We start from the raw sequence: 144179 nt of genomic DNA on the forward strand, positions 1-144179 counted from the left end.
CCTCTCAGCCTTTATTCCAGTAAAATCAAGCCCAGCCAATCCAATCTCTTCCTGTAACTGAGGTCCCAGAAATGCAGGCAACACCCTGGTGAAAGTGATATGGTCAATAGTTACTATAAGGAAGTGACCATGTAAATATAGAGACTAAATTGTAATCACCAGTGGAGGTGCCTGGCTCGCTGGCCCAGACTCACTGCCCAATGCAAACAATGTCACAGATAGAAATACATTTGTGAACATTAGTATTTTAATCTCCATTCTTACAACTGAAGATTGCATCACTCACCTTAACCAGCAATGGATAGAATAGGTTTAAATTGTCCAGCATATGGTATCCTGGTCATTTCATTCTGTTATTTGAAAGCATACATTAAAATTTGATTTTTCTGATTCACTTACACAAAGGAATTATTTGGGTTCTAACACAAACTTTAAAAGAACACAACGACCATAACAGATTGAGCGAAGTGATTTTAATGCAGAGTCTGCTGCTTCTGAGGGTATAATTTCCAGGATCAGGATCTGTCTGGATAAGCTGCAACTTGTTAGAAAGGAAACTGCTGGGATGTGATAATAAAGGAGGCACATGTAGGGGTTTCAATGAGTAACACAGATATAATGGAAGCTGAAGCAACATTATGTCTGGGCAGAATCTTACATCAAGCCTCAAACATCTCCAGGCATACAAATCTAGAAATGGTATCACCACTGATCCCCCAATAACTTCCCTCCATCTCAACTAGCCGAGTTGCCTCCATCAACAACCCAGCAAGTCCAGACAGCTTCACTACCTGGACATGCCAAGTGCTGGGAAGTGCACTGGCCAACAGTGCAGATAGAGGGGCTTGTGATGCAGCGCACACAGGTCTGGCAGCTCCAGTTTGCACCACCAAAGTGAGCAAACCTTGAGGAATGGGACTCAGTACCCAGTGTGGAACCTGTCTACTCTGGTCTGTACCACCAACACGATCAAACCTTGAGGAATGGGGCTCAGTATCTACTAGGGCTACAGCGTGGAACAGCCCCTACCAACCTTTTGAGCTGCAGTGTCAGCAATCTCTGACTTAACACTAGCCTACTCATGGGACAATTTACATTGACCAATTAACCTACTAACCAGTACGTCTTTGGACTGTGGAAGGAAACCCATGCATGTCATGGGGCAGATGCACAAACTCCCAACAGAGGACACCAGGATTTAACTCTGAATGCCTTGAGCTGTCACACAGTGTTGCACTAACCACTATGCTACCATAAGGAGATGGTGAAAAGGGGGTTAGTACCCAGTGTGAGATCTCTCTGCCCTCTTCTGTTCTGCCAATGTGAGCAAACAGTGAAATGGGGCTTAGTACCCAGTATGAGACTCTCTGCCCTCTTCTGTTCTGCCAATGTTAACAACCTAGTGTGTGAGATCTCTCTGCTGTGGAACGCTACAGCTCACAAGTTTCCATCCAGTAAAATGAACGAGATGAAATGGGAGATGGACGCACTTGAGAATGGACAGCCCTGATACCGTCCCTTCAGTGTAATGAAAGGATGAGGGAAAAGTCAAGAGGATGAGGAGAGGACATTTGGCAGCTTGAGGGGAATTGGTGCTAGTGCTATCTGTCAGTTTTGAGTGTGCTCATGATTTGGATACAGTCAGTTCTTCTGTTGCATCAAGGCCCCAAGTTCCTTCCAACCACAAGCACCAAGTGACAGGAATTTCGGCAACAGAAGCATCATTGTGCAATGAAACCTTAAATTAGAGAGTTTGAGGTAAAGGCCCCTCTCTGTAAGATTTCTCTGGGTGTCTGCCCCCAGCCTACTGCTCCCCATTGCCAGTCTCCTGCTCAGATCCAGTGCCTTCAGTAAATGAGGGGTGCCCATTATCAGAAAAACTATGCGCGTACTCCAGGAACAAATCCTTTAAGACACTCAGTTCCTTGGTGAGCAGTTTGATCTTTGCTTCGAGCCTCTCATTCTCCTCCTTCAGCTCGTCGACTCTCTGCTGTGTGTCGCGTGCCTTCTGCTTGCTCTTTAACCGGCTCTTCCTGACTGCCAGGTTGTTGCGCTCACGCCGCTGCCGGTATTCCTCGCTCTCCTTGTTATGGACTGCACTCTTCTTGCTCTGCTTGCTCGGCGCCATGGCCTTGCCACCCCCTGTGGGGTTGAGTGTGCTGAGTTGTGGCACTTGGTGGGTATTGGTACTCCCACTGCCAGTGCTGGTGTTCTGGAGCGATGCACCGCTCACTCCATTCTGACCGGTGCTCTCTTGGGGGTGGGTTGAAATAACAGGCTGCGCGCTCATTTGTCTCAGTGACCCCCTTGATGGACTGGCTCCTCTTCTCCAGTTAATAAAGCGTGATCCTTCCAATACAGGGAGTATCGTGCCCCAAGAGCGACACTGCAACAGGAACTTGAAGATTTCCTCACGATCTGAAAAGACACAAGAAGAAATCACCATGGCTGACAAAGATCTGAAACTCAGATAAACTTCACTAGATGCACAGTGGAGAGTATCCTGACTGGTTGCACTATGGCCTGGTATGGAAATACCAATGTCCAGAAACAGAAATGTCTACTAATGCAGCCCGGTCCATCACAGGCAAAGCACTTTCCATCACTGAGTACATCTACAAGGAGAACTACCACAGGAAAGCAGAATGCATGATCAAAGATCCCCAATATCCAGGCCATGTTCATTCTCACTATGACCATCGGGAAGGGTGGTCTTGTGTCCCACAGCACCAGATTCAGGAACAATTACCCCTCAACCATCAGACTCCTGAACCACCTCAACACTGAACTGATTCCACAAACTACAGACTCACTTTCAAGATTCTGAACTCATGTATTCAGTATTATTTACATTTTGAATGTATTATTTTACATGATTTGTTCTCTTTTGCACTATTTTGTCAGTCTTTGTTATATAGTTTTCATAAATCCCATTGTATTTCTTTATATGAATGCAAAGTCCCGCAAGAAAATGAATCTGAAGGTAGTATATGGTGACATATACATACTTTGATATAAACTGACTAAGAACTTTGAAAGGTTTGGCAGCCCTAACAGATTGTTTAAGAACCAGAGTTATGAGCAGCTCATTCCTAACATTCTACCTGAGCACCACTTTCCTATGCTAACTTCATGTTACAGTGGTATTAATATCTAAACACAATCAATCCTGAACATAGGCCCATACGTAGAGAAGTCCAAAGATTCACCATCTTTCCAGGAAAGTGACAAATACGAGAAAATCTGCAGATGCTGAAAATCCAAGGCAAAGCACATGAGGTGCCGGATGAACTCAGCTCAGGCAGTATCTATGGAAGTGAATAACTGATTGACATTTCTTGACCCAAAACATCAGCTATTTACTCATTTACATGGAAGCTGCTTTATCTGCTCAGCTCCTCCAGTATTTTGTGGGTTTTGCCTTCTGGGAAAGAAATTTCTTGAGACCATAAAACCATAGATATAGGCTTCTTTGGCCCATCAAGTCTGTTCCATCATTGCATCATGACTGATTTCATCAGCCCCAATATCCTGCCTTCTCCCCATTTCCCTTCATACCCTGACCAATGAAGAATCTATCAACCTCTGCCTTAAGTATACTTAAAGACTTTGACTCCACAGCTGCCTGTGGCAAAGAATTCCACAGATTCACCATTCTTTGGCTAACAAAATTTCTCCTCATCTGTGTTCGCTGGTCTTAAGATTCTCCCACCATAGAAAACATCCTCTCCACATCCACTCTATCAGGGCCTTTCACCATTCAATAGGTTTCAATGAGGTCACCCCTCGTTCTTCTGAATTCCAGAGAATACAGGCCCGGGGTGCTCTTCATTTGACAAGCCATTCAATCCTGGAATCATTTTCGTAAACCTCCTTTGAACCTTCTCCAGTTTCCACCCTCCTTTCGAAGATGAAGGGCCCAAAACTGCTCACAATACTTCAAGTGAGACCTTCCTAGTATTTCATGAAGTCTCAAAATTACCTTCTTGCTTTTATATTCTTGTCCTCTTGAAATTAATGTTAACATTGCATTTGCCTTCCACAGCACAGACTCAAGCTGCAAATTAACTTTTAAGGAATCCTACAAAAGGACTCCCAAGTTACTTTGCGTCTCAGATTTTTTGTATTTTCTTTCCATTTAGAAAATAGTCAACCCTTTCATTTCTGCTACCTAAGTGGTTCCTGACTTCCTGACACCGTATTCCATCTGCCTTTCTTTGCCTATTCTCCTAATCTGTCTAAATCCTTCTGTGGCTTCTTACTTCCTCAAAACTACCTGCCCTCCACCCACCTTCATATCATCTGCAAACTTTACAACAAAGCCTATCAATTCCATCATTCAAATCATTGAAAAATAATGTAAAAAGAATCAGTCCCAACATGGACCCTTGTGGAACACCACCAGTCACCGGCAGCCAGCCAGAAAATGCTTCCTTTAATCCCACTCTGCCTCCTGCCCATCAGCCTGTGCTTTATCCATACTAGAATCTTTCCTGTAAAATCATGATCTCATAAATCATTAAACAGCCTCATGTGTGGTACTTCTTCTGAAAATCAAAATCAGAATCAGGTTTATTATCACCAGCATGTATTGTGAAATTTGTTAACAGCAGTTCAATGCAATACATAATATAGAAGAAAGAAACTGAATTGTAAATAAATAAATCAATTACAGTACATGTAATTGTAAGTACTTGTAATTCCAAGTACACAACATCAACTGATTTTCTGTTGTCTATCCTGTTTGTTATTCCTTCAAAAAATTCCAAAAGATTTGTCGGGCAAGTTTTCTCTTGAGGAAACCAATGATAACTATGGCCTATTTTATCATGTACCTCCAAGTACCCTGAGACCTCATCCTTAATAATCGAAACCAACATCTTCCCAACCATTGAGGTCAGACAAACTTGGCCTATAGTTTCTTTTCTTCTATCTCTCGCCCTTCTTGAACAGTGGAGTGACATTTGCAAATTTCACTCCAGAACCATTCCAGAATCCAGTGCTTCTTGAAAGATCATTACTAATGGCTCCACAGTCTCTTCAGCCACCTATTTCAGAACTCTGGGGTGTACACCATCTGGTCCAGATGACTTATCTACCTTTCAGTTTCACAAGAACCTTCTCTCTAGTTATGGTAACTTCACACACTTCATGCCCCCAACACGTAGAACTTCCACCATATTGCTAGTGTATGCCACAGTGGATAGATGCAAAACACTTATCCAGTTTATCCACTATTTCGTTGTTCTCCACTCTACCTCTCCAGCAGTCCAATATCCATTCTCGCCTCTCTTTTACACTATGTATCTGAAGAAACTTTTGGCATCCTCTTTAATATTATTGGCTAGCTTATTTTTGTATTCCATCTTTACCTTCTTATTGACTTTTTTAGTTGCCTTCTGTTAGTTTTTAAAAGCCTCACAATCCTTAATTTCCCACTAATTTTTGCTCCATTATATGCCCCTCTTCAGCTTTCATGCTGGCTTTGACTTCTCTTGTTAGCCATGGTTGTGTCATCTTCTAGTGAGCTCTACTACAAGTTGCTCTAAAAGCACTCTCGAATTTCCCATTCTGTAATCCAGCACCAAAATGATTTTCCCAATCTATGTGCATATTGAAGACCCTCATGTCTTGTAACATAGTCATTTGGCATGCATTTTCTAGTTGGGGTCTGTGTACAACTCCTATTAGGAGTTGCAGTTCCTTTACCCTGCCCAAAATAATTCAACACCTTCCAACCCTAAGTAACCTCTTTCTAATGATTTGATTTAACTTTTTTTTACCAACAGAGCAATGTCAACCGCTCTGCCTTCCTGCCTATCCAATGTGTATCCTAGGGTCATAAGACATAGGATCAGAATTAGGCCATTCAGCCCATCAAGTCTGCTCTGCCATTCAATCATGGCTGATCCCAGATCCCACTCAACCCTATACACCTGCCTTCTCGCCATAAGCTTTGATGCCTTGACCGATCAGGAAACAAACAACTTCAGCATTAAATATACCCACAGATTTGGTCTCCACTGCAGCCTGTGACTAAAATAATTCCACCTTTGTTCTAAAGGGTCGCCCCTCAATTTTGAGGCTGTGGCCTCCAGTTCTGGATACCCCACCAAAGGAAATATCTTCGCCACATCCACCCTGTCTAGTCCTTTCAACATTGAGTACATTTCAATGAGATCCCCCTGCATTCTTCTAAATTCCAGTGAGTACAGGCCCAAAGCTTCCAAATGCTCCTCACGTGTTAACCCCATTCACTCCCGGAATCATCCTTGTGAACCTCCTCTGGACTCTCTCCAATGACAACACATCATTTTTGAGATCTGGGGCTCAAAACTGTTGACAATACTCCAAGTGCAGCCTGTCTAGAGTCTTGTAAAGGCTCAGCATTATCTCCTTGCTTTTATATTCTGTTCTCTTTAAAATAAATGCCTACATTGCATTTGCCTTCTTTACCACATACTCAACCTGTAAATTAAGCTTCTGGGAGTTTTGCATGAGGACTCCAAAGTCACTATGTACCTCTGATGTTTGAACCTTCTCCCAATTTAGATAATAGTCCGCACTATTGTTCCTTTTACTAAAATGCATTATCATACATTTCCCAACACTATATTCCATCTGCCACTTTTTTGCCCATTCTTCCAATTTGTCTAAGCCCTGCTGCAATTGCATTGCTTCCTCAGCACTACCTGCCTCTTCAACTACTTTCATATCATCAGCAAACTTTGCCAAAAATCTATCAATTCCATTATCTAAATCATTGACAAACCATGTGAAAAGCAGCAGTCCCAATACTGACTCGAGGAACACCATTAGTCACTGTCAGCCAACCCGAAAAAGCCCCTTTTATTCCCACTCACTGCCTCCTATCTGTTGGTCATTCTGCTATCCAAGTCCGCATCTTTCCTATATCACCATAGGATTTTATCTTGTTAAGCAGCCTCATGTGTGGCACCTTATCAAATGCCTTCTGAAAATCCAAGTAAGTGACACCCACTGCCTCTCCTTTGTCCACCCTGCTTGTTACTTCCTCAAAGAACTCTAACAGATTTGTCAGGCAAAATTTCCCTTTACAGAGACCATGCTGACTTTAACTTATTTTATTAAATACCTCAAATCCTCATCCTTAATAATGGACTCCAACACTTTCCCAACCACTGAGGTTAGGCTAACTGGTTTATAATTTCCTTTCTTTTGCCTTCCTCCCTTAAAAGAGTGGAGTGACATTTGCAATCTTCCAGTCCTCTGGGACCATGGAAGAATCAAGTGATTCTTGAAAGATCATGACCAATGCATCTGTTATCTCTTCAGCAACCTCTCTCAGGACCCCGGGATGTAGTCTGTCTGATCCAAGTGACTGATCCACCTTAAGACCTTTGAGTTTGCCTCGCACTTTTTCTTTTGTAATAGCAAAGACACTCACTCCTGCTCCCTGACACTCACTGATCTCTGGTACACGGCTAGTGTCTTCCACAGTGAAGGCAGGTGCAAAGTACCTTTATGTTAAGCTCCATAATAAGATTATAAGACCTAATATGACCAGTTTATGCTAACTCTCCATTAGCCAATCTCAATCTAGGCACCAAGAAAGCCTGGAATACCTGCCAGATTTACCATGGAGGGCATTCTAACTGGCTGTATCACTGTCTGGAAAAGAGGTGGGGGAGGCAGATCAAAATTGGGTTATTACACAACACATGATCTAAGATAGCCTTTCCCTGTGTAGGCTCAAGCACAGGCTGCTCTAAATAGCCATCTCATTGGTATTCAACAAATTCCCTCTTTTTCCCAAATTCCCAAATTGCAATTTGACATCAACCTGATTTTCTCAATACCCCTGCATACTGAAGTGCCCTATTACCCTTATTACATGCCTTTTCCAGTTGCCTTTGCAATCTTAACCCCACATCTTGGCTGATATTTGGAGACCTACATATGATTCCCATAATGGATTGTTTACCCTTGTAATTTCTAAACTCCACCCATAAAGATTCAACATTCTCTGACCCTATGTAACCTTTCTATAGAAGTAATTCCATCTCTTACCAACAGTCACATCACCCCTATGCCTTCCTTCTTACCCTTTCGATACAAAGTATATCCTTTAATGCTAAGCTCCCAACTATGGCCTTCTTTCAGCCATGTCTCAGTGATGCCTACAACATCATATCTGCCAATTTGCAACTGTACTACAAGTTCATCTATGTTATTCTGTATACTGCACACATTCAGATACAACACCTTCAGTCCTGTATTCACCCTTTTCGATTTTGTCACACCTTGCTCAACCTTTCAATTCCTAATTTTGTCTGAGGTCTTACCAACATCTGCCTCCACAACCTCTCCACTAACTGTTCCCACTCTGGCTCCCACCCCCTTCTCCATTTGTCATGTCTGTCTACATTGCCCAGAAGACACAGCACTTCCCGCTTTTGTATCTCTGGTATGGGAGGATCAAGAGTGATATATCCAAATCTTTAATACAGACAAGGCAGCTGGAGTCTGGCACTATGAGAAGTCAAGTTTACTCTATCAGCATACATCCCTAGAGTGTGACAGTGAGCTTTTTGTGGCTGCAGCACAGTACAAAAAGTGTAGAACAGTACAGGCCATGATGTTGTGTTCACCTTTCAACTTACTTGAAAATTAATCTAAACCCTTCCCTCCTACACAGCCTTCCATTTTCCTATCATCCATGTTCCTATCCAGTCTTAAATGTCCCTAATGTTTCTGTCTCTACCACTGCCCCGGCAGTGCATTCCACACACCCAACACTCTGATATTTCCCCTATACTTTCCTCCAATCACCTTAAAATTATGCCCCCTCATATCAGCTACTTCCACCCTGGGATAAAGTCTCTAGCTATCCACTCTATGCCTCATGATCTTATACATCTCTATTGAGTCACCTCTCCTCCTCCTCCTTCGCTCCAAAGAAAAAGCTCCAGCTCACTCAATGGATCTTCATAAGATAGAATCTCTAGTCAAGGCAGCATTCTGTTAAATCACCTCTTCTAAAGCTTCCACATTCTTCCTATAATGATGGGACCAGAACTGAGCACAATATGTACAAGCATAAGTTAATATATAAATTAACATGAATTCTACACAACTTACATGACAGAATAAACACTGTAGTATGCTATTAGTTACAGCTTGAAAGACAAGACCAGTTTATGCTAACTCTCCATTAGCCAATCTCAACCTAGGCACCAAGAAAGCATGGAATATCTGCCAAATTTCTGCAGATGTACCATGGAAAGCATTCTAACTGGCTGTATCACTGTCTCGTAAAGAGGTGGGGGAGATCGCACTGCACAGGATCAAAATTAGCTGTGGAAAGTTGTAAACTCAGCTAGCTCCATCATGGGCACCAGAATCCAGGACATATTCAAGTAGCGATGCCTCAAAAAGATGGTATCTACCATTAAGGACCCCTATCATCCAGGACATGCCTCCTTCTCATTGTTACCATCTGGGAGGAGGTACAGGAGCCTGAAGACTCACACTCAATGGTTCAGAAATAGCTTTTACTCCTCTGCCATCAAGTTTCGGAATAGACGTTGAACCCATCAACAACATCTCACAACCTTTTTTTCCTCTTTTTGCATTATTTAATTTAACATATACATACATATTTTATATATATATACATATTTTATTTTTGTATATATGTGTATATGTATATATATATATATATATATACACACACACATTTCTTACTGTAATTTAGTTTTTTTTAATCTACTGCTGCATAACAAATTTCATGACATATGCCAGTGACATTAAACCTGATTCTGATTACTCTCCCCCACACTCACTGGTTCAGTGTAATCTCATGTAACCTCATTATCGCCCTTCTGAAAGTCCACGAACACCCATTGGTTCTCCCTTATTTATTCAGTTAACTACAATCTTCAAAGAGCTAACATTTGCCCAACCTGAACTTCCTTTCTTAATTTCAACTTGGTTCTTCTCAAATCTATTTATATTTTCAAACTCACAGTTACCACTTCCTTCATAATAGATTCAAGAATTGTTCTTCCCTAATATTATATTTCAGTTTATTCTCTTCTTTCTTAAATTAGCTGGGTTACATCAGCTACTTTCCAGTCTGTGGGAACTGTTCTAAAATTATTGTTTTTTTTAAATTATTTAGAGATACAGAATGGTAATAAGCTCTTCCAACCCAACAATCCTATGCTGCCCATGTGACCAATTAACAATGAATAAGTGCATCTTTGAAATGTGAGAGGAATTCAGAGGAAACTCACAGAGTCACATAGAAAATGCACGAACTCCTTACAAACAGCTGCAGAATTAAACCCAGGTCATTGGCACTGTAATAGCATTAAGCTGACCATAACACGACTATTCCGCCCAAAAGTTCTATAAATTCTGGAAGTTCACAATCAAATTACCCATTTCCAGTACCATCTTTTTCTAAACCTTGGTGTGCAGGTCATTACATCCAAGAGATTTGTTAGCTTTTAGTCCCATTAATTTCACCACTTTTAGTTTTAGTCATTCTACTTCAGCTCCTCAGTCACACTGGACATCTTGTTTCCCCACTATTTCTTGGAGAAGTATTGTGTGCCTTCAACTGACAGAGAATGAATGTTTGTTTAATTTCTCCACTATATTCTATTCTCCAATATAATTTTGTGAGGGACTGTAAGAGTTAAATTTAATTACACTGGAAATATGGTAAAATGTATAATACACGATGGAAGTTTCTAAGATATACTGAAGTTAGTCTAGGATGTGGGAATGTTTGAAAGTACAAGTGAACCAGTCCACAGAAATGTTTTAGAACTTAGTTCTCAAAACCAGAGACTTGACAGTAGATATGTTGAGAAACATGTCTGTCTGGAAGATGTTAGAGAAAGAAGTCTTGAAGGGTATAGAAAGGGCCAAGTTCCTTGTGCAAAGGGAATCCTCTCTTAGGCTGGGTGGCAATACTGGGTGACAAGGAGATGGCAGATGAACTAAATGAGTATTTTGCATCAGTCTTCACTGTGGAAGACACCAGCAGTATGCCAGATGTTGAAGGAAAGAGAAATGAGTGCAGTTACTATTACAAAAGAGAAGGTGCTCAAAAAGCTGAAAGACCCAAGGATATATAAGTCACCTGGACCAGTGAACTCTAGGGTTCTGAAATTAGTATTAGTAATGTTCTTTCAAAAAATCATTGGAGAAATGGAAAATTGCAAATGTCACTCAACTCTTTAAGAAAGGAGGAAGACAGCAGAAAGGAAATTATAGACCAGTTAGCCTGACCTCAGTGGTTGGAAAGACATTGGAGTCAATTGTTAAGGATGAGGTTCTGAAGTACTTGGTGACACAGGATAGGACAAATAGGACAAAGTCAGTATGGTTTCCTTAAGGAAAAATCTTGCCTGACGAACCCATTGGAATCTTTGAGGAGATTACAAGTAGAATAGATAAAGGGGATGCAGTGGATGTTGTATATTTGGACTTTCAGAAGGCCTTTGGCAAGGTGCCACACATGAGGCTGCTTACCAAGTTAAGAGCCCATGGCATTAAAGGAAAGTTACTGGCATGGTTAGAGCATTGGCTGATTGGTAGGAGGCAGCGAGTGGGAATATAAGTATCCTTTCCTGGTTGGCTGCCAGTGACCAGTGTGTTCCGGAGTGGTCGGTGTTGGGACCGTTACCTTTTATGCTGTATGTCAACGATTTAGATGATGGAATAGATGGCTTTGCTGCCAAGTTTGTAGATGATTCGAAGATTGGTGGAGGGGCAGGTAGTGTTGAGGAAACAGGCAAGCTGCAGAAGGACTTAGACAGATTAGCAGAATGGGTTACAAAATGACAAATGAAATACAATGTTGGAAATGCATGGTCATGCACTTTAGTAGAAATAAATGTGCAGACTATTTTCCAAATGAGGAGAAAATCCAAAAATCTGAGACGCAAAGGGACTTGGGTGTCCTTGTGCAGAATATTCTAAAGGTTAACTTGTAGGTTGAGTCGGTGGTGAGGAAGGCAAATGCAATGTTAGCATTCATTTCAAGAGGTTAAGAATACAAGAGCAGAGATGTGATGCTGAGGCTTTACAAAGCATTGATGAGGCCTCACCTTGAATATTGGGAACAGTCTTGGACTTCTCATCTAAGAAAAGATGTGCTGGCATTGGAGAGGGTTCAGAGGAGGGTCACAAGGATGATTCTGGGAATGAAAGGGTCATCAAATGAGAAATGTTTGATGGCTCTGAGTCTGTACTTGCTGGAATTTAGAAGGATGAGGGGGGAATCTCATTGAAACCTTTCGAATGTTGTAAGGCCTAGACATAGTAAATGTGGAAAGAATGTTTCCCACGGTGGGGGGGGGGGGGGGGTCTCGGACAAGAGGGCACAGCCTCAAGATGGGGTGTGTCCATTTAAAACAAATGCAGAGAAATTTCTTTAGCCAGAGGGTGGTGAATTTTTGGAATTTATTGCTACAGGCTGCTGTGGAGGCCAGGTCGCCGGGTGTACTTAAGGCAGAGCTTGACAGGTTCTTGATTGGACAAGGCATCAAAGGTTATGGGGAGAAGGCTTGGGTGTGAGACTGAGGAGGAGAAAAAAGGGTAGCCATGATTGAATGGCAGAGCAGACTCGGTGGGCCAAAAGGCCTAATTCTGCTTCTATACCTTATGGTTTAATTTAATGAATCAGGTGAAAACTGGGTATCAAATCAGAAATAACGAAATGAGCTATACTTTAACACATCTTCTATACGTGGGATGATTTGGAATTATATGTTCCTTCATCAGTAAAGCTAAAGCAATTAATTCAAATTGTAGAACTATTTTCAAAAGATATAAACATGAACTTTGGTTTGAATAAATGCAAAACATCTAAACAAAGAAAAGTGCAATAGAGCTAACAGAATACAAAACAGAGCAGCAGGATACAACAGATGAATGAATATGAAACATAAGTGTATGGGATATCAAGAAGGAAAGAAAATAAAGGAAAATCTTTTGACAGAATTTAATGCTTAGAAAGTCTAAACAGAGCTCAACAGTAAAAATACAACAATGGCGGTAAGCATTTTCGCTATACCTACATTAACATAATCATTTGGTATAATACCTGGGTCCGAAACAGATCTGGAAAATTTCGAAAGAAAAATAAGAACTGAAATTACAAAATTCAGAAAACATTACGTAAGCTTGAATGCACTTGGATTAACATTACCTAGGACAGAAGGGGGAAAGAGGAATAACAATAGTCAGATAAAACTTACTAGGATATATTTTCATCAATGAAATCAGGATTCAGCACTCCACAAGCATATTCGATTCTGATAAATATGTATACACCACTAAACTTAAATGAGACCACACCGCAGAAAAATGAAGAAATTATCACTAATGAAAAAAAAGTTAACCAATGGAAGAGCATGACCCTCCATGGAAGACATTCCCACAATCTGAGCATACTAGATGTTGACAAGGAAGCGTCAAATGCCTAGCTCAGAGTTGGAGACCTCTTTGCAGAAACAGAAGGGTTCCTTGTGGTAATATAGGACTAGGTGGTTAACCCAAAAATTATCATAAAATACTTAATAAAAGACCAACAAACACAAGATGATAGATATAGAAAATGCCAAGAAAAACCAGTTATAATCCAACACATCACAGGATCCTGTAGCAGTTTCACTCAATCTGATTACTTACACAGGCATAATCAATTGGCGAACATCATTCATCAAAACCTTGTTTTAAAATACACTTATAAAAGAAACCAGACTTTACTGTAAATATATACCTGATCCAGTTTGAGAGTTAGAATACGACAAGTTATATTATAACCGATCGGTTATTACAGATAGGACAATCTATAATAGCCATCCTGATATAATAATACAGGATAAACAAGCAAGAAAGACTTACTTAATAGATATACATACAAACACACATAACCCACAGAAATCACTAAGTGAAAACACCAAAAGCATGCCAAATTAAAAGAGGAAATTTAAGACTTCAGAACATGAACAAGGTATACATTGTCCCAAAGGTAATATTTACAACTGGTACCATTCCAAAGTCACAACACAATAGCATGAAACAAGTAGGGCTACACAGTAATATCTATGTAAATCTTCAAAAAGCCACAATACTAAACACCACTAGAATAGTCCGAATAGTCTTAGCAATTGAGAAATGAGTATGCTTGGCTACGTCTGCACCATAGGATTTACTAGCTTGAGCTGAGAAAAAATACTAATATCATAATATAAATACTTAAGATAGTTTATATACGTAGATTGATTGTATGTCAATAAAGTGACGCTAGGCACAGGAGTGTCGGTACATAAGGGGACTCTGACAGGTAATGAGAAAGTAGCAGTGGCTGCTGCTGAATCAAAAAATAAGAAAGAAATTTAAAAATACTTTCTTTGCAGGAACCCATTTTAACTTTTGCTTTTTTTGCATTTTATATCTTTAGAAAAGTTGTCTCTTATGCTTTGTTTGATTCCTCATACTCTTTCCATTTGTTTATCAGCATTGGTCCTCCATTGAACCACGAAACTTCTCCAATCCTCAGGCTTACTGCTGTTTGTCAACAACGGAAGTTTCCTCCTTTCACCTCATACTATCTTTACCTTCTCTAGCCAAATTGTTGTCATTTTAAAGGCTACAGGTTTCCCCCACTAGTAAAGGCTAGGTAAAGCATTCCTATGAAACCGCTTGTAAACCAAAAGGTCGTAAAGCGAAGAAGCAATTACCATTAATTTATATGGGAAAAATTTTTGAGCGTTCCCAGACCCAAAAAAATAACCTACCAAATCATACCAAATAGCACATAAAACCTAAAATAACACTAACATATATTAAAAGCAGGAATGATATGATAAATATACACTCTATATAAAGTAGAAATATTGTAGGTACAGTGTAGTTTCACTTATCAATACAGCGAGGATTTGGAGAAAAAAAATTGGCACGTACACACATGCGCAAACAATTGCCCGCACAAGGCTTCACAGATATTGTAGTCTTTCTTGGGGTAAACACACGTATAAAGTAGGCATCTTTTTTTCGTAAAAGCGAAAATCCTCTTTGGTTAGCGAAAACAGGTACTAATGTAGGTCTTTCATAACAGCGAGTTATCGTAAAGCGAACATTCGAAAATCAGGGGACACCTGTATATATTTAAGGACTGAGCTGAACATAGATGGGAGGAGCAGGGGAAAACACAGAGGATGGTGATAGAAACTGCACCCTCACATTGCTGTCTATACCGAGACTGCTTATAGACCAAGGCTGATTAATGGGCGAGGAGGCAGGAACAAAGCAGTGACGTTCAGCTCATTTCACCAGTCCCCAGGAACAGCTACACTACAAATTGGCCCTTTGTGTCAGGAACTCACGGCCCCTGGAGAAATGGCATGAGGGCAAAATTGCACTGGTAGAATTGGGGTGTTAAAGACCTGGGTGTGCCCAGATTGTTAACATTTAATGAAGCAATAATTATTACATTTTGAACAGACTTGTCTGGTTAGAAATGCATGACACACAAAAAAGGAAAACTATACACTTTATTTATTCAGAGATACAGTGCAAAACAGGCCCTTCCAGCCCAATGACCTGTGCCGCCTGGCAACCCACCTATTTTACCAGAACCTACTCACAGGACAATTATCAATGACCAATTAACCTACTAACCAGTACGTCCTTGAACTGTGGGAGAGAACTGGAGAACCTGGAGGAAACCCACAAACTCACAGGAAAATTTACAGGTTTCTTATAGACAGTGTTGGAATTGCACTCTGAACTCTGATGCCTGAGCTGAACTGCTACGTTACTGTGACATACGTGAGTGGTGTGATTCTAGCAAACAGAGGCCTAGGTTCCAAGGCTAACTATGACTTGTGGAACAATTAATTGGTGATCTGTGAGAGAACCAGAATGAATCCATTCTGTGGTCATCAGGTGATTTCTCAAAAAACAAGCACCTTAACCAATGTTCTGAAAAGAAAGAGATGAGGAGGGTGGTGTATCTACGGAATTCATTGCCGTGGACAGCTGTGAAAGCCAAGTCATTTATATTTAAAGCAGAGGTTGACAAGTTCTTGGTTAGTCAGAGGGTCTAAGATTACAGGAGAATGGAACTGAGAGGGAGAATAAATCAGCCATGATGGAATGGCAGAGCAGGCTCGATGGGCGAAATGGCCTAATTCCACTCCTATGTCTTAGGTTTATCTCATGTTTGAGACGAGGAAACTGCAGTGCCTGCAGGAAACCCACGTGATCACAGAAAGACAGCACCAAAGATCTGAGTGGGTTTTCCATGTTCTCCCTGGGATCACAACACAGAAATTGAATTGACTTTATTTATTATATCCTTCACATACATGAGTAAAAATCTTTATGTTATGTCTCCATCTAAATATGCAATCATAGTAATTTATAATAAATAGAACAGTCAATGTTAACAAAGCGTGAGTTAATCAGTCTGATGGCCTGGTGGAAGAAGCTGTCCCGGAGCCTGTTGGTCCTGGCTGTTAAACTGCAATACCATTTCCCAGATGGTGGCAGCTGGAACAGTTTGTGGTTGGGGTGACTTGGGTCTCCAATGATCCTTCTGGCCCATTTTACACACCCGTCCTTGTAAACGTCCTGAATCATGGGAAGTTCACAACTACAGATGTGCTGGGCTGACGACACCACTCTTTGCAGGATGCTGCGATTGAGGGAAGTACATTTCCCATACCAGGCAGTGATGCAGCCAATCAGGATGCTCTCAACTGTGCCCCTGTAAAAAGTTATCAGGATTTGGGGCCCATACCAAACTTCCTCAGCCGTCTGAGGTGAAGGAGGTGCTGTTGTGCTTTTCACTACACAGCTGGTGTGTACAGACCACGTGAGGTCCCGGCAATGTGGATGCCAAGGAACTTAAAGCTATGTACCCTCCCAACTCCAGACCATTGATGTCTGTCTCCTACTCCTCCTGTAATCCACAACCAGCTCCTTTGTTTTTGAGACATTGAGGGAGAGGTTGGTTTCTTGACACCACTGTGTCAGAGAGACGACTTCTTCCCTGTAGGCCACCTCGTTATTGTTTGAGATTAGGCCAATCAATGTAGTATCGTCTGCAAATTTAATTAGCAGATTAGAGCTGTGGGTGGTGACACAGTCCTGGGTATACAGGGAGTAAAGGAAAGGACTTAATACACAGCCCTGAGGGCTCCTGTGTTAAGAGTCAGAGGGCTGGAGGTGAGGGAGCCCACTCTTACCACCTGCTGGCGACCCGACAGGAAGTCCAGGATCCAGCTGCACAAAGCAGGGGTCAAGGCCAAGGTCTCTGAGCTTCCTGTCAAACCTCAATGGAACTATGGTGTTTCAGCATTCTCACATAAACGTTCTTCTTCTCCAGATGTGTAAGGACAGTATGTAGAGCTGTGGCTATTGCATCATTTGTCAATATTGCAACATTTGACAATAAACTGGACTGGTCAAAGAACACTGAGGCTGTCTACAAGAAGGGTCAGAGCCGTCTCTACTTCCAGAGGAGACTGAGGTCCTTTAATATCTGCCAGACAATGCTGAGGATGTTCTACGAGACTGTGGTGGCCAGTGCTATCATGTTTGCTGTTGTTTGCTGGGGCAGCAGGCTGAGGGTAGTAGACACCAACAGAATCAACAAACTCATTCGTAGGGCCAGTGATGTTGTGGGGGTGGAACTGGACTCTCTGACGGTGGCGTCTGAAAAGAGGATGCTGTCCAAGTTGCATGCCATCTTAGACAATGTCTCCCATCCACTCCATAATGTACTGGTTAGGCACAGCAGTACATTCAGCCAGAGACTCATTCCACCGAGACATAACACTGAGTGTCATAGGATGTCATTCCTACCTGTGGCCATCAAACTTTACAACTCCTCCCTCGGAGTGTCAGACACCCTGAACCAATAGGCTGGTCCTGGACTTATTTCCACTTGGCATAATTTACTTATTATTATTTAATTATTTATGGTTTTATATTGCAATATTTCTACACTATTCTTGGTTGGTGTGACTGTAACAAAACCCAATTTCCCTCGGGATCAATAAAGTATGTCTGTCTGTCGATTGGTTGTGTTGGTAGGTGAATTGTAAGGGTCCAATCTGGGTGGTAGCAAGCTGAGGATGTAATCCTTGACCAGCCTCACAAAGCATTTGCTTATTATTGAGGTGAGTGCGACAGGATGCCAGTTGTTCAGGCATGTGACCTTGGTCTTTTATGGTACAGGGACAATGGTGGATAATTTGAAGTAGGAGGGCACTCTACACTGGGAGAGGGAGAGATTAAAAATGTCAATAAACACACCTGCCAGTTGTGTTGTGCACATTCTGAGTACTTGCCCTGGGATGCTGTCCAGTCCTGCAGCCTTGAGACTGTCCACACATTGGAAAGATCTGCGTACCTCAGCCTCAGAGATGACCAGCTTACAGATTGTAGTGGTGGCTTTCCTGGAAGGCTCAAAGTTAGCGACATCAAACTGAGTGTAAAAGCGATTGAGCTCATCTGAGAGAGAGGCCGCAATGTTGGCGGCACCACAACGTTTGGCTTTGAGGTCTGCGATGGTATGCAGCCCTCACCACAAGTCATGTGTACTATTCATTGTGAATCTTGACTCAATCTGTCCCTGTATTGTTTCACAGCCTTGATAGCTTTGCACAGATCGTAGCTGCTTTTCTTGAGCTCCCGCTGATTCTGGCAATGTAAGCTCTATGTTGTGCAGTAAGTGCTACTCGCACGTTGCTAGTGATCTGGTTCGGAAAGACCCTGACCAACTTCTAGGGGACAACATCACTGATGCACTTCCAGATGAAGCATGTGACTCCATCCGTAAACTCAGAGACATCCTCATCGTGGAAGACGTTCCAGTCGATGAAGCAGTCCTGCAGCATGGAGACCGATTGGCTGGACCAACACTGGACTATTTTAACTACGGCCATCTCTTGTTTCAGCTTCTGCCTGTACGTCGGCAAAAGCAGGATCAAAGAGTGATCTGATTTCCCAAAAGCTGGGTGAAGGAGAGCTTTTTAAGTGCCGTGGAAGTGAGTGTAACAGCGGTCAAGTGTCCTATCTCCATAAGTGCTCACTTGGATGTGCTGACAAAACCTTGGAGTGACTTTCGTCAGCGATGCTCAATTAAAGTTACCAGCGATGATGAAGGCAGCCTCTAGGTGTGCATTCTCCAGCGTGTTGATGGTCTCATATAGTTTCTTGAGAGCCAGGTCGGAATCAGCCTGCAGCAGGATGTACACCGCTGTGATGATAACAGCCGTGAACTCCCTAGGCAGCCAGTAGAGGCTGCACAACAGTACCAGGTATTCCAGGTCTGGGGAACAAAGGGATTTGAGAACATGCACATTCTGGGGGTCACACCAAGCATCGTTGACCATGAAGCATACCCCTCCTCCTTTACTCTTCCCAGAGAGGTTTTTGACCTGTCCACCCGGATCAGGGACAACCCACAGAGCTCGATAGCGTGGTCCAGTATCTCCTCCATCAGCCAGGTCTCCACAAAGCACAAAAAGTTACATTCCTTAGTTTCCCACTGACAGGAGATTCTGGCTCTCAGTTCACAAAGCTTGTTATCCAGGGACTGAACATTAGCCAGGAGTATGCTAGGGAGCGGCGGTCAATTTGCACACTGTCTCAGCCTCACCAGGACGCCAGCCCTTCTCCCTCACCTCCGGCGCTTCTTCCAAGGTACTGGCAGTGTAAGAGATGGGTCTCCCATGGATTGCGCAAGCAGGGGTTCCCAGTGTAGGAAACGCAGAACATAGTGGGTAAATGCCATCTGTTCAATGTTCAGAATGGTCAGACTATCGTATCTGGTGTGACTATCAGCTACTTGAACATCCTACTTGGATGTGGCAAAGTTGTTTCCCGTGGTGGGGGTGTCTAGTACAAGAGGACATGACTTGAGGATTGTAGGGCACCCATTCAGAGATGCAAAAAAATTTTTTTAGCCAGAGGGTGGTGAATCTATGAAATTTGTTGCCTTGGGTGGCAGTGGAGGCCAAGTCATTGGGTGTATTTAAGGCAGAGATTGATAGGTATCTGAGTAGTCAGGGCATCAAAGGTTATGGTGAGAAGGCGGGGGAATGGGACTAAAGGGGAGATTGGATCAGCTCATGATGAAATGGCAGAGCAGACTCGATGGGCCGAATGGGCGACTTCTGCTCCTTTGTCTTATGGTCTAAAATGCTAAGAAAATTGTAGAAATTAGCATACTGTAGATTTGGAACACAGCTCCCGGCACCATCCTGAAGAGGAGTCACATGTATTATACCATTCTGCCTCTAAGCTACAACTGAGAGTTCCTGAGGTCTATATATATATGCTTATCACTGGTCAGTGAACTGTACAAAATTGAAGCTTTCCTTAACGATAGACTCCATTTGTAAGGCCTGTAGTATTTGTAATGAACTCAGTATATAACAGTCAACACGTACCAACAACAAGCACGGGCAGAGAGCGATGTAATGTGAAGCAGTCTGCCATCACAGTTAAAGACCTCCCCATCAGTGAGAACATCTACAAGGATTGCTGTCAAAGGAAAACAGCATCCATTAAGAACCATCATCCAGGCCAGGCTCTCTTCTCAATGCTGCCATCAGGAAGGAGGTATAGGAGCCTCAAGTTCCATACCACCAGGTCCAGGAATAGTTATTACCTCTCAGCCAGAGGGGATAACTTCACTCACCCCAATACTGAACTGTTCCCACAACCTTGCTGATGATACAAAGATTGGAAGTGTAGTGGACAGTGAGGAAGATTTTCACAGCTTGCAGAGGGATTTGGGCCAGTTGGAGAAACGGGCAGAAAAACGGCAGATGGAGTTTAATGAGGACAAGTATTGCACTTCGGAAGGTCAAACCAAGGTAGAACATACAAGGTAAGTGGTAGGACACTGAGGAGTGCAGTAGAACAGAGGAATCTGTTCTACTGCACTCAAGACATTTAAGAAAAACTTGGACAGGTATATGGATGAGAGGGGTTTGGAGGGATATGGCTCAGGTGCAGGTCAGTGGGTCTAGGCAGAAAAATGGTTCGGCACAGCCAAAAAGGGCCAAAAGGCCTTTTTCTGTGCTGTAATGTTCTATGGTTCTAACCTATGAATTCACTTTTAAGGCCTCTACTAGCTGTGTTCTATTTATTTATTTATTTGTTCTTTTTTTGTATTTGCAGTTTGTTGTCTTTTGCACATTGGTTGTTTGCTCTGTTGTGTGCAGTTTTTCACTGATTATATTTTGTTTCCTTCTACTTATTATAAATGCCCACAAGAAAATGAATCTCAGGGCTGCACATGGTGACATATGTGTACGTACTTCGATAATAAATTTACCTTGAACATTTGGATCAGAACTGGGCAATTACTGCACCTTATATTGGTTTGATAGGAGTGAAGACATTAGGTCTGAACCCTAATCTGTGCTGACTACAGGGCCTGACACCACCCTCTTCTCACACTGTTTCTCAATATTCAGAATGATTAACTGCCACAAATTGAAACACTGCTATGCAAACCACAGACCAAGCAAGATCATAGTTTCGACAGTCAGGTTTGGGCACGAAAAAGCCTTAGAACTTAATCCAGTTGGTAGGGAATTATCAGAAACAGCCAAACAAACTGGAACGCTGCCTTTGCAATTCATTTTCATTCCTCACTCTCCTCTCAAAACTTTTCTCTGCCTCCACTCTTTTTATACCCCCATGTCCCTTCACTCATGTGGTCTGGCACTCCATCACCTCAAACTTCACGAAGGTTTAGGTCTAATTCCCCCTCCCAACATTGCTTTCAGAGGCAGGATATGGGTGTATTTGCCATCTTGCCTGCCCTCTCTCTATGTCAGTTTCTGGTGGTTCACCTCTGCCCGATTATAACCCTCTTACTGGGGGACAGCTCTGCTTACCTCCTTTCTAATATGCAACCCCCTGCCCGCCAATGGACTTCACTGTCCCTCACCCACAATACTTCATTTCTCATTGTGATCTGGCACTCATTCTTTTCTATATTCCACAAACATTACTACGGTGACCACCACCCACAGCACTGAGGTGGTGAAGGACACCACAATAAGGAATGCCTTCAACCAACAAGTTACTCGACTGCGTTTCTTGACGGACTTAACCACCTTTGCTTGAAACATAGAACATTACAGCATGGTACAGGGTCTTCGGCTCATGACATGCCAACATTTAACCCTACTTCAAGATAAGTCTAACACTTCCCTCCCAAATAACCTTCCATTTTTCTTTCATCCATGAGCCCATCTATCCCAGAGTCTCTTAAATTCCTCTAATGTATCTGCCTCCAATACCGCTCCTGGCTGAGCATTCCACATACCCGCCATTCTGAGTATAAAGAAAAATACCACTGACATCTCCCCTGTCCTTTCCTCTAATCTCCTTTAAATTATGCCATCTTGTAGTAGCCATCTGCATCCTGAGTAAAAGGTGTTGGCTGAATACCCAGTCTAGGCCTCTTATCTTATACACCTCTCATCCTCCTTGCTCTAAAGAGAAAAGCCCTAGCTTACTTAACTTCTCTTCATAAAACATGCTCTTTAATCCATGCAGCATCCTGGTAAATCTCCTCTGTACTCTCTCTAAAACTTCCACATCCTTTCTATGATGAAGCACCAGAACTGAACCTAATAGCCCAGGTCTGTATTACTTCTTTTGGGTGCCTTTTCACAGTGGCATCTGTAATTAGGAGACACCATTTGTGGTGTAGTAAGTCTTTTATTTTCCAGATTATTTATAATTTTTGCTCTGTAACTCCTTTTGATAAGAGTCTGCCGCCACCGTACTTTTTCTATTCTACATAACTTTGTTAATGTTGAAATCTAAGACTCAGCTTGGTCCTGCCACCGTCCTCCCCTTCTTTAGGCCTCAGTTCCTCACTGGTCTCACTACTACCATCGAGCAGGAGGTACAGGACCCTTAGGTCTCACACCACCAGGTTCAGGATGTTATTATCCTACAACCATCATTGTCCTGAACCAGCATGGATACAGTGCCTATAAAAATATTCACTCCCACTGCAAGTTTTCATGTTTTATTGTTTTACAATATTGAATCACAGTGGATTTACAAACGGTTTGTAATTTGGCTTTTTTGAGACTGCTCAACTGAGAAACACTTTCATGTCAAAAATGCAAACAGATCTCTACAAAATGATCCAAATTGATTACAAATATAAAACACAATAATTCATTGCATAATTACTCAGCCCTTCAAATCAGTATTTAGTAGATGCACCTCTGGCAGCAATTACATCCTCAAGTCTGTGTGAATAGGTTTCTATCAGCTTTGCATATCTGAACACTGAAATTTTTCCCCATTCTTCTTTACAAAACTGCTCAATACAATCTCTGTCAGATTGCATGGGGATCATGAGTGAACAGCCCTTTTCAAATCCAGCCACAAATTCTCTACTGGATTGAGGTCTGGACTCTGACTTGGCCACTCAGTGACATTAACTTTGTTGTTTTTAAGCCATTTTTGTGTAGCTTTGGCTTTATGGTTAGGGTCATTGTCTTGTCTTGCAGGAAAACAAATCTTCTCCCAAGTTGCAGTTCTCTTGCATCAGTTTTTCCTCCAGGATTTCCCTGTATTTTGTTGCATTCATTTTACCCTCCATCTTCACAAGCCTTCCAGGGCCTGCTGCAGTGAAACATACCCACAGCATAATGCAGCCACCAATGAGGTATGTTTTTGATGATGTGCGGTGTTTGGCTTACACCAAACGTAGCATTTAATCTGATGGCCAAAAAGCTCAGTTTTTGTTTCATCAGACCATTCTGCTGACTTCAGGAATTTTCCACCTGCCTTTTGGCAAACTCTAGCCAAGATTTCATGAAAAACTTTTTTCCAACAATGGCTTTCACTTTGCCACTCTCCCATAAAGCACCTGGGCAACAGTTGTATGCACAGTCTCTCCCATCTCAGCCACTGAAGCTTGTAACCCCTCCAGAGTTGTCATAGGTCTCTGGGTGGCCTCCCTCTCTAGTCCCCTTCTTTCACAGTCACACAGTTTTTGAGGACTGTATGCTCAAGGCAGATTTACAGCTGTGCCATATTCTTTCCTTTTCTTGAAACATAGAAAACTTACAGCACAATACAGGCCCTTCGGCCCACAAAGACACGTTGGTTGTTTGTTAGTCTTTGTTATACTTTTTCTTACCATCTATAGTATTTCTTTACTGTCCTGTAAATGCCTGCAAGACAATGAATCTCAAGATTGCATATGGTGACATATATGTACTTTGATAATAAATTTACTTTAACATTGGTCTAAATATCACAAACCCAAGATTAACATCAACCCATCACCACTTCGTTTACTATGGTCACTTCTACCCTTTTTAACCATGGTGCTGCACTGTGAGTCTTTGGCAGAGCACCTGCTTCCTCATCACCAACACCATAAAAACTACCTCAGTGCTGATCTGACAGCCAGCAGTAATCCACCCTGACTATGGCAATGTTTAAACTGACCATGTTCTAGTGAAGCACTTTATCATTTCACAAGTTTAGGAAGGTGTTTCAGGCAGATGGGGCTTCTCAGCCCTGGTTGACAGCTCATCTAGGAGAATGAAAACTCTGAACCTCCACTGCCTTTCAGCAATACCCACTGATGGGGAAAGCTATACAAAAGCTTTCATGACAAAAGCTTTGGGAGTAAACCCTGAGAAAATATCTGGAGCAGGAATCCCATAGGCAGTCCAAGGTTGAGTCTATATCAGTGTCTGCCTCTCCTTTAGAGACATCAGCTGCATGGAGAGGGGAAACCTACTGTATGGGCAACAGCTTGCTCTCCATATCATACTGCCCTATATACATGTACACAGCTAGGATGCAACATTCATGACTGACTGACCAATGGAGTTGTTTAAGTGTAAGTAGCGGTTGTTAGAGATATTCCCCAATTCCACCTCTTCTGACTCCACCTGAAGAGATCTCACAGAATGCAAGACTTTAAAAGTACAAAATTCTGACTATGTTAACTGCACGACAGCATCACTAGCTGAGCACATATGCATCTCTCAGCACCGTTAACACATGCACACTCATACTTTCAATATCACAAGGAATCTGTCTCTTTGGAAAGTAAGGTGGGGAAAATAGTTACAAAATTGGCAAAAAATGAACTCAAAATCTGTGTAAGAAAGATAATTCGCCTCAGCTTGGCTACTGTGTTCTGAGGCAATCTGGCAGAATAGTCCTACTGGAAAGGAGCCACACAACTGAAATGTTGTTCCATGTCCAGACCTGCATACCCAATGACTGCAGAGAAAATGGGAACGTGTGAGAGGAGATCTGTAACATGTACTTCTCAGACATCTTAATCTTATACTTAATCAAAATACACACGACCCTGAGAAATTGTGGATCTAACAACACAACATCATTCTTGCATATTAAGATCTCACCACAAGCGTGCGATTTGTTTCTTAAATACTGTGGCTATAAGAGGTCAATTGCTGACTGACATCCTGAATTTCCAGAGCTTTCCCACCACCTACAAGTCAGAAGCATGACAGAGTACTCTCCACTTGCCCGTGAATACTTTGCTTCAGTATTGACTATGGAAAAGGATCTTAGTGATTGTAGTGATGACTTGCAGCAGCTTGAGCATGTAGATATTAAAAAAGAGGATGTGCTGGAGCTTTTGGAAAGTATCAAGTTGGATAAATCACCGGGACCAGACAAAATGTACCCCAGGCTACTGTGGGAGGCGAGGAAGAAGATTGCTGAGCCTTTGGCGATGATCACTGCATCATCAATGGGGATGGGAGAGGTTCCCGAGGATTGGAGGGTTGCAGATGTTGTTCTTTTATTCAAGAAAGGGAATAGAGATAGCCCAGGAACTTATAGACCAGTGATTCTTACCTCAGTGGTTGGTAAGTTGATGGAGAAAATCCTGAGAGGCAGGATTTATGAACATTTGGAGAGGTATAATATGATTAGGAATAGTCAGCATGGCTTTGTCAAAGGCAGGTCGTGCCTTATGAGCCTGACTGAATTTTTTGAGGATGTGACTAAACACATTGATGAAGGAAGAGCAGCAGGTGTAGTATGTATGGATTTCATCAAGGCATTTGATAAATTACCCCATGCAAGGCTTATTGAGGAAGTAAGGAGGCATAGGATCCAAGGGGACATTGCTTGTGGATCCAGAACTGGCTTGCCCACAGAAGGCAAAGAGTGGTTGTAGACGGGTCACATTTTGCATGGAGGTCAGTCACCAGTGGAGTGCCTCAAGGATCTGTTCTGGGACCCTTACTCTTCGTGATTTGCATAAATGACCTGAAAGAGGAAGCGGAGGGATGGATTAGTAAGTTTGCTGATGACACAACGGTTGGAGGTGTTGTGGACAGTGTGGAGGGCTGTCAGAAGTTACAACGGGACATTGATAGGATGCAAAACTGGGCTGAGAAGCGACAGATGGAGTTCAACCCAGATAAGTGTGAAGCGGTTCATTTTGGTAGGTCAAATATGATGGAAGAATATAGTATTAATGGTAAGACTCTTTGCAGTGTGGAGGATCAGAGGGATCTTGGGGTCCGAGTCCATGGGACACTCAAAGCAGCCGTGCAGGTTGACTCTGTGGTTAGGAATGCGTATGGTGTATTGGCCTTCATCAATCGTGGAATTGAATTTAGGAGCTGAGAGGTAATGTTGCAGCTATAGAGGACCCTGGTCAGACCCCACTTGGAGTACTGTGCTCAGTTCTGATCGCGTCACTACAGGAAGGATGTGGAAACCATAGAAAGGGTGCAGAGGAGATTTACAAGGATGTTTCCTGGATTGCGGAGCATGCCTTATGAGAATAGGTTGAGTGAACTTGGCCTTTTCTCCTTGGAGCAAAGAAGGATGAGATACAAGATGATGAGAGGCATTGATCGTGTGGGATAGTCAGAGGCTTTTTACCAGGGCTGAAATGGTTGCCACAAGAGGACACAGGTTTAAGGTGCTGGGGAGTAGGTACAGAGATGTCAGGGGTAAGTTTTTTACTCAGAGAGTGGTGAGTGCGTGGAATGGGCTGCCGGCAACAGTGGTGGAGGCAGATACGATAGGGTCTTTAAGGAGGCTTTTAGATAGGTACATGGAGCTTAGTAAAATATAGGGCTATAGGTAAGCCTAGTAATTTCTAAGGTAGGGACATGTTCGGTACAACTTTGTGGGCCAAAGAGCCTGCATTGTGCTGTAGGTTTTCTATGTTTCTAAGCACAACAGCATCCAGGGAACACAGTGCTGATGCACCACCCTAAACACTTACTCGTCCACTTCGCAACCCCTCCTCCCACTCCTATCAGTATACCATGGCTGTAACGTATACCACATATAATTTGCAGTGCAGTCACTCAGAAGGCTACTACAGCACCAACTCCCTGACCCATCACTTTACCTCCCAAAAGGTTCAAAGGCAGCAGGGTAATGGAGAACTGCTGATTCTCCTCCAAGTCACATACCTCTCAACTTAGACCATAAGACTCAGGAGCAAAATTAGTCCATTTGGCCCATGGAGTCTGCTCTGCAATTCCATTAAGGCTGATTTATTATCTCTCTTACCCCATTCTCCTGCAACTTTTGACACCCTTACTCATCATCAACCTATCAACCTCTACTTCAAATATACCTTATGACTTGGTCAATAGACAATAGTTGCAGGAGTAGGCCATTCGGCCCTTTGAGCCAGCACCACCATTCAATGTGATCATGGCTGATCATCCACAATCAGTAACCCGTTCCTGCCTTCTCCCCATATCCCTTGACTCCGCTATCTTTAAGAGCTCTATCTAACTCTTTCTTGAAAAGTCTCCACAGATGTCTATGGCAATGAACCCCAGATTCACTGATCACCTTCTAGCTAAAGAAATTCTTTAACTTGGAAATAGCTGGTCACTCATCATCACTAGATCTAAATTATGATATTCCCCACAAGCCTTTTCCAAACAAGGCTTTTCCCACAGGACTGCAGAGGCTTAAGAGTGCCAATAAATATCACTCACAATTGAATAAAACCTGCTCATTCCCAACATCTCAGATCACTTCCTTAAACATACGAACAGTAGGTATTTAATTAGAAAGGGTATCAGAGGTTATGGGGAGAAGGCTGGAGTACAGAGTTCAGAGAGAGAACAGAATTCAGAAGGAGAATAGGGTTAATTAGTAAGGATGTCAAAGGTTACAGGGAGAGGGATAATAAATCAGCCGTGATTGAATGGCAGAGCAGACTTGATGGGTCAACTGGTGTAATTCTGCTCCTATATCTCAGTATTTTTTTTTACAAAATTCCTTTATTACAATTATCAGTGCTATACAATATATACAAGACAGTGACTAACACAATTACTTCACTACAAATAGACAATACACATTAAACCAAAATGTTCCCATCTCTGTCAATGATGGCATTTACACCCCGTGGAGCCCAATGATCCTGGAACGCCTCTAAGGTCGCTGTGGACTGCGCGTGTTCCTTTTCAATATTTACCCGAGCACGAACATACCCTCTAAACATTGCCAGGCAGTTGCCCGGGCAGATCCTCCTGCCACCCATTTCTAAGACCCTTGGATGGCTGTTTTCGCCAGCCCCAGGAGCAAAGAAGAAAGCCCTTAACTCTGAGTGGAGTCATTGGGACACTGTCAGATGGGGGTTTTTTTAGCAGGCTTTCTTGTTTTTACGAGGCCAAATTGCTAGCTCATAGTGAGGGGAAGGAGTGATCTGATGTGGGAGATCTAATTAGCCCTCTCGTGGGGGATGAAAATTCTGGGTTGCTATCAGCCCTTGCGTCCCTGGTGGATAAATGGCAAAGTGCACTGGCAGAGAGTCAAAGTTATTGGTGGCTGAGGACGTTCTTGGAGTGACGCCCAACCCGATGGGCAGGAGGAGGAATATGAGACTTGGGCGGAGCAGACCTCTCAGATGCTGGATGAGTGGCAGTGCTCTGATAACTGAAAAATCAGCAACTGGTAGAAAGTCTAAGGCTACATCCACACTAGACCGGAGAATTTTGAAAACACCGGTTTCGCGTAAAATCGATAGGCGTCTACACTACGCATTTTAAAAAAATATCCCTATCCACATTGAAATGGAAATTTCAGTGAATCTCCTCCTCCTGCGCATGTGCAGGACACATCTACCGAAAACAAGCGACATGTTCGGTGTCGAATCTCGCCGTAAAAGTGCGCATTTGTGTAGTTACAGACTAGAAAAACTTAAAACGACTGACAGCTGTTGGCTTTAGCGCAGGAGAACTTAAAAGTAAAAAAAAACAAATACTGGAGCATACAGGGGCAACCGACAGGGAGTTCATGGACAGACTGACCCGGCTGACGACGAACATTGAAAAACTGACTAACTCTGTTGCATTAATAAAGCACCTTGTTAAATGTATAAAACATGTCTGCATCAGTGTTATCTTGTATTTCCATACAAAGTTACATTAGGCTGTTACACATCTACTGTCAGAGAAGTACTTGCATAAATAGGTAAACCACCTTCATACGAGCAAGGACTTATTTATTCAGTAAGTTATGGGTCAAAGTATTTGGTGAGTACATTTCTAACTCTTCTGGCATCAGTTTTGTTGCTGTTTGTTCTGAAATTGTTAGGTTGTGTTCAAGAAAACAATGAAATAGCACGCTGCCGTCTGATAGCGTTTTCAGAAGTCTCCGGTTACCCCATCCACACTGATCTGGCCAATCCAGTGTTTTCAAAAATACAGACTTTGGAGAGCGTTTCTGAAAAGCTCCGGTTTCAGAGGACAAAAACGCTGATTTAGTGTGGACAAAGAGTAAAAACAAAGAGAAAAAGCTTCGGTTACAGATTTATCCAGTGTAGTGTGGACGTAGCCTAAAAGGTCCGGCTGCTGAAGTAGTGAGGTCCTTAAAGGCTGAGAACCCCTCAGTTACCTCTGCAGGCTACATACAAGCACTAGAAAACGTTTTTGGCATGACAGCCCAATATGGTGTATGTTTCAGGAGAAGGGGGAGAAACCCTCTGCATACATTTTTTGGCTAGAGAGACAGATGCATTGTTTGTGACATACAGGGGCCATCCAAATGGCTGAGGTGAATCCATTAAGGATGGTCCAAGTGACAATCCTTATACACAGTCACATGACATGATCGCTTTCAGCCTCCGAATGTCTTGTAAGATACGCCCTCATCCCTCGTTTGTTGAGCTGATCAGAGAAGTAAGAGAAGAGAAAATATGTTAGAAGTACCGGAGGCCTCCGTCAGTGCACAGTCCTTGGCAGTAGCCTCTGTTGCTGAAGTGACCCCTGATGTCCCACAAACAGGGATGATACAGGAGTTCATGGCAGACTTTAGAGCTGAGGTATCTCGGTTGTTATCAGTGGTGCTGCCACCAAGCATGACAAAGATGACAGGGAGCCGGACCCACTGATGAGGCATATTAAGCAGAGGTCTGCTATTGAACGGGGTCCCTTGAAAAGGGGAATGGCTAGTATTGTCTGTGGTGGAGGGGGAAACATGTGAAGGACAGGGAAACCTTCGGAAAGTGAGCCTACAGTCACATAAACAGAAGGGGAAGTTGGAAACTTTGGAGAGACCCAGCGAGGAAATGGCATGGCATCTGAGGGGGAACATGTTCTAATCAATGTATCAAGGAAAACACTAAAGTGAAAAACCCTACTCCTGAAGGCTTAGAGGGGCCAAGCTCCAGTATATCCTTATGGACCAAGGGTATTTATGCTGGAGCCATACTTGACACAGTTGTCAGGTTACTTTGCTGTACAGATCCTTCTACAAGCGATATTTGATGCACTTACCATTGACACCACTCAGTGGTGTCCTCATAACCCTACAGCTCTGGGGCCTTAGTATTGATGACTACCCGTATGATGGTTACTTGTCTTTGAAGCTGGAGTTTTCAAAGGCAGATATAGGAGTAGCTGTGGTCCTTGGTTTGTCCAGATCCGGTCAAGAAGGGTGAAGCTTCAATTCTTGTGGGAACAAATACTCCTAGTGTGACGATGCTAGTGGGTGCTTGCAAGGAGAAAGTTGGAGAGACCTTTCAGAAAACATTGTCCATTCACCATGTTCAGAGCTGCTTTTGAGGAAGTATGCACCTGTCCTAGGCTGGATGGTGAGCACAAAGGTGGAACTGTGTGGTACACCCAGTCCAAACCCATCATGTTATGCCCTCGGGAATGCTTGATGCCAAGGCCTCCTGGTGATGCTCTGGAAGACCATGAACTGGAGTCACACTTATCTACTGGGGTACTGGTGAGGCTCGACCTGCAGAAGACATCAGTTGTACAGGTCAACAGGATGACACTGATTGCCAGGAACACCTCGGCGAGGGAGGTCACTCTCAGGCGGGGAATGCCGATGGAACAGCTTTATCCAGAGACTATAATGTCTAGTTTTCTGGTGAGACAAACAGGAGAGAAACCCTCTCCTGGAAAAGAAATGTTGACAGCCAATCATTTAACTTTGGTGACTCCCCGGTACTTAAAGTTTGGAAGAGGTGATTGACAAAGAAGCTGTCCTTTCTACTGATGAGGTTGATGTGGGTTGTTCCAAGAGTACTCACCACACCATCCAAGTGACAGAGGACACCCCTTTCAGAGAAAGATCTTGGCGACTGGCACCTGCTGAGGTGAAGAATGTTCAGCAGCATCTGTGGAAGCTGGAATTATCACTTTGAGTCCACGAGTCCCTAAGCATCCCCCATAGAGATAGTGAGGAAGAAGAAGGGTAAGGTACAAATGTGTTGACTTTCGGACTCTGAATCAAAGCATAGTCCCTGACCAGTATATTATTCTGAGGACCAAGGACGCACTGGCCTGCCTGAGTGGAGTGAAGTGGTTTGGTGGACTGGACCTAAGGAGTGGGTAATATCAGATACCCATGAGTGAGGCTGACAAAGAGAAGACGACATTCATATGTCCACTGGGACTCTTTCAGTTTGAAAAGATGCCCCAGGGCATATCGGGAGCCCCAATGACTTCCCAGCATGTCATGGAGAAGACTGTTGGGGATATGAACTTGCTTGAGGTGTTGGTGTACCTGGATGATTTCAATGTTCGGGTCCACCTTGGAGGAACACGAAGTGAGACTACTGAAGGTGCTGGGCTGCCTGAAAGCTCAAGGGTTAGAAGTTTCCCTGGACAAGTGCCAGTTCTACAAGAAGTCTGTCAATTATGTTGGGCACATAATCTCATGGGATGGAGTAGCTATGGATCCATCTAAGATAGAGGTGGTGACCACATGGCCAAGGCCCCAGCCTGTGAGTACCCTGCACTCGTTCCTTGCATTCTGTGGGTACTATTGGAGGTTCGTGAAGGACTACTCTAAAGTGAGTCACCCTTTAAATCAGCTTCTGTGCAGTTACCATCCCTTGGGGACAAAAGAAAGGACGACAAAAGGAGAGGATGGCAAAGATTATTTTAGCCCTTCAGAGCCTTTTGGAGCAAGATGGATTGCAAAATGTGAAGATGCCTTTCAGTTGCTGAAGGAGCTACTGATAAAAGTGCCTGTGTTGGTTTTTGCAGACCCCTGATTTCCGTATATATTGCATACAGATGCCAGCGGAGGGGGCTTAGGGGTGTTCTGTATCAGGATCAGGGCACAGGGTTGAGACATATCACTTTTGTCAGCTGGAGTCTGTCACCATCCAAGCCAAACAACCCCACACACAAATTGGAGTTCCTGGCATTGAAGGGGGGTGTGGTGGAAAAGTTAAGTGACTATCTATATGGTGCCAAGTTTGAGGTGAGGGCGGTCAACAATCCCCTAACTTATATCCTGACCTCGGTGAAATTGGATGCCATAGGCCATCGTTGGTAGGTGGCGTTGTCTGCCTATGATTTCAGCCTGAAAAACTAGCCAGGGAGCCGGAACATAGATGCAGATGATTTGTCCCAACATGCACATGAAAGGCTAGAAATGAACGGAGAGTGGTAGAGCGTTTCTGCACCTGGAGTTAAAGTAATGTGTCAGTTTTCCATCATGGGGAGGCAAGGCAAGGGCAGAATCGAGTGGTGGATCATTTGGGAGTTTCTGGTTATGCCATTCCACAAGCTTACTGCAACCTGACCGCAGAGAATACAAAGCAGTTGCCCAAGTTGAGTCCTGGGGAAGTGGCTGCCACTCAGTGAAATGACCCTTGTATCGGTACCATTTGGTCAGCTGTTGCAGAAGGAGACATAGGCAAAGGTGAAAAGATGAAACTCTACTGCGAGAGAATGGAACAAACTGGAGTTGAGGAACCAGATTCTATACCGAGTCACGTCTCCTCCAGGCAGGCCTCAGCATTCCCAGTTGGTTCTGCCTGAGAAGTATCGCAGGATTGTGTTGAAGTCCCTTCATAATGATTGGAGTCCCTTCATTTAGGGCAGGGGTAGGCAACCTTAAGCACAAATGATTTTCAAGCATGCATTATTCATTAATTCGAGGTAAAATATAACTCGATGTATTTAAATGGATAATTCCCATATTTCAAGCTTTTTATGGCATTTATCTGGCCCACCATTCGATTATTAATACGCAATCCGGCCCACAGAGGCAAAAAGGTTGTCGACCTCTGACTTAAGAGTTAACAAGACCTATAGATTGGTCAGAGATACTGGTTCCAAATGAAGCCTGAGGTCAGAGTACTGCAAGTCAAGCATTCAAAGGAAGATGCTGCATACGAAGGCCTTTCCTTTATCCCATTTGCAGAGTGCAGGGCCACTTGATCTGGTATGCATGGATTTCCTCTCCATGAAGCCCAGTTCCAGCAACAGGGCAAATGGCTTGGTTATTACTGATGGCTACACCAGATATGCTCAAGCCTTCTCTACAAAGGATCAGAGGGCAGCCACTGTGGTCAAAGTGTAATAGGGTAAGTATTTCATTCATTATGATCTTCCCAGACCGATACATAGCGATCAGGGAAGGGGTTTTGAGAGTAGGCTCATACATGAGTTACTGAGCATGCTTGGAGTCAAGGACGACGACTTATCACCTTCAGGCTAATCCCCAGCCCAAGACATTGCTAGACATGCTCGGAACCCTGGAGCTCAGCAAGAACAAAAAATGGAATTAGCATGTTGAGAAAAGTGTCCACTGCTACAACTGTACAACACAATGAAGCTACTGGATATTCGCCATATTACTTGCTGTTTGGCCGTGAAGCGAGATTGCCTGTAGACCGCTGTTTTGGGACTGGTGGGGAAGATTTGCCACAGAAGACCTATCTGAAGTATGTGCCTGACATGAGGAAGGAATTGCAAAAGGCTTATGAACTAGCAGAGGTCTCTGCTACCAAGCAGAATCAAGGAAATAAAAAGAGGAGAAATGATCAAAAGATCACCCAACTGATGCCTGGAGACAGTTCTCATAAAGAATTTGGGGCTACCAGTGAAGCATAAGTTGGCCGACCACTGGGTGGCTACACCCACTGGTTTTCTGGGTGAAACCAGAGGATTTGAATAGACCTGTCAAGATTCTCCATCAGAACCACCTTCTACCTCTGGGACAAGCAGTGCGTGTTAACCCAGAGACTGACGTGGACCGTGCACTTAGTAAGAGGACTCTGTGGCGATGTGGGAGAGCAGAAGGACATGCAGTGGAATGGCCTGGAAGAGACTTAACCAGTAAATGTAGGATGGACTCAAGAGAATGAGGAAATGGGAGTATGGTATATGCTACTCTATGCAAACTCCCGAATAACTGACGATGGGATTCCCAAACCTCCTCACTCTGATGCCTTAACAAGGCTGATTTAATTTTTTGAGGATGTGACTAAACATGTTGATGAAGGTAGAGCAGTAGATGTAGTGTTTATGGATTTCAGCAAGAGATTTGATAAGGTACCCCCATGCAAGGGTTATTGAGAAAGTAAGGAGGTATGGGATCCAATGGGACCTTGATTTGTGGATCCAGAATAGGCTTGCCCACAGAAGGTAAAGAGTGGTTGTAGACAGGTCATATTCTGCATGGAGGTCGGTGACCAGTGGTGTGCCTCAGAGATCTGTTCTGGGACCCCTTCTCTTCATGATTTTTATAAATGACCTGGATGAGGAAGTGGAAGGATGGGTTAGTAAATTTGCTGATGACACAAAGGCTGGGGGTGATGTGGATAGTGTGGAGCCCTGTCAGAGGTTACATCAGGACATTGATAGGATGCAAAACCGGGCTAAGAAGTGGCAGATGGAGTTCAACCCAGATTAAGTGTGAGGTGGTTCATTTTGGTAGGTCAAATATGATGGCAGAATATAGAATTAATGCTAATACTCTTGGCAGTGTGGAAGAGCAGTGGGATCTTGAGGTCTGAGTCCATAGGATGTTCAAAGCTGCTGCACAGGTTGACTCTGCGGTTAAGAAGGCGTACGGTGATTGGCCTTCATCAATCGTGGGATTGAGTTTAAGAGCCAAGAGGTAATGTTGCAGCTATATAGGACCCTGGTCAGACCCCACTTGGAGTACTGTGCTCAATTCTGGTCACCATACTACAGGAAGGATCTGGAAGCCATAGAAAGGGTGCAGAGGAGATTTACAAGGATGTTGCCTGGATTGGGGTGCATGCCTTATGAGAATAGGTTGAGTGAACTCGGCCTTTTCTCCTTGGAGAATGAGAGGTGACTTGATAGAGGTGTATAAGATGATGAGAGGCACTGAACAAGTGGATAGTCAGAAGCTTTTTCCCAGGGCTGAAATGGCTAACACAAGAGGACACAATTTTAAGGTGATTAGAAGTAGGTACAGAGAAGCTGTCAGGGGTAAGTATTTTGTTGTTTTTTTTTTACGCTGAGAGTGGTGAGTGTGTGGAATAGGCAGCCGGTGACGATGGTGGATGTGGATATGATAAGGTCTTTTAAGAGTCTCCTGGATATGTACATGGAGCTTAGTAAAATAGAGGGCTATGGGTAACCCTAGGTAATTTCTAAAGTACGTACATGTTTGGCACAGCATTGTAGGCCAAAGAGCCTGTATTGTACTGTAGGTTTTCTATATATTTATGTTTCTATGATGTGATGAAACTGGGGGACAGAGAATAGCAGTGGACAGGCAGGTTTGTGGCTGGACAAAGAAAAGGAGACTGGGCTCTAAAGTAACTGGGAATGAAGCTGATCTCAGCCAAGTGACAGGGTTACCTGAGCAGCCAAAGGCATAAGTAATGGACAGGGAAAGGCCTCTCCATGTAGAGAGGAAAAATCCTAGAAAGTGTCCGAAACTGAGAAGGAGATGATGGGATAAGGAGGTCTCAAAGAGTCAGGAACCATATTACACCAAGGGAACAGAGTATTGTGCCTGTTTCACCAGTGATATATGTCACTACCATTTTACAAATGGGTCAGAGATTCTGACATCATGAAATTCATTTGAAAACTGTCATTAATGAAGAGTTGATGAATTATTTCAAGTCATGAGGATATGACTATTTTGGTGGGGGTGGAGGTGGCGGGCAAGTGTAATACCCCGGGTAAAGGTTTTACTTCTAATGTTGAGAGTATTTCATGTAATGGTCTTTTTGTAGAAGCAGTGTTTGGGTTACTGTTAGAAATAAGGGATGCTTAGGAAGGTGGGCCATCTAATCAGGAGAGTGGAACGGGGAGAAGGCTGGGGAAGCGGTTTTGTGACTGACACTAATGATGAGTCTTTGTTCAGCGAGAGATGAAGAGAGAAGGCGCTAGAGAGAACTGGTCATAGGATTCGATCCGGTGGGGATCGATGGAGCCCAGGTGCGGTGGTCTGCTGAGGACAGGTGAATAAGATTTGAGCTCCAATCTGCGTACATTTGACTGTTTAAATATAATGGGCCCTTTTGTTTTATTTTCTTTACTAACTCTTTGGATAAGTTTAGCATTCACAAATATACTTCTTTATAATCGTATAAAGTTGTGTGCCTCAGGGATCTGTTCTGGGACCTCTACTCTTTGCGATTTTTATAAATGACCTGGATGAGGAAGTGGAGGCATTGATTGTGTGGATAGTCAGGGGCTTTTCACCAGGGCTGAAATGGCTAGCATGAGAGGGCATAGTTTTAAGTGCTTGGAACGGGAGATGTCAGGGGTAATTTTTTTTATATAAACGCAGAGTGGTGAGTGTGTGGAATGGGCTGCCGGAGATGGTGGTGGAGGCAGAAACAATAGGGTCTTTTAAGAGACTCCTGGATGGCTACATGGAGCTTAGAAAAATAGAGGGCTATGGGTAAAGCCTAGGTATTTCTAAGGTAGGGACATGTTCAGCACAGCTTTGTGGGCTGAACGGCCTGTATTGTGCTGTAAGTTTTCTATGTTTCTATGTATCTAGAGTGTGATCTGTTATTTCATGCTGACTGGCTATTATAGGGCAGTAAATTACACAGCATTCACACAAACCGTGGTTTGGGTGGTCAAGACATCCCAATCGCATGGTTTTGGCGGAACCAAAGTCGCATACACCTTAGACGTACGAAGCCAGATTGTCACCTCAGAATTCAATGGCTGTTAGCGAGGAGTGAACGAGCCATACTTCCAGAGACAGTAAAAGGGGATAATAAATCAGCCACAACTGAATGGCAGAGCAGAGTTGATGGGTCAAATGACTTAATTTTGCTCCAATATCCTGTGTACACATGATCTTACTGCCATAGATTTCTGTAAATGTACTTTGGGACGTTTCCCTATGTATGGCTCCACACAGGCTGTTAGTGTTATATGAAACATGGCGACTCTGAACAGTGGGAAGCTATGGGAATATGCCACTTGTAAAGGTCAAGCTCTTTATCCTCGCGCTATGTTACAGCGCCGCCGATCAGCAAAGCTCCAATATCAAATGAACAGATGGAAAACAGCAAGATACGGATAGGATCAGACATGTCAAATGTCATGATCAAATCAGTGCCCACTTGCAACAGCAAAGTCTGCAAAGGCTTTCCAAATGCCATACTGACCACTTACATTTTGCAAATTATCTGATGTCAGTTTGAATTATGGACTCTAGATGACAAGTTGGTTACTAGAAGTTGGACCCTATGTTCAGATTTTCTTTAAAAATTTAAATACAGCAGTAATTTAAATGTACAAGTATCTCTACTGAACACATTAGATTCAAGATTATTATTTGTCATGTGTACATCAAAACATAGTGAAATGTATCGCTTGCATTAGCAACCAAAACATCCTGAGGATGTGCTGGGGGCAGTCCAGATTATGACTATGACTTTACAGATAATTATTTGAAAGTTTTGCTTCATTTACAAAATGCCCCATTCGATGGGAGGGAGGACATCTATTAGTCAGGGTCGACCATGGATGTTGCCTCCCAGCTGTCTGCATTGTTAGTGCAGTGCTGTTACTCAAGACACAAGGCACTACAATATGGGGAGCAAGCTGTTGCCCATGCAGCAGGCTCCCTCTTTCCACAGCTGATGAATCTAAAGGAACGGCTGAGACTGATACAGATTGGCACCAGTGGTGTCACAAGAGTTGCCAGTCAGTGTTCAACTCAACACAGGACAGCTTTAGGAACCAGCTCAGGATTTTTCCCTCAAAGTTAACTCACATAAGTGGTCAGGACAGGCAGGAAGACATAATCAGTGGTGTGGCTATGTTGGTAAGAGATGGAGTTAAATCTTTAGAAAGAGGTGACATAGGGTCAGAGAATGTCTCATCTCTGTGGGTGGAGTTAAGAAAGTGCAAGGGTAAAAAAAACACCATTATGGGAATCATATATAAGCCTCCAAATAGTAGCCAGAATGTGAGGCTGAGATTGCAAAGGGAGCTGGAAAGGGCATGTAATGAGGGTAATATCGTAATTGTAGTGGGTGACTTCAATATGCAAGGGGATTGGGAAAATCAGGTTGGTGTCAGATCACAATTTGTTGAATGCCCACAAGAGGGCTTTTTAAGGCAGCTTGCATTTAAGCCTACGAGGGGAAAGACCATCTTAGACTGGGCATTGTGTAATAACCCAGATCTTATTAGGGAGCTTAATGTAAAGGAACCATTAGGAGACAGTGATCATACTACAATTTGAGAGAGAGAGGCACAAGTCACATACATCAGTATCGCACTGGAATAAAGGGAATTACAGAGGCATGAGAGAGAAGCTTTCCCAGGTGCATTGGAGGGGGATACTGGCAGGGATGATGGCAGAACAGAGGTGGAATCTTGGCTGACAGGGAAGTTGAAGACTGCATAAAGCAAAGGAAAGGGCATATAAGGTAGCAAAAGTGAGTGGGAAGTTGGTTGACTGGTAAGCTTTTAAAATCCAACAAAAGGCAACTAAAAAAAAAACTTTCAGGGAAAGACGAAATATGAGGTCAAACTAGCCAATAACATAAAGCAGGATACTAAAAGTTTTTTTGTTATATAATGAATAAAAGGCAGGTGAGAGGTGATATTGGACCACTGGAAGGATGCTGGTGAGGTAGTAATGGGGACAAAGAAATGGCAGATTAACCTAATAAGTACTCTGCTTCAGTCTTTACTGTGGAAGACTCTAGCTACATGCTAGAGGTCCTTGAGTGTCAGGGAGCAGGAGTGAGTGCCTTTGTTATTACAAAAGAAAAAGTAATAACAAACTGAAAGGTCTTAAGGTGGATAAGTCACCTGGACCAGATGGACAACATCCCAGAGTCCTGAGAGAGGTTGCTGAAGAGATAACAGATGCATTGGTCATGCTCTTTCAAGAATCACTTGATTCTGGCATGGTCCCAGAGGACTGGAAGATTGCAAATGTCTCTCCACTCTTGAACGGAGGAAGACAAAAGAAAGGAAATTATAGGCCAGTTAGCCTAACTTCAGTGGTTGGGAAAGTGTTGGAGTCTGTTATTAAGATGAGGCTTCGAGGTACTTGGACACTAAGTCAATAAGTCAAAATCAGCATGTAAAGGGAAATCCTGCCTGACAAATCTGTTAGAATTCTTTGAGGAAATAACAAGCAAGGTGGACCAAGGAGAGGCAGTAGATGTCAGTTACTTGGATTTTCAAAAGGCATTTGATAAGGCACCAAACATAAGGCTGCTTAACAAGATAAAATTCAGATTCAGATTCAGTTAATTGTCATTTAGAAACCACAAATGCAATGCAGTTAAAAAATGAGACAACGTTCCTCCAGAATGATAACATAAAAGCACATGACAAAACAGACTACACCAGAAAATCCACATAATGTGGATCCAGAAAATCCTATGGTGCTACAGGAAAGATACTGGCACGGATAGTGGAATAGCTGACAGGCAGGAGGCAGCGAGTGGGAATAAAGGGAGCTTTTCTGGTTGGCTGCCAGTGACTGCTGGTGTTCCTCAGGGGTCAGTATTGAAACTGTTACTTTTCACATTGTTGGTCAATGATTTAGATAATTAAATTGATAGCTTTGCGGCAAAGTTTGCGAATGATATGAAGATAGGTGGAGTGATAGGTAGTGCTGAGGAAGCAATACAATTGCAACAGGACTTAGACAAATTGGAAGAACGGACAAAAAAGTGGCAGATGCATACAGTGTAGGGAAATGTATGATAATACATTTTGGTAAAAGGAATAATAGTGCAGACTATTATCTAAATGATGAGAAAATTTAAACATTAGCGGTGCAAAGGGACTTAGGAGACCTCGTGCAAGACTCCCAGAAGGTTGAGCCTGTGGTTAAGAAGGCAATTGCAATGTTGCCATTTATTTCAAGGGGAATAACATATAAAAACAAGGAGATAATGCTGAGGCTTTATAAGACACTAGTCAGGCTACACTTGGGAGTATTGACAACAGTTTTGGGCCCCATATCTCAGAAAGGATGTGTTGTCTTTGGAGAGAGTCCAGAGGAGGTACATGAAGATGATTCCGGGAATGAAGGCGTTAACCTATAAGCATTTGACAGCTTTGGGCCTGTACTCAAAGAATTAGAAGAATACAGGGGGATCTCATTGAAACTTACTGAATGTTGAAAGGACTAGACAGGGTCTAGTGGAGTGGATGCTTCTTCCTATGGTGGGGATATCCAGAACTAGAGGGCACAGCCTCAAAATTGAGGGGCAACCTTTTAGGCAGTGGACAATTCAATGGCTAATGGCTAGAGGTAATTCTAAGAGCATCCACACTCAGTGATAACCAGAGGCAGAGGAGATTGCCTAAGGCTGAAGCATTTACAGCCATATTCAGCCTGAAGTGGATGGTTTGCCTTGGTTCACTGCTGAGATCTTTATCATCAGTCTTCAGCTAATGCAATTCATTCATGCTATCAAAAGACAGCTGAATGGGTTGGATACAGCAAGTGTTATACAGAACCAGACAAAATCCTGGCTGTTGTACTTAAGGTTTGCTGTCCCATACACTACAACTTTGGCATCTAAGTGATAATGTATATTTGGCACTATAGTGTAGCAGTTCAATTCCTGTCGCTGTCCATAAGAGTTTTTATTATCTACCATGACCACATGGGTTTCCTCTGGATGCTCCAGGTTCCTCCCACTTTCCAAACACGTGTTGGTTAGGGTTACTAAGTTGTGGGCCTGTTACTTTGGTACTGGAAACATGTCAACACTGTGGGCTGCCCCCACCTTATCCCATGACTGTGTTGGCCATTGACACAAAGTATTTCACTGTACGTGACAAATAAAGCGAATATTATCTTATATGCAGATAGTTGACAACATACACCCTTTCTAAAGAAAAAGAACAAATCCAAACCAGTTTCAATTGTGAGGAGATTGACAGAAGGTGTTCTCAATCAAACTTTCATACAATACTAATTCACTGGTAACCTGCTTAACTAGCATTAAGTTTGGCCTTCAGTAGCACCAATTTGCCCCAAAACTTAAAGACTTGGTCTAAGCATAGAACCAATGCCTGAATTCCAGTGATGAGACTACCAAGTACAGCAAAATCGACACCAATGAACATCAAGGGAAAACAAAGACTGCTCACGATTCAGTTATTAGTGGTTAGTCATCCCTTTTCTAGGGCATTACTGCAGTAAATAAAAATTGAAAAGCTGCAGATATGAAAATATGAAACACAAGGAGAAAATACAGGAAACACTCAGCAGGTCAGGCAGCAGCTGAGGCAAGGAACAGGGTTAATATTTCATCAAGCTGAAGGCATAGTAAACACTACGCATAGACCCTACCTAATATGCGTAGTGTTTACTGCATTTTATGTTCTTGGTTGGTAGTGTTGTGGTAGAAACACAATGTGACATTGACAGGATGCAGAGCTGGGCTAAGTGGCAGATGGAGTTCAATCTGGAAAAGTGTGAGGTGACTCACTTTGGAAGGTCAAACTTGAAGGCATAATACAGGGTTAATGACAGGTTTCTTAACAGTGTGGAGGAACAGAGAGATCTTGACATTCAAGTCCATAGATCATTTAAAGCTGCCACAAGTTGATCTGGTGGTTAAGAAGATGTGTGGTTGTTGGCCTTTATTAGTTCAGGAAACTGAGCTCAAGAGCCACAAGGTAATGTTACAGCTCTATATAACTCTGGTCAGACCACACTTGGAATATTGCGTTCAGTTCTGGTTAGATAGATAGATAGATAGATAGATAGATAGATAGATAGATAGATAGATAGATAGATAGATACTTTATTCATCCCCATGGGGAAATTCAACATTTTTTCCAATGTCCCATACACTTATTGTAGCAAAACTAATTACATACAATACTTAACTCAGTAAAAATATGATATGCATCTAAAATCACCCTCTCAAAAAGCATTAATAATAGCTTTTAAAAAGTTCTTAAGTAGTTTACTTAAATACATTGAGTCCTAACCCCGGCACTTTAACATATCTTACTCCTGGCGGTTGAATTGTAAAGCCGAATGGCATTGGGGAGTATTGATCTCTTCATCCTGTCTGAGGAGCATTGCATCGATAGCAACCTGTCGCTGAAACTGCTTCTCTGTCTCTGGATGGTGCTATGTAAAGGATGTTCAGGGTTTTCCATAATTGACCGTAGCCTACTCAGCGCCCTTCGCTCTGCTACCGATGTTGCCTCATGTGGAAGGATGTGGAAGCTTTAGAGGGGATGCAGAGGAGAGAATGCACTGCCAGTGGTGGGAATAGGGACAAATACATTAAGGACATTAAAGAGACTCTTATAGAGGCACATGATGAAAGAAAAATGGAGGGCTATGTGGGAGGGAAAGAGTAGACTTGATCTTAAGAGTAGACTAAAAGGTTGACACAAATTGAGGGCCAAAGAGAATGTACTCTTCTGTATTGCTCCAATGTTCAACTACTTTATTTGTTTCCTGCTTATAAAGTTCATAAGCGGCGAGCTTTATTGAAATTTCTCTGATAGAAACATAAACAGCTGGAAAAATTCAGCAAGTCACGCAGTATTCATTGAAAAGGAATTTTCTCAGTTCTGATAAAGGGTCTTGAACCTGAAACATTCACTCTGTTTTTCGTTCCACATATGCTGTTAATCCAGCATTTACTGTTTTTATTTCAGATCAGGAGAAGCTGTTTAAGCCATTGTGTGTGTAGATGATTAACTCTACCATGGACAGTCCCAAGCCCGGCTGCAACAGGAGAAACAGTGGGCATGGACATAGCAAACCCATCCTGTTAAAAAAAACAATACAACAGAATCTCCAAACACCTCATCCCTGGGAGATGAAGGATCCTCAAAGATGGGCTGCACCTGGGGACAACTTGAAAGACTGGACCAGGATAGAGGACTATACTATAGCAAGCTGCTGTCAGCAGCTTATGCCCCAGTAGGGGTAATGAACTTAAATAAAGTAAGTGCAGATGATGGCATGAAGGGCAAAAGTGGACCTAATCTTAGTGAATAGAACCAGGAAAATGGTTGAAGGTTTAATGTGATCTTAATTCTGTAAATTTCCAAAAAAAAAAGTACTTATAGAAAGGGCTAAGGGTGGTTTGGAAATTAAGATCCCGAACTGCGGGAGACCGATTTCAAACAGGACTTGGCAAAAGCAGACTAGGAGCAGCCACTACAGATACATCTTACAAGAAGAGGAACTCATTCAGAAGTGAAATAATGTCAGCTCAGGGATACAATACATATCCCCATAGTGTGCCTTCATCAAAGTATCAGTACAGGAGTTGGGATGTTATGTTGAAGTTTTGCAAGATGCTGGTGAGGCCAAATTTGGAGTAGTGTGTGTAGTTCTGGTCACCTACCTATAACTATCAATAAGATTGTAAGTGTGCAGGTAACATTTACAAGGATGTTGATGGGATTTGAAGACCTGAGATATAGGGAAGGGTTGAAAAGGATAGGACCTTATTTCCTGGAGCATGGGAGAATAAGGGGCAATTTGATAGAGGTATACAAAATTATGAGGGGTGGAGATAGGGTATGCAAACAGATTTCTTCAACTAAGTATAGGCGAGACTAGGGTTAAGGGTGAAATGTGAAACATTTAAGGGGTACATCTTCATTCAGACTTGAATTGAATTGACTTTATTACTTACATCCTTCATATATATAAGGATACATGAGTAAATATCTTAATGTTACATCTCTGTCTAAATGTGCAATTTATAGTAATTTATAATAAATATTATGTACAACAGGATATAACATAGAAATACAGTTGTGTCAGCATGAATTAAGCAGTCAGATGGCCTGTTGGAAGAAGCTATCCTGGACCCTGGTGGTCCTGGCTTTTATGCTGTGATATCATTTCCCGGATGGTAGTAGCTGGAACAGTTTGTGGTTGGGGTGACTTGGGTCCCCAATGATCCTTTGGGCCCTTTTTTCACACCTGTCTTTGTAAATCTCCTGAATCATGGGAAGTTCACAACTACAGATGCGCTGGGCTCTCTGCACCACTCTCTGCAGTGTCCTGCGATTGAGGGAAGTACAGTTCCCATACCAGGCAGGGATGCAGCCAATCAGGATGCCCTCAATTGTGCCCCTGTAAAAAGTCCTTAGGATTGGGGACCCATACCAAACTGAGGTGAAAGAGGTGCTGTTGTGCTTTTTAATCACCATACAGCTGGTGTGTACAGACCACGTGAGATCCTCGGTGATGATCCTCGGAACTTAAAGCTGTTCACCCTCTCAACCACAGATCCATTGATGTCAATAAGGGTTAGTCTGTCTCCATTCCTCCTGTAGTCCAAACTTCAACATGAGTATGGAATGGGCTGGTAGCAAAAGGGCTGGCTGGGGGTTCATTGCAACATTTAAAAGAAGTCTGGATAAGTACATAGATGGGAGGGTTATGGAGGGCTATGGTCCAGGAGCAGGTCGATGGGACTAGGCAGGATAAAGGTTCAGCACAGTCTAGATGGGCCAAAGGGGCTGTTCTTGTGGGGTCTGATTTTAAGTTCTATTTACCATGTCTACAATATTTTTTGAGATGGTCAAAGGAAGTCAAGGGCAAGAGAAGTATAGAAATATCATTCCCTGTTGGCTGCACTCCCAGTCCTATACTTGGAAATACTTCATCATTCATTAAATCCTAGAACACCCTATCAAGCGCATTGTAGGAGCACCTTCATGAAAATGTCTATAATGCTATAAAGCAATGCTATCAGTTTCAAGGAATTAGGAATGGGTAAAATTTGGAAGGGACAACACATACATCCATGTGTTTTTCCTCTTATGCTAAATCTTCAGTCTAAATCTGGATATTATCTAGCAAACCACAGATGTGCCTGTAGCTATATTTCAAGGATACAATGAATAACCAACAATTTAATTATCCTAATTTGCTTCACAATTTCCATTTAACCCCTAGAGACTTGCTTTACTTTGGGCTCCTGATCCCATTCTTAGTTAAAGTTTATTTATTTAGAGTTACAATGTGGAATAGGCCCTTCTGACCCACTGAGCTGTCTCACCCAGCAAACCACCAATTTAAGCCTAGCCGAATCATGAAACAATTTAAAAGTGATATCACTAAAAAAGTCTATCACTTAAACAATCTATCACTTTCATACATCATCCAACTCTCACTGTGATCTCCTTTGTCCTGTCAAAGCCCAGTGTGTTTAAGGAACAACATCTTGTCCATCATTTTGGTGCACTGCAGCCCTTAAAACTCAATACTAAATTCAAAATGTCCAATAACTGTCCTTTCCAGTTTGTGCAAGAACTGTCCACTTCTGATGTAAACCTAGGTTAACCCACATTTTCTCTCTCCAAACATGTTCTTGATTGGATGAGTATTTCCAATATCCTTTAGATCTCCATCACTGCTGTGTTCAGCATTTTGTTCTCACTGTTGTCTTCATGACAAAATTGCCATGATGAACAATTCTTTATAAATCTTTGTCAGAAAACACTAATGGCATTTGTGTCTTCTGTGTTCTCTTTGTCTCCATCCTACCTCAGATATTCCCTTTGTTCTTTCTACCCTCACCTCTTCCTGTAACTTAAAGCAAAGTTGCTTCTTTTATTTTATTAACCCCCCCCCCAGATTTCAGTTGATATCATGGACTTGAAATATTAAATCTGTTCCCTTTCTCATTGTAAACAATATGCTTTATCATGATCATGCAGAGACTGCAGAACGGAGAATTGTCATGAGTGATTTTTTTTGTCATTCTCGTGAGTACTGTGATATTCATTCTGCTTCTTAGTTCCCGAGGAAGCTCAATAACTTCCGTGATATAATTTCTCTTCAAGTCAAATTCTGAAACTCTTGAGCAATGTTGAGGCCAGACGACTCGTGTAAGATCAAAACTTTTATTCTTCATTTTGGCAGAACATTTCTGAAGCCATGTGTAATTATTCATTTTGAATGTTACTGGAGCATGTACAGTAAATTTAAGTGAAGAGCTTTTCATTCTACAGTATATTTGACACAAACTGGAGGGACAGGAGAGTTTCGAAAGGTCTTGAAAGTTTCTGAAGACTTATACCATCTGGTAAGTTTCCTTGCCTTTTTACCAGGGTAATTGCAGCTGTGGTGGATTTCTTCTGAAGGCACTTGTCTGATTTTTGCATTTAGCTTGCCCCAAACCAGTGACCCGAGTCTAATAACCATTGCCCTCAGTGCAAAAGAAGTAGTATTAGACTTAGAAATTGTTGTAATCTGGAATGAACTGACCAAGAAGATGGGGTGGAGAGCGGGGGGTGGGGGGGGGGGAGGAACCAGATCAGATTTATCAGATTTCACGGGAGCTTTCAAAGCACATTAGGATAATTACTTGAAGAAACGTTTCTGTTCTACTTATTTTCAGAATAATAGCACAAGTTCATTAACAGAAGGAACTAGGCGATTCAAGCTGGCCTGATGCTCTTCCAATCTGCAAGTTCAGGGTTCATACCAGTTCCTGCACTAATGCCCAATGCTCTTTGACCAGTGTTTATTGCCTTTGTCCTAAATTCCATCAAGTACAAGCCCACAGCCATCAAAAGTTCCTCGTATGATAACCCTTTCATTCCCAAAATCATCCTTGTGAATGTCCTCTGAACCTTCCCTAATGGCAGGACATCTTTTCTTTGATGAGTAGCCCAATATTCAAGGTGAGGCCTCACCAGTGCCTTATAAAGCCTCAGCATCACATCCTTGCTCTTGTATTCTATACTCTTGAAACCAATATTAACATTGTATTTGCCTTCCTCACCACTAACTCTAGCTGGAAGTTAACCTCTAGGGTGTTCTGCACAAGGATTCCCAAGTCCATTTGCATCTCAGATTTTTGGATTTTCTCCCCATTTAAAAAAGTCAGCACTTTTGTTTCTACTACCAAAGTGCATGACCATACATTTTCCAACACTGTTTTTCATTTGCCACTTTCTTTGCCCATTCTGCTAATCTGTCTAAGTCCTTCTGTAGTCTATCTGCTTACTCAACATTTACCAGCCTCTCCACCAATCTTCGAATCATCTGCAAACTTGGCAACAAAGCTATCCATTCCATCATCTAAATCATTGATATACAACATAAAAAGAAGTGGTCCCAACACCAAGCCTTGCAGAACACCGTTACTCACTGGCAGCCAACCAGTAAAAAATCCTTTTATTCCTACTCACTGCCTCCTACCAATCAGCCAATGCTCTAAACATGCCAGTAATCTTCCTGTAATACTATGGGCTCTAACTTGGTAAGCAGCCTCATGTGTGGCAACTTGTCAAAAGCTGACTGAAAAATCCAAATATACAACATCCACTGCATCCCCTGTACCTATCCTACTTTTAATCTCCTCAAAGATTTCCAGCAGGTCTGCCAAGCAAGATTTTCCACGAAGGAAACCATGGTGACTTTGTCCTATCTTCTCCTGTGTCACCAAGAACTCCATACCTTCACCCTAACAATTGATGCCAACATCTTCCCAACCACTGAGGTCAGGCTAACTGATCTATAATTTAACAGTCCTGACGAAGGATCTCGGCCCGAAACGTCAACAGTGCTTCTTCCTATAGATGCTGCCTGGCCTGCTGTGTTCCACCAGCATTTTGTGTGTGTTCATCTATAATTTCCCTTCTGCTGCCTTCATCCTTTCTTAAAGAATGGAGTGACAGGACTGACGAAGGGTCTCGGCCCGAAACGTTGACTGCTCATTTCAATGGATGCTGCCCGACCTGCTGAGTTCATCCAGCTTGTTTGTACGTCTTGATTTGACCACAGCATCTGCAGTGTACTTTGTGTTTACTATTCATTACTCCACTGCGAAGTCTCTTCGAGGTATGCCTACCCTGAAAAAGTTTAAATCTTCTCTTCGACGGGAGTTCACTGAGGCCATTTCTCACTGCTCACCCTCTGTGATCTCCGCCTCTCTTCAACAGTCCTGACGAAGGGTCTCGGACCGAAACGTTGACTGCTCATTTCAACGGATGCTGCCCGACCTGCTGAGTTCATCCAGCTTGTTTGTACATCTTGATTTCTACTGATTTGATGCCATTCTTTTCCAGCAGAGCCACACCATCCCCTCTGCCTACCTTCCTATCCCTCTGATACAACATGTAACCTTGAACATTCAGCTCCCAACTACAACCATCCTTCAGCCATGATTCAGTGATGGCCACATCATCATACCTGACAATGTGTAACACTGCACAAGGTCATCCACCTTATTTCATATATTCACTACATTGAGATATAACACTGAGTACTGTATTTGCTATCCTTTTTGATTCTGCATCCCTAATGAACTGATACTCATCCTGCTGGCTGCATTTTGTCCTATCATCTGCCTGCCCTCCCGACAGTCTGACTGCACGCTTTTTACCATCTATCCTATTCTGAGTCCCTTCACCCCAGTGAAGCACCAATGAACTGCTACTTCACCTGGAAGGACTGCTTCAGTACCTGTAGGTTGGGAAGGGAGGAGGTAAAATGGCAGGTATTACACCTCCTGCAGTTATAAAGGGAAGTGCCGTGAGAAGATGCATAGTTAGACCAGAGACAATAGACAATAGGTGCAGGAGTAGGCCATTTGGCCCTTCGAGCCAGCACCGCCATTCAATGTGATCATGGCTGATCATCCACAATCAGTACCCCGTTCCTGCCTTCTCCCCATATCCCTTGACCCTGCTATCCTTAAAGAGCTCTAAATAGACAATATAGACAGAGGAAGTGGCCTCTTCAGAATACTGCAAAGGCAGGGGAGAGGAAGATGTACCTTACTGTTCCAGTAATGCAGTACATATGTGCCAGCATCTGACATTCACCACCTCTTGGATTTGGGCATCTGATGCAGGTATACACAGGCGCAGGCTGTGCTGAAGCATAGCAGTTGATAGCTGGTTGTTTTGTTTGTAATTGGCACCAATCAGCATAATTCAATACCATGAAAATAAATACACTAATATCAAGCCAGTTCTACAATAAAATTCGAAACTAGTTTGAAAGCTGCAAGTTAAATTGTATCACGGAATGTGCATAATTCATGAAAGATACAAATTTGAAAAGGGAAGTAGCAATTAACAGTGCCAATGTATATTAGCGCAAGGTAGCAGAGCACCAGGGAACACCCAGCTCAGATAGCTGAATTCTGAATTTGCAAATCTGATTTACACACAAGTCATAGAACCGGTAGAGCACAGAAGGCTGCTTTGCCCTGTAAATTATTTCTCTCAAATGCTTATCCAATTTCCTTCTGAAACTCCTGATTATCCCTTCTTCTACCATCCCCACATGGTTTGTCCTGCACTTTAATCAGTGTCCCTTGGTGTTCAGATCATCCTTTACTCAAAACAGCATTCCTCTCCTTTCCCTACTGGAACCATCATTATTTGTGAAGGTCCTAAGAACAATGTAGAAGACATTCATTTAATTAGTTCCAGGAAGACTCTCTTTCCTCCTAAGGAAAACAATTCCAACTCCTTCAGCATAAAATTATTACCGATACCTCAGATTCCTGGAACTAATTAAATGTCTTCTACATTTTTCCTAGGACCTTCACAAACTTTTTCAAGTATGTGATCTCTAGAATTGGACAATAATCTCAAGTTCTGGCCTATCATTTATAAAAGTTCAACAAAATCATCCTATCTTTTTGTTCCTACACAGATCCAAGGATCCCATATGCTTTACTAACCACTCTATCAACACGTCCTGCCACTTTTGCAGATTTATGCACATTTATACATCCAGATCCTTCTGTTCCTGCACACCCTTTAGAACTGTGTTATCTAGCCTCACCTCACTGCTTGTGCCAAAATGCATCACTTCACACGAGGAGATTGAAGTTCCATCTGTCACTGGTCTGCCAAATCAGCCTGTCTATACACTCCTATTATTGCTATCCTTTTCCCTGTTACGCCTCAAAATTTGATGTCACTTTGAAATTTTATCCTGCACACTCATCTCCAATTCATTAATGTATTATTTTTTAAAGCAGTAATCCCAGTTTGAAGGACATATATTTGCCATGACCTTTGCTTTGTATTGAGTTAATATTTTATCCACAGTTCTTCAACCCTTTACTCCATAACCTGTTTTGCAGAATTGTCTTATATTGTCACATTTTTGATAATCCATAAGGACATTGTGGTTTTGTCCAATTAACTGCAAACTTTTAAAATAATTTGCTCAATTTATTTCAGAGTTGCAAGCAAGTTTTGTATTTACTAGTCAACCATAACTGCTCCAGCATGAGGTAATTATTTTAGAAGCTAGTTACACACAAGCTTGACCAAAGTTGCAAATATTTTTTTTTAATATAAAGAACACACATAAAACCAGACTGGATAGATGGGATTTGTTTTCCTTAGAGGGAAACCTTTCTGAGATGATTACAAGGGCCAAAGATGAGGTTGCTAGAAAGAAATTATACCCTGTAACAGAGGTGTCTAAAATCAGAAGGCTTAGGTTTACAGGAGAATTCTGAAAGGATCTTCTGATCAAGGTGGTTGGAATCTCAAACCCATTCTTTAAGAAAGTATCTAACAACAAATATATAGTCTACCAATAAGGCATAGAAGACTCCAGACAGAGAGCTGGAAAACAGCAGTTTATTTTGATGTGGATAAGCAATGGCTAGCATGGACGTTGAATGGCCAAAGGGCCTGGTTTTACTCTGTACATCTGTATGACTCAGATTGTTTTCACCATAAGTACTGGTTCAATGGTTACTAATAACAACAACCAGCTCTATTGATGTTATTCTAAAATTACTTAATCCAAATGTAAATTCACAACTGCTTTGATGGCATTTGAACTGTCTATAGGCCATTGTCCCAGTTGAGACTCAACCACCTTCTCTGTAACTGGATCTTGGACTTTTTGACTGAAAGAACCCAGTTAGTCCGAGTTTGTAGCAACATCTCAAGCTCCCCAGCACTGAGCACTGGTGCCCCCCAAGGTTATGTGCTCAGCACGCTGCAGACCCATGACTGCACTGCCAGAACCAACTCATACCACATCATCCAGTTCACAGATGATACAACAGTGGTTGGCCTCATCAGCAACAAGGATGAGTTTGTATCAGAGAGGAGGTACAGAAGCTTGTCATGTGGTGTGAGAACAACCACCTGAGTCTCAACATGGACAAGGCAATTGATTGTGGACTTCAGGAAAGTGCAGGCCAACCACTCAACATCGCACATCAATGGCTCTGCCTTGCAAAGAATGAAAAAGCACAAAATTTCCTGGTGTACACATAACAGACGATCTAACCCAGGACCCACAACACTCCTCATTAGTCAAGGCGGCAAAGAAACAGCTACACTGAGGAGATTGAGGCGTGTAAAGTCCTTGTCTCCATCTTAACAACTTTCTACAGGAGCACCATTGAATGTTCTATCTGGCTTCATCATTGTGTGGTACAGGGTCTCCTCTCCCTTATTTGTGACACTTACCTGGAGTGTTGTAGATGAAGAGCCTGAGACTCTGGGATATGTGGTAGTAGGGATCCTCAACAATTTCTTTGACCCACTACTGTCAGGAAGGAGATACAGGAGCATTAGGACTAGGACTGCCAGACTGAGTAACAGCTTCTTCCTTCAGACACAGACTAATGAATACTAGGATAGTAAGCTGTTTACTGTCCTGCTTACCTGTGCTGCTCACTTCATATGCATTTTGAATTACATTTTATTAACATATTTGTGGTAATATTTGGTTTATGTGTTGTGTAATATATTTGTTGTGGGTACACCTTGGTCAGTTTGGTTACAAAGGTCTACAATCAGATAACAAAAAACTTACCTAGGCCTCTGGATTACCAGACTAGACACATCACATTGCTACCACACTCCTTAAATAAATAAGCAATATTTCCAGAGTATCTGTTTGATTCTGTCCTGTTGAAACAACAGAGGGAGAAATAACACCAGGGGTTCCCAACCCATAGAACAGTACCATTCTGCAAGGGGTCCACAGACTCCTGCAATAAATGAATGTTCTTACTGTTAGTGGAGAGACATATCAGAATGGGAATGGGAGGTGGGATTAAAATGGGTGGTCACTGGGAGACCCTCATTTCCATTTCCCATTCCAAATATGTCTCTCTCTTTCACCAAACAACTTCCCAGCTCTTTACTTCACACTTCCCCTCCTGGTCTTACCCATCACCTTGTGTTTTTCCTTCTCCTCCTCCCACTTTTTATATTTACTCCTCATCTTTTTTCCTCTAGTCCTGCTGAAGGGTCTTGGCCCGAAACTCTTTTCCATAGATTTTGTGTGTTACAATCTAAATCCAATGCATTTCAATGTAGTCAATTTTAAATCAATTCGAACAGTACTCATCAATTTTATCATCTTTACAACAAACTGCCACGTTGGGCTCATGGACCATTTCTGACACTTCTCTCCCTTTTCTGGACTGGTTTCAACTCAGGAGGCAAATTAGCCACTAACATCTGCCACAAACCCAACAACTCCCAATAACTACACCTTGTTCTACACTGTCTTCTCTAAAGACCTCATCCCCTTCTCGCAGTCTCTTCTCAGACACATCTGCTCTTAACATGAGTGCTTTCTGTTCCAAGGCTTCCAAACCGTTTTCCTTTGGAAATGTGGCTTCCCCTCTGCCAGTTAGAGCCCTCACATTTCCTCCATTTGCTGCATATCTATTCTAACCCCAGCCCTCACCCAAACAGAACGGAGATGGAATTCCCCTGATCCTCACCTCGCACGCTACTAGCTAGGCATGCAGTATATGTGTCACCCTACACCACTTTCACAAGCAGCAATGAGACCCCACCATGCCAGATCTTTCCCTCTCCCTTCTTCCCCAATTTCTGCAAGGACAGTACTCTCCACGACTCCCTGGTGTGTTCCACTATCCTCTCACACCTCTCCCTGTGTCCTGGCACTCTGCCTACAACTACAGGAGATGCACCACCCAGAGATTAAATAGCCCTTCCAGGTACAGTTGTAAGAAAAAGTATGGTAACCCTTTACAATTACCTGGTTCTCTGTATTAATTACTCATAAAACCTGATCTGATTTTCAGAATCAAAATAAATGACAAACACAATCTGCCTAAACTAACAAGCAGCGTCAACAGAGCTCTATGAAGAGGCATTTCTCACAGGTCGGCAGTGGTTATTTAAAAAGAGAGCTCCATGGGCGTTTGTCCAATGTACAGGGCCTAGCAGTGGTGTCAACAGAGCTCTACAAACTAAATAAAAGTACAGAAGGGTTAAGTTGGTCCTTTGTCGGGAGTAGACCAGTGGTGAGAGTAGGACCAACAGACTTTGGCCCAAAGAGGCTTCAGCTCTGTGTAAAGTATCTGTTAAGGTTTCCTTTTCATCTTTTTTTCCTCTCTTACTGTGCCATTTAAATGGCCGTGGTGTGTTCTTCATGCCGGATGTAGGAGAACTGAGAGACCCAGAATCTTCCAGGGAACTACATCTGCGTGAAGTGCATCTGGCTGCAGCTCCTTGAAGACCGTGTTAGGGATCTGGAGCAGCAGCTGGATGATCTTCAGCTTGTACAGAAGAGTGAAGAGATAACTGATCAAAGCTACAGGGAAGTAGTCACCCTGAAGTTGCAGGAGGCAAGTAGCTGGGTGACTGTCAGGAGAAATGGAAATAGTCAGAGAGAGCAGAGCACCCCTGTGGCCATTCCCTCAAAAACTATTATACCGCTTTGGATACTTCTGTGGGGGGTGACCACCCGGGAGAATGTGACGGTGACTGGGTTATAGACACTGAGAATGGGTTCGTGGTGCAGAAGGGAAAGACAGAGAAGGGAGCGGTAGTGATAGGGGACTCAATACTAAGGGGAACAGACAGGAGATTCTGTCGACGTGAACAGGACACCCAGATAGTATGTTGCCTCCCAGGTGCCAGGGTCAGGGATGTCTCACATTGTGTCCACAACATTTTGGAGAGGGAAGGAGAGCAGACAGATGTCCTGGTACAGATTGGTACCAACGACATAAGGAGGAAAAGCAATGAGATCCTGAAAAGAGAATTTAAAGAGCTGAGGTAGAAAGCTGAAAAGCAGGACCACCTGGGTAGTAATTTCTGGATTGCTGCCATGCCACATGCCAGTGAGGGTAGAAACAGGCAACACACACAAAATTCTGAGGAACTCAGCAGGCCAAGCTGCATTTATGGAAAAGAGAACAAGACCCTTCAGCATAAAGGATTACCATGGTATGAAACTACATTGCTGCCTCAGGGACTGGACAGCTTGTAATTATTGAGGGAACAATGAATTCAAAATTGTATCAAGTCATTTTACAGGAGAATTCCAAGGTAGCAGTCCATCACCTTAAGCTTAATAGAAGTTGGATGATACAAGACGATGATCTGAAACATAAGAGTTAAACTACAACAGAATAGTTTTTTTTTAAACAGTGTTTTGGAATGGCTAAGCCAGAGTCTAAACTTAATTCAATTGATATGTTATGGCATGACCTGAAGAGGCTGTTCATGAAAGGTATCCCAGGAATACTGAGGAACTGAAACAGTTTTGTATGGAGGTATGATCTAAAATTCCTCAAGTCTGATCAGCAGCTACAGGAAACGTTTGTGGAGGTCATTGCTGCTGAAGGAGGTTCTACCATTTATGAAACACAAGGGTTCATATTCTTTTTCCAGCCTGGACTGTGAATGATTAAACAATGTGTTCAATAAAGACAAGAAATACACAAGCTGGACACTCCAAACCAGGGGTGCGTGAAAAGAGCTACTTTTTACATCAGGGCAACAATTGAGATTTCAAAGGCAGAGCTTCGCATTAGTTTCTGAGTTGAGGAGCAATCAATCAGCAATAGGGATTCATTAGAAAGGGGGAATACAAATATCACAGGTGCAAGCAGAGCCATTCTTTTGAGTGCCCCAATCTTTAGAATGGGTTTGGCTCATCGGGCATGGGCGGGGTAGCTTGTCTTGTGTAAGTTACTCTCTGTGTTCTTGTTTGTTCATTCTTATCTATTAGTGCATAGTATAGCAAGAATGGCTCCAGGGCAGTATTTTGTACTGTGGGAAGTCTGGGAGACCACCAGTCTGCCAGAAAAACACATCTGCACCAGGTGTATCGAGCTACAGGACCTGAGAGAACATAGTAAGGAACTACAGCTGCAGTTTGATGACCTTCAACATACAGGAGAATGAGGAAATGATAGACATGAACTACATGGAGATAGTCACCACTGCGTTACAGAAGGCAGGTAACTGGGTGTGTCAAGTAGGGGAAATGCACAGCCAGTGCAGAGTACTACCTGTGGCCATTCCCCTCAATAATAAGTATACAACTTTAGATACCATTGAGGGGGATGACCTACTGGGGCCGGGGGTTGGGAGGGGGGAGCCAAAGTGGCCAGGTCTCTGGCACTGAGTCTAGTGCCATGGCTCAGAAGAGAACAGAAGTGAAGAAAACTGCAGTGTTGATCAAAGATTCCTTCGTAGGAACACAGACAAGGTTCTGTGTGCACGATAGAGATATTTGGATGGCATGTTGGCTCCCAGGTGCTAGGATCAGGAATGTCTCAATCGTGTCAATGGCATTCTCAATGGTGAGGGTGAGCAGTCAAAAGTCTTGGTACATATTGGCACCAATAACATAGTTTGAAAAGGGTAAGAGATCCTGAAGAGAGATTTTAGGGAGCTTGGTAGAAAGCTGAGGAACAGGACCTCCAGGTAGTAATCTCTTAAGAATAGGATGATTTGGCAGGTGAATGCATGGCTGAGGGCAGGGATTTAGATTTATGGATTACTGGGATCACTTCTTGGGAAGGTAAGACCTATAGAAAAAGGACAGTCTACACCTGAACCGAGGGGGTCCAATATTCTTGCAGGCAGGATGGCTAAAGTTGTTCGGGTGGGTTTAATCTAATATGGCAGGGGAATGGCAGCTGGAATGGTGGTGCTGAAGATGAGGTAGTTGGTTTACAAAGAGAGGCAATGTGTAGCAAGACTCCTGGCAAGGAGAAGCTGATGATAGGGCAACATTGCAGTCAACAGGATAAGTTGCAATGTAAAAGGTTGTCAAAATTGAGAAGGGTGAATACAAAACTAAAAGGTGTTACATCTGAATACATGCGGAATACAGAATAAGGTCAATGAACTTGTAATACAGCAGTGTTGGCAAGCATGATGTTGTAGGCATCACTGAATCATGGGTGAAAGAAGATTATAGCTGGGAGCTTAATGTCCAAAGATAAACATTGCATCGAAAAGATAGGCAGAAAGGCAAAGGGGATGGCATGGCTCTGTTGGTGAAAAATGAAATTAAACCATTAGAAAGAGCTAATATCGGGTCAGAAGGAGTTGAATCATTGTGGATAGAGCTAAGGAACTATAATGGTAAAAAGACTCTGATGGGAGTCGTATACAGACCCCCAAACAGTAGCAAGGATGTGGTCTACAAGTTACAACAGGAGATAGAAAATGGATGCCAAAAGGTCAGTGTTACAATAGTCATGGGGGACTTCAATATGCATTTAGATTGGGAAAATCAGGTTGGTGTGGAATAACAAAAGGGTGAACTTCTGGAATGCCTATGAGTTGGCTCTTTAGACAGCTTGTGGTTGACCCACTAGGGCATCAGCTTTTCTGGATTGAGTGTTGTGCAATGAACCAGAATTGATTAGAGAGCTAAAGGTAAAAGAACCCTTAGGAGCCAGCAGTCATTATATGATCGACTTCACACTGAAATTTGAGAAGAAGCTAAAGTCAGATGTATCAGTATTACAGTAGAGTAAAAGGAATTAGAGGCATGAGAGAGGAGTTGGCCAGAACTGATTGGAAAAGAATGCTAGCAGGGATGAAGGCAGAGCAGCAGTGGCTGGAATTTCCGGAAGCAATTCGAAAGGCACAGAATATATTTGTTCCAAAGAGGAAGAAGTATTCTAAAGGCAAGATGACACAAGCATGGGAATGATTTAATGAATTAAGGGTTATGGGGGAAAAGGCAAGTAGGTGGAGATGAGTCGATGGGCAGATCAGCCATGAACTTACCGAATGGTGGAGCATGCTCGACAGGTCAGATAGCCTACTCCTGCTCCAATTTCTGTTCTTATGTTCATGGCCAATAAGGGAAGTCAAAGCCAACATCAAGCCAAAGAGAAGGCATGTAATACGGCAAAAATTAGTGGGAAATTAGAGGATTGGGAAGCTTTTAAATACCAATAGAAGGCAACTAAAAATGCCATTAAGGTAAAGATGGTAAATCAAAGTAAGCTAGTCAATAATATTAAAGAAGAGGAACTGAATAAGTACTTTGCATCAGTTTTCACTGTGGAAGACACTAGCAGTATGGTAGAAGTTCCAGGCATCAGGGGTGTGAAGTTACCATACAAGAGAGAAGGTTCTTGGGAAACAGAAAGGTCTGTAGGTAGACAAATCACCCTGATCAGATGGTGCACACCCTAGAGTCCTGAAAGAGGTGGCTGAAGAAATCGTGGAGGCATTAGTAATGATCTTTCAAGAATCACTAGATTTTGGAATGGTTCCAGAAGACTGAAAAATTGCAAATGTCACTCAACTCTTCAAGAAGGGAGAGGAGCAGATGAAAGGAAATAAAAGACCAGTTAGTATGACCTCAGTAGTTGGGAAGATGTTGAAGTTGATTATTAAGCATGAGGTCTCCAGGTACCTGGAAGCAATGATAAAATAGGCCGTAGACAGCATGGCTTCCTGAAGTGAAAATCCTGCCTGACAAATCTGTTGGAATTTTTTGAAGATATAACAAACAGGATAGACAAAGGAGAATTGGTTGATGTTGTGTACTTGGATTTTCAGAAGGCCTTTGACAAGGTGTCACACATGAGGCTGCCTAACAAGCTACAAGCCCATGGTATTACAGGAAAGATTCTAGCATGGATAAAGCAGTGGCAACTTGGCAGGAGGCAAAGAGTTAGAATAAATGAAGCCTTTTCTGGTTGGCTGCCAGTGACCAGTGGTGTTCCAAAGGGGTCTCTAATGGGACCGATTTTTATGTTATCTGTCAATGATTTGGATGATGGAATTAATGGCTTTGTTGCAAAGTCTGCAGATGATATGAAGAAAGGTGGAGGGGCAGGTAGTGTTGAGGAAGCAGAGGGGCTGCAGGTGGACTTAGATTAGGAGAGTGGGGAAAGAAGTGGCAGATGGGATACAGTGTTGGGAAGTGTATGATCATGTACTTTGGTAAAAGTAATGAAAGGATTGACTATTTTCTAAATGGACATAAAATACAAAAATCTGAGGTGCAAAGGAACATGGGAGTCCTTGTGCAGGATTCCCTAAAGGTTAATTTGCAGGTTCAGTCTGTGACGAGGAAGGTAAATGCAATGTTAGCATTCATTTCAATAGGTTAGCAATCATTTCAATAGGACTGGAATATAAAAGCAAGGATGTAATTTTGAGACTTCATAAAGCACTGGTGGGGCCTCACTTGGAATATGCTGAGCAGTTTTAGGTCCCTTATCTTAAAAAGGATACACCGAAACTGGAGAGGGTACAAAGGAGGTTCACAAAAATTATTCCTGTATTAAACGGCTTGTCATATGAAGATCGTTTGATGCATCTGGGTCTGTATTGAATGAGAGATGACCTCATTGAAACTTATCAATGTGTTTAGTTACATCCTCAAGAAATTCAATCAGGCTTGTAAGGCACGACCTGCCTTTGACAAAGCCATGCTGACTATTCCTAATCATACTATGCCTTTCCAAATGTTCGTTAAGTTCTGCCTCTTAGGATCTTCTCCATCAACTTACCAACCACTGAAGTAAGACTCGCTGGTCTATAATTTCCTGGGCTATCTTTACTCCCTTTCTTGAATAATGGAACAACATCTGCAACCCTCCAATCCTCCAAAACCTGTCCCATCCCCATTGATGATGCAAAGATCATCGCCAGAGGCTCAGCAATCTCCTCCTTCGCTTCCCACAGTAGCCTGGGGTATGTCCCCTCTGGTCCCAATGACTTATCCAACTTGATACTTTCCAAAAGCTCCAGCACATCCTCCTCCTTAAAATCTACATGCTCAAGCTTTTCAGTCTGCTGCAAGTCATCCCTACAATCACCAAGATCCTTTTCCGTAGTGAATACTGAAGCAAAGTATTCATTAAGTACCTCTGCCATCTCCTCCGGTTCCATACACATTTAATGGGTCCTATTCTCTCACGTCTTATCCTCTTGCTCTTCATATACTTGTAGAATGCCTTGGGGTTTTCATTAATCCTGTCCGCCAAGGCCTTCTCATGGCCCCTTCTGGCTCCCCTAATTTCATACTTAAGCTCCCTCCTGCTAGCCTTATAATCTTCTAGATCTCTATGATTACCTAGTTTTTTTAACCTTTCGTAAGTTCTTCTTTTCTTCTTGACTAGATTTACAAAAGCCTTTGTACGCCATGGTTCACGTACCCTACCATCCTTCCCGTCTCATCGGAATGTATCTACGCAGAACCCCATGCAAATATCCCCTGACTATTTGCCACATTTCTTCCGTACGTTTCCCTAAGAACATCTGTTTACAATTTATGCTTCCAAGTTCCTGCCTGATAGCCTCATATTTCCCCTTACTCCAATTAAACGTTCCCCTAACTTGTCTGTTCCTATCTTTCTCCAATGCTATGGTAAAGGAGATAGAATTGTGATCACCATCTCCAAAATGCTCTCCCACTGAGAGACCTGACACCTGACAAGATTCATTTCCCGATACCAGATCAAGTTCAGCCTCTCTTCTTGTTGGCTTATCTACATATTGTGTCAAGAAGCCTTCCTGGACACACCTAACAAACTCCACCCCATCTAAACCCCTCACTCTAGGGAGATGCCAATCAATATTTGGGAAATTAGACTCTCCCACCACAACAACCCTGTTATTGTTACACCTTTGCAGAATCTGTCTCCCTATCTGCTCCTCGATGTCCTTGTTACTATTGGGTGGTCTATTAAAAAAAAACACCCAGTAGAATTACTGACCCCTTCCTATTCCTAACTTCCACCCACAGTGACTCCATAGACTTCGTCCTTTTCTGCAGACATGACACTATCTCTGATCAACGCCACCACCTCTTTTGCCTGCCTCCCATCTAAAGCCTGGTACTAGAAGTAGCCATTCCTACCCCTGCACCATCCAAGTCTCTGTAATGGCCACAACATCATAGCTCCAAGTGTTGATCCACACTCTGAGCTCATCTACTTTATTCATAATACTCCTCGCATTAAAATAGACACATCTCAAACCATCAGTCTGAGTGTGCCCCTTCTCCATCACCTGCCTATCCTTCCTCTCGTATTGTCTCCAAGCTTTCTCTATTTGTGAGCCAACCTCCCTTTCCTCCATCACTTCAGTTCGGTCCCCACCCCCCCAGCAATTCTAGTTTAAACTCTCCCCAATATCCTTTGCAAACCTCCCCACCAGGATATTGGTCCCCCTCAGATTCAAGTGCAACCCATCCTTTTTGTACAGGTCACACCTGGCCCTGAAGAGATCCCAATGATCCAGAAATCTGAATCCCAGTCCCTGGTCCAATCCCTCAGTCATGAATATTTATCATTCTACTTCATTCTATTCCTATATTCACTGTTACGTGGCACAGGCAGTAATCCCGAGATTACTACCTTTGAGATCCTGCTTCTCAACTTCCTTCCCAACTCCCTGTCATCTGATTTCAGGACCGCCTCCATTTTCCTACCTATGTCATTGGTACTAATATATACCACGACCTCAGGCTGCTCTCCTTCCCACTTGAAAATATCATGGACATGATCAGAAACATCCCGGACCCTGGCACCTGGGAGGCAAACTACCATCCGCTTTCCTTCCTGTGTCCACAGAATTGCCTGTCTGACCCCCTAACTATAGAGTCCCCTATCACTGCTGCCTTCCTCTTCCTTTCCCTACCCTTCTGATCCACAGGGCTAGACTCTGTGCCAGAGGTGCAACCACTGTTGCTTTCCCCAGGTAGGCCGTCTCCCCCAACAGTACTCAAACAGGAGTATTTATTGTTAAGGGGGACAGCCACTGGGGTACTCTCTGGCATCTGCCTCTTTCCCTTCCCCCTCCTGACTATTACCCACTTATCTGTCTCCCCAGGAGTGACTACCTGCCTATAACTCCTCTCCTTCACCTCCTCACTCTCCCTGACCAGACGAAGGTCGTCAAGCTATATCTCCAGTTCCCTAATGTGGTCCCTAAGGAGCTGCAGGTCAATGCACTTGGTGCAGATGTGACCATCCGGGAGGCTGGAAGTCTCCAGGACCTCCCACATATGACACCGAGCACAGAACACCGGCCTCACATGCATACTTTCTGTCTGTATTCTACACAGATAACCTACCTCACTTCAACCCTTTATCGCCGGAGCCCTGTTAAGCCAAAGCCTTCCTACTCTGTCTCCCTCTACTCCGTCAACCGCTCTGTAAAGTTGTCTTCTTTTTAAACTCTTCCCACTGTTCTCACTGGCTGACCTCCACACTCTTGCGCAGTCGTGTCCCGTTCAAGCCACTGAAGAATAGAGGAGCATCCTTTTAGAACGGAGATGAGGAGGAATTTCTTTAGCTACAGCATGGTGAATCTGGAGAATTCTTGCCACAAGGTCAAGACTTTATGTATATTTACGGGAGAGGTTGGTAAATCCTTGATTGATCAGCATGAAGAGATACAGGGAGACTGCAGGAGATTGAGGCTAAGAGGAAAAATGGATCAGCCATGATGAAATGGCAGGGTAGATGTAATGGTCCAAAAGGCCTAATTGTGCTCCTATACCTTATGGTCTTATGAAAAGTAAATTGTTTGTGTTCTAATTAATGCAGATTGTGTTTGTCTATTATTGTGACCTAGATGAAGATCAGACCACATTTTAGAGTATTTAATGCAGAAAGCCAGGTAAATGCAAAGGGTTCAAAAACTTTTTCTTGCAACTGCAAGTAGAGATTCACATGCACCTCCTCCAACCTGCTCTCTGTAGGGCATCCTTTGGTAAGAGTATGGAGAGCCTGGACAACTACTTCACAGGCAACCTGCACTCTGTCAACAATGAACATTTTGAGTTTCTGGTTGCATGTCATTTCAACTTCCTTTTCCATTCCCATGTCAACCTGCCTGTCTTCAGTCTGCTCCACTCTCAGGGTGAGGTCAAAAACAACTAGAAAAAGACCACCTTATATTTCACTTTGGTAATCGACAGCCCAGGTTATCCATATTTCAGTGTCCCTTTCTTGATCCTAGATTCTCATTCCCTTTTCCCATTCTTCCCCATCCATACTCATACCCTAGATTTGTTACGCTCCCACCTGCCATCATCAACAGGTCCGCCTATATGGATTTCTTCCCCCTAACTATCCTTTCCCTCTCCCTCTCCTCCCCATTTCATTCTATCTGCCCATTTTTCATCCATCATCTGATTCCATATCAACTTCTAGGTGCTATTTCCCCCATTCCCCCCAAACTAGTTCCATCTGCTCAATATCTTTCCCCTCATCTGTTTCCACCTTGGAAGTTTGAGAAGATTCAGCATGTCATCTAAAACTCTGACAAACTTCTACAGATGTGTACTGGAGAGCATACTGATTGACTGAATCATGGCCTGGCATGGAAACACCAATGCTTTTAAACAGAAAAGCCAACAAATAGTAGTAGGGACAAGCTTAGTCCATCACGGGTAAAGCTCTCCCTATATATGAACACATATACATGGAGCGCTATCGCAAGAAAGAGCATCCACCATCAAGAACCCCCACCATCCAGGCCATGATTCACAAATGCCATCAAGGAAGGAGATACAAGAGCCTCAAATTTACTTTCAACTATCACCAACTATCACCAATCAGCCTGTCTCAAAACTCCACCAACTATCACCAATCAGCCTGTCTCAAAATTCCACCAACTATCACCAATCAGCCTGTCTCAAAATTCCACCAAACCCCCACCCCCACCCCACCAACCTGGATCCATTCTGCCCATTACCCAACTCACCTACCAACCGCTGTCTATTAATATCTAGTAGACCCTTCTTTTGGAATGCAGGCCAGGAACTGAGAAATTCTGGAGCGGGATCTTGCAGCACTTTTTTTAAACTTGTCCAGAGATTAGATTGCAAGTGTGTGTGGGTGCTATGTAGTTCGGTTTGGATTTATCTGGGAACTGAGTGCCTTCAATATCCTTTTCTCAATACCAGCAATCTTCTCTTTATATGCTCAGTCTTAATAGTCTCAGCCTTTCAGCTCCCACTACTGATCGTCCCTTTACCTGCACAGATAGAGCTTAACACACTGAGTTACTCCAGGTTCAGCACTAATGGACCTGAGCTCCAAATATTTCAAGCAAACTACACATCAATTATGCTGCTTTTCTGTTCTTTAAATGTTAAATACACAAATAACAAACCCCGACAGACTTTATTCAATAACAATGCTTTCTTTCAGAACATAAACACAGTTGTTCAGGAGTCTGACCAGTCTGATTACCTTTCTGGCTATGGAATTCACAGCCTCACCTTTAAAACAGCACTTCCTCCAGGTTGCTCTTGAGATTTATGAGCATAAGTTCTGAGGTGGGGTCTGAACCCACATCATTCTTCTGGAGACAAAAGCAGAATAACACCAACAATTTCACACCTCAAAAGGAGGAGTACTGCCGGCTCTACCCGTGTCATCATCATGGGAACTAATCAAAAATGGGGATTACAAAAATGTGACCTACCTGATGGTGGACTGACAAATTAAGTCTAGTTTCGACAGAAGGTATAACTGCGCAAAAGCCACTACCAGAACACTAATCACTTCCTCACCCAGTACCCAGGAATGATGCCATCTTCAGCAAATGCTTTCATCGGCATGCATCAAGGATATTGAAAGCATTCAGTTCCCAGAGAAATCCAAACAGAACTACATAGCACTCACACACACTTGCAATCTAACCTCTGGACAAGTTTGAAAAAAAGAGGGCTGCAAGATCCCGCTCCCGACTTTCTCAGTTCCCAGCCTGCATTCCAAAAGAAGGGTCATTTAGATATTTCTTTTAGATATTGTAAACATTCTCAAGCTCTCCTTGCTTCAATCTGAGGTTTCCACTTGCTTTAAGGAGACCACTATCATCCTTGTACATAAGAAAACAAGGTACTGTGCCTAAATGAATTCAAAGGCAACACGAGTGAATCTGCAGATGCTGGAAATAAATAAAAACACAAAATGCTGGCAGAACTCAGCAGGCCAGACAGCATCATTCCTGATGAAGGGTTTCAGCCTGAAACGTCGTCACTACCTCCTCCCATAGATGCTGTCTGGCCTGCTGAGTTCTGCCAGCATTTTGTGTTTTTACTGTGCTTAAATGACTACTGCCTGGTGGCTCTGATATCCACTGTCATGAAGTGCTTCAAGAGGTTGATTACAGCATGCATTAACTCCAGCCTCCCAGACAATATCAACCCACTGCAATTTGCCTATTGCTGAAACAGTCCTATGACAGATGCCATCTCCTTGGTCCTACACTCATCTCTAGAGTATCTGGACAGTAAAACAGCAAAACAAAAGAAATGGTTATTGACCTCAGGAAGATAGCAAGAGGTGATGTACATGCTCCTGTTTACATCACCAGTGCAGAGATCAAGATGTTTGAGGGCTTCAAGTTCCCAGGAGTGAACATTACCAACAGCCTGTTCTGATCCAACTACATTGATATCATAACCCTCACCAGCATTTCAACTTCTTTAAGAGGCTGAAGAAATCTGGCATAAGACCACAAGATATAGGAGCAGAATTAGGCTATTTGGCCCATTGGGTCTGCTCCACCATTTCATCATTGCTGATCCAATTTTCCTCAGCCCAACCTCTTGCCTTCTCTCTGTATCTCTTCATGCCTGACCAATCAAGAATCTAATCAATTTCTGCCTTAAATATACATAAAGACTTGGCTTGCAAGGTTATCTCTGGCAAAGAATTCTAAACATTTACCAATCTCTGGCTAAAGAAATTCCTCCTCATCTCTGTTCCAAAAGGACGCTCCTCTATTCTGAAGCTGTGAACTCTACTCTTAGACTCTCCCACCACAAGAAACATCCTGTCCACATCCACTATCAAGGTCTTTCACCATTTAATAGGTTTCAATTAGGTCACCCCTCATTCTTCTGAATTCCAGTGAATACAGGCCCAGAGCCATCAAAAACTCTTCATACGACAAACTATTCAATGCTGGAATCACTTTCGTGAGCCTCCTTTGAACCCTCTCCAGCTTCAGTACATCCTTTCTAAGAAAAGGGGTGCAAAGCTCCTCATAATACTACAAGTGAGGCCTCACCAGTACTTTAAAAAGTTTCAACATTACATCCTTACTTTTATATTATTGTCCTCTTGAAATGAAAGCTAACATTGCATTTGCCTTCCTCACCACATACTCAACCTACAAATTATCCTTTAGGGAATCATGTGCAAGGACTCCCAAGTCCTTTTGCATCTGTTTTTTGTATTTTCTGTCCTTTCAGAAAATAGTCAACCTTTTCATTTCTTCTAAAGTGCATGACCATACACTTCCTGACACTGTATTCCATCTGCCATTACTCTGCTCATTGTCATAGACCATCTAAGTCCTTCTGTAGCCTCTCTACTTCCTCAAAACTACCTGCCCCTCAACATATCTTCATATCGTCTGCAAACTGAACTAAAGCCATTAATTTCATCATCCAAATTATTGACATATAATGTAAAAAGAATCTGTCCCAATACAGACCCCTATGGAACACCACTAGTCACCGGCAGCCAACCCCAAAAAGATCCCCTCATTCCTAGTCTTTACCTCCTGCCAATCAACCATTGCTTTATCCATGTTAGAATATTCCCTATAATACTATGGGCTTGTAGCTTGTGTGGTACCTTGTCAAAGGCCTTCTGAAAAATCAAAGTACGTAACATCAACCAATTCTCCTTTGTCTATCCTGCTTGTTATTTCTTCGAAGAATTCCAACAGATTTGTCAGGCAAGATTTTCGCTTGAGGAAACCATTCTGACTGTGGCCCAATTTATCATGTGCCTTCAAGTACCCTGAGGTCAGACTAAATGGCCGAGAGTTTCCTTTCTTCTGCCTCTCTCCTTTCTTGAAGAGTGGAGTGACATTTGCAATTTTCCAGAACCATTCTAGAATCCGGTGATTCTAGAAAGATCATTACTAATACCTCCACAGTCTCCTCAGCCACCACTTTCACAACTCTGGGTATATACCAAATGGTCAGGGTGATTTATCTACCTTCAGACTTTTCAGTTTCCCAAGAACTTTCTTACCAGTCGTGGCAACTTCTCACATTTCCTGACACCTAGAACTTCCACCATACTGCCTGTGTCTTCCATAGTGAAGACGGACACAAAATAGTTATTCAGTTTGACTGCCATTTCGTTGAACTGAATTATTACCTCTCTAGTATTGTTTTCCAGTGGTCCGATATCCACTCTCACCTCTCTCTTGCATATCTGAAGGAGGCAGCATTAAGAAGAGGGACGACTCACGTCTTAATAAGCTGGTAAGGAAGGCGGGCTCTGTCGTGGGCAAAGTACTGGAGAGTATAACATCGGTAGCAGAGCGAAGGGCGCTGAGTAGGCTACGGTCAATTATGGAAAACCCTGAACATTCTCCACATAGCACCATCCAGAGACAGAGAAGCAGTTTCAGCGACAGGTTGCTATCGATGCAATGCTCCTCAGACAGGATGAAGAGATCAATACTCCCCAATGCCATTCGGCTTTACAATTCAACCGCCAGGTGTAAGATATGTTAAAGTGCCGGGGTTAGGACTCAATGTATTTAAGTAAACTACTTAAGAACTTTTTAAAAGCTATTATTAATGCTTTTTGAGAGGGTGTTTTTAGATGCATATCATATTTTTACTGAGTTAAGTATTGCATGTAATCAGTTTTGCTACAATAAGTGTATGGGACATTGGAAAAAATGTTGAATTTCCCCATGGGGATGAATAAAGTATCTATCTATCTATCTATCTATCATCATGGGTCAGTATTGGGACTGCTGCTTTTCACATTGTTTGTCAATGATTTGGATAGTGGAACTGATGGCTTTATGGCAACATTTCCAGATTATATGAAGATAGGCAGGGGGTAGGTAGTGCTGAGGAAGTACAGGTGCCCCCCGCTTTATGAATGTTCGCTTTATGCCACTTCACTTTTACAAAAGACCTACATTAGTAACCTGTTTTTGCATTACAAAGAGGATTTTTGCTTTTACGAAAATTTTTCCCATATAAATTAATGGTTCTTCGCTTTGCACCATTTCAGCTTAAGAAAGGTTTCATAGGAACGCTCTATCTTTGTAAGGGGGAGCAGAGGACAACTGTAATGCAATTGCAACAGAACTTGGACAAATTGGAAGAATGGGCAAAAAAATGGCGGATGGAATACAGTGCTACAAAGTGTACGATAATGCATTTAGTAAAAGAAACTTATTATCCAAATGGGGAGAAGATTCAAACATCAGAGGTGCAAAGGGACTTAGGAGTCCTTGTGTAAGACTCCCAGAAGGTTAATTTACAGGTTGAGTCTGTGGTGAAGGAGGCAAATGCAATGTTGGCATTTATTTCATGGGAAATGGCATATAAAAGCAATGAGATAATGCTGAGCCTTTATAAGACACTAGTCAGACCGTACTTAGGCTTTGAGCCCCTTGTCTCAGAAAGGAATTGGACAGCGTCCAGAGGAGGTTCACAAGGATGAATCTGGGAATGAAGGGTTTATGAGGAACATCTGGCAGCTTTGGACATATTCACTGGAATTTAGAGCATGTGGGGATCTCATTGAAACCTAGCAAATGTTGAAAGAACTAGATAGGGTGGATGTGGAGAGGACATTTCCTACAGTGGGGGTACCCAGAACTAGAGGGAAAAGCCTCAAAATTGAGGGGAGACCCTTGAGAACAGAGGTAAGGAGAAAGGTTTTTTTAGCTACAGTAGTGAATCTGTGAAATGATCTGCACAGACCATGGGTATATTTAAGACGGAAGTTGATCATTTCCTGATCGGTCAGGGCATCAAAGGATATGGTGAGAAGACAGGTGTGTGGGGTTGAGTGGGATCCAGGATCAGCCATGATGAAATGGCAGAACAGTCTCGATAAATGGCCTAATTCTGCTATGTCTTATGGTCTTATTTATGTATCTGAAGAAACTTCTGGTATCCTCTTTAATACTACTGGCTAGCTTACTTTTGTTTATCACCTTTACCATCTTAATGACTTTTTTAGTTGCCTTCTGTTGGTATTTACAAGCTTCCCAATCCTCTAACTTCCCACTATTTCTGCCCCATTATATGCCTTTTATTTGGCTTTGACTTCCCTTGTTAGCCATGATAGTGTCATCTTGCCATAAGAACACTTCTTCCTCTTTGGGACATATATATCCTGTGCTTGCCAAAATGCTTCCAGAAATTCCAGCTATTGCTGTTCTGCCATCATCTCTGCTCGTATTCTTTTCCAATGAATTCTGGCCAACTCCTCTTTCATGCCTCTGCAATTCCTTTTACTCCACTGTAATACTGATGCAACTGACTTCAGCTTAATCTTCGCAAACTTCAGGGTGAATTCTACCATATTATGATCACTGACTACTAAGGGTTCCTTTACGTTAAGCTCTCTAATCAATTCTGGTTCATTGCACAACACCCAATCCAAAATATCTGATCCCCTGGTGGGCTCAACCACAAGCTACTCTAAAAAGCCATCTCGCAGGTATTCTACAAATTCTCCCTCTTGGAATCCAGCACCAAGGTAGATTTTCTCAATCTACCCTCATATTAAAGTCCTCCATGACTATCGTAACATTGCCTTTTCTATCGTAACATGCATTTTCTATCTCCACATCCTTAGTACTTTTTAGGGATCTGTATACAACTTCCAACAGGGTCTTTTTTTCCCCCTTGGAGTTCCTTAGCTCCATCGACAATGATTCAATATATTCCAACCCAATGTCAGCTCTTTCTAATGATTTAATTTCATTTTTTTACCAACAGAGACACACCGCCACTCTGCCTTCCTGCCTGTCTTTTCAAAATGTGTATCCTTTGAAATTGTTCCCACCTATAGTCTTCTTTCAGCCATGATTCAGTGATGCCTACAACATCATACCCGTCAATCTGCATCAATGCTGCAAGTTCATCTTCCTTATTCCATATACTCTGCACATTCAAACATAACACCTTCAGTCCTGCATTCACCCTTTACAATTTTGTCCGCCTTTTATGTTGCCACTCATCCTGTTGTCTGCAATCTTGTCCTATCATTAATCTCTCCTTGGTAGAGTCTCACTACACATTGCCTGTTTGAAAACCAACTACCTCATCTTCAGCACTATCACTCCAGTTCCAATCCCCTTGCCAAATTTGTTTAAACTCACACAAACAACTCTAGCCAACCTTCCCACGAGGATATTGGTCCCCCTTGGGTTCAGATGTAACCTGTCCCTTTTGTACAGCGAGGACTGGGTCTCAAAGCCGCAGTGTCACCCAGTGGGAGTTGGGAACGGGTGAGGACTGGGTCTCAAAGCCACAGTGTCATCTAGCAGGCATCAGGGGCCAATCGACAGATGATACTGATGGGCTGGAGGAGGGGGGTGGTCTAAACTTGTATACATGTACATTCTGCGTGATTATATTTTTACTAATATTCTATACAGGTTTATTGACATATGTGCATCATGCCGCAGCATCAGGGATCCTCCTTGGGACTCTTATCATGTGACTGATCTTGTGTGTGTGTGACGGTTGGTAGTGTGTCTTTGCGCCTTGACCCTGTAGTAACACTGTTTCGTTTGGCTGTATTCATGTATGGTTAAATGACAATGAAAATCTAACTGATTTGAACTTTGGCCTCACCATCTTATACAACTTAAACATAATATACAAACTTAATTTCCTTTAGCCAATGTGCTAAAAGCTCTCTTCACGACTCTATTTACCTGTGATGCCAGTTTCAAAGAATAAGGGATGTGTTCCCAGAATCCTTTGTTCTACCACACGACTCAGTGCCCAATTATTCACTGTATGTCTTAAGCTGATATGTCCCACCAAAATGCAACACCTCACACTTGCCTGCATTAAATTCTATCAGCTATTTTTCATCCCTGTCCTCATTGGTTCAGATCATGCTGCAAGTCTACACAAGTCTTACCCTGGTTTGTCCTACCAAAGTGCAACACCTGCAGTGTCTAAAATAAGGAGGATAGGTTTAAGCTAAGGATCAAGGAGTTTAGAAGGAATCGGAAAAGGAATATTTTCCCCAGAACTGGTTGAACTTGGAATGCACTGGCTGAGAGACTGTGAAGGGCAGAACTCTCACATTTAAGATAGACCAGGGTATAAGAGGCTATGGACTAAGTATTGATCAAAAGGTATTTTTGCAGATAGTACTTATTGATTGGGAACAGCAGGCTGGGCTGAAGAGAAAGTTTCTGCGCTGGGTGACTATAACCTGGGTGACTGGTAGAAACTATAACTTTTTATTTCTCTTTCTACAGAGGCCTGGCCTACTGAACATTTCCAGCATTTTCTATTATTTAATTTTAGTTATTCAAGTCTCTGGAGCAGAACTGAAAACCAGAATTGGCTCAAGGGCATTAGCACTAAATGCTGAAAACAGGTAAATGTTTGAACACAGGAAATGATGCACGGAGAAACCACACAGGAGCATTGAGTCATTCTGAAAGCTCATGGTATAGTTGAGTCCACGGCTCTAAGGGTAACAACTACTGTATACAAATACAATGCAAGTTCTCTTTATCCAAGGCTCTTTATCTGGGAAAGTATTTCCTTGCTTGGACGTGATTGCTGGGATAAAACAAGACTACCCTCAAGAATGATTCCTAAAAGGATGTGAGGGGGCTGATTCTTTATATTGAGAGCAGAACAAAGATTAAGTAGAGAAGTGTTCACATTGCATCATTCTGGTCACCTCATTATCGGAAGCTCTAGAGAGGGTGCAGAGATTAATCAAGAGTGCTACCTAGATAAGAGAGTGTGTCTTACAAAGATAGGTTGAGAGAGCTAGGGCTTTTCTCTTTCAAGCGAAGGAGAATGAGAGGTGGCCTGGACATCCACAGACCTTCCCAGGGCAGAAACAGCTGATTTGATGGGGCATAACATTAAGGTGATTGGAGGAAAGTATAGTGGGTGGGGAGAAGTTTATTTTAGAGGTATAATGTGAAATAGGCCCATCTGAACCAGCAAGCCGCACCACCCAGCAACCCCCAATTTAATCTTAGCCTAATCCAGGGACAATTTACAATGACCAATAATCTACTAACCAGTATGTCTTTGGACTGTGGGAGGAAACCGGAGCATCTGGAGGAAACCTATGCTTCGACGGGGGAGAATGTATGAACTCCTTACAGAGGACACAGAACTCCGAACTCTGACACCACATGCTGTAATAGCATTGTGCTAACGACTACACTACAGTGGCTTCCAATGTCAGAGGTTATTTATTTATTTATTTATTTTTAAAAAGAGTGTTGGGCATGTGGAATGCACTGTCATAGGTGGCACATACATTAGGGGAAATTAAAAGACTCTTAGATAGGCACTTAGATAAAAGGAAAATGGAGAGCTATGCAGGAGGGAAGGGTTAGATTGATCTTACAGTAATTAAAAGGTTGGCACAACATCATAGGCAGAAGCACTTGTATTGTGCTGTATTGTTCTACATTCCAGAGAACTTGGTATCTATGTCAACACCATCATCCCCTCAGTACTAATCAACAAGCTTCAAAACCTGGCCTCTGTAACTAGATCTTGACTTCTTCACTGGGAGACCACAGTCAGTGCATACCATTAACAACATCTCCTTGCTACAGGTGCACCCACTCTTCTACTGTCTCATGACTGTTCGGCCAGGCACAACTCAAATGCCATCTGTAAATTTGCCGATGACACCACTGTTGTAGGCAGACTTTCAGATGGCAATGAGGAGCCATATAGAAGTGAGATGATCAGCTGATCGAGTGTTGCTGCAACAACGACCTTGCACTCAATGTCAGCAAGACCAAGGAATTTGTGAAATTCAGGAAGGAGAAATCATCCTCATTAAGAGATCAGCACTGGAGAGGACAAACAGCTTTAAATTGCTGGGCGTCAACATCAAGAGGATTTATCCTGGGCTCAACACATTCATGCAAAAGAAAGCACAACAACAGCTCTATTTCATTAGTAGTTTGAGACGCTAGCAAATTTCTATAGATGAGTAATGGTTACATCTCTTACTGGTATGGAGGCTCCAATGCACAAGATCACAAGAAGCTGCAGGAAGTTGTAGATTCAGCCAGCTCTATCACAGGCACAACCGTCCCCAACATCCAAGGGCATCTTCAAAAGGCAATGCCTCAAGAAGGCTGTATCCAACATTAAAGACCCTCTCGATCCAACAGATGACCCCTTCTCATTACTACCATCAGGAAGGTGGCACTGGACCCTTAAAATCCATACTCAAAGTCAGATTTTTGAACAGTCCATGAACCCATGTACACGACCTCTCTATTCCTCTTGTGCACTGTATTTTTTCTATTGTAACTTAGTCATTTTTGATGTATTACACTGTATTGCTGCCACAAAACAACAAATTTCACGACATATCAGTGATAATACACCCAATTCTGATTCTAGTCACTCAAAATCTTTGGAATTCTCTTCCCACAAGGGCTGAGGATGCTACGTTAAAGAATGAGGGTGCAAATTTGCTGTGATCTGTCTGAATTACAGATCCCCCTTGAAGGTTTACACAGACTACTCCTACAACTGATATTATGGTTGGAGGATACGCCATGTACCGACTACCACCTAGATCACACAATAGAGAAATGGACCCTCTCGCACCCATATCCATGCCAACTATGATACTCATCTGCACTAATCCTATTTGCCCTCATTAACAGAATCACTGGAATTCTATCCCTCTGCTCATATTGTGTATTACCTCTACTATCAATCACTTGCTCTGAGTGATGTTTGACACAATGATGAGAATCTAACTTTTAAAACCCTAGAGCACAACACTTGTATAAAAGTATATTATTCTGAATTCTATGTCTTATCTCAAACTAATTTTATAAGGAAGACCTAAAAAGACATAGTGAGCCACAAGTGGAGAATAACACAACTTATAATTTGTGTTGTTCCTTTCCGCACCTTGTGGCAGATTCGGCGGCATTTTTTGCCATTTCCATAACATTTGACTGTTTTTTTAAAAAGGAGGCCAAGTTGCTAGCACAACGCTCAACCTAGCATAGCTGAAAAGGGTGCAAGGAGCCAGCCAGATTCGAACTCTGGACCATTTGTCGTGAAATCCAGCGCTGATGCCACACACCACTGGCCGTTCTTAATCATAATTTAAGTTACTAATAATATTAACAATACATTGTAGTGTATGGTGTTTATACCTTTGACTTCCAACACCAAGTCTTGGCCTCCAGAGCTGTGCTAAACTATCATATTAAACAAATGCATTTCTCTATTCCATTTAAAACGTCACGAGATGGCTGAATGATCAAAATTCTGAGCAGATGTCAACAGAGGAATTAAGAGGCATTAAGAAGTTTGATCAGATACACTTTAACAACTTTTTCCACGGAAAGGGTTGAGAGGCATAGAATTCTACAACTTGGGGTCTTGGCAAGTAAAGGCAGAGTCACCAATGACAGAAACAAAAGGAGTGACACACACAGGCAGCAAGCATACTTCTCACAGGTTAGAAGCCATTATCATTGCTGCCTTCCCAACAGCACCACGGCAACACCTCAACTACATGAGCTGCCACAGCTTACAATGGCAGCTCATCCAGCTCTTAAGAGGGCAAGAAACGCTGGCTTTGTCAGAAATACTCACACTCTGGAATATGAATAAACAAACACCAGCAGGAAGAGCTGCGTACAGGAGCAAGACAGATCATCTAGTTGAGTGGTGTTGCAGCAACAACCTTGCACTCAACCTCAACAAGACCAAGGAGTTGACTGAACTTTAGGAAGGAGAAGTCGAGGGAGCATAAACCAATCCTCATCGGGGGTTAGCAGTGGAAAGGGTGAGCAGTCTCAAGTTCCTGTGTGTCAACATCACTGAAGACCTATCCTGGACCAGACATACTGATGCACTTACAACAAAGGCATCTCTCCCAGTATCTAGGACCCCTTCAAAAGATGAAACCTCAAAAAGGCAGCATCCATCCTTTAGGAACCCCATCACCCAGGACCTGCCCTCTGCTGACTGCTACCATCAGGAGGAGCTACAGAAGTTGGAAGACACACTCTTAACATTTCAGAAACAGCGGCTTCTGCTCTATCAGATTTCTAAATGGATAAAGAACCCATGAACACTTCCTCAGTACTTTTCCCTCTCTTTTTGCACTACTTATTTATTTTTTATATACACTTATTGTAATTTAGAGCTTTTATTACTATGTATTGCAAAGTACTGCTGCTGCAAAACAACAAATTTTACGATCTATGCCTGTGATTATATGCCTGAGCATTCTGATTCTGAGAAGGCACAATGGACGTCAAGTGATTTTTAAAAAAGGAAGCATTTGACAGGTTTTGGTCACTGATAATAGTAGAATCCTGTGATAAAAATAGGGAATGAAGAAACGCAGTTATAAAGCAAATCAGGCCATAAAATATCTTTGGTAGATGAAATGCAAGTGAATCCCAAGAGATTCTATATGAAGAGGAAGAGAGTAACCAGGAAAACAGTAGCAGCCTTAGCAACTCTCAGAGGATCAGTGCATGGGGCTAGAGAACGTGGGTAGACAATAGATGCAGAAGTAGGCCATTCGGCCCTTCGAGCCAGCACTGCCATTCAATGTGATTATGGCTGATCATCCACAATCAGTACCCCATTCCTGCCTTCTCCCCATATCCCTTGACTCCGCTATCTTTAAGAGCTCTATCTCTTTCTTGAAAGCATCCAGAGAATTGGCCTCCACTGCCTTCTGAGGCAGAGCATTCCCTAGATCCACAACTCTCTGGGTGAAAAACTTTTTCCTCAACTCCATTCTAAATGGCCTACCCCCTATTCTTAAACTGTGGCCTCTGGTTCTGGAGTCCCCCAACATCAGGAACATGTTTCCTGCCTCTAGCATGTCCAATCTCTTAATAATCTTATATGTTTATAATATGAATGATGCGCAGTGTTTATGGGTTCATTGTCCATCCAGAAATCTGATGGCAGAGGGAAATAGCCGCTCCCAAACATTGAGTGTGTGTCTTCAGGCTCCTGAACCCCCTCCCCGATGGTGGCACAACTAGTGAGTGAAGAGCTTCTACCTGTAGAAGGTAATATCAGGTAATATCCTGAATGAATGCTTCTCACCTATATTCACTACGGACGACGTGATATGGGAAGAATTTAGAGCAAGGGACATGATGTTCCAGCTAGAGCATGATAGCATCAGGAAAGAGGAGGTGCTCAAGAACTAGATACATTCCCCAGAGCCGAATGAGATGCATGCTAACATGCCCGGGGCGGGGAAGGGGGGGGGGGGGGGGCATGACAGCTGCCACAGAGTACTGGATGACCAGAGGACAGTGATCTTTTATTCAGTAAGGGCAGCAGGCATAATCTTTTTAACTATAGACCAGCCAGTCTAATGTTAGTGGCAGGGAAACAACAGGGGGAAAAAATCTAGGGGAAATGATTTATCTTCACCCGTAAAAGTAGAGATTGATCAGGGATAGAGAACAGGATGTTGTTCACAGAAATCCTTCACAATAAATTTGATTGAAAGTGTATTACATGAGGTCTGCCTGGATTTTAGTAAGGTCTTTGACTAGGTTACGCATGATGGACTGATCTAGAGGTCAGAGCCCAAAACCAGGTTAGCAATTGATCTAAAGCACATCTTATGAGGAAAGGTTGAGCAAGCTTGGAAGCAAAGGACGATGAGAACTGACTTGACAGAGGTATACAAGATGATAAGAAGCATTTATATAGAACCAGCACCCTTATCACCAGGGCAGAAATGGCTGATGTGAGAGGCTATAACTTTAAGGTAATTGAAGGAAATTACATGGGGTGGCCAGAGGTCACTTGTTTTTAAAAAAACACAGAATGCTGGCTGCTGAGACATGCTTCCAGAGTCAGTACAGGTGTCCCCCGTTTTTCAAACGTTCACTTTACAACAACTCAGTTACGAAAGACCTACATTAGTACCTGTTTTCGCTAACCAAAGAGGATTTTCACTTTTATGAGAAAAGATCCCCGCTCTATACGTGTGTTTACCCCAAGAAAGACTACAATGACCTTGAAGCCTTGTGCGGCAGTTGTTTGCGCATGCATGTACGTGCCGATTTTTTTTCTCCAAATCAATTTTGGCTCGCTGTCTTTCCGATTTTGATAAGTGAAACTACACTGTACCTACAATATTTCTACTTTATATAGGGTGTACATTTATCATATCATTCCTTCTTTTACTATATGTTAGTGTTATTTTAGATTTTATGTGTGATTTGGTAGGTTATTTTTTGGGTCTAGGAACGCTCAAAAATTTTTCCCATATAAATCAATGGTAACTGCTGCTTTACTTTACGACATTTCGGTTTACAAACTGTTTCAAAGGAATGGTCTACCTTCGGATTGCGGGGGAAACCTGCAGTAGAGATCAGGGGCATTTAACTCTTAGATAAGTACGTTGGGGGGGGGGCTATGCAAGAAGGAAGGACTAAATTGATCTTCGAGTAGATTAAAAGATTTGCACAACATTGTGAGCCAAAGGGCCTGTAAAATGTTCCAAACCTAGCTTAGTAATAGCAGGAAGAGAATGGTGGAGGGTGTTGTTTTTTAGATTTTAATTCTGTGACCAATCGCATATATATCAAACACAAGGCCTGCGGGCCAAATCCAGCCCGCGGTGGAATTATCTTTGGCCCGCGAGATAATATCTAATTACTATTAAAGCTGGCCCCAGTAATCGAAGCGCCTATGGCGTATGATATGGCTAATGCTGAGTTTATTCAGGTACCAGGTTTTCAGGGTTTTTAGTGTTTATTCGGCAGTCTTGCTCAGCAGTCTTCTTCATAAGAAACGGAATTTGTAAAGTGAAACACTTTGTAGTTATAGCAGAGACTGAGACACATGAGAGCAGGCTGAAAAAACAGAGGCAACGAAAGCTGCGTTCGCACGCGTCCGAATGATCCGGCCCGCATGAAGCTGCATTTTGCTCAATCCGGCCCTTGACCTAAAATGAGTTTGACACCCCTGGTGTACAGCAAGATTGGTACTGATAATAATTGATATCAGTAACAATAGATTAATAACTTGATACAAATGCATAAAGCAAGGTAAGTAAGTTCACATCAGTGGTGGTGTAGGTGTGAGGAAGGTTGTTTAAGGCAACAATATGATATAGATCAGCTGAAAAGCTGGGCAGAGCAATGACACAAGAAATAGAAGCAGGAGTAGGCCATCTAGCCTGTTGAGCCTGCTCCACCATTCAATAAGATCATGGCTGATTTGGCTATGCATTCATCTCCACCTACCTGTCTTTCCCCCATAACCCTTAATTTCCCTACTCTGCAAAGATCTATCCAACCTCGTCTTAAATATATTTACTGAGGTAGCCTCCTCTGCTTCATTGGGCAAAGAATTTCACAGATTCATCACTCTCTGGGAAAATCTATTTCCAAAATCTTAAGGCTATGTCTCCGAGTTCTAGTCTCACCTACCAGTGGAAAAAACTTTTCTGCCTGTATCTTATCTATCCCTTTCATAATTCTAAATGCTTCTATAAGATCTCCTCTCATTCTTCTGAATTCCAGCAAGTACAGTCCCAGGCAACTCAATCGCTCCTCATAATCTAACCCCCTCAATTCTGGAATCAACCTGGTGAACCTCCTCTGTACTGTCTCCAAAACCAGTACATCCCTCCTCAAGTAAGGAGACCAGAACTGCACACAGTACTCCAGGTGCGGCCTCACCAGCACCCTGTACAGTTAGACAACTGACAATAGACAGTAGGTGCAGGAGTAGGCCATTCGGCCCTTCTAGCCAGCACCGCCATTCACTGTGATCATGGCTGATCATACACAATCAGTACCCTGTTCCTGCCCTCTCCCCATATTCCTTGACCCCGCTATCTATAAGAGCTCTATCTAACTCTCTCTTGAATGCATCCAGAGACTTGGCCTCCACTGCCTTCTGGGGCAAAGCATTCCACATATCCACCACTCTCTGGGTGAAAAAGTTTTTCCGCATCTCTGTTCTAAATGGCCTACCCCTTATTCTTAAACTGTGGCCTCTAGTTCTGGACTCACCCATCAGCGGGAACATGCTTCCTGCCTCCAGTGTGTCCAATCCCTTAATAATCTTATATGTTTCAATCAGATCCCCTCTCATCCTTCTAAATTCCAGTGTATACAAGCCCAGTCGCTCCAATCTTTCAACATATGACAGTCCCGCCATTCCGGGAATTAACCTTGTGAACCTACGCTGCACTCACTCAATAGCAAGAATGTCCTTCCTCAAATTTGGAGACCAAAACTGCACACAATACTCCAGGTGGAGTCTCAACAGGGCCCTGTACAGCTGCAGAAGGACCTCTTTACTCCTATACTCAATTCCTCTTGTTATAAAAGACAGCATGCCATTAGCTTTCTTCACTGCCTGCTGTACCTGCATGCTTGCTTTCATTGACTGATGTACAAGAACACCTAGATCTCGTTGTACTTCCCCTTTTCCTAACTTGACTCCATTTAAATAGTAATCTGCCTTCCTGTTCTTGCCACCTAAGTGGATAACCTCACATTTATCAACATTAAACTGCATCTGCCATACATTTGCCCACTCACCCAACCTGTCCAAGTCACCCTGCATTCTCATAACATCCTCCTGACATTTCACACTGCCACCCAGCTTTGTGTCATCAGCAAATTTGCTATTGTTACTTTTAATCCCTTCATCTAAATCATTAATGTATATTGTAAACAGCTGCGGTCCCAGCACCGAACCTTGCGGTACCCACTGGTCACAGCCTGCCATTCCGAAAGGGACCCGTTAATCACTACTCTTTGTTTCCTGTCAGTTGCAACATAACCTCCCTGCTCTTGAATTCAATCCCTCTCGCAATGAAGGCCAACATTCCATTTGCCTTCTTGATAGTCTGCCACACTTGTAAATCAACCTTTTGTGATTCATGCACAAACACTCGCAAGCCCCTTTGCACAGCAGCATGCTGCAATTTTTTAACCATTTAAATAATAATCTTTCATTTTTTTCCTTCCAAAGTGGATGACCTTGCATTTACCAACATTGTACCCCAGCTGCCAGACCCTTGCCCAAATGGAACTTAGTTCTAAAAAATGTAAGACATCGCATTTTGAGTAGGCAAACAATGGTAAGATAGGATCTGCTTAGGTGTGCTCAATGCTGGGGAGGGCTTTACCCCTGATGGGGCATAAAACTCTAGTGGGGTAGATGGTAAATCTTTTACCCACAGTACAGGTATCAAAGAGGGCAGTTTTATGTTGACAGGGAGGAGATATTTAAATATGTTTCTCCCATAGTGGTTGGAGTCTGGAATTGCTGTCAGAGGAAATAGTGGAATCAGATACAATCACTGGATTTAAGAGGCATGTAGAAGAAAATAGTCATAAAGTAGAAGTTAGATTAGGTACACGGTTGTTGTGAACGTGCAGGACTGAAGGATCTGTTTCTGTGTTTATATCACAATGTGACCCCATTGTTATTTGTTCAGTAGTACTAACAAACTACTTCGGGATATCCGGACAAAGGTAACTCCTGGGTGGGTAGGTGGACAGAGAAGGGGATGGACAGGTGGGGTGGGAGAAGAGGTCGGACTAGCAGAGAGGTGAAATTGGGGGTGTGCAGAGCAGTCCCATATCAAGCCGGTCTGAAAGCACCTAACCCCCCTCCCCACACCTCCGACCCAGCGTTGGACTCCCCTCTCCTGACAGGTGTGGGGGCACAGCTGCCTACTCCAAACAGCACGACAAAATCTGTAGATGCTGGAATCTCGGCCCGAGACTGTTTATTCATTTCCACAGATGCTGCCTGATCTACTGAGTTTCCAGCATTACGTGTGCGTTGCCTTTCTCCCCTTAATTCCAGGCGCATAATCCTGCTCCCGGATTTGAAACCACTTTCAGCGCGGGTCTTGTTAAAAAGGGCCACTAAGAATAGGCCTACGCCGGGCCCAGTCACCGCGCTCGCTCCAAAACACCAAGCCCATTATCACTCTCACCCAAATCGCTCCCTTCTCCCCCAGGCCTCTACAAGGATGTCTCCCACCTACCTGCCACTAGGCCTCGGCTTCCCTTGGGTTTTATTTTTGTTTTTTATACCTCAGCACTTACCTCGACGGATTGAAAGAGCACAAGCACCGCCTCACTAGCAAAATTGACCAATCACATCTAGCTATTTGTTGTATGATGTAATCTTCAACATGATTGATAATCAGGTCAGCTAATGGATTTCCGCAATCGCCGAATCGCCAACCTATTCCCAATGATTGACGGGTAAATATACGAATCACTAACGTAATTAGGGAACGTTATTCACCAATTGACGACAAGTCTCCCGACAGGCCGGACTTATTTCTAATTGACACAGTATATACCCAATCAACATTTGGCTTTGCTGCAGCTGCAAGAGAGAAAGCCGGGATTGGTGGAGGCTACAGTTAATCAGGAGGTAAGGAAATAGTACCCTCCCACGAAGAAGCGTGCCTTGGTGACTCGGTTCCCGGCAATCGTCCTCGCATGGCAAGATCCCACGAACAGCATGAAGCGGGAAATATCATCCAAAATAGGAACTTGCAAATGTGCCAAATAGCAGGAGGCCTGACGGTTTAAATGAATATGGAAAATGCCACATGCTTAACGTTTCAAGTTGGAGACAGTAGGTAAGAGCTGAGAACTGAGAAACTCGACAAAGGTGAACTACGAGGTTGAGGAAAAAGGCAAGACAGAATACAAGAGTAAATGGAAAGAAACCTTTGACCAGGGGATAAATGAGAGCCCCTAACAGGGTCTCAAAACAGGCTTTGACCTGAAACATTGACAATTCCTCTCCTCTCACACATCATTGGTGACCTTAAGGCATAGGAGCAGAATTAGGCCATTCAGCCCATTGAGTCCTATCCACAAATCCATCATGGCTGATTATTCTCCTGCCTTCTCCCCACAATTTTTGATGCCATTAACAATCAAGAACCTATTAACCTCTATTTTAAATATACCCAACAATACCACAAATGGCCTCCACAGCCATCTGTAGCAATGAGTTCCACAGATTCACTCTGGCTGAAGAAATTTTTCCTCATATCTGTAATAAAAGGACATCCCTCTATTCAAGCAATTACCATTAACAGATCACTTGCAATACTGGAAAAAACAACACACCATCAAGAATACCTACCATGCTATTCCACACCTCACTTCGGGAAGGCTGTACTTCTACTCCCCGAGTATAGGTAGAGACTGAAGACTCCAGCACCAGCAGTGAGGACCAAGAAGGTTTGGAAGCACAGGAGCATCTACAGGACTGCTTTGAATCGGTGGACTGGACTGTATTCAGGGATTGATCTTTGAATCTGGATGAGTATGGTGCAGTTGTTACCGACTTTATTGATGAGTGTGTGCCTACAAAGACTTGTTGAACATTCCCAAACCAAAGGCCATGGATGAATCAGGAGGTACGTTGTCTGCTGAAGGTTAGATCTGTGGCATTCAAGTCTGGCAACCCAGGCCTGTATCAGAAAACCAGGTATAATTTGCAGCGGGCTATTTCATGGGCAAAGAGACAATTTTGAATGAGTTTGGAGGCAACATCGGATGCACAACAACTCTGGCAGGGTCTGCTTCCCTACCAAATGAACTCAACACCTCTGTGCCCACTTTGAAGATCCCTGCTGCACCTGATGTCCCTGTGATCTCTGTCTCAGAGGCCGATGTTGGGCTGCCTTTAAAGAGGCGGAAGGACCCGATGGTGTGCCTGGTAAGGTTCTGACACCCTGTGCCAACCAACTGGTGGGAGTTGTTACAAACCCCGTAACTGGGTCACTTACCAGCAAAGATAGAGAGGTCCGTTGAAGTCTGATGGTACTATTTTTAACAGTATTTATTGGTAAAAATACACAAAAATAATATCAATGCAAACATACAGATAATATACGTCGTCAATACTAAATCTAAAAGTGCGGGTATAATAATAATCAATAAGAAATAGCTCTATCGTTGTCTAGGGGATAATGTATTGTCCGATGGAAATATAAAAGTCACTCAGTTCATGCAGGCTGCAGCCTTTGGTTGGAGTCAAGAGAGAGATTTTTGAAACTTGCCAGCTTTTCCTTTTCATGATGTCGATCCTTCGAAATTTCGTTGGTGTCCTCTTCTTTAGCTAAGCCGTCCTTCCGTGGTAAGGCCCCAATCCTGGCAACGGGAAAGGACGCACGTGAGCCCTCCACCGGCTGTCGCTATTAAACGCTGTCACGGGATTTCTAGCGTTTCTCCTGGTGTGTCTAAAGGGGTTGTTCCCCAGACCCTCTTTTATCCTTACTCACGGGGTCTCAGATGTCAATCAGGTTGGGATGATGCAATCCCTCACCCAGCTTCCTTTGGTCATTCCCTGAGGGCTTCAATGAATAGTACGGTACTCAATACACAATTCCGTCTCCAAGAGACAATAGCCGTTATCAATGGTTCCGCCTTTCTGGGGGCCAGGACACATTCCAAACCCTTGTGGGTTCTGCGTGTCTCTCTCTCATTTCCTGGGTCCCAGACCTGAATTAATAGCGATCTTGCGATTCTCAAAAAGGAGGGGGCTACTTTGTACCCTTCGGCCCCTCAGAGTTGTGGCACATTCGTAACACCCTTTCTTCAAAGCATTTTTACCATCGGTAAAAACAAAGTAATACAGAGTCTTACAGGATTTTAGAATCTAACACAATACAAAAGTTTTTTTTTCACTACAGAGTAATACAGTTATACATTCAATTCAGCATCTAAACAGTTAACGATTACATTGTCACTTCTTTTAATATCTTAACATCTTGTACCTTACTAAAGTCTTGTAGCATCAGACTCCAATTTGAATAACCACCTATTTTTATTCCTTTTCTTCAACAAACAAAAACTAAAGAGTTGTGATCTTAGCTTACGTGTATACTACTAAAGTTCATGCAAATACTAATCTTTATGTTACTTTCAAACTTAACAGTCAGTCTTCCATGGGGGTTGTCTTTATTATTCACATGCTTTGTCGAAATCCCTTAAAACCGGATTCTGCTATTTAAAAATGGCATCCCATCAACCCTCACCCCTTTTCCAGTTAACTCCCACGTGGTGAGCTCGTGCACCATGGCGAAATAGGCTTTCGCCCACTCCTTTCATAGGAGTTATTTTATCAACAATGTATTCCAAACTTAGACCATTTTCCGAATTTCCACACAATTCTTTAAGTTTAAGCAAGTTGCTAGTTTTCTCTTCAGGACCCTTCAGGCTATTAGTTCTCAATTTAAGATCTGAAAGCGATCTCCCTTTGTTCAAACAGCATTTCAAATTCTGCTTTTTCACACCACACTCTTGAATAACAATAGCGTGTGGGGCACCTTTACATTCCAACTCAACCTGTAATTGATTCGCAGGCGCCGCGTTACCAAGCCCTTGTTGCTGTAGTCTGGTTGCTGCTTCTGACATCAATCCAGACGTTAAAATTTCTTCATTCAACTTAGGAACTACACTTTTCCCTTTTCCTTCAATAATAAGATTCACATCACCGCCTTTTATCTCCTCACTAACTTTTAACACACCCTCGAACACCAACAACGGGGAATTCTCACTTCCCATTATTACCAAGGTTACCCTTTCTTCACTGAACCAAGTCCATCTGACCCACAAGGACTGCACTCCTTTTCAACAGAATCAAATACCTCAGATTTTTTCTGAGCTCCATTACTAGGCTCAGTATTACGTGCGTCCACATCTTGAACACACTCAAACGGGACATTTGCCTCTTCCAGGCTTTCAATACCCGTACCCTTTTCAACTTCTAAATTCCCCTGATCCTCCCAACTACTCTCTGGGCAACTCAATTCCGGAGTAAACTCAACCCCGCGGGCTGAAACAACCTCATCTGCCAACCCAGCATTCAAGGTAATGGCATCCTTTTCATCTAGGACTGCCCTCATTTCATTATCGGGAACACCTTTAGAATTTTCAACTTCTTCAAACATTTCTGCCAAACCAGACAGATCATCCATGTCCAACTCTGGACCTTTTAACAGCCTTATCTGTTTCTCATCTTTACTTCGTACCTCTATAAATTTTCTCCTGGCTAAGGGCAGGACTACCTCCTCGCCCTTACTCTCTTTCACTTTACTACTCTCCGTTTTACCCCCCTCTAAACCCTCGTGGTACAGGGTCGGTAAAAACGTCTCGGCCAAATCGATACTGGCCGGATTTAAACTGGTCTCGTTCTCAGCTGCCTTTCTTGACATGCTGCGAGTGGTCGCGCATGCGGGATAGATCCTGGAATCTAGGGGTGGGACCTCAACACTCACAGGCTGGCTCGGCAGCTTCATTGCTAACCAAACCTTACCACTGGCTAAGTCGTTACCAAGAAGGACGTCCGCGTCAGTTCTGGGGAATTCTGATCGCATCCCTATTTCAACTGGTCCAGATACCAGCTCACAATTTATAATGATCCTATGCAAGGGCACCGTTTCTGTCCCTTTTCCTATTCCTTTGAAAGCTACCATTCCCGTCTTGCGACCAAAATCGAGTACCTTACTGCTAATCAATGACAGTTCAGCTCCCGTGTCTCTCCAGATCTGCACTGGAACTGGTGTGTCTTCCTCTCTCACAGACACGGTTCCTTTTGACATACATGTCTCAGACCCCTCTCGTATTCTGTCTACCTGGGGCTCTCTTGTTGATTTTCTGATTACCACAGCACATCCTATAGGGACTGCTGCTTTCCATTTTCCTGTCTCCTTCCTCGGAGCAAGGCACTTGGATGCAATATGTCCCCCCTTTCCACAATTAAAACAGGTCAAGCCAGGAAATCTCCTGCCGTCTTGCCTCTCCTCCTCAATCTTACCACTAGCTCCCGGCGGGACCTCTGCCTCAGCAGGCGGGCTTTCTCTACCGTTCCCACGGACTCTCTGGTAACTTTTATTTGAGGAAAACTTTGTCTTGTGGGTTAGGGCATATTCATCTGCGAACCTAGCAAATTCGGAGATGGACTTATTCGGCTTCTCATTCAAATACATCCGGATATCCTCCGAAACACAACCTTTAAATTCTTCAATCAGAATTAACTCCCTGAGACGCCAAAAATCCTCTTCCACTATTTCTGCTGTACACCAGCGATCCAAGAGCACACCCTTCTCATAGGCAAACTCGGTATACGTCTGATTCCACCCTTTCTTTAAATTTCTGAACTTTTGTCTATACGCTTCAGGTACCAATTCGTATGTCCGAAGAATGGCCTCCTTTACGTTCTCATAATTCTTCGCCTCTTCCTCCTCCATGGACAACGCCGCATATGCCCGTTGTGCCTTCCCTTTTAACACACTTTGTAACAACGCCACCCACTGCTCTTTGGGCCACTTCTGATTCACTGCCACCTTTTCAAAAAGCAAGAAATAACTATCAACATCCGTCTCCTCAAACGGAGGTACTACCCTCAACTCCCGACCAACATCAAACCGCTCCTCTCGGTCTGACCCTTGAACTCTTCACTCTTACCTTAACTTCTCCATATCCAAGACATGTTGCCTATGTTTCTCTGCCTCCCTTTCCTTTTCGGCTCTCTCCCTCTCTTTTTCAGCTGCTTCCAGCTGTTTTAACTGAATTTCATGCTCTCTTTGTTTCTCAGCTCTTTCCTGCTCCCTTTTCACCTCTAACTCCTTTAGCTGGAGCTCATGCTCCCTTTTCACCTCTAACTCCTTTAGCTGGAGCTCATGCTCCCGTTGCTTCTCGGCCCTTTCTTTCTCTTTCTCGGCTCTTTCCTTTTCTTTCTCGGCTCTTTCCTTTTCCTTTTCAGCTGCTTTAGCTGGAACTCATGCTCCCTCTTCCTCTGTTCCGCGTCCAGCCTCAATTTCTCCAACTCTAACTGAGCCGTCCCACTAGCTGGTACCTTTTCAGGGATATTTTCCAATACCTCAGCAGAAAACACATTCTTCACAATATAATACTGAGTTATGGCCCTCCGCACCTCCCGCTTTTTCATCGACAACCTCACCTCTGCGAGGTTTAGTCCTTTCGCAATATTTATTAATTCCAACTTTGTGGCCGCCTCTAACGTCTCCAGAGTCGGGTTTTCTATTAATTCACCCACGTCCATCTTTGCTGGTTTTCCGTCTGGCTACCCGCGTAACCAGATCCAAGTTTGGACATACAAGCCCGATTCACTGGCCCTCCAATTTGGTATAAAATCTCGAGACGAGAACCCCAAGTTGTTACGAACCCCGTAACTGGGTCACTTACCAGCAAAGATAGAGAGGTCCGTTGAAGTCTGATGGTACTATTTTTAACAGTATTTATTGGTAAAAATACACAAAAATAATATCAATGCAAACATACAGATAATATACGTCGTCAATACTAAATCTAAAAATGCGGGTATAATAATAATCAATAAGAAATAGCTCTATCGTTGTCTAGGGGATAATGTATTGTCCGATGGAAATATAAAAGTCATTCATTTCATGCAGGCTGCAGCCTTTGGTTGGAGTCAAGAGAGAGATTTTTGAAACTTGCCAGCTTTTCCTTTTCATGATGTCAATCCTTCGAAATTTCGTTGGTGTCCTCTTCTTTAGCTAAGCCGTCCTTCTGTGGTAAGGCCCCAATCCCGGCAACGGGAAATGACGCACGTGAGCCCTCCACCGGCTGTCGCTATTAAACGCTGTCACGGGATTTCTAGCGTTTCTCCTGGTGTGTCTAAAGGGGTTGTTCCCCAGACCCTCTTTTATCCTTACTCACGGGGTCTCAGATGTGAATCAGGTTGGGATGATGCAATCCCTCAACCAGCCCACTCTGGTCATTCCCTGAGGGCTTCAATGAATAGTACAGTACTCAATACACAATTCCGTCTCCAAGAGACAATAGTCGTTATCAATGGTTCCGCCTTTCTGGGGGCCAGGACACATTCCAAACCCTTGTGGATTCTGCGTGTCTCTCTCTCATTTCCTGGGTCCCAGACCTGAATTAATAGCGATCTTGCGATTCTCAAAAAGGAGGGGGCTACTTTGTACCCTTCGGCCCCTCAGAGTTGTGGCACATTCGTAACAGAGTATTCAAAGACATTTTCAATCTCTCACTGCTACGGGCAGAAGTTCCCACTTGCTTCAAAAAGGCAGCAATTATACCAGTGCCTAAGAAGAATAATCTGAGCTGCCTTAATGACCATCACCCCGTAGCACTCATATCGACAGTGATGAAATGCTTTGAGAAGCTGGCCATGACTAGACTGAATTCCTGCCTCAGCAAGGATCTGGACCCATTGCATTTTGCCTATCGCCACAATAGGTCAATGGCAGACACAATCTCAATGGCTCTCCACACGGCTTTAGACCACCTGGACAACACAAACACCTACGTTAGGATGCTGTTCATTGACTATAGCTCAACATTTAATGCCATCATTCCCACAATCCTGATTGAGAAGTTGCAGAACCTGGGCCTCTGTACCTCCCTCTGCAATTGGATCCTCGACTTCCTAACCAGAAGACCACAATCTGTGGGGATTTGTGGTGACATTTCCTTGTCGCTGACGATCAACGCTGGCACATCTCAGGGGTGTGTGCTTCGCCCACTGCTCTACTCTCTATATATACCTATGACTTTGTGGCTAAGAATAGCTCAAATACCATCTGTAAATTTTCTGATGATACAACCATTGTTGGTAGTGTTACGGATTCAAGCAACAATAAATATATGAGTTAGGCAGGGGGTTTTATAACAAATAACACGTTTATTAAACACTGAAAACAAACCCCCCAAAAGTAACCAAATCACCAACGTAACCGGAAATCAGCTGCTGTGCGGCAGCTTAAACAGTTCTTAAAGCAAGGAAGCTTAAACGGTTCTTAAAGCGATGTTGCAAAAACAGTTCTTCAAAGTAATTTTGCAAAAGTTCAAAATGCTCACAGTTCATTTAAGGGAGAGACTTTTTAAGACGATTTAAATTCTCTTTCACGTCGTGATGTTGCAATTCCCAGGCGAACTACTTTTCCCACGAAGATGGAAATGGAACGGCTTAAAGGCACTGACCTTTCCTTTACAAAACTGTTCCCAATCCTTTCTGCTATTTCACAGGGATTAACACGAGAACTGTCAACGAATTCCTTCCGAATAAGGATCAAACAAGGTCGAACCTGTTTCACCGTCGACATCGATTCTCCTCGATCTTTTAACTCCCGAACTCCGATCTTCACTCTCCACTGATTCTCAACTAGCAGTATTATAAAGAAACTGCTGGCAATGACCTTTTAAACTTTAGGCATTAGATAAAACTTCATCTTTCAACTAAACTGCGTCATAACATTAAATCACGCAGTGGCATGAAGTCAACATGGCAAATCCAGCCACGAACTGCCCCTCCTCACAGGGAGGGGTCCTCCTTTTATACCCTGTAAAAAAGACCTGTCACATGACCTCTACTGGCAGGAAAATGACGTCACTCCACCATCACAAGACCATTACCTCAAGTCCAGTATAGCTTCAACCCCAGTCACGTGTCACGTGTACGTAACAGTAGAATCTCAGGTGGTGATGAGAGGGCATACAGGAGTGAGATATGCCAACTAGTGGAATGGTGCCACAGCAACAACCTAGCACTCAACGTCAGTAAGACGAAAGAGCTGATTGTGGACTTCAGGAAGGGTAAGATGAAGGAACACATACCAATCCTCATAGAGGGATCAGAAGTGGAGAGAATGAGCAGTTTCATGTTCCTGGGTGTCAAGAACTCTGAAGAATTAACCTGGTCTCAACATATCGATGCAGTTATAAAGAAGGCAATACAGCGGCTATACTTCATTAGGAGTTTAAAGAGATTTGGTATGTCAACAAATATACTCAAAAACTTCTATAGATGTACTGTGGAGAGCATTCTGACAGGCTGCATCACTGTCTGGTATGGAGGACTACTGCACAGAACCGAAAGAAGCTGCAGAGGGTTGTAAATTTAGTTGGCTGCACCTTGGGTACTAGCCTACAAAGTACCCAGGATATCGTCAAGGAGTGGTGTCTCAGAAAGGCAGTGTCCATTATTAAGGACCTCCAGCACCCAGGGCATGCCCTTTTCTCACAGTTACCATCAGGCAGGAGGTACAGAAGTCCGAAGACACGCACTCAGTGATTCAGGAACAGCTTCTTCCCCTCTGCCATCCGATTCCTAAATGGACATTGAACCCTTGGACACTACCTCACTTTTTAAAAATATAGTTTTTCTGTTTTTTGCACAATTTTTAATCTATGCAGTATATGCATATATTGATTTACTTATTTATTATTATTTTAGATTGTTTTCTTCTATATTATGTATTGCATTGAACTGCTGCTACTGAGTTAACAAATTTCACATCATGTGATGATGATAATAAACCCGGTTCTGATTCTTCAGCTCATTCTCATTCTCAGATGAGAGGGCACACTCTCATCCTAGATTCCCCAACTTCAGGAAACATCCTCTCCACATCCACTCCATCGAAGCCTTTCAATATTCAAACACGAGGAAATCTGCAGATGTAGGAAATTCCAGCAACACACACAAAATGCTGGTGGAACGCAGCAGGCCAGGCAGCATCTATAGGAAGAAGCACTGTCGACGTTTCAGGATGAGACGTCAACAGTGCTTCCTTTCGATGTTCAATAGATTCCAATACGATTCCCCACTCATTCTTCTACAGTGACTACAGGCCCAGAGCCATCAAATGCACCTCGTAGAAACATAGAACATAGAAAATCTACAGCCCTTCGACCCACACTGTTGTGCCAACTGTGTAACCTACTCTAGAAGCTGCCTAGAATTTCCCTACTGCATAGCCTTCCATTTTTCCAAGCTCCATGTATCTAGCTAAGATTCTCTTAAAAGACCCTATTGTATCCGATGCTACCACCTTCACTGGCAGTGCATTCCAGATACCCACCACACTCTGTGTGAAAAACTTACCTCTGACATCCCCCTTGTACCTACTTCATATGTTAAACCTTTGATTCCCAGAATCATTCTTGTCAACCAGCAGATTGTTTGTTGGGCTCCTTACAGATACAGACAATTCATAGCGGGGAATAAGAAATCAGCAGAGGAATTAAAGAAATATGTTGTATCTTGCATTAACAGAAGAATTCATAAAAAACTGCTGGAAATATCAGAGAGCTAATACTCTAATAAGAATGAGGGACTGTTAGGAGATTTTTATAAGTATTAGAAAAAGATTTAAAGTTGATAAATCATATTGTTCGCTTTATTATAGTCTCATGTACTGAGATACAGGGACATCCTGTCCTAGCATGCAAGAAGCCAGCTCCAGCAGACTGGGCAGATGAGATCTACAGTGAGCCAGGAAAGAGCTCTGTAACTCTCCGTGGAGAGCAAAGGTCATGACAAGGCAGGTCATTCACCGTAACCAAGGAAGAGCCCATTTGTGACACTTGTCACCACTGTACCAAGACATCTGCAGTTGAGAGAGTGGAACTGCTGCAGTACCATGGCTTTTCCACTTTAAAAACGTTCCCATACAGGCTTTCTGTCATCATTGGACATGATAGACAAGCCACCACCGAGATGTAAAAAAACTGCACACTATCCGGGCAAATTGTACCATACGTACTGTAAGTAGATCAAAGATAACAAGTGTAGGGAACCTTGGTTTTGAAGAGATATTGAGGCCCTGGTTAAGGAAGAAAAAGGAGGTGCATAGCAGGTACAGGCATGTAGGAACAAACAAGGTGCTTATGGAATACAAGAAATGTGAGAAAACACTTAAATAAATCAGGAATAGCAAAAAGAAGTCATGAAGTTGTTCTAGCGGATAAAGCAAAGAGAACCCTAAGGGATTCTACAGATATGTTAAGAGCAAAAGGATTGCAAGGGACAAAATTGATCCTCTAGAAGACCCGAATGTTAATCCATGTATGGAGCCAAAACAAATGGGAGAGATCTTAAATGAATTCTTTACATCTGTATTTACTCATGAGTCAGACACAGAGTCTGTAGAAATGAGGCAAAGTGACATCAACTTCGTGGATCCTATACAGATAACAGAGATGGAGGTCCAATCTCAAATCAGAGAAAATCTGCAGATGCTGGAAATCCAAGCAACAGACACAAAATGCTGGAGGAACTCAGCAGGCCAGGCAGCATCTATAGAAAAGAGTACAGTCAATGTTTCAGGCTGAGACATCGACTGTACTCTTTTCCGTAGATGCTGTCTGGCCTGATGAGTTCCTTTTTACAGAGAAGGAGGTTTTAGCTATCCTGAGGCAAATCAGGGTGGATAAATCCCTCGGGTCTGACAAGGTATTCCCTCGGACCCCCCTACAGAAGGCAAGTGCAGAAATTCCCAAGGTGTTAGGAGAGATATTTAAAACATCTTTAGTGACAGGAGAGGTACCAGAGCATTGGAGGATAGCCAATGTTGTTCTGCTGTTTTCTAAACATAAACCAGGAAATTATAGACTGGTCAGTCTGATACTAGTTGTGGGAAAGTTATTGGAAGGTATTCTAAGTATTTGGATAGACATGGACAGGTTCAGGATAGTCAGCATGACTTTGTGTGTGACAGGTCATGTTTAACCAATCTTATAGAGTTTTTCAAGGAAGTTAACAGGAATGTGGATGAAGGCAAAGCAGGGGATGTTGTCTACGTGGACTTTAGTAAGGCATTTGACAAGGTCCTGCATGGGAGGTTGTTCAAGAAGGTCCAGTCGCTTGGTGTTCAGGATGAGGTAGTAAATTGGATTAGACATTGGCTTTGTGGGAGAAGCCAGAGAGTAGTAGATGATGGTTGCCTCTCTGACTGGAGGCCTGTGACTAGTGGAGTGCCGCAGGGATGGGTGCTGGGTCCGTTGTTGTTTGTCATCTATATCAATTATCTGGATGATAATGTGATAAACTGGATCAGCAATTCATTACTCACATCTGTCATGAAACTTGGTTTTTTTTGCTGCAGCACAGTGTGCAATACTTAAAATTACTACAGTACTGTGCAAAAGTCTTAGGCACGCTAGCTACATGTATGTGTCTGAGACTTTTGTACAGTACTGAATGTACTGTGATAATAAATTTACTTTGAAGAAATCCAAGAAGAAGTCACTCTGCTCATGGACTTTTTGTTCCACTCTCATTAGGGAGGAGGCTACATTGCATCCACACCAGGACCACCAGACTCACAGACAGTTACTTTCCCCAAGCAGTAAGGCTGATCAACACCTCCATCCACTGACCCATCCCCACACCCCCAAACACCATTATTTTATCATTTACTGTCAGTCTCCTTATGTACAGACACTCCTGGGCCTAGTGTCACCTTTTTGACATTCAATCAATCTCTGTATTTATGTATTTATATTTATTGTATTTATATCCTATTTTGCTTTTTTAATGCTGCATCAGACCCAGAGTAACAGCTATTTCATTCTCCTTTATACTGGTGTACTGGAAATGACATTGAACAAACTTGAATATATCTGGATAGCAATGAGCATGCTCCCACAGAAATGGGTTGAGGTCCGAAACAAGAATGGGTTCTGGAGGAAGTTGGTTAAAATCACAGAGGAGTGAAGGTGAGGGGAAAGGGATGAATGATTTTACTAAGTGGAAGAAGACAGCAAGCCACCTCAATGAAGCAGAAATCCTCTCAGGGATCAAGGATCAACTTTATTCGCCAGATACATTTTAATGTACAGTATTAGGAATATGCTGTGGTGTGTTGGTCAGGGAATGACAGCAACAAAAAGCAATATTCGATAATTACAAGAAAAAAGAATTACATAAAATTAAACTTAGAGATTAAAGGCAAAAATGGAATTAAATATGTATGAAATACCAGCATGCATTTACAATGTAAACAGCATTATAAAAAGTTATTTAAAGTGCCCTCATGGACTGATTGGGTCAAATGGCCTGTTTATGTACTGTATGTTGCATGTAATTGCTGGCCAGTGAGGTGGTGATATCCGCACTAGAATTTGAGACGAGTGGTCCCAGCTTCGAATCCGGCCAGCTTTCCATAAGTGCTGGGTTGTGCATCGAGCTAGCAACTCAGTCTTGTAATAAACAGACAAGTGCTAAAGGTTGCCCCCGATGTGCCACAGGGCACAGAGAGCAACAGCAACAATTGCATGTAAGTATCTATTCTGTGGCAGAGAAGACAAACTCCTAGATAACTTTGGAGGTAGCTGTGTTAGAGGTGGACATGGAGCATCACACATTTTCAACAGACAAGTCAGATCTGTGGATGGCTCACACTGTACCGGGCAGCAATGCAGCATCAGACATAAAAATTACTACCAGTTACAGAACATAGGGCAAAAGGGGAAGTGAGAATGAGGTAACACGAGGAAATCTGCAGATGCTGGAAATTCAAACAACACACACAAAATGCTGGTGGAACACAGCAGGCCAGGCAGCATCTATAGGGAGAAGCGCTGTCGACATTTCGGGCCGAGACCCTTCGTCAGGACTAACCGAAAGGAAAGATAGTAAGAGATTTGAATGTAGTGGGGGGAGGGGGAAATGCGAAATGATAGGAGAAGACCGGAGGGGGTGGGATGAAGCTAAGAGCTGGAAAGGTGATTGGCGGAAGTGATACAGAGCTGGAGAAGGGAAAGGATCATGGGGCAGGAGGCCTCAGGAGAAAGAAAGTGGGGGGGGGGGGGGAGCACCAGAGGGAAATGGAGAACAGGCAAACAACTAAATATGTCAGGGATGGGGTAAGAAGGGGAGGAGGGGCATTAACGGAAGTTAGAGAAGTCAATGTTCAAATTGACTCAGGCTGAGTCAAGTGAGAATGAGGTAGTGTTCATGGAGCTTTCAGAAATCTGGTGGCACATGGGAAGAAGCTGTTTCTAAAACATTGAGTGTGTGTCTTCAGGCTCCTGTTCCTCCTCCTTGATGGTAGAAATTAGAAGTTATTATCCCTCAACTTCACTCACTCCGTCACTGAACTGTTCCCACAAACTATGGATTCACTTTCAAGGACTCTTCATCTCACCTTCTCAATATTTATTTATTGTTTATTTATTATTATTATTTCTTTTTGACTTTGCACAAATTGTTGCCTTTCAAAGTTCAAAGTAAATTTATTATCAAAGTACATACAGTATATGTCACCCTGTACAACCCCGAAATTCATTTTCTTGTGAGCATTTACAGTAGATCCAAGAAACACAATAGAATCAATGAAAAACAGCACCCAACAGGATGGCGAAGTTACTGATGCACAAAAGACAACACCAGTGTAAATACAAACAAATAAATAAATATTGTGAATGTGAGATGAAGAGTCCTTAAAGTGATTGTGGGGACGGTTCAATGACGGGGCATGTGAAGTTATCCCTCCAGTTCAAGAGCCTAATGGCTGAGATGTACTAACTGGTTCCTGAAACTGGTGGTATGGGTCCTGAGACTCCTGTACCCTCTTCCTAAAGTAGCAGCGAGAAGAGAGCATGGCCTTGGTTGAGAGGGTCCCTGAGGATTGGTGCTGCTTTCCTGTGACAGTGCTCCGTGTCGATGTGCTCAATGATGGGGAGGGTTTTACCCGTGATGGACTGGGCCGTATCCACTACATTTGCACATTATACATTGATTATTTGTGCTTCCTGTTGGGTGTGGTCTTGTATTTACTGTGAATGCCTCCAAGGAGATGAATGTCAGGGTTGTACATGGCGACATATATGGACTTTGACAATAAATTTACTTTGGATATTGAAGAGGGCATTTCCTGGACAGTGAGTGTACTTCACGATGGATGCCTCCTTTTTGAAACATTGCCTTTTGAAGCTGTCATCAATGCCATGGAGGCTAGTGCCCGAGATGGAGCTGGCTGAGTCAAGTATGTTGCTTTGTCTGAAATGGTGGAAAACTGTACTCGTGAGAGATGGTACACACATGCACAATGTATCCAAAGTGTGACTGGAACCACAAATACAACTCATTTGGAAGTAAAAAGCAGAGATCAGACTTAGATTTCTTTTAACAATTGCAGTTTCATGAGAACAGATGCTTTTATTTTCTTAGCAGGTCTCTTCAGTAACTTTGAACTGTGGGGCTGCACTGATAACGACCACTCGTGACTGAACTCTCACATACAGTATGCCCTCTCAGTTTCTGGCAAGAAGCGTGAAAGGTAGGGGTGTGTTTGTGAATTTTGTCTGCCAGCCAGCTGTAGCTTTACCTGACCTTTGAAAGCATACTCAGCCCAAAGGAAAGGTAATAAACTGTGATCGCAATTAGTTTACCTGTGTCAAAGTGAAGGACATATTGCTGAGTCTCAACTAGCTGATTATTAACCATGCATCTTACCAAGGAAGTTGGTGATATAAGCAACTGAATTTAAAAACGTGATACAAATTTTGAGTTGATTTGAGTGCTTGGCTACATCATTCAAATAGAGAAATTGCTTTGGGATTGGTCGGTCTGTGTGTGTGACACAAGCTCCACCCTGAGCCTGGCAAAGTCCAAGTCCAGTTTATGTCATATGTGCAAGTGCATTAAAGATTAAAGATCAGCTTTATTGTCAGATATACATCGAAACATAGAGTGAAATGCATTGTTTGTACCATTGACCAACACAGTCCGAGGATGTGCTGCGGCAGCCCACAAGTGTCGCCATGCTTCCGGCACCAACATAACGTGTTCATAACTTGCTGATCCTAACCCATACATCTTTGGAATGTGGGAGGAAACTGGAAGACACAGAAAAACCACACAGTCACAAGGAAAACATAAAAAAAATTCCTTAAAGAGAGTGCAGAACTGAACACATGGTGCTGAATCTGGTGGAATTTATTTATTGTTATTGTGAGAAAAATCTGTCCTTCATACTGTTCGTACAGATCAAATCATAGTGCGCTGATGTAGAACAAGGTAAAACAATAATAATTCTCACAACTACCATTGGGCGTGGGGTACAGAAGGCTTAATCCACCAGATTCAGGAGCAGTTATTACCGACAACCATCACACCACAACTCTGAACTGACTCACTTTCAAAGACTCGTAAACTCATGTTCTCAGTATTATTAATTTATTTGCACAATTTGTCTTTGTTTGCACATTCGTTGTTTGTCAGTCTTTATGCATAGTTTTTTTCATAAATTCCATTGTATTTCCCTGTAAGTGCCTGCAAGAAAATGAATCTCCAAGTAGTAGATGAAGTACAGCATATATACGTTGATAATAAATTAACTTTGAACTTTCAGTAACAGAATGCAGAATGAAGTGTAACAGCTACACATGGTGGAGTAGGACTTTGGCCTTCTGTACCTTCTCCCCAATGGTAGCTGTAAAAGAAGTCGGTCATGGTTTATTGGAATGAAGACAGCTGCAGATGTTAGATTGTTTGCATGATGATCAGGCTGATAGAAATAAAACCTTCAGACTCTACAGGCTTTCCATGAGCCAAGGATGAGTTTTGTAAAGTGAAATGTCGAAACAACAGCTAGCTAATTTTCAACAAAATGATGAGATAATAACCAGATGTTCTGTTATCAGTTGCAAAACTAGATCGTCCATCACCTCTTAATTATTCTGACACAGGAGGCTATTCAACCCATTTGATACATGCTGGCCTCTTATTTCCCTGTATCCCAGCAACTTAGTCTCTCACATACTTATCAGCTCTGCTTTGCTTCTTTTGTGACTTAACTACACTGAAGGATAGACAGGAGATGCTGCAGATGCTGGAAATCTTGAGCAAAGCACGGAAAATACTGGAGAAACTCAGCAGTTCAAGCAGCATAAAATGTAGGTCTTTCAGGCCAAGATCCTTCATCAGGATTAGGGTTAGGGTTAGGTCTCAGTCTGAAACTTCGACTGTTTATTCCCCTCCATAGATGCTGCCTGACCTGCAGAGTACCGCCAGCAGAATCAGGAACAAAGTCAGAATCAAGATTAATATCACTGGCTTATGTTGTGAAATATGCAACATCAGTACATTGCTATACACGCAAACACAAAGAAATCTGCAGATGCTGGAAATTCAAGCAACACACACAAAATGCTGGTGGAATGCAGCAGGCCAGGCAGCATCTATAGGAAGAAGTATAGTCGATGCTTGGGCCGAGACACTTCGTCAGGACTAACGGAAAAAAGAGATAGTAAGAGATTGGAGAGGGGGAGGGGGAGATCGAAATGATAGAAGACAGGAGGGGGAAGGATGAAGCTAAGAGCTGGGAAGTTGATTGACAAAAGGGATACAGAGCTGGAGAAGGGGGAGTATAATAGGACAGAAGGCCTTGGAAGAAAGCACCAGAGAACAGGCAAGGAGTTATTGTGAGAGGGAAAGAAAGAGAGAAAAAAAGGGATGGAGTAAGAAGAGGAGGATGGGCATTAACAGAAGTTAGAGAAATCAATGTTCATGCCATCAGGTTGGAGGCTACCCAGACTAGCCAACAATATAAAGCAGGATATTGTCCTGATATTGATATTGTCCTGACAAAGGGTCTCGGCCTGAAACGTTGACTGCTCCTTTCAACGGATGCTGCCCGACCTGCTGAGTTCATCCAATTTGTCTGTACGTGTTGATTTGACCACAGCATCTGCAGTGTACTTTGTGTTTAATATAAAGCAGGATACCAGAAGTTTTCTTCAGTTATATAAAGAGTAAAAGGGAGGTGAATTGGTTTTGGACTACTGGAAAGTGATGCTGGTGAGGTACTAATGGGGATAAAGAAATGGCAGATGAACTTAATGGGTACTTTGTATTTGTCTTCACTATGGAAGACACTAGCGGTGTGTCAGAGGTCCATGAGTGTAAGGAGCAGGAATGAGTGCCATTGCTATTACAAAGGAAAAAGTGCTAGGCAAACTCAAAGGTCTTAAGGTGGATAAGTCACCTGGATCAGACAGACTACATCCCAGAGTCTTGAGAGAGGTTGCTGAAGAGATAACGGATCCATTGGTTAAGAATCACTTGATTATTCAAGAAAGAGAGTAGAGATAGCCCAGGAAATTATAGACTAGTGAGTCTTACTTCAGTGGTTGGTAAGTTAATGGAGAAGATCCTGAGAGGCAGGATTTATGAACATTTGGAGAGGAATACAATGATTAGGAATAGTCAGCATGGCTTTGTCAAAGGCAGGTTGTGCCTTACGAGCCTGATTGAATTTTTTGAGGATGTGACTAAACACAATGATGAATGAAGAGCTGTAGATGTAGTGTATATGGATTTTAGCAAGGCATTTGATAAGATACCCCACGCAAGGCTTTTTGAGAAAGTACGAAGGCATGGGATCCCAGGGGACATTGCTTTGTTGATCCAGAACTGGCTTGTCCACAGAACACAAAGAGTGGTTGTAGATGGGTCACATTCTGCATGGAGGTCAGTGATCAGTGGTGTGCCTCAGGGATCTGTTCTGGGATCCTTACTCTTCATGATTTTTATAAATGACCTGGATGAGAAAATGGAGGGATGGGTTAGTAAATTTGCTGATGACACCAAGGTTGGAGGTGGTGTGGATAGTGTAGAGGGCTGTCAGAAGTTACAGCGGGACATTGATAGGATGCAAAACTGGGCTGAGAAGTAGCAGATGGAGTTCAACCCAGATAAGTGTGAGGTGGTTCATTTTGGTAGGTCAAATATGATGGCAGAATATAGCATTATTGGTAAGACTCTTGGCAGTGTGGAGGATCATAGAGATCTTGGGGACTGTGTCCTTAGGACACTCAAAGCAGCTATGCAGGTTGACTCTGTGGTTAAGAAGGCATAGGGTGCATTGGCCTTCATCAATCGTGGGATTGAGTTTAAGAGCCGAGAGGTAATGTTGCAGCTATATAAGACCCTGGTCAGAACCCACTTGGAATACTGTGCTCAGTTCTGGTCACCTCACTGCAGGAAGGATGTGGAAACCATTAAAAGGGTGCAGAGGAGATTAACAAGGATGTTGCCTGGATTGGGGAGCATGCCTTATGAGAATAGGTTGAGTGAACTCGGCCTTTTCTCCTTGGAGCAACGGAGGATGAGAGGTGACCTGATAGAGATGTATAAGATAATGAGAGGCATTGATCGTGTGGATAGTCAGAGGCTTTTCCCCAGGGCTGAAATGGCTAGCGTGAGAGGGCACAGTTTTAAGGTGCTTGGAAGTAGGTACAGAGGGGATGTCAAGGGTAAGTTTTTTATACAGAGAGTGGTGAGTGTGTGGAATGGGCTGCCGGCGACGGTGATGGAGGTGGAAATGGTAGGGTCTTTTTAGAGACTTCTCGATGGGTACATGGAGCTTAGAAAAATAGAGGGCTATGGGTAAGCCTAGGTAGTTTTAAGGTAAGGACATGTTCAACACAGCTTTCTGGGCCGAAGGGCCTGTATTGTGCTGTAGGTTTTCAACGTTGTTATGTTTTGTCACAGACTGTGGTGGAGGTCAAGTCCAGGAATAGATTTAAGGCGAAAGTTGATCATTTCCTGATTGGTCAGGGCATCAAAGGATATGGCGAGAAGGCATAATACTATAAAACGTATTCACCCCCCCCCCCCCATTGGAAGTTTTCATGTTTTATTGTTTTAGAACATTGAATCAGAGTATATTTAATTTGGCTTTTTTTGACATTGATAATTAGAAAAAGACTCTTTTGTGTCACAGTGAAAACAGATCTCTACAAAGAGATCTAAATTAAATGCATATGTAAGACATAAAGTATTTATTTGCTTGAGTATTCACTAACTTTAATATCTTTAATATGACACACCAAATCATCACTGAAAAGCACAAGTCAGGAGATGGATACAAGAAAATTTCCAAATCACTGAATATCCCTTGGATACATTTAAGTTAATCATCAAGAAATGGAAAGAATATGCAGAGCTAAAAATCTGCCTCGAGCAGTCCATCCTCAAAAACTGATGGATGCTACTATGACAACTCTGGAGGAGTTACAAGCTTCAAAGGCTGAGATGGGAGAGATTACACAGACAACAACTGTTGCCCGGGTGCTTCACCAGTCTCAGTTTTGTTTTTTAAAAAATTTTTTATTAGTTTTTCAAAACATTATACAAAATTAAAAAACCCATATCCCAATGAGGAGCATTAATACAGTGCAAAATTAAGCATACAATAGCAATATGCTACAAAGGAAGAGAATTTAACAAAAAAGCACCTAAATTAAAGACAAGTAAGCTTAGTGTCCTCCCCAAGCCCCACAACACAAGAAAAAAACAACAACTCAAGACCAACCACCACACAATATAAAGAGTATAAGTCCAGACAGTCAAACTCCCAGACTGTGAATACACTTAGCAACAGAGGATAATAATGCCTACTACCAGAAAAAAAAAGGAGCTGAAAGCAAGGGACCGAAAAGAAGAGAAAAAAAAGAAAAAAAACCCTAGTCAAGAGGAAGGTTATGAAAGTACTCGATAAAAGGTCCCCAGACCTTATGGAACTTTAGATCCGAATTAAGAACTGAATAATGAATTTTTTCGAGGTCCAAGCAGGCCATAATGTCGTTAAGCCATTGTGCATGAGTGGGCGGGGCAACATCTCTCCATCTAAGGAGGATCAAGCATCTCGCCAGGAGAGAGGCAAAGGATAGTATTCGGCATTTGGTCGGACCCAGACATAAATCTGTCTCGCCCCAAAAACCGAACAGAGCAATTAAGGGGTTAGGTTCTAGGTGCTGATTCAGAATACCCGATAATGTAGTGAAGACATCTTTCCAGAATTTCTCCAAGCTAGGACAGAACCAGTACATATGGATGAGAGAGGCCACGCCCCTCTTGCATTTATCACAGAGCGGACTAATGCCAGGGTAGAATCGAGATAGTTTAGATTTAGACATATGGGCTCTATGAACAATCTTAAACTGTAAAAGGCAATGGCGAGCACAAAGGGAGGTTGAGTTAACCAATTTGAGAACTGAGTCCCAGCTCTCCTCGGATAAGGAGATATTTAAATCCTGCTCCCAGGCCATTTTAATTTTATCCACAGGGGCCCGTTGTAAGGCTGCTAGTTTATCTCGGATAATTGATATTAAACCTTTACCTAGTGGATTAATGGAAAGAAATAGGTCCATAGCATTTTTCGCAGACATTTCAGGAAAGTTAGGAATTAAAGGAGCAGTAAAGTGTCAGTTTTGGAGATATCTGAAAAAGTGAGCGTTAGGCAGGTTGAACTTAACAGAGAGCTGCTGAAAAGAAGCGAAGCGATTATCAATGAAGAGATCTTCAAAATGTCTAATGCCCTTCCTGTACCAAACATGGAATGCTGAATCGTACGTAGTAGGTAAAAAAAGGTGATTATGTGTGACAGGGCTAGAAACGGAAAACCCCTGGAAACCATAGCATTTCCTGAACTGAGCCCATATACGCAAAGTGTGTCTAACAAGAGGATTAGCTATTGATCTGGGCAGACTGCTAGGGAGTGCAGAGCCAAGAAGTGCAGATATAGATAATTCTTTAGTGGAGCTCAACTCCATTGCCACCCAGTTAGGGCACTCGGGTTGACCGTGGAAGAAAGACCAGAAGGCAGCACAACGTATATTAGCTGCCCAGTAATATAAGCGAAAGTTAGGTAAAGCCATGCCACCCTCTTTTTTAGATTTTTGGAGGTGGATTTTATTAATTCTAGAGCACTTATTCTGCCACAGATATGACAAAATAATAGAGTCTAAGGAATCAAAAAAAGATTTAGGAACAAAAATTGGGATAGATTGAAATAAGTATAAAAATTTGGGGAGAACATACATTTTAACAACATTAATACGACCTACCAAAGACATAGATAGAGGTGACCATTGTACCAGACTCTGTTTTATAGCATATGAAAGATTGACAAAGTTTTCACGAAAGAGATCTTTAAACTTCCTTGTGACTGTAATTCCAAGGTAAGTAAATTGATTATGGACTACTTTAAAAGGGAGATCACGAAATATTAGTTCTTGTGCTTCTTTATTAATTGGGAAAAGTTCATTCTTATGTAAATTGAGTTTATAGCCAGAGATCTGGCTAAACTGGTCAAGAAGTGAAAACATTAGAGGTAAGGATGTAGACGGATTTGAGAGAAAGAGTAATAAGTCATCAGCATAGAGAGAAACTTTATGCTCAACACCCCCTCTCCAAATCCCGGTCAATTCAGGACAATTTTGAAATGCTATCGCCAGAGGTTCTATAGCCAAATCAAAGAGAAAGGGACTTAAGGGGCATCCCTGACGGGTGCCACGTTTGAGATTAAATACTTGGGATTTCTGAAAATTAGTTAGAACAGAAGCAGTAGGACACAGGTACAGCAATTGGATCCAAGAGATGAAACTTTGGCCGAGGTCAAATTTTTCTAAGACTGCAAAAAGGTAGTTCCACTCTATACGATCAAATGCTTTCTCCGCATCAAGGGAGATAACACATTCAGGAGTCCCAGTTGGAACTGAGTATAAAATATTAAATAGACGCCGAATGTTAAAAAAAGGGATACGGTTTTTAATAAAGCCTGTTTGGTCATCAGAGATAATGGAGGGAATAACGGTTTCTAATCTATGAGCCAACACTTTAGCTAAGATCTTTACATCAACATTGAGCAGAGAGATTGGCCTGTATGAGGAACACTCTGTTGGGTCTTTGCCCTTTTTTAAAAGAAGAATAATTTAGTTTGGAGTTCAACGTGCTTCTTGTATAATTCAGGGTTCTTAGTTTGGGCATATATTTGATCCAAATCTTTAATCTGGTTAATGAGGTCTGCTCGATCTGCACGGGATCTTCTATTGAGATTTGCTGTGTAAGAGATTATTTGACCCCTCAGATATGCTTTCATGGCATCCCAGACAATCTGGGATGGCACTTCAGGTGATGTATTAGTGTTAAAATAAAAGGTTATCTGATCCTTAATAAATTTTACGAAATCATCATCCGATAATAAAGTTGAATCGAACCGCCAGTGTTTATTCCTCTGAGGGAGACCAGGAAAGTTCAAAGAGAGGGTAATTGGGGCATGGTCAGAAATCAGTATACTCTGATAGTCACAAGAGTGGGCAAATGGGATAAGTTGGTTATCGAGTAAGAAATAGTCAATTCTAGTGAAGGTATGGTGAACATGTGAGAAAAAAGAATAATCTCTCTCCATAGGATGGAGGAAACGCCATATATCAGAGATACCAAAATTAGAGAGAAACGATTGAATAGCTAAGGCAGATTTAGTAGGTGATCTGGTAACAGAGGACGATCGGTCCAGTTTAGGATCCAACCAACAGTTGAAGTCACCACCCAGTATAAGAGAGTATGAGTTTAAGTCTGGTAGTGAGGAAAAAAAACGTTCAAAAAAGTTAATATCAAAGTTGGGGGCATACAGGTTTGCTAGTGCAACTTTAGTGTTATATAGTTTACCAGAAACAATAATAAAACGGCCATTTGTATCACATATTTTATTATGGAGTTCAAAAGGAATATTTGAGTTAATGAGAATGGAAACTCCCCTAGCTTTAGCGGCAAAGGATGAATGAAAATGCTGACCCGCCCACTTTGACAGAAGCCGGGAGTTATCAAAACAACGAATATGAGTTTCTTGGAGGAAAGCAATGTCAGCTTTGAGTTGTTTGATATGTGAGAATACCTTCCTCCTTTTAACAGGGTGGTTCAATCCCTTTACATTCCAGCTCACGAATTTAAGTGCACTAGCCATTATCAATTACTAATGCATAAAAGGCAGCAGGCATATAAAAAGTCAAGCAGTACAATAGCAGTCTGGGAGCAGAGATGTAGACATAGATTCGTAAGGTCAAAATATAAACATGTCCTGAGCAATAAAGAGAGACAATAAATACAGTGAGTGATGTTGGAACTGGAAAATCCACCCCACCCGCACAACCCAAAACTAGACGGCTACCAAAACAAGTAGCTAGCTCTACCAAAAAAATTAACCCAAATACAACTTCCAGATCTGTGTCATTAACAACAGTTCCGTATAAATACTATAGCAAATAGTAACTAGTTTATGCACTAGAAAACATAACTACAGATTAGAACACCTTCTGCAGAAATATAAAACTTAATACAGAGAAAATCGGAAGAAAACCAAAACTAACCTACCCGCGAAAAATTATAGAAGAATAAAGTAAGAGAAAGGGAAAAAAAAGGTAAGAAAGAAAAAGAAAAATGAAGAGGAAGGGGAAAATTATAAATTCAAGACAAGTATTTATCAACCATTTACAGAGAAGGGAGAAAAAAATTCAGAGATTAGAAAAAAGGGGTGAAGAAAAGAAAAAAAAGGATAAAATAAATAAATATTTTTAAAAAAGGAAAAATAAATCAGCAATTAAACTGTGAACCAACAAACAGGGAGGCCTTCACTAAAGACTTTGAACCTCCAAAACAAGTTAGAGTTAGTTGTAGAACTCTGTAGGTAAAGTTATACAAGAATAAAAATAGATTACACACACACCAAATCCCGGGAGAGATTGTCAACAGCCCTTAAAGTTTCAATGAATAATGTCTGAGTGATTCAAGTGAAGTCCGAGTCCAGAAAAAGTAATTTTACTACGAGGAGTACTTATCCACCATTTTAGGAGGTCCGATCAGATTCCAAAGATGACTGGATAGCCGGAAGACTTGCCACAAACGCTTCAGCTTCCTTCGCTGATTTGAACCACTTGTATTTCCCGGTATTAAGCTTGATTCGTAGATCGGCAGGGTTGCGAAGAGAAGGTTTGAAACCACGATCAAAAAGCACTTTCATTGCGTCTTTAAACTCAGCGCACATCTTTAAGGTCTGGGGTGCAAAATCTTCCACAAAGCGAATGGTTGTATCCTGGAAAGGAAAAGACCCCCTGCGATGCGCCTCTACAATCAGACTGTGTTTTACCTGGTATTGATGGAAACACAAGACTACTGGTCGCAGATGGGAGCCCAGAATTCCGGAGGGAACATAAACTCTATGTGCCCGTTCGAGCTCGGGCGGCTTCGGAAGCAAATCTTTCCCAAATATCTCACAGAGAAACTCGATGAAAAACTTCACGGTTGATCCCTTTTCGGTCGCCTCTGGCAATCCAAGAATTCTGATATTGCAGCGTCTGCTGCGATTTTCGAGATCCACCATTTTGGAAAGAAGTTTGTTAGATTTTTCCTCTAAGCTGGAACAGAGAGTCTCCAAGTATCGAACACGATTTTCTAAATCTTCAGAAGTCAAATCGATGCGAGATAAGTGTTCAGCATGTTTGTCCACTTTATCGTTGATCCGATCCAGTTTGTCTTCTAACTGTTTGAAAGCAGTTTTAAATTCCTTTAAAATTTCATCTCGGAGCTTTCCGAGCGCAACCAGAGTCTCGTCCGAAGGGGTCATAGCTTCTTTTCTCCCGGATTTAGAACTCTTGCTAGACATTGTAAGTTAGATATATTCACAGGCAAGTAAGAGATACCGAAATAATTCCTAACTAAGGTTTAAAAAATGGAGACATTTAGTGCAAAGATAGCGACAGTAACGGAACAAAAGTTTGGAGCAGCTAAACAATCACCATCTTACCGGAAGTCCACCAGTCTCAGTTTTATGGGAGAGTGGCAAAAAGAAAGCCACTCTTGAAAAAATCTCACATGAAATCTCAGCTAGAGTTTGCCAGAAGGCATATGGGAGACTCTGAAGTCACCTGGAAGAAGGTTATATGGTCTGATGAAACCAAAATTGAGCTTTTTGGCCATCAGACGAAATGCTATGTTTGGCATAAGCTAAGCACCACACATCATAAAAAACTCGCCAACCCTACTGTGAAGCATGGTGGTGGCTGCATCATGCTGTGGGGATGCTTCACTGCAGTAGGCCCTGCAAGGCTTGTGAAGGTAGAGGGTAACATGAATGCAGCAAAATACAGGGAAATCCTCAGAGAAAAGCCTGATGCAGTCTGCAAGAGAACTGCAACATGGGAGAAGATTGGTTTTCTCGCAAGACAATGATCCCAAGCATAAAGCCAAAGCTACACAGGAGTGACTTAAAACAACAAAATTAATGTCCTGGATGGCCAAGTCAGAGTCCAGATCTCAATCCAATGGAGAATTTGTGACTGGACGTGAAAAGGGCTGTTCACTCATGATCCCCATGCAATCTGACAGAGCTTCAGTAGTCTTGTAAAGAAGAGTGGGGTAAAATAGCAGAATCCAGATGTGCAAAGCTGATAGAGACCTATCCACACAGACATTGGCTGTAATTGCTGCAAGAAGTGCATTTACTAAATACCCCCATTATTTCTCCGGCCTTATTTTCTAGTGGATCTACATCCACTCTCTCTCGATTTTATTCTTTATATACTTGGAAAAGCCTTTTCTATCCACCTTGATATTGTTTGCTCGCTTACTTTCATATTTTATCTTTTCCCTTTTAATGATTCTTTTAGTTGTTCTTTGTAGATTTTTAAAAATTTCCCAATCCTCTATCTTCTCACTAATTTTTGCTTTGTTTTATGCCCTTTTGTTTGCTTTTACATTGGCTTTGACTTCCCTTGTCAGCCATGGTTGTACTATTTACCATTTGAGTATTTCTTTGACTTTGGAATACACCTATCCTGCACCTTCCTCATTTTCCCAGAAACTCACGCCATTGCTGCTCTGCTGTCATTCCTGTCAGCATCTCATTCCAATTTATATTGGCCAACTTCTCTCTGATACCACTGAAATACTGTTATGTCAAACTTTTCTTTCCACCTATCAAATTTCAGGTTGAACTTAATCATTTTGTGATCACTACCTCCTCTAAGTTCCTTTTCCTTAATCTCCCTTTACACGTCCGGTTCATTAAATAACACCCAATCCTGTATAGCTGATCCCCTAATAGGCTCAATGACAAACTGTTCTAAAAAGCCATCTCATAGGTATTCAAAGAATTCACTCTTTTGGGATCCTTTACGAACCCGATTTTCCTAATCTACCTGCAAGTTAAAATTTTCCATAACTATCATAACGTTGCCCTTTTGACACACCTTTTCACTTTCTGTAGTCCACATCCCAGCTACTGTCTGGAGGTCTGAATATAACTGCCATCAGGATGCTTTCACCTTTGCAGTTTCTGAACTCAACTCACAAGCATTCGACAACCTCTGATCCTATATCACATCTTTCTAATGATTAGATGCCATTCTTTACCTGCAGAGCCACACCACCCCCTCTGCTTACCTTCCTATCCCTCCGATACAATATGTAGTCTTGGACATTCAGCAAATATATGGTGTATTTATAAATAAAGTAAATAAATAGTGCAGGAAGAAAGCAGAAAAGAAAAAATAGTGACGTAATGTACATGGGTTCATTGTCTATTCAGAAATCTGATGGCGTTGGGGAGGAAGTTGTTCCTGAGTGTGTGTCTTGAGTCTCCTGTACCTTCTCTTCAATTGTAGCAACAAAAGATGGGCACATCCTGGATGGTGGGGGTCCTTAATAACAGATGCCACCTTTTTGAGGCATCGCCTTATGAAAATGAGTTTTGCACAGTACTGTGCAAAATTCTGAGGCACCCAAGATGTTTAATATGGTTTGGGATGGTACGGCCTCCACAGAGCTCTAATCTCAACACTATTGAGGATGTGGGGTTACCTGGAGAAACAGAAGCAGGCCAGACAGCCAAAGTCTGCAGAAGAACTGTGGCAAGTTCTCCAAGATGCTTGGAGCAACCTACCAGCTGATTTTCTTCTACAACTGCATAACAGATGCAGTTTAAAAGACAAAGGGCGGCGACATCAAATATTGATTTGATTTAGGTTTTTAATGCTTACTGTTCTTTATAATTTTTTTGACATTTAGAAACTTCCCATTTCATTATTTTTGAAAGCATTTTCACTTTACAGAATTTTTAAGAGTTTTACACAGTACTGTGTTTTTTAAGTTAAAGATTAACTTACAGTAGCAGATAATCTTGCAGCTCTGCTTTGGACTGAGGGAGGAAACTGGAGTACTCTGGGGAAACACACACACAGAGAATGTAGAGATTCGTACAGGCAGCACCTGAGATCAGAATCTCTAGCTGTGTCCCTGAAGCTGCACTACCTGCTGTGCCACCGTGTCCCTCCGATGAGAAGTGACTGGCATATGTTGTGAAAATTGCTGTTTTGCAGCAGCAGTACATTGTAATACACTCTAATAAGAACTATAAATTACAATAAGAAATATATATTTAAAAATATGTAGTTCAAAAGAGAGAGCAAGTTCATGGATTCATTGTTCACTCAGAAATCTGATGGTAGAGGGGAAGGAGCTGTTCCTAAAAAGGGTGAGTATGTGTCTTCAGGCTCCTGTGCCCCCTCCTTGATGGTAGCAATGGGAAGAGAGGTGATAGGGTGCTGATGGATGCTGCCTTTTTGAGCCATCACCTTTTGAAGGTGTCCTTGATGCTGGGGAGACTAGAGTCCATGATGGAGCTGGCTGAGTTTATACCTTTCTGCAGCTCTTTCTGATCCTGTGCCTCCATACCAGATGGTTATACAACCAGTTAGAATGCTCTACACAGTACACCTCTAGAAATTTGTGAGTGTCTTTGATGGCATACAAAATCTCCTCAAGCTCCTAATGAAATATTGCTGCCGTCTTGCCTTCTGTGTAATTGCATCATGTTGGGCACAGGATAGATCTTCAGAGATGTTGACTCCTAGATTTGTAGTTTCCTAGTTTCAACTTTAAATGATGCAGTTGCAATGATAATTTTCCAAGCTAAGGGCACAGTTTATGAATGTGAAGGGCTCTGCACACTGAAAGTCAACATTAGGCTCTGATATGATCAGATTGTCTTTTACTCTGTATTTAACGACACAAAGTCTACTTGTTCAGTAAACACTGTGTGAGGTGAATCAGAGTTCACTTGTTCATTGGTCAGCTGGAAATTGCTCACCAGCTTCAGACAGAGGTCAAAAGCACCTGCACTAGGGCTTTATAAGACCATAAGACATAGGAGCAGAGTTAGGCCATTCAGCCCATTGAGTCTCCACCATTCCATCATGGCTGATTTACTATCCCTCTCAACCCTATTCTCCTGCCTTTTTTCTATAAACTTTGACACCCTGACTAATCAAGAACCTATCAATCTTCACTGAAAACACATCCAATGACTTGGCCTCCACAGCCATCTATGGCAATGAATTCCACAGATTCACTACCCTCTGGCTAAAGATATTCCTCCTCATATCAGTTCTGAATGGATTTCCCTCTATTCTGAGGCTGTCCCAACTGGTCCTAGACTTACGCACTATCCGAAACATTCTCTCCACATCCACTCTATCTTGGCCTTTCAATATAGGACAGGTTTTAATGAGATTCCCCCCCCCCCCACCCCCCACACTCATTCTTCTAAACTCCACTGAGTACATGTGACACATCTGGGCTAGACGGCTAGGGTGTGACGGCTGTGTCCCACAATTAATACATAATTCCTGACTTTCCTGCATTAATTGGGGTGGGTCTGATGACAATTATATGTAATTATTACATGTCAGTGTAATTACACATAATTATTTGAGGTTTAGAAATTTCTGTATAATTATATTTAAATATAAATCATATTAATCTACAAATGTCATTAAATGGAATTGTGAACTGATTGATTTGTTGCTCCGCTTCAGTTTAATTTCCTTCTTTGTGTATTCTGTCTGATGTGTTTCTTTTTCCTTCCTCTTTAATTTTATTTTGAAAGTCTGTCAGTGTGAAGTTTGTTTTTCCTGTCACTGGATGAGCCAACATGGGCTAGTCTCAATGAGGACAGGCAGGGACAATAAGTGAGGAGTTTTTCTGTTGATTAATTTCTCAGGATGTGGGCGTCACGGACAAAGCAGGTATTTATCACTTGTTCCTAGTTGCCCTTGAGGAGGCGTTGTGGAGCCTGCTTCAGTCCATTTCGTGAAGGTGCGCCTAATCATGCTGTTGTGCAGGGAGGACCAGCATTTAAACCCAACAACGATGTACAAACAGCTATATATTTCTAAATCAAGATATGTACATGTCTCTATCTATGTCATATTTATACTACAGTACTATAAAGCTGTGTGTTAGTTCCTAATAGTTATCAATAGAGGAATTCATCCAGAGTACATGATGAACAAAATCAGTGCAGACACCTCGTGCACATAGTGGGCTGCACTCTTACAATGCTATCAATGATTGCATCCTCCAAGTCTTCATTTTCATTGCAACATTCTAGATGATTTATCACTTCCTTCAAATTCATTGTCGTTCCTAACTTGTTGAAGTAGTGAAATCATTTGATTTTCACTCCTGGCCATTTCTGGCATCTGCAAGCCTGAATTCTTGAAACTGCAGTGAGTGAAACAGGTCAGAATTGTTTTAATAATATTCAGAATAATATTTTTTTTGCATTTGCTCAGTCTGTTCTATGTTCTTGTCTTTCATTGATTCTATTATGTTTCTTGGATTTAATGAGTATGCCCACAAGAAAAAAATCTCAAGACTGTATATGATGACAGGTATGTACTTTGACACTAAACTAACTTTGAACTGTATGTGCATATATGTGTGTATATGATATTGATATACATTAGACAGATGTGCTATGCATCTACAAAAAACTGCCTTTTGCAGATGATATCTGTTGTGTCTGATATCGAGGGAGAGTGCAGAGCACACACCAGTGTGGAAGCAGGCAGGATATTCAACTGAATTTTATTGACAACACTGCTTGTACAATATGTGAACTCCTCCCATGTGGGAGTGGCTAACTGAGTGGCAGAGGAATAACACCATTAACTTACTACCACAACATTTCCCCTTCTTGGAAAAGAAGGAAAAACTAGGTATAAACTATTTGTTTATAGAACTGCATTAAAATTCTAGTCACTGAAATTGAGTGATTCAGTTCACTTTACCCATAGCATGTAAGTTATAATCCTTACATAAACATAAAAAGAATTGCCAACATTATAACTGTTTTTCTTTTTGTTTTTAACAGTCCCTCTCTCTTTGATTTTCCTCTTTTTTTCCACCAATTCCTTTATTTAAGAACAGTCTCATTTTGTGAAATGTTTTCAGCATTAGAACTCTTTTTAAAAGGAGGGTAGACTACCTGAACACTCCAGCAAAGTGAGAGGATTACTCTGCCTCTTTAGTCACTTGCCCTAAGCTATTAGGTTATGGAGTATATCTCTGTGGTGGGACAGATAAACAACTATACAGGTTCCTGGAAGTGTTGAAGTGGATGGAGATTCTTGAACAGGTACGTCCACCTCAAGTAAGTGGTCCTCGTCATAAGGATCAGGCCACTGTTTTTCTTCTTCTGCCTTTCGTGGACTTTGAAGGCACACCTGATTTCACCTCGTGATGTCCTGATCACAATCACGGTACATGTTGCTTTGCCTTTTGATGGGCTGGTCTGGAACCCAGACAGCTTCACCACAGCAAGATTTTGCTCCGTGTCTGAGATCCATCGTGCTCTTCATTTTCTCATGTTGTGTTGTCTCAAAATTTCTCACTTTGTCCTGTAAATGGGGTTGGAGAAGGGAAGGAAGATGTGTCCTCAGTCTCTGTCCCATTGACAGCTCTGATAGACAGTCACAAGAGGTGTGAAGCAATAGGCTAGCAGTGCTTTGTAGGCGTCTTTTGCCTTCAGGAGGAGACTCTGCACTGCTCGTCCTGCTTCTCCATTTGCCTGTGGGTACCGTGGTGTGTGACCTCATAGTTCCTAGCAAAGGCTTTGAATTGCAAGCAGCTAAATTATGGACTGTTATCTGACACAAATGTCTCTGGTATTCCATGGCCAGTGAATCCAGCTTTTAGGTGCTATACAACTTCTGCTGAGGAGGTAGAGGACAGCCTGGGCACCTCAACGTTCCATAAGTAGTAATCCACAGTGAGAAGATACTTGTCTCTTTTCAGCTGAAAACTGTCTGTGCCTGTAATTTGCCATGGAAAGTCTGGGAGTTCTGCGGGTTCAGTGTGATTTCTGTGCAGTTTTCTGCATGTTTCACATTGATCTACATAATCTACGAGTTGTGTGCTCAGACCAGGCCACCACACGGATTGCCTTGCTGTTAGGTGACATTTTTCGATACTTTGATGTCCTTGGTGGATTTGCTAATGAGTTTAGCGTGCTTAGAAGCAGGAATAATGAGTCTGGAGCCCTTTAGTAGCAAGCCATCAAGAACAGTGAGTGTGTTTCTTTCAAGCCAGTAAGGTCTGAGTCTGTGAGCTCCTTTTAGAACAGCTGGCCTTCCATGCATACAGCGTTGCTAAACCTTGCTGCAGATTTGGTCCTTTTACAACTCAGCATGAATTTCATCCTGAACACATGCACACAGTTTACTCTGTGATGCAGGAAAGCTTTCACGTACCTGAGCTAAGTAGATGTTGGTATCTTCCATCCACTCACTTTCACATGGCATCCTTGACAGAGTGTCTGGTATTGTGAAAGATTTCCCAGGGACATGTTCCATGTCGTGACAATATCGCATAAGCCTCACTCTGCAGATGTGGAGGTAGGTCATCCATGTTTTTCAAGCTGAGGAGGCTGTCAAGTGGCTTGTGGTTTGTTTCAGGTAGGAATTTAGTGCCCCTCAAGAAGCAGCTGAAGCATTCACAAGCCCACACGAGAGCCAGCATCCCCTTTACAATTTGGGCATAGCACGATTCAATAGGAGTCAGTGCTCTTCACGCCACTGGTTTCCATATACTACTGCAGCTTTGCATGAGCACTCCCCCTAGGCCAAAGGAAGAGCTGTCAGCTGACTCCTTGGTTTGGATCAAAGAATGCCAATGTTGGCAGAGAGATAAGCTCTGCCTTAAGTGATGAGAATGATTTCTCCTGTGGCGTGTCCCAGGTCCAAACCTTTCCCTGATAGAGGAGGTCACGATGTGGCTTTGTTTTCTCTGCCAAATCTGGAATGAACTTTCCTAGCTGGTTTACCATGCCAAGGAAACTGCAAATCTCTAACACATTCATAGGTTGTTCCATGTTCCGAACTCCTGCCAGTTCGTGTGAGTCCAGTTGCATTCCCTCTGGTGATAGTTGGTAGCCTAAGGACTTCACCTCCAACTTGGAAGTAGGTACAGGGGGGATGTATGAGGTAAGTTTTTCACACAGGGAGTTGTGGAGTGTGCTGCCAGCAATAGTGGAAGAGGCGATACAATAGGATCTTTTAAGAGACTCTTAGGTACCTGGAGCTTAGAAAAGTAGAGGGCTATGTGCTAGGGAAATTCTAGGCAGCTTCTAGAGTAGGTTATATGGTCGGCATGACATTGTGGGCCGAAGGACCTGTAATGTGCTGTAGATTTCTATGTTCGATGTAACTTTGCAAATCCACATTTTTTTTGTTCAGGGCGAGTCCAGTCTGTTTCAGTTTCTCCAAGGCAGCTTCCTGTTCCTCACTTGCACCTCCAAAGATGAGTATGTTGTCCATGTGGCAGACTATCCATCCAGTCCCTCCAAAATTTGGTTCAGCCTCATGTGAAAGAGTTCAGGGGCTGATGAGATGCCAGAAGGGAGTCTCTAGACCTAGCACCCATATGGTGTGATAAAGGTTGTGAGCTTCTGTGACTCGGGAGCTAAATGGATCTGCCAGAACCCTGAGTTTGTATCTAGTTTGGTGAACAACTTTGCTCCACCCAGAATACTCAATGTCTGCTCAACAGAGGGCAAAATAAACTTCTCCCACCTCATTGCATTATTCAATTTTGTTAGATCAACATAGATTCTCACTGAGCCATCTGGCTGGGGAACAGGACAAATGCCTGCACACCAGTCAGTAGGTCCATTCACTCGAGTTATGATGTAAAGTGCCTCCATTCTGTCAGGTTCAGATTTGTTCATCTGTGGGAGTGGTATATGCCTCTCTGTGGTCAGAGAGTACAGCCCAATTCCTGGCCTCAGTTAGATAAGGTAATCTTCTTTCTACACCCCCATGCCTGTGAACAACTCTGGGTTCTTCTGCCAATGAACATTGCTTAGGAGATCCAGCCTTGCATGAAGTTCAACTTCTCGATGGCATGTTACTGGTGAGAAGAGATTCTGAGCAACATAGTGTGGTGAATTACATATACCTGTCTGCACACACCCCTCTGCTGACTGCTCCTGTGGCTCCTCCCACAGACCCCTGTATAAAAGTGATTGGAGGCACTGCTCCTCCCTCAGTCTCCAGGATGTTGTGTGGTGGTCTCTTGCAGCTAATAAAAGCCTATCGTTCGCCTCCCGTCTCCGAGAGTTATTGATGGTGCATCAAATAGACAGCCTGTTTTAACTATTTCTTGTTTTTATGGATGGAAGTCATAAATATTCTTTTCACACTGAGCTTCTGTAAATATTCCTTTCACACTGAGCATGAACACTTTCTTTGTTAGGTTTAGCATAATACTTGTTTTTTCACCAGTTTTGTGAACAGACATTCAGGGACGGCTGTGACATCTGCCCCAGTGTCCATTTTGAATGTCATTGCCTCATTTTGCAACTGAATCATGGCACACCAACCTTGTCTATTTGAATCTAGAGCCCCAAGGAAAGCTGTCTCTTTGTCTGAATCATGGTCTTCTTTGACCTGCTGAAGAAATACCTTTGAGTGACACTGAATTTATAATGTCCAACTCTATTGCATTGGTAGCATTTCACTTCTTTTGCTGGACATGGAATGGAGACTTGCCACATGTCCTGTAGTTGAGCATTTTACCTGCACTTTGTTCTGCTTGTCTGTTTTGTTTGAGCTCAGCTCCACTGTCACATCTTTCTGACTGCACCTTGTTTCTACGTTTCTTTTTGTCCTGCTTCTATTTTTACCTCAACGTCATTTCCTTGCCTGAGTTCTGCCTGTTGCTGGCAAACATTCTCACTCTGCCTGATCATAGTAATGGCTTTCTCTAGTAAGAGGTTTGCCTGTAGCTGAAGTCTCTCAGACAATTTGGTGTCTAATAGCCCAACAACAATCTCGTCTCTAATCAGCTCATCTCTCAGATTTCCAAATGCGCTGTTGTCTGACAAGGCGTACAAGGTTGTGATGAAGTCATTTACACTTTCATCTGCCTCCTGTTTAATGGAGTTAAATTTTGCCCTCTCATGTCACATCTCACTTTTCTGTGAAATGTTCTTTGAATTTGTCCTGCATTGCTTTGTCCTGCTTTTTCTGAGCATCTGTCAGTCCTAGTTCACCCATGATGTCATCTGCTTTGTCACCATGCAGTGTATCAGTGGGCTTATATGATGCTGTTCTGAAGTCTGATGAGATTACTTGCACCCCTCAGTCTCTAAAAGAGTCTGAGCTATCTCTCAAAGACCCCTGGTTTAGAGAAATCAATTGTCTTTATTAGATAAGTTACAGATTGCTAGGTATGATGTTGTGGCCATCACTGAATCATGGCTGAAGGATGGTTGGAGTTAGGAGCTATATGTCCAAGGTTACAAATCGTATCGGAGGGATAGGAAGGTAGGCAGAGGAGGAAGCGTGGCTCTACTGGTAAAGAATGGCATCAAATCAGTAGAAAGATGTGACGTAGGATCAGAAGATGTTGAATCCTTGTGGGCTGAATTAAGAAACTGCAAGGGTGATATGACCCTGATGGCAGTTATATACAGGTCTCCCAACAATAGCCGGGAGGTGGACCACAGATTACAACAGGAAATAGAAAAGGTGTGTTGAAAGGGCAATGTTATGATAGTCATAGGAGATTTTAACATGCAGGTTGGTTGGGAAAATCAGATTGGTAATGGATCTCAAGAGAGTGAGTTTGTTGAATGCCTATGAGATGGTTTTTTAGAGCAGTTTGTCATTGAGCCTACTAGGGGATCAGTTATATTGGATTGGATGTTATGTAATGAACCAGAGGCGATTAGGGAGCTTAAGGTAAAAGAACCCTTGGGAACCAGTGATCACAATATGACTGAGTTCAACTTGAAATTTGATAGGGAGAAATTAAAGTCTGATGTAGCAGTGTTTCAGTGGACTAGGGGAAATTACTGTGATATGAGAGAGGTGTTGGCCAAAGTAGATTGGAAGGAGTTGTTGGCAGGGATGACAGCACAGCAACAATGGCATATGTCTCTGGGGATAATGAGGAAGGCGCAGGACATGTGTATTCCAAAAATGAAGAAATACTCAAATAGAAAAATAGTACAACTGTGGCTGACAAGGGAAATCAAAGCTAATATAAAAACTAAAGAGAGGGCATACAACAAAGCAAAAAATAGTGGGAAGATAGAGGATTGGGAAGTTTTTAAAAACCTACAAAGAGCAACTAAAAGAATCATTAAAAGGGAAAAGATGAAATATGAAAGCAAGCTAGCAAGTAATATCAAGGTGGATAGTAAAAATAAAAGAGAGATGAGAGTGGATATAGGACCACTAGAAAATGAGGCAGGAGAAAGAATAACAAGGGACAAGAGATGGCAGATAAACTATATGAGTATTTTGCATCAGTCTTCACTGTGGAAGACACTAGCAGTGTGCCAGATGTTAAAGAGTGTGAAGGAGGAGAAGTGGGTGCAGTTACTATTACAAGGAAGAAGGTGCTCAAAAAGCTGAAATCTAAAAGTACATAAGTCACCAGGAACAAGTGACTTATGAACTGCAGCCTAGGGTTCTGAAAGAGGTGGGGGTAGAGATTGTGGCTTAGCAATGATCTTTCAAGAATCATTGGACTCTGGCAAAGTGCCAGAGGACTGGAAAATTGCAAATGTCACTGCACTCTTTACGAAAGGAGGAAGGTAGCAAAAAGGGAATTATATACCAGTTAGTCTGACCTCAATGGTTGGGAAGATGTTGGAGTCAATTGTTAAGGACAAGGTGATAGAGGACAAGATAAGACAAAGTCAGCATGGTTTCCTTAAGGGAAACTCTTGCCTGATGAACCTGTTGGAATTATTTGAGGAGATTACAAGTAGGATAGATAAAGGGGATGCAGTGGATGTTGTACATTTGGACTTTCAGAAGGCCACACATGAGGCTGCTTACCAAGTTAAGAGCCAATGGTATTACAGAAAAGTTACTAAGATGGTTAGAGCATTGGCTGATTGGAAGAAGGGCAGCGAGGTGGAATAAAAGGTTTTTTTCTGGTTGGCTGCCAGTTAGTGGTGTTCCGCAGGGGTCAGTGTTGGGACCACTTCTTGTTATGCTATATATAAATGATATAGAAGATGGAACAGATGACTTTGTTGCCAAATTTGAAGATGATACAAAAATTGGTGGAGGCGCAAGTAAGTTTGAAGAAACAGGTCAGATGCAGAAGGACTTAGACAGATTAGGAGAATGGGCAAGAAAGTGGCAAATGAAATACAATGTTGGAAAATGCATGGTCATGCACTTTGGTAGTAGAAATAAATGTGCAGACTATTTTCTAAATGGGGAGAAAATTCAGGAATCTGAGATGCAGAGGGACTTGGGAGGTCCTGTGCAGAACACCCTAAGGGTTAACTTGCAGGTTGAGTTGGAGGTGTGGAAGGCAAGTGAAATGTTTGCATTCATTTCAAGAGGTCTGGAATACAAGAGCAGGGATGTGATGCTGAGGCTTTATAAGGCACTGGTGAGGCCTCACCCTGATTATTGTGAACAGTTTTGGGCCCCTCATATTAGACATTGCTGACGTTGGAGAGGGTCCAGAGGAGGTTCACAAGGATGATTCCAGGAATGAAAGGGTTATCAGATGAGGAATGTTTGATGGCTCTGGGTCTGTACTCACTGGAACTTAGAAGGATGAGGGGGGATCTCATTGAAACCTTTTGATTGTTGAAAGGCCTAGACAGAGTAGATGTGGAAAGGATGTTTCCCATGATGGGAGGGTCTAGGACAAGAGGGCACAGCTTCAGGATAGAGGAGTGGCCTTTCAAAACAGAGATATGGAGAAATTTCTTCAGCCAAAGGGTGGTGAATTAGTGGAATTTGTTGCTACGTGCAACTGTAGAGGTGAGGTTGTTGGGTGATTGATAGGTTGAGAGATTGATAGGTTCTTGATTGGACACGGCATCAAAGGTTACAGGGAGAAGGCTGGGAACTGGGGTTGAGGAGCAGAAAAGAAAGGATCAGCCATGATTGAATGGTGGAGCAAACTCGATGGGCCAAATGGCCTAATTCTGCTCCTATGTATAATGGTCTAAGTAGATGTAGATACTGCAGGTATTTGCACCATTTCCTGTTTGTTTGTTTAGTATTTTATTTATTTGGATTACAAATATGATTTTTATTTCTCTTTCCCTGAGAATTTGACTGACTTCTCTGCTGTGCCTGTCTCTGTGCACTTCCCTGGGCTAGTGACCCATAGATTATTAAACATATCCACTTTTGGGTGTAGCTTTAAGGTGTTGCCTAGCAACCCTCGCCAATTCTCAGCTCATACACATACAGTTCGCAAATAGCACAGGCAGTGTAAGTTGATAAGACTGTCCATATTTTTCATATATATATAAAAACAAGAACTGTCTTACTGTAAATCCTTTCTTGTTGGGGATCTCCTTTGGTTTGTAGCCTGGATTCATCAACAATCATCCACTCTGACACCATGTTGTGTCCACTATCGAGGGTGAGCGCAGAGCACACACCAGTGCGGCATCAGGCAGGATGTTCAACTGAACTTTATTGACAAATCAGCTTGTACAATATGTGAACTCCTCCCATGTGGGAGTGTCTAACTGAGAGGCAGAGGAATAACACTACTAACTACCACAACAGTACCCACTGTGCCAGAGGAAAGGGAATGAATGGATAGACGACAATAGACTACTTTGTTCTGAATGGCATCAAGCTTATCCAGACAAGTGATGTATATTGCTCATGCTCCTGCCTTGTGTTTCATATCACCCAATATGTACAGTCAAGTGACAATAAACTTGATCTTGTAGATTGGGAAAAAGGCTTTAGGGTGTCTAGAGCTAAGTCACTCTTGGTAGTATGCTAAAAGATCGTATGGTCATGTAACCACAGTGTTTTTGTGGCTGGTCCAGTTGGGATTATAAGACCATAAGAAACAAGGGCAAAATTAGGCCAATTGGCCCATCGAGTCTGCTCCACCATTTCATCATGGCTGATCCAGTTTCCATCTCAACCCCATTCTCCTGCCTCCTCCCATGACTTTTCACGCCCTGACTTATTAAGAATCTATCACCCTCGGCCTTAAATACACCCAATGACCTGGTCTCCACAGCTACCTATGGCAATGAGTTCATAGATTCACCAAATTTCAAAGTTTGAAGTCGCTCTTGCTAAAGAAATTCCTCCACATCTCCATTCTAAATGGATGTCCCTCTATTCTGAGATTGTGCCTTCTGGTCCTAGACTCTCTTACTATAGGATGCATCCTCTCCACATCCACTCTATCTAGGCCTTTCAACATGCCATAAGAACATAAGATACAGGAGCAGAAATAGGCCATTTGGCCCATCAAGTCTGCTCCGCCATTTCATCATGGCTGATCCAATTTTACTCTAAGCCCAACCCCTTCATGCCTTGACTAATCAGGAATCTGTCGATATCTGCCTTAAATATACATAAAGATGGTCTCCATAGCTGCCTGTGGCAAAGATTTCCACAGATTAACCACTCTCTAGTTAAAGAAATTCCTCCTCATCTCCTTTCTAAAAGGACACCCCTTTATTCTGAGGCTGTATCCTTTGGTCTTAAACTCTCCCTCCTAGGGAGACATCCTCTCCACATCCTCTATCAAGGCCTTTCACCATTCAATAGGTTTCAATGAGGTCACCCCTCATTCTTCTGAATTCCAATGAATACAGGCCCAGAGCCATTGAATGTTCTCCATACGACAAGCCATTCAATCCTGAAATCATGTCTGTGAACCATCTTTGAACCCTCTCCAGTTTCATCACATCCTTTCTAAGATAAGGGGCCCAAAACTGCTCACGGTACTCCCAGTGAGGCCTTACCAGTGCTGTATGAAGTTTCAACATTAAATCCTTTCTTTTATATTCTAGACTTCTTGAAATGAATACCATTTCCGTTCCTCACCAGAGACCCAACCTGCAAATTAACCTTTAGGGAATCCCGCACAAGTATTCCCAAGTCCCTTAGCACCTCAGTTTTTTGTATTTTCTCTCCATTTAGAAAATAGTCAACCCTTTCATTTCCTATACTAAAGTGCATGAATCATACACTTCCCCACACTGTATTCCATCTGCCATTTATTTACCCATTCTCCTAATTGCTCCAAGTCTTTCTGTAGCCTCTCTACTTTTTCAAAACTATCTGCCACTCCAGCTACAGTATTGATGCACCATCAATAACTCTCGGAGACATGAGGCGAGAGATAAGCTTTTATTAGCTGGAAGAGAGCACTATCAGCAGCAAGAGACCATTAAACAACATCCTGGAGACTGAGGGAGAAGCAGTGCCTCCAATCGCCTTTATACAGGGGTCTGTGGGAGGAGCCACAGGAGCAGTCAGCAGGGGTCTGTGGGAGGAGCCACAGGAGCAGTCAGCAGGGGGTCTGTGGGAGGAGCCACAGGAGCAGTCAGCAGGGGGTCTGTGGGAGGAGACACAGGAGCAGTCAGCAGTGGGTCTGTGGGAGGAGCCACAGGAGCAGTCAGCGGGGGGTCTGTGGGAGGAGCCACAGGAGCAGTCAGCGGGGGGTCTGTGGGAGGAGCCACAGGAGCAGTCAGCAGGGGGGGGGCATGTCCAGACAAGTATATGTAGTTCACCACAAGTATCTATTGTATTCATTGTGTTTGTGGAGTTTTTTGATCTGATCGGATCTGGGTTAACAATTATTTTGTTCTCCTTTATACTTGTGTACAGGAATTGACATTAAGCAATCTTGAAATGTCAGCACAGTATTGTGGGCCGAAGGGCCTGTATTGTGCTGTAGGTTTTCTAATTTCAACAGATTTGGCAGGCAAGATTTTTCGCTTGAGGAAACCATGCTGACTATGGCCTATTTTATCATGTGCCTCCAAGTACTGTTATGAACCCCGTAACTGGGTGTCTTACCAGCAAAGATAGGAGTAGCCGTTGAAGTCTGATGATACTATTTTTAACAGTATTTATTAGTAAAAATACACAAAAATAATATCAATGCAAATATACAGATAATATACGTCATCAATACTAAACCTAAAAGTGTGGGTATAATAATAATCAATAAGAAATAAGCTCTATCGTTGTCTAGGGGATAATGAATTGTCCGATGGAAATATAAAGTTCAGTTCAGTTCATACAGGCTGCAGTCGTTGCTGATCACTGTGTGGCAATTGTTGGAGAGAGAGAGAGAGAGAAAGAAAAACTTGCCGACTTTCCTTGTTACGATCTTGATCCGTATCTGTCCTTTAGCTATATCGTTCCGTGGAGGACTCGTCACCCAGGCAAGGGTGGACACACACAAGCCCCCACCGGTCTCGTAGCGTCTCTCCTGGTGCGTCTGAGGAGTGTTCCCCAGACCCTACTTTTATCTCCACTCACGGGGCCTCAGGTGTCAATCAGGTTGGGATGATGCAATCCCTCAAACAGACCACTCTGGTTGCCCCCTGAGGGGTTTCAATGAATAGAACAGTACTCAATACACAATTCCTTCTTCAAGAGACAATAGCAGTAATCTCTCTTTTTGTCAATAGGAGACATTCCAACCTGTGGCTTCTCTCTCATCAATTTTTCATGAGCATTGTCAATCTCTCTCATTTCCTGGGTATCAGACCCGAAATAATAGCAATTTTGCGATCCTCAAAAAGGGGGGGGGGCGGGCATTGGCGATTCTATATCCTTCTGCCCATCAGAGTTGCTCCTCATTTGTAACACCCCCATCCTTCTAAGGATTTTTACCAAAGGGAAAAATTAACTATTACAGAGTCTTACAGAATTTCAGAATCTAACACAATACAAAAGAGTTTTTTTTCACTACAGAGTAATACAATTATACATTCAATTCAGCATCTAAACAGTTAGCGATTACATTGTCACTTCCTTTAATATCTTAATATCTTGTACCTTAATAAATTCCTGTAGCATCAGACTCCAATTTAATAACCACCTATTTTTATTCCTTTTCTTCAGCAAAACAAAACTAAAGAGTTGTGATCTTAGCTTACGTGTATATTACAAAAGTTTATGCAAATACTAATCTTTATTTTACTTTCAAACTTAACATTCAATCTTCCATGGTGTTGTCTTTATTATTTACATGCTTTGTTGAAATCCCTTAAAACCAGATCCTGTTATTTAAAGTGGCATTTTTCAACCTTCGCCCCTTTTCCAGTTAACTCTCACGTGGTTAGCTTGCTTACCAGTGTGGAATAGGCTTTTGCATACTCCTTTCATAGGAGTTATTTTATCAACAATGTTTTCCAAACTTAGCCCATCTTCTGAACTTCCACACAATTCTTTATTTTTAAGCAAGTCGTTAGTTTTATCTTCAGGACCCTTCATTCTATTAGTTTTCAGTTTAATATCTGCAAGCGATCCCTCTTTGTCCAAACAACATTTCAAATTCTGCCTCTTCACAGCACACCCTTGAATAACGTTAGCACATGGGGCACCTTTACATTCCAAATCAAACTGTAATTGATTCGCAGGCACCTTATTAACAAGCCATTGTTCCTTCAGCCTGGTTACTGCTTCTGACACCAATCCAGACTTTAAATTTTCTTCATTCAATTTAGGAACTACACTTTTCCCTTCTCCTTCAATAATAATATTCACCTCACCACCTTTTATCTCCTCACTAACTTTTAACACACCTTCGAACACAAACAACTGGGAATTCTCACTTCCCACTAGTACCAAGGTTAACCCTTTCTTCACTGAACCAAGCCATTCTGACCCACAAGGACTGCATTCCTTTTTAACTGAATCAGATACCTCAGACTTTTCCTGAGTTTCATTACTAGGTTCAGTACCATGTGCAGCCACATCTTGAACACACTCAAATGGGACCTCTGCCTCTTCCAGGCTTTCAATACCTGTCCCCTTTTCAAATTCGAAGTTCCCCTGATCCTCCCAGTTACTCTCTGGGCAACTCCCTTCCGGAGTAAAATCAACCCTGCGGGCTGAAACAACCTCATCTGCCAACCCAGCAGACTCCTTCAAGGTAATGGCATCCTTTTTATCTAGGACTGCCCTTATTTCATTATCGGGAACACATTTAAATTCTTCAACTTCTTCAAACAGTTCTGTCAAACCAGACAGATCATCCACGTCCAACCCTGGACCTTCTAACAGCCTTATCTGTTTCTCATTTTTACTCCATGCCTCTATAAATTTCCTCCTGGCTAAGGGTAGGTCTACCTCCTCTCCTTTACTCTCTTTCACCTCCCTATTCTCCATTTTACCACCCTCTAACCCCTCTTGGTACAGGGTCGGTAAGAACGTCTCAGCCAAATCAACACAGGACTCATTTAAACTGGTCTCATTCTCAGCTGCCTTTCTCGACATGCTGCGAGTGGTTGTGCATGCGGGATAGATCTTGGAACCTAGGGGTGGGTCCTCAACACTCACAGGCTGGCTCGTCAGCTTCATTGCTGACCAAACCTCACCACCGGCTAAATCGTTACCAAGAAGGATGTCCACGCCTTCTTTCGGGAATTCTGATCGCACCCCTATTTCAACTGGTCCAGATACCAGATCACAATTTATAATGATCCTATACAAAGGTACAGCTTCTGTTCCTTTTCCTATGCCTCTCAAAGCTACCTCTCCAGTCTCAGGTCCAAAATCTAGTACCTTACTGAGAATCAATGACTGCTCAGCTCCAGTATCTCTCCAGATCCGCACTGGAACTGGTGTTTCTCCCTCTTTCACAGACACTGTCCCTTCTGAAATAAATTTCTCACACCTGTTACGAACCCCGTAACTGGGTCACTTACCAGCAAAGATAGAGAGGTCCGCTGAAATCTGATGGTACTATTTTTAAATGTTTTTATTTATAAAGGGGCACAAAAGTAAGGTTAATACAAACATTCAGATAATATACGTCGTCAATACTCAATCTAAAGCGCAGGTATAGTAATAATCAACAATAAGAAGTAGCTCTATCGTTTGTCTAGGGGTAAAACTATTGTCCGATGGAAATATCAAAGTCTCGGAAGTTCATACAGGCTTTTAGCCTTTCAGGGACCGCTGGGGTCTCACGTGTTGGAGAGAGAAAATAAACTTGCCAGCCTTTTGGACTCAACTCGTTGAATCGGGAACGTGGGTTCCCCGTTGTCATTTCAAAGTCTTTTTCGGGGTTATCAGCCACTCGTTCCCCAAGCTAGGGGAACCGAATCACACATGGCTCCCGAACAGCTTCCCGTCCTCACGGGAGCAATGAGCGATGGTCTCTCCTTCTGGTGCGTCGCTGGGGTACTGCCTCCTGCAGTCTCCTTTTTATCATGACTGGCAGATTTGTAAATGTCAATCAAGGTAGGGTGATACAATCCCCACCCCACATTGCCCGAGGGTGTCCATGTCCCTGATAGCTGGCACGTACTATAGAGTTGCAATTCACACGGGTGTCTCTAAGAACAATGGTCAAATCCCTTGCATTGTCTCTCATTTCCTGGGTCCAAGACCCGAATTAATAGCGATCTTGCGATTCTCCGGAAGGAGGGGGCTGGTCCCGCACCCTTCGGCCCCTCAGAGCTGTGGTACATTCATAACACACCCCTCTCGTATTCTATCTACCTGGGGCTTTCTCATCGATTTGCTGATCGACACAATACATCCTGTAGGGACTGCTGCTTTCCCTTTTCCTGTCTCCTTCCTCCGAGCAAAGCACTTAGATGCAATATGACCCACCTTTCCACAATTAAAACAGGTCAAGCCAGGAACCCTCCTGCCATCTTGCCTTTCTTCCTCCTTACTTTTACCACTAGCTCCCGGCTGAATTTCTGCCTCAGCCAGCGGGCTTTCTCTACCGTTCCTACGGTCTTTCTGGTAACTCTTATTCGAGGAAAACTTTGTCCTGTGGGTTAGGGCATATTCATCTGCGAACCTGGCAAATTCGGATATGGACTTATTCGGCTTCTCGTTCAAATACATCTGGATATCATCCGAAACACAACCTTTAAATTCCTCAATCGGAATTAACTCCCTGAAACGCCGAAAATCCTCTTCCACCCTTTCTGCCGCACACCAGCGATCCAAGAGCACACCCTCCTCATAGGCAAACTCTGCATACGTCTGATTCCACACTTTCTTTAAATCTCTGAACTTTTGTCTATAGGCTTCAGGTACCAATTCGTAGGTCTGAAGAATGGCCTGTTTTACTTCCTCGTAATTCTCATACTCTTCCTTCTCCACAGACAACACCGCATATGCCCGTTGTGCCTTCCCTTTTAACACACTTTGTAACAACGCCACCCACTGATCTCTGGGTCACTTCTGATTCACTGCCACCTTTTCAAAATGCAAGAAGTAACTATCAACATCCGTCTCCTCGAACAGAGGTACTAACCTAAACTCCCTACTAACATTAAACCTCTCCTCTCGGTCTGCCCCTTGAGCTTTTCGCTCTTGCCTTAACTTCTCCATGTCCAGCTCATGCTGCCTCTGTTTCTCCTTCTCACTTTCAGCTCTTTCATGCTCCCTCTGCTTTTCAGCTCTTTCCTTCTCCTTTTCAGCTGCTTCCAGCTCTTTTAACCTAATTTCATGCTCCCTCTTCCTCTGTTCCACGTCCAGCCTCAATTTTTCCAACTCTAACTGAGCTGTCCCAATAGCTGATACCTTTTCAGGGATATTGTCCAATACCTCAGCCGAAAACACATTCTTCTCAATATAATACTGAGTTATGGCCCTCCGCATCTCCCACTTTTTCATTGACAACCTCACCTCTGCGAGATTTAGTCCTTTCGCAATATTTACCAAGTCCGACTTTGTGGCCCCCTCTAGCGCCTTCAAAGTCGGGTTTTGTGTAAATTCGTCTACGTCCATCTTTGCTGGTTTCCCGTCTGGTTACCCGCGCAACCAGATCCAAGTCTGGACTTAAAAGCCCGATTTACTGGCCCTCCAATTTGGTATCAAATCTTGAGACGAGGCCCCAAGTTGTTACGAACCCTGTAACTGGGTGTCTTACCAGCAAAGATAGGAGTAGCCGTTGAAGTCTGATGGTACTATTTTTAACAGTATTTATTAGTAAAAATACACAAAAATAATGTCAATGCAAATATACAAATAATATACGTCATCAATACTAAACCTAAAAGTGCAGGTATAATAATCATCAATAAGAAATAAGCTCTATCGTTGTCTAGGGGATAATGAATTGTCCGATGGAAATATAAAGTTCAGTTCAGTTCATACAGGCTGCAGTCGTTGCTGATCACTGTGTGGCAATTGTTGGAGAGAGAGAGAGAGAGAGAGAGAGAGAGAGAGAGAGAGAGAGAGAGAGAGAGAGAGAGAGAGAGAGAGAGAGAGAGAAACTTGCCGACTTTCCTTGTTACGATCTGATCCGTATCCATCCTTTAGCTAGACCGTTCCGTGGAGGACTCGTCACCCAGGCAAGGGTGGACACACACACAAGCCCCCCCACTGGTCTCGTAGCGTCTCTCCTGGTGCGTCTGAGGGGTGATCCCCAGACCCTACTTTTATCTCCACTCACGGGGCCTCAGGTGTCAATCAGGTTGGGATGATGCAATCCCTCAACCAGACCACTCTGGTTGCCCCCTGAGGGGTTTCAATGAATAGAACAGTACTCAATACACAATTCCTTCTTCAAGAGACAATAGCAGTAATCTCTCTTTTTGTCAATAGGAGACATTCCAACCTGTGGCTTCTCTCTCATCAATTTTTCATGAGCGTTGTCAATCTCTCTCATTTCCTGGGTATCAGATCCGAAATAATAGCGATTTTGTGATTCTCAAAAAGGGGGGGGGGGTCGGGCATTGGCGATTCTGCACCCTTCTGCCCATCAGAGTTGCTCCTCATTCGTAACAGTACCCTGAGACCTCATCCTTAATAATCGACTCCAACATCTTCCCAACCACTGAGATCAGACTAACTGGCCTATAGTTTCCCTTCTTCTGCCTCTCTCCCTACTTGAACAGTGGAGTGACATTTGCAATTTTCCAGTCTTCCTGAACCATTCAAATCTTGCGATTGTTGAAAGATCATTACTAACGCCTCCATGATCTCTTCAGCCACCTCTTTCAGAACCCTGGGGTGTACACCATCTGGTTCAGTCGACCCTACCTTCAGACCTTACAGTTTCCCAATAACATTCTCTCTAGTTATGGTAACTTCACATACTTCATGACCCCTGACACCTGGAACTTCCACCATATTACTAGTGTCTTCTATGACTGATGCAAAATACTTATTCAGTTCATCTGCCATTTTGTTGTCCTCCATTACTATCTCTCTAGCATCGTTTTCCAGCAGTCCAATATCCACTCTCGCCTCTCTCTTACACTTTATGTTTCAGAAGAAACTTCTGGTATCCTCTTTAATATTATTGACTAGCTTACTTTCATATTCCATCTTTAATATCTTAATGACTTTTTTAGTTGCCCTCTTTGCTTTGTATAATCTTTCCTATCTTCTAACTGCCCACTAATTTTTGCTCTATTATATGTCCTCTCTTTGGCTTTTATGTTGGCTTTGACTTTTCTTTTTAGCCATGGTTGTGTTCTCTTCCACTTTGGGATGTATATATCCCGTGCCTTCCTCATTGCTTCCAGAAATTCCAGCCATTGCTGCTCTGCCATTATCCCTGCCACTATTCTTTTCCAATCAATTCTGGCCAACTCCTCTCTCATGACTCTGTAATTCCCTTTACTCCACTCTAATACTGATATACCTGACTTTAGTTTCTCCTCAAATTTCAGGATGGATTCGATCATGTTGTGATCACTTGTTAAGGTAAGAGTTCTTTTACCTTAAGCTCTCTAATCAATTCTGGCTCATTGCACAACACTCAATCCAGAATAGCTGATCACCTAGTGGGCTCAACCATGAGTAAACACAAAGTGCACTGCAGATGCTGTGGTCAAATCAAGACGTACAAAAAAGCTGGATGAACTCAGCAGGTCGGGCAGCATCCGTTGAAAGAACCATGAGCTGCTCTGAAAAGCCATTTCATAAGCATTCTAGAAACTCCCCTCCTGAAATCCAACACCAACCTGATTTTCCCAATTTGCCTGCGGATTGAAATCCCCCAAGACTATTGTAACATTGACTTTTTAGCATACATTTTCTATTTCCTATTGTAATTTGTAGGCCACATCTTCACCACAGTTTGGGAGTCTGTTTCCAACTCCCATCAGGGTCTTTTTGCCTTTGCAGTTCCTTAGCTCTATCCACAATGATTCAACACCTTCCTATGTCATTTGTTACTCATGATTTGGTTTCATTTTTTACCAACAGAACAATGCCGACCCCTCTGCCTTCCTGCCCGTCCTTTTGATACAATGTATACATTGGACATTGAGCTTCCAGTTATAATCTTTCAGCCATGATTCAGTGATTGCTACAACATCATACCTGCCAATCTGCAACTGTGCTGCAAGTTCTGTATTCCATATACAGAGCCTATAAAAAGTATTCACTCACATTGGAAGTTTTGGAACATTGTATCACGGTAGATTTAGTTCGGCTTTTTTGACACTGATCAACAGAAAAAGACATTTTTGTGGTAAAGTGAAAGCAGATCTTTACTAAGTGATCTAAATTAATTACAAATATAAAACACAAAATAATTTATTGCATAAGTATTTACCCCCTTCAGGTCAGTATTTAGCAGATGTACCTTTGGTAGCAATTACAGCCTTGAGTCTGTGTGATAGGTCTCTATCAGCTTTGCACATCTGGACACTGAAATATTTCCCCATTTTTCTTTACAAAACTGCTCAAGCTCTGTCAGATTGCATGGGGATCATGAGTGAACAGCCCTTTACAAGTCCATCCACAAATTCTCAATTGGATTGAGGTCTGGACTTCGATTTGGCCACTCCAGGACATTAATTTTGTTGTTTTAAGCCATTCCTGTGTAGCTTTGGCTTTAAGCTTGAGGTCATCTCTTGCTGGAAAACAAATCTGCTCCCAAGTCACAGTTCTCTTGCAGACTGCATCAGGTTTTCCTCCAGGATTTCCCTGTATTTTGTTGCATTCATTTTACCCTCTACCTTCACAAGCCTTCCAGGATCTGCTACAATGAAGCATCCCCACAGCGTGATACAGCCACCACCATGCTTCATGGTAGAGATGGTGTGTTTTTGATGATATGCAGTATTTGGCTTATGCCAAATATAATGTTTAGTCTGTTGGCTGAAAAGCTCAATTTTGGTTTCATCAGACCATAGAACCTTTTTACAGCTGACTTCAGAATCCCCCATGTGCCTTCTGGCAAACTCTAGCCGAGATTTCATGTGAGATGTTTTTCAACAGTTTCTTTCTCTTTGCCACTCTCCTATAAAGCTACGACTGGTGAAGCACCCAGGCAACAGTTGTTCTCTGTACAGTCTCTCCCATCTCAGCCACTGAAGCTTGTAACTCTTCCAGAGTTGTCAGGTCTCTTGGTGGCCTCCCTCACTGGTCACCTTCTTGCACGGTCACTCAGTTTTTGAGGACGGTCAGCTCTAGGCAGAATTACAGCTCTGCCATATTCTTTCCAGTTCTTGATGATTGACTTAACTGTATCCAAGGGATTTTCAGGGACTTGGAAATTTTCTCGTATCCATCTCCTGACTTGTGCTTTTCAATAACACTTTCGCAGAGTTGCTTGGAGTGTTCTTTTGCCTTCATGGTGTAGTTGTTGCCATGATTCTGATTCACCAGCAGTTGGGCCTTCCAGATACAGATGTATTTTTACCACAATCAATTGAAACACCTTGACTGGAAACAGGTCTTCAAAAACAGATTTCCATTTCACTAATTATGTGACTTCTAAAACCAATTGGCTGCACCAGTGATGATTTGGTGTGTCATATTAAGGGGAGGTGGTTGAATCCAAGTGAACTAGGACAGAAAAACAGGCCCTTCAGTCCATAATGTTTATGACAACCATGAAGCTATTCAAAACTATCTACATCTTTCCATTCCCTGCCTTTCCATGTGCCTTTCTTAAAGCCCCTTGTGCTTATGTCATGGGCAGCCACTCTCTCTTCACGTCTGGAATTCCGTGTTTCTGGTGCATATGTGGAGCAGGTTATTGCTGGTCACTGTTCAATAGCACTGTTGATGTTGTTTTCCATCCTCTGGGGTGATAGTTGAGAGTAGGTTATTGGGGAGTTATGAGCAGAAATTAATTTTGAATAGGGCATTTCCACATTGTTGGGGAGATATCTGTGATGTAATTATAGCATGGCTAGAGGTAGAGTTCAGAATGCAGAGCAGATCTTCAGATACGATGGAGTTTGGTCCCAAATTTTACTCAGTCCAGAATCTTCAGCTGTTTCTCTAACTCACACCAGGTGAATTGAATTGGCTGAGAACCAGCTTCTGTGGCAGTGAGGATTCCAGGAGGAAGCTGAAATGAATCGATCACTTGGAAGTTCTGGCTGAACATGGCCTGACTCATACCCAAGGAGCTGCCAGCATCCAGGATGGAATTGTCTCTGGAATCTCCTTCCATTGTTTAACTCATAATTACCGTGGCACAGTGGTTTGCATAGCTCTATTACAGAGGGACCAGGTTGGGTAAGGAAGCCCCGCAGTGTACCACCCCAGGGAACTACATGAATGACAGCAATGCTATTGATTTTAAGAAATGTAATTGAGAGAGAGAGATATATATATATAGAGGGAGAGTTTTCCTATTTTCCATGAGGATCAGTGACCAACAACATGGAATGATGATGATGGCAAAAGAAACTGGGGCAGGGGGTGCGGTTGAGGGGGGTACTGAGATAACCTATCTATAAATTTGCTGATGATCAAGTGTTTTTGCCGGAATTTCAGACGGTGACGAGGAGGAGTATAGGAGTGAGATAGACTGGCTGAATGGGCCACAACAGCAACCTTACACTCAACATCAGTAAGAAACCAATCAGCTGTCAGGAATTGATTGTGGACTTCAGGAAGGAGAAGTGAAGGGGACACACACCAGTCCACGTTGAGAGATCAGCAGTGGAAAGGGTGAGCAGTTTCAAGTTCCTAGTGTCAACATCTCTGAAGATCTATCCTGGGTCCAACATATCGATGCGATTACAAAGAAGGTACATCAGTGGCTATATTTCATTCGGAGTTTGAAGAGATTTTGTACGTCACTGAAGATTCTCACAAATTTCTACAGATTTACAGTGGAGAGCATTCTAACTGGTTGTAACACTGTCTAGTATAGAGAGGCCACAGCACAGGATCAGAAAAAGCTGCAGAAAGTTGTAAACTCAGCCAGCTCCATCATAGGCACTAACCTCCTCAGCATCAAGGACACCCTCTAGAAGAGGCAGCATCCATCATTAAGAACCCCCATCACCCAGGGCATGCCATCTTCTCACTGCTATCATCAAGGAGGCACAGGAGCTTGAAGACACACACTTAACATTTCAGGAACAGCTTCTTCGCCTCTGCCATCAGATTTCTGAATGAACAATGAATCCATAAACACGACCTCCGTATTTTCCCCCTCTCTTTTCCATTACTTATTTAATATATTGTAATTTATAGTTTTTATTATTCTCTATTACATTTTACGGCTGCTGCAGTATGACAAATGTCACAACATATGCCGGTGATAATAAACCTGATTTTGATCCTGTGTGTTCAGTGATTTGGAACACACTGCCTGCAAACACAGTGAATGTACAATCAAAGTGAAGCTTCAGTTCGGAGTAAGGTCAACATTTTAGATGGAGATTTTACAGAGATATTGGATAAGAGAAGGATAGTATTAATGGGAAGGCTTTTCTTTAAAAAAGCCAGCACCGACCTAAGGGTATGAATGGCCTTGTTCTGTGTTGCACCATTCTAATTCTAGAATGCCTGGACAGGGATTGTATCTTTACAGTTTCCATGGTCAGATTAAGTTATCAAACAGGATCAAGTTATAAAGAAAATTTTATCTATAAGCCGACCGAAGAGCAGAGCTAATTAAGCGGTTATCACTGTAAGCATCAGAGCATCAGTCTGTTGCTGGGTAACTACATCTGGTTGCTTCCAGTCCACCATGCAAGATCCCCTACTAATCACTTCTTTTATACCTGGACTTCTCTGTGGATTTATCTTACGTTCATTTTAATGTTTGTACTTACAACACCTTCACCTCAGTGATTTTTTTTTTGTCTTTGCTGATTGTCAAATGGATGCGGATCACTGGAAGGAAATGAATAAAGGTGTTTCTATTTACTGAGTGCATTCGGTTATTAAAGGAACGTCTGTGAGCGAGAGAGGAAGCATTGAGAGATAGGAGGAAGAGAAAGGGATAGGAAGCCAGAGGAAAAACAGGTAACAGATAAAAGGCAAGGAGAGAGTAAGAGTGAAAAGAGAGAGAAAGGGAGAGGATGGGGTGAAAGATAGCAAAAGGGAGATAAAGAGAGAAATGGGATATAGAGAGAAGGAGAAATAGGAGCAGAGAGACAAGAGGCAGGAAAGAGAGGGATATTAGAAAGTGCAGCAGCAGACAGCAGCTAAACTAAATACAGCTGATTACAGTTCATTGGAACATCGGAACCACTACATTTTGGCCATATTTAGAGGCTGCCCCAGTTAGCTGAAATTGCATGGAAATGGTTACAAAGGTATAAACTTTGTATAAACTTTGTATAAACTCGGAGTCCTGCCATGTGCAGAAGTTCGCTGATGACACGGCCATAGTGGGGTGTGTCAGGAATGGACAGGAGGAGGAGTATAGGAAACTGATACAGGACTTTGTGATATGGTGCAACTCAAACTACCTGCGTCTCAATGTCACCAAGACCAAGGAGATGGTGGTGGACTTTAGGAGATCTAGGCCTCATATGGAGCCAGTGATCATTAATGGAGAATGTGTGGAGCAGGTTAAGACCTACAAGTATCTGGGAGTACAGTTGGACGAGAAGCTAGACTGGACTGCCAACACAGATGCCTTGTGCAGGAAGGCACAGAGTCGACTGTACTTCCTTAGAAGGTTGGCGTCATTCAATGTCTGCAGTGAGATGCTGATGATGTTCTATAGGTCAGTTGTTGAGAGCGCCCTCTTCTTTGTGGTGGCGTGTTGGGGAGGAAGCATTAAGAAGAAGGACGCCTCACGTCTTAATAAGCTGATAAGGAAGGCGGGCTCTGTCGTGGGCAAAGTACTGGAGAGTTTAACATCGGTAGCTGAGCGAAGGGCGCTGAGTAGGCTACGGTCAATTATGGAAAACCCTGAACATCCTCTACATAGCACCATCCAGAGACAGAGAAGCAGTTTCAGCGACAGGTTACTGTCGATGCAATGCTCCTCAGACAGGATGAAGAGGTCAATACTCCCCAATGCCATTAGGCTTTACAATTCAACTGCCAGGACTTAAGAACTTTTTTTTTTTTTTAAAGCTATTATAAATGCTTTTTGAGTTAGTGATTTAGATGCATATCATATTATTACTGAGTTAAGTATTGTATGTAATGAGTTTTTGCTACAACAAGTGTATGGGACATTGGAAAAAAATGTTGAATTTCCCCATGGGGATGAATAAAGTATCTATCTATCTAAAAAAGACAAACCACCATTTAACGGAGTAACAAATTATATATTTAAATGAAATACAGAACAAATTAGAATACCACTACAGTACTATAAAACTGTGAATTATTTCCTAATAATTATCCATGTAGCAATTCATCCATTGTGCATTACCATGTTCTTTGATTGACCACAAATGAACAAAAGAAGGGAACAGGGAGAAGAGGCACACTGTAGTGTTAGTTATGGGAACAGACAGGAGATGTGGTGAATGAGAAAGACATTCCCGGATGGTATGTTGCCTCCTAGGAGCTAGGGTCCGAATATCTCAGATCCGAGTTCTCAGCGTTAAGTGGGAGGGTCAACAGCCAGAAGTCGTTGTCCATGTAGATTCTAATGACGTTGGTAGGACGAGTGACGAGGTTCTGCACAGGGCATTCAGGGAGTTAGATGCTAAGTTAAAGGGCAGGACCTGCAGGGTGATAACCTCAGGATTGCTACCCATGCCACATACTAGTGAGGCCAGAACTAGGAAGATTATACAGTTTAATACATGGATATGGAGCAAGTGTAGGAGGGTGAGCATAAGATTTTTAGATCATTGGACTCTTTTCCAGGGAAGGACGGACCTGTAAAGAAGCAATGGTTTGCACCTGAACTGGAGGGGGACTCATATCCTAGTGGGAAGGTTTGTTAATCCTGCACGGTGGGGTTTAAACTAGAGTTGCAAGAGGTGGGAACCAGAGTGGGGACAGTTAGTGGAGAGGTTGTGGAAGCAGATGTTGGCAAGACCTCAGACAAAGTTAGGAATCAAAAGGTTGAGCATGGTGCAAGCAGAGGCCTAAGCTGCCTATATTTCAATGCAAAAAGTATTGGAGGAAAGGTGGATAATACTGCTGAAGTTGAGATAGCTGGTTTACAAACAGAGGCAATGTGTAATGAAACTGATGATAGGGCAAAATTGCAGACAACAGGATGAGTTGCTATGTAAAAGGCAGACAAGATTGAAAAGGATGAATACAAGACTGAAGGTGTTATATTAGAATGTGCACAGTATACGGAATAAGATAGATGAAATTGCAGCACAGTTGCAGATTGGCAGGTATGATATTGTTGGCTGAAAGAAGATTATAGCTAGGAGCTTAATATCCAAGGATGTGCATTGTATCGAAAGGATAGGCAGGAAGGGAGAGGGGATGGAGTTGCTCTGTTGGTAAAAAATGAAATCAAATCATTAGAAAGAGGTGACAACAGAACCACGGCTAACAAGAGAAGTCCAACCAATATAAAGGCCAAAGAGAAAGCATATAATAGAGCAAAAATTACTGTGACGTTAGAGGATTAAGACGCTTATAAAAACCAACAGAAGGCAACAAAAAAGGTCATTAAGAAAGTAAAGAAGGAATATGAAAATAAGCTAGATGATAAAGAGAATACCACAAGTTTCTTCTGAAAGATGAAGTGTAAGGGAGAAGCAAGAGTGGATATTGGACTGTTGGAAAGTGATGCTGGAGAGGTAATAAAGGGGGGCAACGAAATGGCGGATAAACCAAATAAGTATTTTGTGTCAGTCTTCACTGTGGAAGGCACTAGCAATATGATGGAATTTCCATGTGTCAGGTGGCCATGAAGTGTGTGTAGTTACCGTAACTAGAGAGCAGGTTCTTGGGAAACTGAAAGATCTACAGATAGTTAAGTCTCCTGGACCAATTAGTGTACACCCAGGGTTCTGAAAGAGGTGACTAAAGAGATTGTGGAGGCATTGGTAATGATTTTTCAAGAATTACTAGATTCTGGAATGATTCCAGAAAACTGGAAAATTGGAACTATCACTCCAGTCTTCAAGAAGGGAGAGAGGCCAAAGAAAGGAAGCTAAAAGCCAGTTAGTCTGACCTCAGTGGTTGGGAAGATGTTGGAGTCGATTATTAAGGATGAAGTCTCAGGGTACTTGGAGGCACATAATAAAATAGGCCATAGTCAGCGTGGGGTTTTTTTTGGGCACCTTATCTTAGAAAGGATGTGCTCAAAGGAGGTTCATGAACATGATTCCAGGATTGAACGGCTTGTCATATGAAGAGCATTTGATGGCTCTGGGCCTGTATTCATTGGAATTCAGAAGAATGAGGGGTGACCTCATTGAAAACTATTGAAAGGTGTGAATGATGGAATTGATGGTCCTGCCAACGGGTTTTGGCCCAAAACATTGACTGTACTTTTTTCCATAGATGTTGCCTGGCCTGCTGAGTTCCTCCAGCATTTTGTGTGTGTTGCTCAGATTTCCAGAATCTGCAGATTTTCTCATTTGTGAATGGTGAAAGGCCTTGATAGAGTGGATGTGGAGAGTATCCCCTATGGTGGGAGAGTCTAAGAGCAGAGGACACAGCTTCAAAATAGAGGGCATGCTTTTAGAACAGAGATGAGGAGGAATTTCTTTAGCCAGAGAGTGGTGAATCTACATAGAACATAGAAAGTGGGGTCTGACCAAGGTCTTATATAGCTGTAACATTACCTCACGGCTCTTGAACTCAGTCCCATGGTTGATGAAGGCCAACACCATACACCTTCTTAGCAAAACTGTCAACCTGCACAGCAGCTTTGAGTGTCCTATGGACATGGACTACAAAATCTCTCAGATCTTCCACACTGCCAAGACTCTCACCATTAATACTATATTCTGTCTTCAAATTTGACCGACCAAAATAAACCACCTCACACTTATTTGTGTTGAACTCCATCTGCCACTTCTCAGCCCAGTTTTGTATCCTATTGATGTCCCATTGTAATGTCCACCCTCCACAGCACCCTCAACTTTTGTGTCACCAGCAAACTTACTAACCCACCCTTCTACTTCCTCATCCAGGTCATTTACGAAGAGGAGGGGTCCCAGAACAGATCCCTGCAGAACACCACTGGTCACTGTCCTCCATGCAGAATATGAACCATCCACAACCACCCTTTGGCTTCTGTAGTCAAGCCAATTCTGGATCTACAAAGCAAGGTCTCCTTGGATCCTATGCTTCATTATTTTTTGAACGAGGCATGCATGGGTAACAATATCAAACACCTTACATGAAATGCATATACTCTACATTCACTGCGGAATCTGTGGATTTTTTTGCCACAGGCAGCTGGAGAGGCCGTATTTGTGTATATTGAAGGCTGAGGTTGATAGACTCTTTATTGGTCAGGGCATGAAGGGATAAGGAGAAAAGGCAGGAGATTGGATCAGCTATGATGAAATGATGGAGTAGACTTTATGGACCTCATCGCCTAATTCCTCTCCTATATCTTATCATCCTGCAGTCTATAATCAGCTCAGATACCTAGTGCAGATAATGGACTGCCTTCATACAATGCTTTCAATGATTGCACCCACCAAATCATTGTAACATTGAAGATGATTGTTGATTCTGTCAAATTCTTCATAGTTTCCAACTTGTTGAAGTAGTGATATTGTTTGATTTTCACTCCCGGCCATTTCTGTCAGCTCCAACCGCAAAAAAAAAAACAGTTCTGAATTGTCTTACTGCTTTTTTTCCTCACTTACTATCATTGACAATGATCACAGCTTTTTGAACACAAACACACGTAACTGACACTATTTAAAACTGTTCTCTCTTCGCACGGTGTAGTGTCTAACAGCCATACAACTGCAGTTGGAAACTGTTCACACAGTCCCCTGTTTCAATTAAGTGGCAGAGTGTCCCAGATAAACAAAGGGAATCCCAGCTATTTTCTAGATTAGTTTTTGTTCCATAAGAGTTGTCCCAACTAAGCAGCTGCCCCGATTAACTGAGAGCTGAAATAACTGGATCCACTGTATTTTCATCATCAGATCTTTGTTTGGAAAAGTCCTGTAAGTTGTATCAATCATTTCCCTTCAATCTCCTGTGTACTCCTTCCTCAATGGAGAGGACATTTTAAGAGTTGCAGTACTCTCTGTGACTGCCTCCCTAAGGGATGAGCTCTGGATTCCTATGTCAGCCAACTAAAGTGTCTTCTTTTAGTCGTGAAGCAGGGCACGTGAGTAACACAACATGGGCTAAACATCAGTGAGTCCAATCCTGTCCTTCCTATGCCTTAATGGGGTTAATGTATACATAAGCAGGAATTGAACTCTGATCGCTGGCACTGTGAAGAGTTAACACAAACCACTATGGGGTTACAAGATTTACGAAAAACTGAGCCAGGATGAGAGGGAGTTCAGTTGTATGGAGAGACTGCAGATCTGTTGTTGTTCTCCTTCGACCAGAGGGTGCCCCTAAAAGATGGAGTAGACATGTTCTGATACCTCAATCTGCAATAAAGTGACGCTATCCAGTATGGTACCATGGCGTCCTGTTCACTGTTTGGAAAAATTACTTCTCGATTTAATCTGACATGGCCAGCCCTCGCTGTCATCATTAATTGAACTCATGGCACCATGTCTGACCACAGAACGAGATAATGACACACATGCTTCATAGGGAAAGCCACATGAAATCCAAGGTGAACTGCCTACACTGGATTCAAAATTGGTTTGGTGAGAGGAGGCAGACAGTGATGTTGGAGGGGTGCTATTATAATTGCAAGTCTGTGACTAATGCTGTACAGTAGAGATTATTGTAGAAACCCTTGTTGTACATCAAAAATCTGCATGTGAAAATCAGATTGATGATAAGTAAACAACTGGGATCGGTGTAAATTGGAAAACAGTTAGAATGGCCTTGTTGGGCTGCAGGACCCTTTGCTGTGTTGTGTAACTCTGTAATTCCTCCACATCAAATAGGTCCATTGCTGTGTTGTGTAACTCTATAACTCCTCCACATCAAATGGGCCCATTGCTGTGTTGTGCAACTGTGGATCCCTCACATCGAATGGGTCCATTACTGTGTTCTGTAACTCTATAACTATCCAACATCGAATGGGTCCATTACTGTGTTCTGTAACTCTATAACTATCCAACATCGAATGGGTCCATTACTGTGTTCTGTAACTCTATAACTATCCAACATCGAATGGGTCCATTGCTGTGTTCTGTAACTCTATAACTATCCAACATCGAATGGGTCCATTACTGTGTTCTGTAACTCTATAACTATCCAACATCGAATGGGTCCATTACTGTGTTCTGTAACTCTATAACTATCCAACATCGAATGGGTCCATTACTGTGTTCTGTAACTCTATAACTATCCAACATCGAATGGGTCCATTACTGTGTTCTGTAACTCTATAACTATCCAACATCGAATGGGTCCATTACTGTGTTCTGTAACTCTATAACTATCCAACATCGAATGGGTCCATTACTGTGTTCTGTAACTCTATAACTACCCAACATTGAATGGGTCCATTCCTGTGTTCTGTAACTCTATAACTATCCAACATCGAATGGGTCCATTACTGTGTTCTGTAACTCTATAACTATCCAACATTGAATGGGTCCATTACTGTGTTCTGTAACTCTATAACTACCCAACATTGAATGGGTCCATTACTGTGTTCTGTAACTCTATAACTATCCAACATCGAATGGGTCCATTACTGTGTTCTGTAACTCTATAACTATCCAACATCGAATGGGTCCATTACTGTGTTCTGTAACTCTATAACTATCCAACATCGAATGGGTCCATTACTGTGTTGTGTAACTATATTACTACCCAACATCGAATGGTTCCATTACTGTGTTGTGTAACTCTATAACTACCCAACATCAAATGGGCCCATTGCTGTGTTCTGTAACTCTATAACTATCCAACATCGAATGGGTCCATTACTGTGTTGTGTAACTATATTACTACCCAACATCGAATGGTTCCATTACTGTGTTGTGTAACTCTATAACTACCCAACATCAAATGGGTCCATTGCTGTGTTGTGTAACTCTATAACTACCCAACATCGAATGGGTCCATTACTGTGTTCTGTAACTCTATAACTATCCAACATCGAATGGGTCCATTACTGTGTTGTGTAACTCTATAACTATCCAACATCGAATGGGTCCATTACTGTGTTGTGTAACTCTATAACTACCCAACATCGAATGGTTCCATTACTGTGTTGTGAAACTAAATTACTACCCAACATTGAATGGGTGATTGCTGTGTTGTGTAACTGTAGATCCCTCACATCAAATGGGCCCATTGCTGTGTTGTGTAACTCTATAACTACCCAACATCGAATGGGCCCATTGCTGTGTTCTGTAACTCTATAACTATCCAACATTGAATGGGTCCATTACTGTGTTCTGTAACTCTATAACTATCCAACATCGAATGGGCCCATTGCTGTGTTGTGTAACTCTGTAACTCCTTCACATTGAATGGGTCCATTAATGTGTTGTGTAACTCTATAACTACCCAACATCGAATGGTTCCATTACTGTGTTGTGAAACTAAATTACTACCCAACATTGAATGGGTGATTGCTGTGTTGTGTAACTGTAGATCCCTCACATCGAATGGGCCCATTGCTGTGTTGTGTAACTCTGTAACTCCTTCACATTGAATGGGTCCATTAATGTGTTGTGTAACTCTATAACTACCCCAAATCGAATGGGCCCATTGCTGTGTTGTGTAAATCTAGAACTACCCAACATCGAATGGGCCCATTCCTGTGTTGTGTAACTCTGTAACTCCTTCACATTGAATGGGTCCATTAATGTGTTGTGTAACTCTATAACTACCCCAAATCGAATGGGCCCATTGCTGTGTTGTGTAACTCTATAACTACCCCAAATCGAATGGGCCCATTACTGTGTTGTGTAACTCTAGAACTACCCAACATCGAATGGGCCCATTACTGTGTTGTGTAACTCTATAACTACCCAACATCGAATGGGTCCATTACTGTGTTCTGTAACTCTATAACTATCCAACATCGAATGGGTCCATTACTGTGTTCTGTAACTCTATAACTATCCAACATCGAATGGGTCCATTACTGTGTTCTGTAACTCTATAACTATCCAACATCGAATGGGTCCATTACTGTGTTCTGTAACTCTATAACTATCCAACATCGAATGGGTCCATTACTGTGTTCTGTAACTCTATAACTACCCAACATCGAATGGGTCCATTACTGTGTTCTGTAACTCTATAACTATCCAACATCGAATGGGTCCATTACTGTGTTCTGTAACTCTATAACTATCCAACATCGAATGGGTCCATTACTGTGTTCTGTAACTCTATAACTATCCAACATCGAATGGGTCCATTACTGTGTTCTGTAACTCTATAACTATCCAACATCGAATGGGTCCATTACTGTGTTCTGTAACTCTATAACTACCCAACATCGAATGGGTCCATTACTGTGTTCTGTAACTCTATAACTATCCAACATCGAATGGGTCCATTACTGTGTTCTGTAACTCTATAACTATCCAACATCGAATGGGTCCATTACTGTGTTCTGTAACTCTATAACTATCCAACATCGAATGGGTCCATTACTGTGTTCTGTAACTCTATAACTATCCAACATCGAATGGGTCCATTACTGTGTTCTGTAACTCTATAACTATCCAACATCGAATGGGTCCATTACTGTGTTCTGTAACTCTATAACTATCCAACATCGAATGGGTCCATTACTGTGTTCTGTAACTCTATAACTATCCAACATCGAATGGGTCCATTACTGTGTTCTGTAACTCTATAACTATCCAACATCGAATGGGTCCATTACTGTGTTCTGTAACTCTATAACTATCCAACATCGAATGGGTCCATTACTGTGTTCTGTAACTCTATAACTATCCAACATCGAATGGGTCCATTACTGTGTTCTGTAACTCTATAACTACCCAACATTGAATGGGTCCATTACTGTGTTCTGTAACTCTATAACTATCCAACATCGAATGGGTCCATTACTGTGTTCTGTAACTCTATAACTATCCAACATCGAATGGGTCCATTACTGTGTTCTGTAACTCTATAACTATCCAACATTGAATGGGTCCATTACTGTGTTGTGTAACTCTATAACTATCCAACATCGAATGGGTCCATTACTGTGTTCTGTAACTCTATAACTATCCAACATCGAATGGGTCCATTACTGTGTTGTGTAACTCTATAACTATCCAACATCGAATGGGTCCATTACTGTGTTCTGTAACTCTATAACTATCCAACATCGAATGGGTCCATTACTGTGTTGTGAAACTAAATTACTACCCAACATTGAGTGGGTGATTGCTGTGTTGTGTAACTATAAATCCCCCACATCGAATGGGCCCATTACTGTGTTGTGTAACTCTAGAACTACCCAACATCAAATGGGTCCATTGCTGTGTTGTGTAACTATATTACTACCCAACATCGAATGGTTCCATTACTGTGTTGTGAAACTAAATTACTACCCAACATTGAATGGGTGATTGCTGTGTTGTGTAACTGTAGATCCCTCACATCAAATGGGCCCATTGCTGTGTTGTGTAACTCTATAACTACCCAACATCGAATGGGCCCATTGCTGTGTGGTATAACTCTGTCACTCCCCCACCCCCCAAATATCGAATCAGCCTTTTGCTCTGTTGTGAGACTCTGTAACTGCCGAGCATTGAATGTCTGAGTCTGAATCAGTTGGCCAGCACCTCACCACCACTGGGAAATTACTAGAATTTAACCGCCATGCCTGATATGTGCCCTGATCAGTGATAATGATGATCCTTTTTTCTTGAAAACCATTTGGCTCTGGCTATTGTATTGGAGTTGGTAATCAGGAGCAGATGAGTTGAACAGGTACTTTGGATCTGTCTTCACTAAGGAAGGCACAAAACAATCTCCCAGATGTAATAGTGGCCAGAGGACCTAGGGTAACAGAGGAACTGATGGAAATTCATATTAGGCAGAAAATGGTGTTGGGTAGACTGATGGGACTGAAGGCTGATAAATCCCGAAGGCCTGATGGTCTGCATTCCAGGGTACATAAGGAGATGGCTCTAGAAATCGTGGACACATTGGTAATCATTTTCCAATGTTCTATAGATTCAGGATCAGTTCCTGAGGATTGGAGAGTAGCTAATGTTATCCCACTTTTTAAGAAAGGAGGGAGAGAGAAAACAGGGAATTATAGACCAGTTAGCCTGACAACAGTGGTGTGGAAGATGCTGGAGTCAATTATAAAAGATGAAATAGTGGCACATTTGGATAGCAGTAACAGGATCGGTCTGAGTCAGCATGGATTTATGAAGGGGAAATCATGCTTGACTAATGTTCTGGAATTTTTTGAGGATGTAACTATGAAAATGGACAAGGGAGAGCCAGTTGATGTAGTGTACCTGGACTTTCAGAAAGCCTTTGATAAGGTCCCACATAGGAGATCAGTGGGCAAAATTAGAGCACATGGAATTGGGGGTAGGGTACTGACATGGATAGAAAATTGGTTGGCAGACAGGAAACAAAGGGTAGGGATTAACGGGTCCTTTTCAGAATGGCAGGCAGTGACTAGTGGGGTACTGCAAGGCTTGGTGCTGGGACCGCAGCTATTTACAATATACATTAATGATTTAGATGAAGGGATTAAAAGTAACATTAGCAAATTTGCAGATGACACAAAGCTGGGTGGCAGTGTGAAATATGAGGAGGATGTTAGGAGAATGCAGGGTGACTTGGACAGGCTAGGTGAGTGGGCAAATGCACGACAGATGCAGTTTAATGTGGATAAATGTGAGGTTATCCACTTTGGTGGCAAGAACAGGAAGGCAATTACTATCTGAATGGTGGCAAGTTAGGAAAAGGGGAAGTACAACAAGATCTAAGTGTCCTTGTTCATCAGTCACTGAAAGTAAGCATGCAGGTACAGCAGGCAATGAAGAAAGCTAATGGCATGTCGGCCTTCATAGCAAGGGGAGTTGAGTATAGAAGCAAAGAGGTCCTTCTGCA

At 42.5% G+C, this 144179-nt stretch overlaps 1 protein-coding gene and 1 long non-coding RNA gene across 10 annotated transcripts; both read right to left on the bottom strand.

The window, feature by feature from the left end:
- Positions 1-225: 225 nt before the first annotated feature.
- Positions 226-81180, bottom strand: cebpg (CCAAT enhancer binding protein gamma). 9 transcript variants are annotated; one of them, XM_073070491.1, is made up of 3 exons: positions 81066-81102; positions 52200-52278; positions 226-2418 (listed from the first exon to the last, which is right to left on the bottom strand). In XM_073070491.1, exon 3 carries the CDS (start codon positions 2288-2290, stop codon positions 1805-1807), a length of 486 nt encoding a protein of 161 aa, XP_072926592.1. In that variant the 5' UTR covers positions 2291-2418; positions 52200-52278; positions 81066-81102; the 3' UTR covers positions 226-1804. The 9 variants fall into 9 exon arrangements, with proteins under 9 accessions (XP_072926592.1, XP_072926591.1, XP_072926595.1 ...); XM_073070490.1 differs by lacking the exon at positions 52200-52278 and adding an exon at positions 26136-26331 and having other exon boundaries at positions 81066-81083; XM_073070494.1 differs by having other exon boundaries at positions 52200-52275; positions 81066-81082.
- Positions 81181-96460: 15280 nt separating this feature from the next.
- On the bottom strand, positions 96461-119344 carry LOC140741007 (uncharacterized). Its single transcript, XR_012101986.1, has 3 exons — positions 119228-119344; positions 115292-115358; positions 96461-96626 (listed from the first exon to the last, which is right to left on the bottom strand). It is a non-coding gene; the product is annotated as an uncharacterized lncRNA (long non-coding RNA).
- Between the last annotated feature and the right edge of the window lie 24835 nt (positions 119345-144179).

The sequence above is a fragment of the Hemitrygon akajei genome, chromosome 17 (assembly GCF_048418815.1).
Source record: "Hemitrygon akajei chromosome 17, sHemAka1.3, whole genome shotgun sequence".
NCBI classification, from domain to species: Eukaryota; Metazoa; Chordata; class Chondrichthyes; order Myliobatiformes; family Dasyatidae; genus Hemitrygon; species Hemitrygon akajei.

Excerpts from the sequence above, each read along its gene's own strand:
- cebpg (XM_073070490.1), bottom strand. The coding sequence starts at position 26,187 with ATGTCCCCTTGGATCCTATGCCTCCTTACTTCCTCAATAAGCCTTGCA. Across the intron at positions 2,419-26,135 it reads CTCAATAAGCCTTGCATGGG|ATCGTGAGGAAATCTTCAAG; the intron begins GTAATTTATCAA and ends GTGTCTTTTCAG.